Source organism: Zalophus californianus, chromosome 9 (assembly GCF_009762305.2).
Source record: "Zalophus californianus isolate mZalCal1 chromosome 9, mZalCal1.pri.v2, whole genome shotgun sequence".
NCBI classification, from domain to species: domain Eukaryota; kingdom Metazoa; phylum Chordata; class Mammalia; order Carnivora; family Otariidae; genus Zalophus; species Zalophus californianus.
Window position 1 is genome coordinate 95422491 of NC_045603.1, and position 144179 is coordinate 95566669.

Consider the following 144179-nt stretch of genomic DNA (forward strand, 5'->3'; position numbering starts at 1 on the left):
TCTCTATTTTAAGGGCCAAAATAAATAGCTTCTGAGAAGCCAAACATCTATTTTTTTTTAAAAAGCCACATCTGGAGAGAATGGGATGTCTTGCTTGGGATGTCTTAGGATGTCTAGGTGGGGATGTCTAGCTTGGGATGTCTTGGTGGTTTTCCATCCAGAGCCTCTATGATTATGCATTGCAGGTGCTGGTGCTTGGTTTTTTGGGGGAGAAATACAAGTCATGAAAGACCAGAGGAGGCTTCTAGGCTGCACCAGCAAGAGGCAGTAGACTACCAGTGAGACCAGCCGGTGTGCACCAGCTGAGGAATTTGAAAGTTCTGTTGTTCAACATTCTGGATGTTTGCTCTAATTTTAATGAATTACCCCATAATCAGAGAAAGCATAAGCCAAGGTGATAGCAAAAAGAGCCACCTCTGGACTATTAGACTAAGAGCCATACTATGCACTGCTTTTAATCTCAGCCCTCAAAATTACACAGTACTGAGCAAAGGCAATTTATTTGGGATGATAGAAAGAACTTCTAAATTCTTATTGGGCTAATTTGGTAATGATGACAAATCATGAGTTTCTGGTCTATTTGCCAGATTCTCAAGTCTTTTAAAATTGTTTTTATTAGAGGACTAATATTCCAAGTTTGCTTTTTCTCTAAGCGATTGGCTTCATCATTCAATCAAGTAATTTATAATGGAATAATCAAAATAATCTACCCTCACTAAATCAGATAATTCTCTGTAAACACAAAAAATGTAGGTACTTTCAAAGGGGGCCAATAACTCCCTTGAAAATATAAGCACATGTTTTTGACTCAATTCTTGCTTTGGTATTTTACGATTTTAATTCAGAAAAATAGAATTTAAAAATATTTAAGTTCATGAACTCAATTTACAAACTTAGTCGATCATTTGCAAATGTCACAAAGTTTTATTTTGTTCATTTCTAAGTAATAACTGTGATTAAGGAAAGGGTTAAAGTCTAGGCAAGGAGAGATAGGAGGCCCCTGACTCCTCTGACTAGGCTCACACAGAAGGCTACGTGACCAGGTTCACAGAAATCCCAAATGTGGAGAAATGCTGAGGTGTACAAAACCAGAGATAAGGGAACACCTGGCCCTGGATGTTAGGGAGTATTATTTTTTATTAATTAATTTAATTTTGGGGGAAGCTACGTTGTAAACACAGAAAATGACCAGACCTCAGAGAAGAAGTAAGACGTTATGGATGTTATCAATAGTCCTTGCTCAAACCAAGAGGGTGCAAGAATCTCAAGGCCACAATCTTCCCAGTCAGTTCTCAATAAAAGACTGCAAGCGACACACAGTAGTAACCCATTTGGGACCCCTCTCACTCTAGGGAGCTTTCCTGTTTCTGCTCTCACCTTTGCTTCATAAACTTGCACTTCATTTCACCCTTTTATGTCCCTGAGATTTGTTCTTCAATTCCATGAGACAAGAACCCAGTAACCCTGCAACAACTGTAGCAATAACTGAAAAGTATGTTAAAATAAAAGATTTTTTTTAGAAATAAAATAAATTTTTAAAAATTATTTTTATGGAAGAAAAATTGTAGACAAATTGTGACATCTGTACCTCAGAATTCTGACTGTTTAAATATGGATTTTACCTCAGCCATCAAAAAATACCTAAAAACTTTGCATATAAATGTGCTTTGCTGCATTATTTTTTCATCTTTTAGTTTAGTTTGTGTTTGAATAGAGAAACAAGCTAACGGACAAGTATTGGTTTGAGTTCCTCCTCGCTATTTTTTCTTGGAAATTATGTCCTCTTGTCTTTAAGGAACTCTAGTCCTCTATTTTCCAGGCACCTTGAATCCCTTCCCTCATAGCAACAGAGACGACCACGGATCCAGATCTGAACTTTATGTTTTGGTAAAAAGTGGTTGGTATGAGGGGTAGACATATGACCCAAACAAGACAAAAAAAAAAAAAAATATATATATATATATATATATATACACACACATATATATGACACAATTGGCTTGGAAATTACCATTCACACACTCACACACACATGAATAGTTGAAAATAGTATTTGTGTACTTAGTTTCTCCCCAAAATTATGTATATAAGTTTCGTTTGTTTGTTTGTTTTGTCACCTAGAGAAGAATATTTTGTGAGGCTGGAAGTTCCCAAGAAGTTTGTGTCCCTTTGAAGTATTTCAGTTTTAAAAGGGCCTTATTTCTCTTTCTCTCTCTCTCTGCTTCCTCTCCTCCTCCTCATCTCTTTCTCCAGGGACCCTGAACAGGGCAAGGGTCAGGAGAGGCAGGATCTTGGGAGAACAAGGCATCTGCTTTATTTCAAGCCCTAGCCTAGACAAATGGACATTTACCTCCGAAGGCCCAGCGCCGGTTTACCCGACTCTTTTGCCAAAGAGGGGCCAGGTGGGGTGACTGGTATAACCACCTGTCAACCTAAAATTGCCAGAAGGCAATAAGTGAGCAAAGGTATTTATTTGGGATCAAAGAATTGCAATTCAGGGTACACAGGTTTGGGTAGCAACCCAAATAGTGTCCACTAGGAAGCAAAAGTCAGGGTTTTTAAAGGCAAAAAAGGAATGCTTGTATACATTGTTCACAAAGATTTTGATTGGTATTGGCAGCAGCAAACCAACACTGACTAAACGTAATTGGTAACTAAGGCTTTCACTGAGCAAAAGTCCATTATTGTAGCAAGTTGCAGATGTTCGCGCAGAGTCCTTGGAGTATTTGCTGCTTGGCCCAGTTCAAAAGTTCATGGTTCCACTTGAGGAGAACAGTGAGGACATGCATAAGGCCCACCTCCTTCATGGCCTCTCACTTCAATTTTAAAACCCCTTGGCGTAAATGACTCCATTTTATTTCACCTTTCAAGAAACAGAAAGAAAGAAAGAAAGAAAGAAAAAGAAAAAGAAAGAAAGAAAAGAAAAAAAGAAAAAGGAAGAAAGAAAGAAAGAAAGAAAAGGAGATATCTGGGATCCCTGTTTGCTGGGGAAGCCCAGGAACCCCAACAGGCAGTAAGTCCAAATGGAGTCTGTCACTAATTTGCAGCTACTGCCTGGAGCGATATTCAAGTGGGCGTGGCTGGGATGGAGTCTCACGCACTCTGGAGGCTGTGCCGCCGCTTGGGGTTGGGGGTTAGCGCCACAGGTCTAGGACATCTAGGCTGCCCAGGGGCTACTAAATGGGTGCTTAATGCTTGGTCACAAGAGGCTTGGGAAGAAGGCATCTACCTAATCCCAAGCTCTAGCCTAAAAAAGGGTGCATATTCCCCATGAGGGCAGTGCTGGAGAATGCTGGACTGCCTGGCCAGGGAAGGGCTGGGGTCCTGGCTGGGGTATCTTTCATATTAAATTTCCAATTCTATTGAATGTATCTATTGACTTCTAATGGCTGGGGTAAGTTCTTGGGCATGCACTGAAAAGTTTATTGAAGTTGGGGTAAAATTTGTTTTTTGGGTAAACTTCCGATTACTGGAAATCTTCGTTTCAAAATACAAGATACGTCTCCTGTCTTCAATCTCCTTGGTCCAGGGCTGTTAACAACCAGCAATAAGTTTTTTTTTTAAAAAATTGCAATACTTTATTTCTTAGGGAAGTTTTATTTTTCTTAAAGATTTTACTTATTTATTTATTTGAGAGGGAGAGCACAGGTGGAGGTGGGGAGTGGGGAGGGTATAGGGAAAGGGAGAGGCAGACTCCCCACTGAGTCGGAAGCCTGAGGCAGGGCTCGATCTCAGGACCCCGAGATCATGACCTGAGCCAAAGGCAGACTTTTAACCAACTGAGCCACGCAGGTGCCCCTTAGAGAAGTTTTAATTGTATAGGTTGATCTGGAACAATGGACACACTGAGCAGCACCAGGCAGGATCAGCAGAGAAGGCAGTCATGCCTTCTTCATCAACCTAATGAAGCTGGAGAGCCAGGTTCTTGTCTCACGGAGTCAAAGAATGAATCTCACACACAAAGGATAGTGAGTAAAGCGACGGAAGGATAGTGAGTAAAGCGACGGAAGTTTTTAAGCAAGGATGCAGAAAAAGCTCTCAGGAGTGAGAGGGGTCCTGACAGGGTTGCCACTGGGGGCTTTTAGGGTTGGTCTTTTATAGAAAGCTAACCAGGAAACTTAAATCTTTTTGACTTGTCTACTGACAGCACCTTTGTATAAGCAGGACTAGTGATAACATCTTTAATGGCTTACTTCTTTTTAGGGTCTGGTTATTTTCTGTTGACCACAGGAGACCGTCATAAATAAGACTTCGTCCTCGGACACCTAGGGCAGGTGTCCTATGGCAAATATGCCAAAAAACACTCCAGAGTGTTCCCTTATCTCTGGTTTCCTTACACCTCCATATTTTTGGGATTTCTGTGAGCCTGATCATGGAGCCCCCCCGTCTATCTCTCCCTACCTAGCCCCACCTGTCCCTTTCTCACCATAAGGTGGAGGACATTGCAGAGGGGACAGGAAATGAACAGAGGAATAAGAAATGGCCATGAGGGCTGCCTGAAGATTATCCTTCAACTCCATTTCCCTCTCTCCACCCCTGGAAAGAACATGAAGAATGACATCATGGACTGAGAGGCCAGCATGGACAAGAGTAAGGATGTCGGCATGGTTTACAGAGGCTGTCCACTGGCCCAACATCAAGCTTTAGGACAATTTCAGGTCTTTCACTTTGCTTATCTTCCCTGCCTCCCAGGAGCTCCTTTCCTCATCTCCACTTGTTCCTCCCTGCCCTGTCTCTCTGCACATACTACACACCCCCCAGATCACTCCTCATTGCCTGTGTCATCTTGCACTTTCCTATCACTCTCAATTTGCTCAGAATCTCCCCTGTTCAAGGATTCTTTCCCCATTCTCTCCTCTAATCATGCTATTCTTAGGAGTCAGGCCCAATCACCTGTTGCATCAAAATCTTGTTTCCATACCCTCTCTTCCACTACTAGGTGTTCTTACTTCTTCTGCAGGCAGTGTCAACATTTTGCATAGTTTCGGACTTGACTATGCATAGTTTTTAGGGAACTTCAGTGTTGTGTAAACCACATTCCCAGATATTGTTAAGCAACAGAAAAGTCCTGCTACAGCAGAATGTTCTGGGTTTTATCATCATGTGGGCCCAAGAGCAGGGCATATATGCATTATACATGCTTGCAAATCATTCAAGCAAGGTCAAAACACTGCCTGTTTAGCAAAATAGCATTTTTACTTCACCGCAGATTAGCTATAAAAACAGAAAATTTCTATTCCCCTTAGAATTAACACACACACACACTCCTTCAGAATTATCTGCCCCTTTCTGAGTTCCCCTCAAATTTACTGAAATGGAGAAATTAACTTATTCGCCAAGAGTGGTTTGGATTATGGTTGGGAAGAAGAGATTTTGATTCAACTCATTTTAGTAATGACTTATTCAAGTAGACTCTGGGCTTAGTATTGAGCTAAGCACTAAATTTTGTTAACAGTGTCAATGGTCCTTTCCCTCAGCTCACAATTTAATTTGTGAAATATGCCAAAAACACTGCCATGGAAAGTAGTCTTAGACTTCCATATGGTTGAGTTAAAGACAACATACACTTTCAAATGTTTTAAGTTAAATAATTTATATTGTCTTTTGTATATAGAATCCACAGTGGGAACTTACCTGTGAATGAAAACCTCTGGAACTATTACCACATCATGTCAAAATATAAGAAGTAAAAAAACAAAACAAAACAAAAACCAAACCTCTCCACCTAAAAACATGTTGAGTTTTGGGACTTAAATTAACAACATATATTAGTTCATCTTTAGGGGGATGGAGAAAAAAAATGGTATCATATTAGACACCCACAATTGCCCCCTCTTCTTTCCTTGTCTTGTTAATTCAAATCGCTTTAAAGTCATATGTGTAGTCAACAAAGAATATGGCTTTTCACTGTAACAGCTAATATTAATTTTTCACTCACTTTGTTCCAACCAAATATTTTAGTACCTTTACACTTATTGATTTATTTTTTTCTCAAAATAACCCTACAAATCAGGAGCTATTGGTATCCCAACTTTATAAGAAGGGAGAGAAATTAATTAACTTGCCTATACTGATAATATGTATCAGGGTTGGAAATAAAATCTAAGAAGCCTCATTTAAAAACATATGTTTTTGGTGTGCCTGGGTGGATCATTCGGTTAAGCATCCAACTCTTGATTTTAGCTCAGGTCATGATCTCAGGGTTGTGGGATTGGGCCCCACATGGGGCTCCATGCTCAGCTCTGACCCTCCCCCACTTGTGAGTGCTTTCTCTCTCTCTTTAAAATGAATCAATAAATCTTAAAAAAAATAGAGGGCTATGCATCCTTGACTCTTCTGTCTTTTAAAATTTTGCATTTTTAGTACCCCAAAGAAAATTTATTTTGTCCACTTACTATGTTTGAAAGCAATAGAAATTCATTTGCAAACATTTGTTTTCATATTCCCCTTTAATCTAGCCCTAAATATTCATTTTTCTCTCTGCTTATCTAAATTGTAGGCATACTGTAAGGGAATTTCTTCAGACAAAATGAAGGTATTTTGTGTGAGAAAAAGATTGAGTCATCAAAGACATCCTCTGTGCTAAATCCCCCAAATTTCATAATACCTTGAGTCAGTGTCTTTCTTCCGTCTTCAAAACCATTCTTTGAGAAGCAAGTATTTCTAAAGGACTCTACTAGATCCGAGTAAGGCAAACATATAGCAAACATTTTCTGGACTGAACTTAAAGGCATGTTCTATATTTCCCATTCTTAAGAATTCAAATAATAACAACAAAATTGTATCTACGTATTTGTTTGTAATCAACAAACAGCTTGCCTGAACTGGGATGGTTGGAAGGTAGATATGTAAAATTAAAATATTTAAAAATCTTCTTTCTTTATTTAAAATTAAAAATGAAGTATAGCAAAGTTTTTTTTTTCTTTCTATTGCTGTTGCAAGAGATCATCACTCTGTATCTTTTCTCAAACATTAATTAATAATGCGACTTAAGTTTATTTGGATTGGCCACATGATTTTGATATGTTCCACTAACATTAAATCACCTTCACTAGGTTTGGAAGGATGATTAGGAATTAATCAGGCAAATATAAAGTATAGTATTAAAGTTGCAAGGAGCAGCATAGGCAAAGGCTTGGAAGTAAGATATCCATTTGGTGGGCTTTAGGAAAGTAAGCATGATAGGAACTTATTTTATGAAGGAGTGTGGTACATAATAGCACTGGGGATTTGTTTCTTTCCATATGATTGAGAACTTTATGTGCCAGATATGCAGAATGTTCTGGGAGAGGAGACAAAAGGATGGAAGACAACAAAACTATTTTTTTAAGTTTATTTTTTTTAGTAATCTCTCTACCCAATATGGGGCTCAAACTCAACAACCCTAAAATCGAGAGTCACATGCTCTTCAAATGAGCACCCCAAAATCAAAACTATTTTACACTAGAGTTGTATATAGGGTGGAAAATAGGGAATACCTGAAAAGATTACAGAGGTGTGAGTTATCTCAGACTGATGGTTTCCTAGGCAACTAGCATAAAGACATAAGAGTAAGAGGATCCATCTTGTGTCCAGATCATGGACATTTGTATAATTTAATATGGTTGGGCATAGTTCTATGTGTATTGATGTCATGGTACTCCTTATAAAACTTGCTAAAAATTAAGCTATATCTAATGAAATACATTAATTAGGGATTTGAAATTTTCTGATTTTTAAAAGAAAGATTAATCTAATAAATGGGAGTTAGGATAGAGGAGACATGCAAAACTGCGTTATTAATGGTGAGAGATGATTAGGACTTAGAAAAAGCTAAAGTGGAGAATGTGATAAGATACACAAGAATAGAATAAAGTTCCTAAATTAGATATTATTTGGCTTGCTAGAAAAGGGGGTAACGTTGAGGTAGGAAACAATGCTTCTTATACTTTTACACTGAAAAAATAGGAGTTGGTATAATAAACTTGTCTTTATTTAGCTTGGTGCTCCTTTGGATTAATCAGAGAAAACTGTTTAATTAGGTAGATAAAAAGCTTGCTCTGGATGTTAGGAGAGAGGACTGCTTGAAATAATGATGTGAGCTTCATCCACATTTAAATAAATGTTAATGTATATGGCATATTAAGAAAATAGCATTTGTAAAAAGAAGAAAGTCTAAATAGAACTTCAAGGAAAGACTGGAGAGAGAGAGAGGGAGAAGTCCAAAGACATAGAAAAGTAGTCAGTAAAGCAATATGACTACCAGGAGTGAGGTTAAAAAGGAGAATTTCAAAGAGACATGAGTTATCTGTAGCTACCCACAGTGTGAAATGCTCTAAGACTGAAAATTGCCTACTTAGTTGGCAATTTTATGATCACTGGTGATCTCAAGTATGACTGAAGTTCCCTTGCTGTTACTTTTAAGAATTTTGCAATTTTTAGTTAGCTATTAATATTTTTCACATTTTTATGACTAGAGTAGCCAGCTAGTACTAGAAACTGGAAGTGTCTTTAGAGACTTTCAGTTTTTTTAAAGCACGTGTCTCATGAATATTATTTTCAAGTGTGATACTGTGGTTTATAATAAATATATATTTTGGACTTCCATCTACAGTTTCTGGCTTACAGCTCCTAAATTCCTTGGAATTTCTTAAGTGATAAATGCAACGGAACTGCTTTGGTTAAAACATTTGGTTTCTTGTCCTCACTTCCTGAAATCAAGTCACCTCAGAGCCCGGAAATGGGTGTCTGTTATTTATAACAAGTCTCTTTCAAACAGGACTTGCAAGACAGAGTTTATGTTAATGAAGTGATGTTTGGAAATCCCCTGGGTTGGGGGTGGGGAGGGGAGCAGTGGTTGCCAGGGGAACCAACTGGTGAAATGAGGGTGAACTTTCAATCCCACCCCATGATTTCCGGAGAGGGTGACAGGCTGGAGGTTGAATCTACCTATGGTCAGTGATTTAATCAAGCACGCCTAAGCAGTGAACCCTCTGTAAAAACACAAAAGGAAGGAGTTCGAGAACTTCCAGGTTGGTAAATCAGAAAGCTTCCACCTGCCACTGTGCCTGGCCCTAAATACCAAATGCCACAGGAATAGAAGCTCATTTTTTGGGACCTCATCATATGTATCTCTTCATCTGGCTGTTGACCTGTACCCTTTAATATCCTTTGTAATAAACCAGTATCTAGTAAGTAAACTGATTTCCTTAGTTCTGTGAACCACTCTTAACAAGTTAATGGAACCCAAGAAAGGGATCCAGGCAAACTTTGATTTACAGCAAGTCAATCAGAAGCATAGGTAACAACCTGGGCTTGCAATTAGCCTCTGGACTGGAGGCAATCTTGTAGGACTGAGCCCTTAATCTATGGGATCTGACAATATCTCAGGGCAGATAGTGTCAGAATTGAGTTGAATTGTAGGACACCCACCTGGTGTCCAATTGCTTGGTGGTATGGGGAAAATCCCACCACATTATAACTGGTGAGCAAAATTGCAATCAATATGTTGTACTTTTTTGTGGTTATTGCTATTCTGAAGGACACTTCAGTAGTCCTGAAGATAATAAAGTGTTTTGTTCTATCACAAGTCTTGTAGTAGATTCAATTCTATGAACATATTTCCTAATAAGAAATTATCCTAGGGCGCCTGGGTGGCTCAGTTGGTTAAGCGACTGCCTTCAGCTCAGGTCATGATCCTGGAGTCCCGGGATCAAGTCCCACATCGGGCTCCCTGCTCAGCAGGGAGTCTGCTTCTCCCTCTGACCCAACCCCCTCTCATGCTCTCTCTCTCTCTCTCTCATTCTCTCTCTCAAATAAATAAATAAAGTCTTAAAAAAAAAAAAGAAATTATCCTAACAGGACTAGAATGAAGCACATGTGGTAATAATATCTTAGTCTTTTATGATTCTGAAGGATTGCATTTGCAAATGCAGCAGAATCAAATTTCCACAGGAAAAAAGTAATGTGTGAAAACATATCTTTCTATAATTTGACTTAACTTTCAGGCCCTACTTCCCCTAAAATACCCAGAAAACTCAATCATGCCAATTTGCCAGATAAAATATATCTTGGTATCTTATCTCTCACTGGCAAATATTCAGTAAATTCACAATTCTCTCATTTTTTTGTTATGATCCATCTCACCAGGGAGATACAATCAAATACTCTATTTTAATATCACTTAAAATAATTCTTGTCTGGGTGCTTATGCTGCAAAACTGGTATATGTTTAAGATTATTTACTTCAATTTGGTCCTTTTTCTTAGAAATTGCCTTTTTAATTTTGACATATAAAATATTTATAGGTCTAAAATCAAAACTATAACGCAAGTCTAGCTTTCATTATATTCTCCTATCCCTTTCCTTCATTTTTATTAGCTGTGGTTTGTCCTATAATTATTTCTTTTAAAAAAAAATCTAAAAAAAGCACCCATATGTATGTGTGTATGTATGTCTTTGTTTAAATTGTAGTTCTCCCCACACTTTCCTAAGCAAAAGGTTACATACTATAAACATTGTTCTCCTTCTTGCTGTTTTCATTATAATAATATCTCTTGAAAATAACCTCAAAGCACATAAGCAATGGGCTCTTCCTCATTGCTTTTAAGTGACATATTACTTCATTGTTTGAATTTACAAAGTTTGTTCAACTAGTCAGCTACTGATGCACATTTGAGTTACTGCTACTTTTCTTACTGTAGAGAACCAACAATGCTGTTAGGAATAGCCTTATGCATACAGTCTTTTTTTTTTTTTTTTTTTGTCTGTTGATTATAATTTCCTAAAAGTAGAATTTCAGGGTCAAAGAGTAAATGCATATGTCATTTTGCAAAATTCTCACTGGGAGTTTTATCATCTTTCAGTTCCTCCAGTTGTGTATGCGTTCCCTGTTTCCCCCACAATCTCACCAGTGGAATATTTGTCACACTCAGAATACTTGTTATTTGCATTTTTCTTATTAAGTGCGTGAATGAATTTTTTTCATATGTAAAACTTAATTTTAGTGAATGAAAGTATTTTCGTCATAAGAATAAGAGAGAGGATTAAGCTAGATCATAAATTCCTTAAGTATCAACGTTATTATCCTGAGAAAGCCTTCCTAGATTTCTCATTGATGAGAGTATGTAATGGTCTGGAGAAAAAGGATGACATGAATACAAAACAGAGCACACCTCAGATGTTGACTTTTATTTATTATTTGAACTTATTTTTTTAAATATCAGAAATAACACATGTTTACTTTAGGAAATTGTAGGAAATACATGCAATATTAATGAAATTAGTCTGCTTCCTAGCCAGAATCAGCATGGAATTACATACAAAAAGAAATCAATTTTCTTACTTTTTTTTTTTACAGTTTAATGTATTTTAATAACAAATTTACAGGAACAGCACAGAAGACAGACAACATTAAAAATATGTACTTGCAATGTAGGACAAGTCAGTTAGAAAAGTATAGCGAATAGAAGGAACCTGCGGCATGATAAAAATGCCTCAAACACCATTTAGTTGCTGTCAATAAGAAACTTACTTGTTTCAAAAAACTCCAAATGCTGGCATTGTCCAGAAAAATTTAACAGGTTTATTTATGATTGTTATAAAGTTGAACTGCTGAAATGTGTCACTGAAACATTTTGACTTGCATTAACGCTTTATGTGCCCACATTTATATTAAAAATTCACACACAAATGCAAATGGAAAAACTGACAATACCTGATTTCTGTCCCCTGTGTTTCCACTTTTAATCATATACTTAGGTACCTTTCGACCCCATGGGGGGCGGAACATCCAACGTTCAGAACTACCACTAACAGGAAGAAGAGAAATTTTTTCTTTTTTCTTTTTCTTTTTTTTTTTTAAGAATGAAATGTTTTCCATCATAGTGGATTCTTAAACATGTTCTCCAATAAAAAACTAAAAAAGTAATATTAATTTTATGGATGTTTTCCAGAATATATATTTTGACCACACTTCATTTATTGATGAATCCGAGAGGAGTAATACTTTCAGAAATTTGAAATTTCTATCCAAGAATAAGTTACATTACCCTTTTTGTTCAAGTCATTTTAGTATCTTTTACTACAGTTTTAAATCTTCATCATTTCATATTCACTATTAATTTTTTCACATGAGTTTTATATATTTGTTGTTATGTTGGTCAATACCTCTTCTTTCATTAGAACATTTTGCTATTCTAAGACTTTTTTACTTATATATAATAAAGAATATGTCTTGGATATCTGTCATGAGAGTGGCCAACTTGATAATATTATGTCATAACTTTCAGCCATTTTTTTCAAAATTGTATTTTCTATATTCCTCAATTAATATTTTATCTCTTATAATCAGTTGTCGCTAACCTTTTAATTTTTCTCTGTTTCACTTGCTAGCCTTCTGGGACAGTGTTAAATAATAATGGTGATAAACTCATTTTGGTGAACACAAAATACAGAGAATCACGATTTTGTTTCATTTTGGTGGTAATTTTACATATATAATCATTAACATATTAAGGAAGTAGTCTACCATTCTAATTCACTTAGAGCTTTCCCCTTTTTCTCCTCTTGCACCACCTTCTCTTGCTTCTTCTTAAATCAGAAGTAGCTATTTAAGTCTATCAAAATTTTTCCCTTATCTGTGAAGATACCAGATATAATTATCCAGAAAGACATACTTAGGAAATGAATAGAGGCTAATCCAGTAAAACATGGAGAGGAAGTATGATTATGGAGTAAATGTTAGAAGTGCTCAGTTGCCTAAGTTTCCAGGAACGTGAAATTTATATGAAGTTTGCAGTAGCACAAAGAATGAATGCTACTAAAAGGAAGGCTAAAGAGAAATCAAGTAGTTTTTAAGCAAAAAACACCGAAGCATTTTTAACCAAGTTGCATAACATCTGAGTTAAAAGTAAATAAGAAATGATTTTTTTACTAATATTTTATAGGTGCACACTGAACAGCTCGAGGGAAGAGACAAGGTCATTATTTCCATATCCAGTATCCTATACAAACATAATAGCGAAATTAAGGTAGATATTAATTGAATTTAAAAATTGCTATAATTTACAGGGTTCAGTGGAGGTACTCAAATTATGCAGTTACAAATTGTATTGGAAGCACAGATAGTTCTCGTTTTCCATGGTTCCCGTAGCACAGATTTCAGTGATCATGGTTCACTTAAATGACACCAGTCCCCCAACAACACAGGTCAGTTTTCATTTACTACAATATATTGTGAGTAATTGCATAAAGTACAAACATTCCTGCTACATAAGTAACAGATGCTCATTATGATAAATGACCACTCTTGTCTCTTCTTTCAAGGTATGTCCATGATTGGTCACTGAGAATCTCTTATTCCATTTACATATTGTTAGTAAAGCATACAGTTGTTTTCTCTCTTTGCTTCTCAGTTGTGGAGATACTTTAGACAAGATAATTTAACTTTTAAAGGACTTCTACTGATTCTCATAGGGTCTTGAGATAAAATGTGAAAACTTGTTATACCACCAAATACAACTTCATTAATCTAAGGAGTTATTTAAGCTTTTAAAACCTTGTAGACTATTGAATGGAGCACTGGGTGTTAGACGCAAACAATGAATCATGGAACACTACATCAAAAACTAATGATGTAATGTATGGTGACTAACATAACACACACACAAAAAAAACAAAAACCTTGTAGACTATTGATACTCCAACTGGAGATCTTGCAATTTCTTTAGCTGAGTTTTAGAAGAAATAGTATAGAAAGCGTAAGCTGAAAATACCCAAACATCTTGGCAGGAGGTAACAGAATATCCTTATAATAGACAAGAGTTTTTTCCATACCATGCAAATGACTGCGGAATGTGAATTGAATCGAAACAGAGTTAAAGACAAAAGACCTGTCAATGATACTTCAATAACAAAAAAATTTTAAAAAAATTTAAAAGATAATAAAAAAGAAGAAATAGCTGACCATGAAAAAATTGATACTGCCATCATTTCAGATGGCAGTCTCGGAGGACTCCGAAATTCCTGAAAAACTGAGGAACTTCCTGAAGACAATTTCTTGGCACAACTGAGGAAAGGAGTTGTGCTGGAGGAGATGAAGCTGCCTTCAGGAAATGATGCCAGCAAAAAACTTCACATTAAAGGAACTGTTGGAAATCTTTCATGTCTTTGACATCACAAAGGCTAAACGGTTAAAAGCTGATCCTAACTTAGAAAGAAGTAGGACAATTTGCCAAGGCATGGAAAAGATGTTCAATCTGTATAGTAAGTTGTGTCACAAAAAGGAGATGTATCACTCCTCTTGCTTCTCTTGATAAACCACTTGAATCCTCAATGTTTCTAATATTTTAAATTAAAACATATCACATAATATTATTTTACTTTTTTTTCCACTTCCCTACACATTTACAACCAATGGCAAGAAGTTTTTATTTTTTTTTTAAAGATTTTATTTATTTGGCAGATAGACACAGCAAGAGAGGGAACACAAGCAGGGGGAGTGGGAGAGGGAGAAGCAGGCTCCCAGCTGAGCAAGGAGCCCGAGGCGGGGTTCGATCCCAGGACCCTGGGATCATGACCTGAGCCGAAGGCAGACACTCAACAACTGAGCCACCCAGGCGCCCCTGGCAAGAAGTTTTTAATGTTTTGACAAAAAAGTTTTTAAATGTCATAAAACAATAAAAAATGTTTCTCTTGGATTCTGAGATCGATTGTCCAAAGTTTCAGCTTACGTCGTCATCTTTATTTTGTACACTATTACAGTAAACTAGGAGTGTTTGCATTTAGCTACAATTAAAAATTTGATATAGCTACTTTATTTTCACAAATGATAACTACTAGAGTTATTAGATTTTCCAATCATTTCATTTTCTTTGAAAGCTACATGTTTTCAGCAGTTGAAATATTTACTGGTGTTATACCTGTAACCAAAAAAAAAAAAAAAATGAATTGTGTGCTTTAGTTTGAAAAATAAACAATTACCTCAGAGTCCAATCTATTATTGCCAAAAGTTATTCTTTTCTTGTCAGATTATTTTAGTTAAGAGACCAAAGTGAAAATAACTATGGTGATTCACCAGAACCCTCAACTGTCTAGGGCCCAAAGCTACCTCTGGGTCTTTCCTTGACAATTCCACCCAAGAGGTCATTGAAAAATCTGGGTATGCCCAGGACACTTCAGACTCATGCCTGGTGTCTTTTTTTTTTTTTTTTTAAGATTTTATTTATTTATTTGGCAGAGAGATACAGAGAGAGGACAAGTAGGCAGAGAGTCAGGCAGAGGGAGAGGGAGAAGCAGGCTCCCCGCTGAGCAGGGAGCCCGATGCGGGGCTCGATCCCAGGACCCTGGGATGATGACCTGAGCTGAAGGCAGCCGCTTAACCGACTGAGCCACCCAGGCGCCCCTCATGCCTGGTGTCTTAATGCAATTATGAATAGTGATTCCTTTTATTCTCAAAGTATTCAGGTTGGGACAACAAATCATATAGTTACGCTGATTCCCATTCTATCTTGTATCACACAAGGTAATATCATTGACCCTGATTTGACTTTGTCTTTGTACCTTCTCTCCATTCCTCAGGGCCTTAGGAAAGCGTAGACTAGGAACGTGAAAAGAAGGACAGGGAAGCATAACAGAGTTTCTGAATTTCTACCTTCCGGGTTCTCGATTCCATGAACTCCTTCTATATAGGACAGATATTTTGCTGAAAAAGAACTGCCTGAGCTACAGGCAAATGCTCTCAGAAACATTTTACCTTCTCTTGATACAGTTTGACCACATATGGAGGATGGCTGTCAGAGAGACATCTTCAAAATTAACATACTGCATTTCCTTTATCATTGACAAGAAGCAAGTGACAGGTTAACTCACAGGTCACAATGCAAAATTTTAAAATCCTTTCTTCTTCCTGGTTTCTTTTCTTGAGAGAACAATTCAGATCCATCTCGGGGAAAGATGATGGAAGACATTTAAAGAATAGCTATAAATGAACAAACAAACAAAAAAATCAGTTACTGTTCCTTTGTACCCGTGGGAGCTAATTCAAATGCCACAGAATCAGATTCCTATCATCAAAATTCCACTCAATAATCATTTCATTTCTTGCTTCCTTGTCCCCTTTCCCCCAGTGGAATTTTAAAACCTTTATTCTCCTCGAGCTTCCTTTTAACACCATCACACTCTAACACTGAGCAGATGATAGGCAACAAGAGAAGTCATCATATGGGTTGAGTCTCCGTTCCTCCAGACACCACCATGTCTGTATTGGCAGAGGTTCTGCGTTGACTGTGCAGTGGGTCCCATTCATTTAGGACTAGGCTTTCCAATGAGGCCCTCCACTCTGTTCCAACTTACCTATCTCTGTCCTACTCTTTAAATCTTACCCTCTTTGTGGGCCCTACTCTTCCTGGTACTGTAAATTTTTTCTTGGGATATAAAAGATAGCTTATCTTCCATTAACATTCAAGATGCTTAAGAGAAAATCTGGAGTTTAAACTTGATTTTATTGTTTCCTTATCCTTTGGATTTCAAGCCATTTCTATCTCCTTTGAGCACTGTCTTTTCATTTTTTTGGTATATGTAACATAATAATTGCAGTTTAATAATTTGTTAATTACTGATTTATTGTCTTGATTCACCTTAGATTATAAACTTCTCTAAGATTTATAAGGGTATGGATTTTTGTTATATCCTCAGCATATAGTCCATGCTGCAGACCTGAGTAAACCCTTAAGCCATATTTTTTTGAATAATAATGTTATCAGTATGTACCCCATATTACTTCATTTGTAACACTCTTGCCAGAGTCATTTTTTAATTGTCAACTAACTTTTTAAAAAATTTTTTATTGTTATGTTAATCACCATACATTACATCATTAGTTTTTGATGTAGTGTTCCATGACTCATTGTTTGTGCATAACACCCAGTGCTCCACGCAGAACGTGCCCTCCCTAATACCCATCACCAGGCTAACCCATCCCCCCACGCCCCTCCCCTCTAGAACCCTCAGTTTGTTTTTCAGAGTCCATCGTCTCTCATGGTTCGTCTCCCCCTCCGACTTACTCCCCTTCATTCTTCCCCTCCTGCTATCTTCTTCTTTTTCTTTTTTCTTAAAATATGTTGCGTTATTTGTTTCAGAAGTACAGATCCGTGATTCAACAGTCTTGCACAATTCACAGCACTCACCGTAGCACATACCCTCCCCAATGTCTATCACCCAGCCACTCCATCCCTCCCACCCCCCACCACTCCGGCAACCCTCAGTTGTCAACTAACTTTTTACTTTTAAACATATCTTGGGCTTTGAAGGTAAGCAAACCAGGCTTTGAGTCTTTGGTCTGCTACTTATTCATGTGACTTTAAGAAATTTACTTATCCTCTATGAACTTCAGTTTCCTAACCTGAAATTTAGATATAATGGAACTGATATTGCAGATTGTTTTGTGCTTAAATAAAACATCTTTTCCAGTGTGTGACTTATAGTAGGCATGTAATAAATAGGATTTGTCATTACTTGTATGTATTATTTAGCCTCTTGGAGGTGTTTTCAGTGTTAGTTACATTATTTTTGAAACTCTTCTCTCCATCAGCTCCCATGGCATCACACTTTCTATTGTTCCTCTTCTTTCTTTATGCACTTATTCTTAAGCACCTGTGCTAGTTTTCCTAATTTCCTGCCCCATTTATAGTGTGGATATCTAGGATTTTATCCTTTGGCTTCTTCTTTTCTTAATCTACTAATTTATTTTGGATATTATCACCTAATCTCTAGATTAAAACTTACCAGGCTCAAATTCCCCTTGTACATAGTAAAAGCACACAATAATCGTTAGTAAATATTTGATAATGACTGTTTAATAAAATTACGTGTGGGCAAATTTTTAAAATCTTCAATACAGTCATCTCCCATTCAGCTCCAACCCCAAAGGTATTTTATGACCATGTCATTCTCACAAGCACCATACATTTGACCTATTAAAATTTACACTCAATATCAGTCCAAACACAAAAATACCATATGTATAACTGATCATTTTTCCTTGTGAATAAATTCAAGACAAAAAACTTAAAATTCTCATAGTCTGCTCTTTCCTTCATACCTCATTTCTAATTAGGTTGTGGCATGAAACAATTTTATTTTTTCTTAATTCCTTAACTGTTTTTTTAACTGTTTCTCTTGATTCAGGTGTCTCTTTTCTCAAAAATGTAAATTAACAAAATAATACACTAAAATCATGAAAAATCTCCTCTATGACATTCTAAGTACTGCCCGTGCCTACAGAAAAAAAAAACCAATTTAAAAAAAAATCAAGATATTGAACAACTTATACTTCAGCCAGGCTTAAGGTGTTTTCAGTATCATAAGTGGATATACAATAATGAGCAAGACATGTTTTCTACCTCCAGGGAGCTAAAACTCTAGCAGAACAAACAGACGCAGTCATAGCTGTTAGCAAAAAGGGTAATGCTGTGGGAATATGAAAGAGAAAGACATTAATTGAGTTTCATGTGATGGAAGCAAAATTTTAAAGAAGCAATGAGGCTGAAACTTGAAAACTGAATTGGATTAATCGAGTTCAAAAGAGACAGAATAATAATTCAGGTAATACAACTATAAAGGGCAAAACTCACAGAGGCATGAACCACATTCAAGCAAATGCTAATGACAAAATCTGGTTGGTTGGGGCATGCTATATATACATTAAACAAACATATTGTGCTGGGTTGTAAGAGTTTTAGCATTCTACAGTTGGAAATTTGGTATTTTTTTCTACACTCAAATATTAAGAAAAGCAACAGCAAAGTAATCATGAGCATTGCAGTACATTTACCTGATCTGTTTCTTTGCATTTTAACTAATAACATTAATTAGGGTAGTGATATGTGACAATAAGATAGGTCATATGCAGGATTGTGCCAAGTACATTATGGCTGAGAGTATAATTTTTCATCAGTGGACAACAACTCTAAGGGAGAAGAGAATCCCATGATTTAATTTGTATCAATGGCCATTTAAAATATGCCTCACAACTGGAAATAAATCATTGCTCTCTCCTTTCTACAAGAACCAGAAAACACAGGGAATAAGAAATACCAGGGAAATAAAGTTCCTTAGCTTACCTGTTGTGATAGGTCTCATGGACCGATCACTCTTAAAATCGTACATACTTGCCATTTGAACCTGTGATAGCAGAATTCCCCAATAACTCTGCTCAAATGGAGGGGGCAAAAGTAAAGGGCATGAAGGCTATTTATTAGGAATAGCCAAGGACTAAGGTTGTCACTCAAATTCTCCTTACCTGTATCTTAACAATACCAAAAACTTTCTGTAGATGTCCCCCAAATCATAACACAGACCTGGGTTTGGTTGCAATTTGTCTTATTGTCCATATTCATCTGGTCATGATATTGTCTTCCATTTCCATACCACATACGTGACTCCGAACATGAGTGAAATCTGACATCTGGAAAACATGAGGAAAGTCTTTAAAGATACAATACTGATACGCACATAAGCGTAATATGTATGCACAAATATACTATAAATTAGCATATATATCAGAATTTACAAACATTTGCATTACCTATTGAAATGACTAACCAAAGTTACATATTGAGTGTTATGACTACTTGTAATATGAGAGAAGGAAGAGAATGGGATCTGAAATGGAATGGCTATTTTATTATAAAACTGTACTAACTCAAAGGAATCTTATAATGCACATCGATAGCCATTGTATTACAATTATTATATAAATTATTCATGACCACTGAATTTAAAATGGAAATTATAATTAATTTGTGAGCTTTTGTAATATGTATATTACATATTTATATATGTAAGCTTTTTGTAAATTTTTTTGTAAATTCCGGTGATATGGTCAGAGGCTTTCTAAAGAGTGATCTGGAAACAGTGTGAGGATGTGTTTAATGGAAGAAGCTTGGAAGGCTGGAACTAGGAAGTTACTGAAATATGGGTAAGAGGTAATGAGAATGTGACTGTATCACTTCTCCATTAAAAAAAATAAATAAGAGGGGGGCGGAGCAAGATGGCGGAGGAGTAGGAGACCTAGATTTTGTCTGGTCTCAGGAATTCAGCTGAATAGGGATCAAACCATTCTGAACACCTACGAACTCAACAGGAGATCGAACAGGAGAGTAGCAACAACTCTCTGAACAGAGAAGCGACCACTTACTGGAAGGTAGGGCGTGCGGAGAAGTGAATCCGAGGCGATATTCGGGAGGATAGACGGCGGGGGAGGGGCCTCCGCCGGCCGCTTCTGGCAAGTGCTAGAGCCGCGGAGCACAAAATCGGACCTTTTAAAAGTTGGCTCGGTGGAGGGACGTCGCTGCAGTGGCTAAGCGGGGGGTGGAATCCTCCCGGGACAGTGTGGTCTCAGGACCCTTGGGGTCACAGAGAGACCGGGGGTGCCTGAGTGTGGCAGAGCTCCCAGGTATCAGAGCAGGGAAGCCGGCTGCAGAGACGGAGCAGAGTCGTGGGCTCTCAGCTCTGGGTTGCCACAAACTGTGATCTGCGGCCCAGTCGGGGCACGGCTCCCCCAGCAGGGACCCAACAAGCAGCAGATCCGGGGAGACTCCCCTTCCTTCCCGGGGAGGAGCGGTGCGGGAACACACTGCAGGGATCTGCTGGGTTTGGAGACTCCGAGCGGGGTCGGGTGCCAGAGATAGCAACGCTCGGTCACAGGCCGGGTGAGCACGGAGTGCGGCCAGAGACCGGGGACACGGGAGTGACTGCTTTTCTCTGGGGGCGCACTGAGGAGTGGGGCCCCGAGTTCTCGGCTCCTCCGGGCGGAGACTGGGAGGCCGCCATTTTCGCCCTGGTCCTCCAAAGCTGTGCCGAGAGCTTGCAGGGAACAAAAGCTCCTGAGAGCAAACTGGAGCAGCTTCCTTAGCCCGGACCGACAAGGGCGGGGCAATTCCGCCTCCGGCAAAGACATTTGGAAACCACAGCAACAGGCCCCTCCCCCAGAAGATCAGCACAAACAGCCAGCAAGCCAAGACCAAGTTGATCGATCAAGGAGAATAGGAGAACTCCAGCGCTAGGGGAATACTGCACATAGATTCATGGCTTCTTTTTTTTTTTTTTTTTTTTTTTTACCATGATTCATTATTTCATCAAAGTTAATTTTTGTTGACTTTTTTTTATTTTTCCTTTTCCCTTTTTCAACCAACATCTTATAAATCCCTTTTTTTAAAAAAAAAAACATTTTTTATTTTTTTTTCATTTTTAGAGTCATATTTTATCCCTTCATAGTAGTTATCCTTGTTTTTGGCATATATATATAAGTTGTTCTCTCTTTAAAATTTTGAGGTACAGTTTCTTCTAACAGATCAAAATATACCCTAAACCACTAGTGTATGGCTTTGTTCTAGTCTCCTGCCTGATCACATTCTCTCCCTTTTTCCTTTTTTTTTTTTTCCTTAAATCTTCTTTCTTTTTTCAAACAACTTATCTTACCAAGTCCTTTTATTAAATCTTTTATAATTTTCATCTTTACAGTCATCTTCCATCCCTTCATTGTATCAACCCTTATTTTGTACATATATGTCTTTCTTCCTTTAAAATTTTAGGAGGCACTTTTTTCTAACAGACCAAAATACGCCCAAAATCTAGTGTGTGGCACTGATCTATGCACTAGCCTGATCATATTTGATCATATTCTGCCTTTTTTGAATTGTTTTGTTTTTGTTTTTATCTTTTTTTCTTTTTTTTTTCTTTTTCTCTTTCTTTTTTCTTTCTTTCCCTTTCCTTTCCCCTGGTTTCAGGTCTTTTCTGATTTGTATACAGTATATTTGCTGGGGACGTTGTAAACCTGTTAGCCTTTTGTTCTCTCATTCATCTATTCTCCTCTGGACAAAATGACAAGACGAAAGAAATCACCTCAGCAAAAAGAACAAGAGGTAGTACCGTCTGCCAGGGACCTACTCAATACGGACATTAGTACGATGTCAGACCTAGAGTTCAGAATCATGACTTTAAAGATACTAGCTGGGCTTGAAAAAAGCGTGGAAGTTATTAGAGAAACCCTTTCTGGAGAAATAAAAGAACTAAAATCTAACCAAATCGAAATCAAAAAGGCTATTGATGAGGTGCAATCAAAAATGGGGGCACTGAATGCTAGGATAAATGAGGCAGAAGAGAGAATCAGCGATATAGAAGACCAAATGATGGAAAATAAAGAGGCTGAGAAAAAGAGAGAGAAACAACTACAGGATCACGAGGGCAGAATTCGAGAGATAAGTGATACGATAAGACGAAACAACATTAGAATAATTGGGATCCCAGAAGAAGAAGAGAGAGAGAGAGGGGCAGAAGGTATATTGGAGCAAATTATAGCAGAGAACTTCCCTAATGTGAGGAAGGAAACAGGCATCAAAATCCAGGAGGCACAGAGAACCCCTCTCAAAATCAATAAAAATAGGTCAACACCCCGACATCTAATAGTAAAACTTACGAGTCTCAGAGACAAAGAGAAAATCCTGAAAGCAGCTCGGGAGAAGAGATATGTAACCTACAATGGTAGAAACATTAGATTGGCAACAGACCTATCCACAGAGACCTGGCAGGCCAGAAAGGACTGGCAAGATATCTTCAGAGCACTAAACGAGAAAAATATGCAGCCAAGAATACTATATCCAGCTAGGCTATCATTGAAAATAGAAGGAGAGATCAAAAGCTTCCAGAACAAACAAAAACTAAAGGAATTTGCAAACACGAAACCAGCCCTCCAAGAAATATTGAGAGGGGTCCTCTAAGCAAAGAGAGAACCTAAAAGCAGCAAAGAGCAGAAACGAACACAGACAACAGACAGTTAACAGTCACCTTACAGGTAATACAATGGCACTAAATTCATACCTTTCAATAGTTACCCTGAATGTAAATGGGCTCAATGCCCCAATCAAAAGACACAGGCTATCAGATTGGATTAAAAAACAAGACCCATCCATATGCTGTCTGCAAGAGACTCATTTTACACCCAAAGACACCCCCAGATTGAAAGTGAGGGGGTGGAAAACCATTTACCATGCTAATGGACACCAAAAGAAAGCTGGGGTGGCAATCCTTATATCAGACAAACTAGATTTTAAAACAAAGACTGTAATAAGAGATGAGGAAGGACACTATATCCTACTTAAAGGGTCTATCCAACAAGAAGATCTAACAATTGTAAATATCTATGCCCCTAACATGGGAGCAGCCAATTATATAAGGCAATTAATAACAAAAGCAAAGAAACACATTGACAACAATACAATAATAGTGGGGGACTTTAACACCCCCCTGACTGAAATGGACAGATCATCTAAGCAAAAGATCAACAAGGAAATAAAGACTTTAAATGACACACTGGACCAAATGGACTTCACAGACATATTCAGAACATTCCATCCCAAAGCAACGGAATACACATTCTTCTCTAGTGCCCATGGAACATTCTCCAGAATTGATCACATCCTAGGTCACAAATCAGGTCTCAACCGGTACCAAAAGATTGGGATCATTCCCTGCATATTTTCAGACCACAATGCTTTGAAACTAGAACTCAACCACAAGAGGAAAGTTGGAAAGAACTCAAATACATGGAGGCTAAAGAGCATCCTACTAAAGAATGAATGGGTCAACCAAGAAATTAAAGAAGAATTAAAAAAATTCATGGAAACCAATGAAAATGAAAACACAACTGTTCAAAATCTTTGGGATACAGCAAAGGCAGTCCTGAGAGGAAAGTATATAGCAATACAAGCCTTTCTCAAGAAACAAGAAAGGTCTCAAATACACAACCTAACCCTACACCTAAAGGAGCTGGAGAAAGAACAACAAAGAAAGCCTAAACCCAGCAGGAGAAGAGAAATCATAAAGATCAGAGCAGAAATCAATGAACTAGAAACCAAAAGAACAGTAGAACAGATCAACGAAACTAGGAGCTGGTTCTTTGAAAGAATTAACAAGATTGATAAACCCCTGGCCAGACTGATCAAAAAGAAAAGAGAAATGACCCAAATCAACAAAATCATGAATGAAAGAGGAGAGATCACAAGCAACACCAAAGAAATACAAACAATTATAAGAACATATTATGAGCAACTCTATGCCAGCAAATTAGATAACCTGGAAGAAATGGGTGCATTCCTAGAGAAGTATCAACTACCAAAATTGAACCAGGAAGAAATAGAAAACCTGAACAGACCTATAACCACTAAGGAAATTGAAACAGTCATAAAAAATCTCCCAAGAAACAAAAGCCCAGGCCCAGATGGCTTCCCAGGGGAATTCTATCAGACATTTCAAGAAGAATTAATACCTATTCTCCTGAAACTGTTCCAAAAAATAGAAATGGAAGGGAAACTTCCAAACTCATTTTATGAGGCCAGCATTACCTTGATCCCAAAACCAGACAAAGACCCCATCAAAAAAGAGAATTACAGACCAATATCCTTGATGAACATGGATGCAAAAATTCTCACCAAAATACTAGCCAATAGGATCCAACAGTACATTAAAAGGATTATTCACCACGACCAAGTGGGATTTATCCCTGGGCTGCAAGGCTGGTTCAACATCCGCAAATCAATCAACGTGATACAATACATTAACAAAAGAAAGAACAAGAATCATATGATCCTCTCAATAGATGCAGAAAAAGCATTTGACAAAGTACAACATCCTTTCTTGATCAAAACTCTTCAGAGTATAGGGATAGAGGGTACATACCTCAATATCATAAAAGCCATCTACGAAAAACCTACAGCGAATATCATTCTCAATGGGGAAAGGCTGAGAGCTTTTCCCCTAAGGTCAGGAACGCGGCAGGGATGTCCACTATCACCACTGCTATTCAACATAGTATTAGAAGTCCTAGCCACAGCAATCAGACAACAAAAAGAAATCAAAGGCATCCAAATCGGCAAAGAGGAAGTCAAACTCTCACTCTTTGCAGATGATATGATACTGTATGTGGAAAACCCAAAAGACTCCACCCCAAAACTGCTAGAACTCATACAGGAATTCAGTAAAGTAGCAGGATATAAAATCAATGCACAGAAATCAGTGGCATTCCTATACACCAACAACAAGACAGAAGAGAGACAAATCAAGGAGTCGATCCCATTTACAATTGCACCCAAAACCATTAGATACCTAGGAATAAATCTAACCAAAGAGGCAAAGGATCTGTACTCAGAAAACTATAAAATACTCAGGAAAGAAATTGAAGAAGACACAAAGAAATGGAAAAACGTTCCATGCTCATGGATTGGGAGAATCAACATTGTGAAGATGTCAATGCTACCTAGAGCAATCTACACATTCAATGCAATCCCCATCAAAATACCATCCACTTTTTTCAAAGAAATGGAACAAATAATCCTAAAATTTGTATGGAACCAGAAGAGACCCAGAATAGCCAGAGGAATACTGAAAAAGAAAAGCAAAGCTGGCGGCATCACAATTCCGGACTTCCAGCTCTATTACAAAGCTGTCATCATCAAGACAGTATGGTACTGGCACAAAAACAGACACATAGATCAATGGAACAGAATTGAGAGCCCAGAAATGGACCCTCAACTCTATGGTCAACTTATTTTTGACAAAGCAGGAAAGAATGTCCAATGGCAAAAAGACAGTCTCTTCAACAAATGGTGTTGGGAAAATTGGACAGCCACATGCAGAAGAATGAAACTGGACCATTTCCTTACACCACACACAAAAATAGACTCCAAATGGTTGAAAGACCTAAACGTGAGACAGGAGTCCATCCAAATCCTAAAGGAGAACACAGGTAGCAACCTTTTCGACCTTAGCCGCAGCAACTTCTTCCTAGAAACATCGCCAAAGGCACGGGAAGCCAGGGCAAAAATGAACTATTGGGACTTCATCAAGATAAAAAGCTTCTGCACAGCAAAAGAAACAGTCTACAAAACCAAAAGACAACCGACAGAATGGGAGAAAATATTTGCAAATGACATATCAGATAAAGGGCTGGTATCCAAAATCTATAAAGAACTTATCAAACTCAACACCCAAAGAACAAATAATCCAATCAAGAAATGGGCAGAAGACATGAACAGACATTTCTCCAAAGAAGACATCCAAATGGCCAACAGGCACATGAAAAAGTGCTCAACATCGCTTGGCATCAGGGAAATCCAAATCAAAACCTCAATGAGATACCACCTCACACCCGTCAGAATGGCTAAAATTAACAAGTCAGGGAACGACAGATGTTGGCGGGGATGTGGAGAAAGGGGAACCCTCCTACACTGTTGGTGGGAATGCAAGCTGGTGCAACCCCTCTGGAAAACAGTATGGAGGTTCCTCAAACAGTTGAAATTAGAGCTACCGTTCGATCCAGCAATTGCACTACTGGGTATTTACCACAAAGATACAAATGTAGGGACCCGAAGGGGTACGTGTACCCCAATGTTTATAGCAGCAATGTCCACCATAGCCAAACTGTGGAAAGAGCCAAGATGCCCATCGACAGATGAATGGATAAAGAAGATGTGGTATATATACACAATGGAATATTATGCAGCCATCAAAAGGAATGAGATCTTGCCATTTGCAACGACGTGGATGGAACTGGAGGGTGTTATGCTGAGTGAAATAAGTCAATCAGAGAAAGACATGTATCACATGACCTCACTGATATGAGGAATTCTTAATCTCAGGAAACAAACTGAGGGTTGCTGGAGTGGTGGGGGGTGGGAGGGATGGGGTGGCTGGGTGATAGACATTGGGGAGGGTATGTGCTACGGTGAGCGCTGTGAATTGTGCAAGACTGTTGAATCACAGATCTGTACTTCTGAAACAAATAACGCAACATATTTTAAGAAAAAAGAAAAGAAGATAATAGAAGAGGAAGAAAAGGGGAGTATGTCAGAGGGGGAGACGAACCATGAGAGATGATGGACTCTGAAAAACAAACTGAGGGTTCTAGAGGGGAGGGGGGTAGGGGGATGGGTTAGCCTGGTGATGGGTATTGAGGAGGGCACGTTCTGCATGGAGCACTGGGTGTTATGAACAAACAATGAATCATGGAACACTGCACCAAAAACTAATGATGTAATATATGGTGATTAACATAACAATAAAAAATTAAAAAAAAAAAAATAAATAAATAAATAAAATAAATAATGAAATAGAATGGATTTGGATTTGGAATAATCTGAAGACAGAAGGAAAATCATCGTTAGAGAGGAAGAAAAATGATGAAGGGTTTATTAAAAGCACTCAGAGAAAACTTCAGTATGTTTGGATTGCTGCAACAAGACTATAGTCTATCTCTAGTCTGCTAATTTTTTTTTTTTTACAGAAACCTTATCACCTCCCTGTTTCCAGTGATCTTTCTATTAGACTTCTTTAAGTGGTCCAGTATTTTTCTGCAGCTTTCAGGGGAAAATTCAAACCCTCCCCATTATCTATGGGAACACTCATGACACTCCAATCTTATCCATTAGTTCACTTAGCTTCCTATTCACTTTGAATACCTTGAATTTTCTGAGCACCCCATGCTATCTGTCACCAATTTTATCCCAATATGCTTCCACTCCCAGCATTGAATATTATACCCCACCCGATCTCAACTATTTCTTCCAACTATATTGTTTCTTGCATTACATATTTATGTTTACAAGCACTTATTACACTGAATTGTAATTTTCTGTTTAGTTGTCTGCTTCTATCATACCATGAGTTACTCAAGACAAGGGTTAGTTATTACTGTTATGCATAAGACTTATATTCTTGAGGGTCTCCCAAGTGTTGACACATAGTGTGAAGTTTCTTTCTTTCTTTCTTTCTTTCTTTCTTTCTTTCTTTCTTTCTTTCTTTCTTTCTTTCTTTCTTTCTTTCTTTCTTTCTTTCTTTCTTTCTTTCTTTCTTTCTTTCTTTCTTTCTTTCTCTTTCTTTCTTTCTTTCTTTCTTTTTCTTTCTTTCTTTCTTTCTTTTTCTTTCTTTCCTTTCTTTCTTCCTTCCTTCCTTCCTTCCTTCCTTCCTTCCTTCCTTCCTTCCTTCCTTCCTTCCTTCCTTCCTTCCTTTCCTTTCTTTCTTTTTTAATGAAAGAAGATAAGAAAGGAAAGAGTGAAGAAAAGAGGGAAGAAAAATCAGTGAGAAGGTATAGAATTTTGGGGAGGGGAAAGGACATGGCTCCTCTCTGAAGAAATTGGATGAACTGTCTGGAAAAGCCTAGATTTCCACTGTGATTGTTGTGATTATCATTTATATCCAGTTGCATTTGAAAAGGAAAGTTGCCTGTTCATACACTCCATCTTGGGCTTCCACCCTTAAACTATCCAGACAGATTTGTCATTTTCAAAGAGATCTAATGGAAAAACTATCCTCTTTCAATAACAATGGAGCCAACCCACACCAACCATCTAGTCTCTTAGCAAGGATCATAAGGTATATAAGAGCACCTGCACATGAAAGAGAATTTTTATGAAAAATATTTTAAAAAGAAGAAGAAGAAAAGGATAGAAAGGAAAGGAAAAAACTGCCCCCTCCTGCCCAAAAATGAATTTGGGAAAGAGGAGAGTGATATTTTAAATACCCCTCTAATTAATATACTTAGAGGACTCCAAAAGATATTATAAACATAAGGTAAGAACAGGATGCTACAAAAACCAGAACTCTCAAGAATCATGTAAGATTTTATCAGATTAAAAATATGATTGTTGAAATGATAATCAGTAGGAAGATTTAAAAAGGAATCTTTAAAAAAAAAAAGAAAGAAAATACAGAGGAAAAGAGAAAATCTGCAAATCTGAACGTTTGAAGAGAAGTCACATAAAGAACAGGAAATAGAACTTAGAAGTAATAGAGTGTATTTTTCCTAAATTTAAAAGACATAAACTTTCAGACTGAGAAGGCCACAGAGTGCACAGCGGTTAAAAAGCACTCACTCAGAATATCCTAAAATTTCAGCTCCTGCAAATGAATAAATATCTTAAAAGCTAAAGTCAGGGGAGCCTGGGTGGCTCAGTTCATTAACTGTCTGCCTTCTGCTCAGGTCATCATCCCAGGGTCCTGGGATCTAGCCCTGGGTTGGGCTCCCTGCTCAGTGGGGAGTCTGCTTCTCCCTCTCCCTCTGCCCCTCCTCACCTCTCCTGTGTGCTCTCTCTTTCCTCTCTCTCTCAAATAAATAAATAAAATCTTAAAAAAAAAAAGCTAAAGTCAGGTCACTTTTATGGAATGAAATTACACTGGGAACAGACTTCTTAACAACATTGTTTGCTAGAAACGGTGAGGCAACTCTCAATACTCACTAAGAAATTAATTTTTAACCTTTGAATTTATACCTAGCCAAAATAAGCCTTTTCAGACCTGCAAGAAGACAGAACATTTATCTCCCATATACCAGCTAAACTCCATTATAGCTGAACTCCCTTAAAATGAGAGTGTAAAGTGTGAGTGTAAAAGAAGAAAGAAAGAAGAAATTAAAAAACAAACTGAATCTAACCCAAGAAAGATAGAAGAAAAGAGAGAGAGAGAGAGATTAGTTTGATAAAATAATATTTAAACATAACAAAGAAACTCAGTCAAAAAAGACAAAAAAGTTTTTTTATACAAGAATTTGTAAATGATTACTTTATTTCCATGTTTTCTTTATTTTAGATATATTTCAAGATTTCAAACCCAGTAAAATGTTTAGGGAAAAATGGAGAACCTGGTTAGGGGTGAGACTAGATGAAACAAGAGACCACTTCACTCACCATTTTCCTTCTTCTTTAAGTCTTCACAGTATTCTGAGGTAAAGTCTTTCAGCTCTTTTAATATGTTTTGTGTTATATTTTTGTAAATGATATGCTCATTTGAGGCATTATTATACATATTCTTGCATAGTGTTACATTTTCCTCCAACTGTTGTATTTTGCTTTGTTCAATATCATTTGCTGTTCCGTTGTTGAAGATGAGTTTCCAGTAATCTATAATTCATATTAGGAGATTAATGACTTTAACATAGCCAAAGTTTTCTAATAAATTGTATTAATATCACAATGACTAGTTAAAAATTTAATAGATTACTCATATTAAAATGATATCTACATATGTATAAAATACTAACTGTATGTACTTTTAAGATGAAAATTTATTTGAGATAAAAAGGTTTTATGTTACTCAATAGAGCACTAGTTCCTTATTGAGGGAAATGCCCAAAAATGTTTAAAAATAAAAAAACAAGAAAGATCCATGTGAAGCAGAGATTTCAAAATAAAAGACGATGTAATTCAGTAGTTAATGTATAGTAACCTCACATTTGTGAGGTTAGGATGTACCATAACATACCGGTGAGCCTATGTGCTGTAATTTGAGTTTCTTGGACAGATATAACCATAATTTATATGTGAAGAGCTTGGGAAAACATTAGTACTCAAAAATGTTAAGTAATATGTTAAAGAGTATTTAAATTATTAAACATAATATTGATATAAATGATATCTACCCTAAGACTCCAAAGATATTAATGCATGTTTTTATATTTTAATAGCTTTTACCTCCCGTTGGCAGATAGCAATTGCTTTTAGCTTCTTCTCCTTCTCTATATTTTGAAGTTTTGTCAATGTACATGCTTTAGATCTTTATTGAGAAAATATATTTTGAAGTACTTGAAATTCCCTTTTTTCTCAAATGTGGAACAAACTGCTGATAAGGGTGGATTGAGAATTTTCCTTTTCTTATAAAGATACTTCAGCTTTGATATTAAAAAGCCTGCTCATTTCTGTTTATTGATTTATTTGTTCATGAACTCACTCATTTATTCACTTAATAGATTCATTCAGTCAAAGAAAACCAAAGATGAATAAGCCGTAGTCTGTGCCCTTACGAAGCCTGCATTATGTTGAAGGAAAAAAACCTGCCCACCAATTACTATGCTATTCTCAAGAACAGTTATAGAAGTTTTAGGAAAAAAAAATAATCATTTGGGAGAAATTATCTTTCAAAAGACAGCACCATGAAACCAGCTCATACTCACCTGAAATTGGTGTGATTCCTAGGAGAAAATAACTGGCTATTAATAAAGGAATTAGAAAAAAAAATCAAGTGTGATAATGCCATTTCGAAGGATGTTTGCAATTAGAATGAGTTGGACAAGAAGAAAATACATGAAGAATGGAGAATTTGCTTTAAACATGTGAAACCATCATGAACACTCTCAGGCTATAATTAGTTGTATTTTTGTTGTATTGATTTCACAATTTCTAGAAAAAAATAGGCTTTACATTCCTATCTTTAGCATGATTCTGCCATGAGTAGTTGCCACTGAGGGAATTTGATATTAAAATATCCTCAAGACAATGGCTAATATGATATGGTCCTACAGTAATGAAACATGCTTTCCTATTAATCTGGAAATATTATATGGATATGTCTTAGGACTTGGATTCATTTGCAATATGCCTGATAAAACCAATCGACAGGCTCAGAGAAAAGTGGAAACTTACTCATCAGGCCCAGGGTCCCCAGTCCAGCCAACACCAACAGGTTCACGGTTATCGAAATGAAAGCCACAGTGCACCACACTTTTGACTGAGTGCTATGTCCTATGAAGAAGCAAATTCAGCAAAATGACATGAAGCAATACATTTTATTTTTTTAAAGATTTTATTTATTTGACAGAGAGAGATACAGTGAGAGAGGGAACACAAGCAGGCTTCCCGCGGAGCAGGAAGCGCGATGCAGGGCTCGATCCCCGGGACCCTGGGATCATGACCTGAGCCGAAGGCAGACGCATAACGACTGAGCCACCCAGGCGCCCCGAAGCAATACATTTTATATTGTTTCCCTTTTCCCTCACCCTCTCCATCCCCTGCCCCTTATGTATAGGAGTATTGGAAAATTTTTAGTGAAAAACATTGCTTGCAAAGTCAAGCAAGTCCTCATTTATGTTCAGCCAACTTCAATACATCTTTACATTCACAGCTAACACTGAAAACACGTAATTCCAAGTAAATGTGATTATAGGACATATTTTGGATACTTTCATGGACACTCTCTCGTTTATATTTTAGCAGTGTTTTTCCCCCTTCTACCTTCCCCATCTTGCTGTTTCCTCATCCTTCCCATCTCCAGGAAATCAGGGTTGGACACTTGGTGGATGTTCTTTCCTAATTTTTCTATGCTAATATTGAGATCTATTATTTAATATGATTTAAAATCCATTTTCTGATGATTGATCTTCTGAGGTTTTCTCTTTAATATATTATTAGGAAATCATCTACTTTAGATTATCAAATTTATTGCCAAGAAGTTGCATAGGCTACACCCATGCAAATTTATTCTCTTCCTTGTTTTAGTTACATATTTAAACATAATCCTTTTTAAAAAAGATTTATTTATTTATTTATTTATTTATTTATTTATTTATTTATTATTTTAAAGTAGAGAGAGAACATGGGGCAGGGGGGCACAGAAGGAGAGAGAGAGAGAGAATCACAAGCAGACTCTCCACTGAGCGGGGAGCCTGACATTGGGGTTGATCTCAGGACCCTGAGATCACTATCTAAGCTGAAGCCAAGAGGCGGATGCTTAACTGACTGAGCCCCCCAGGTGCCCTAACTTAATATCTAATCATTTTGCTTTCTCCATTTTTCTTTAATTTGGCTATTGGGTTCTTTTTAGTGAGACCAGTCTTCAGATTAAATTTTTTTCTTCAAAACTTTTCTATTTATTAATTTAAGCTTTTAAATTTGTCAATTCTCTTAAATTCTTTTGTGATTTTTATTATATTTACATTAAGATGGGTTATTATAGTCTTTCTCCTTTCATCATGAAAAATTGAGGTGATAAATCTTGCTTTCATAGTTTTAGCTGTTTCCAAAAAGAAATGTTTTCCTTTGCATTATATTCTAAATATCTGTAATTTTGTTACAGATAAATTTAGACTCTCCAACCTAGATTTTTATACCTTTATTCCCTTACCTCTTCTTTCCTAACACTGGGTTTTACTGTGACAGTTTAGTAAAATTTGTTCTAGACTATTATTAACTTTCTCTTGCAGTGTATCTATTTCACTGCAAAAATGATTTAGCACTTTCACTATTATAATTTTCATTGTAGTCATTCCATCATCAGCTATTACTTTTTGACTCACACCTAAAGTTCCCCTTACCTTGAGGTCTGATTAATTCCTTGTATGTCTGGAAATTTTCTTGAATATTTTTCTTACATGGAGTGTATGATGACATTTTATTTTGTTAGAATTGATGAATTATATCTGTTCTGAATTCAAGATAGGTGAATGGCAGGTTTTTTTTTCCCCCTCCATATGATGTCTAATTATTCTTTACTTATTTCCTTTTTTATATCTGTTCTTTTTCCTCTTTATGAACTCTTATTTACATATTAGATCACATGGATAAATTATCCAAGCCTATTATGATTTTCATTATCTCTTTACCTTTGAATAATATCTTCTATCTGATCTTCCAGAATATCTTATTGGGCCTTCATGAACTTCGCTCTTTTTTTTAACTCATCTGCTGAAGTTATTGCTGTCAAAGTCATGTTGTTTCAATTAAAAATTTTTTGATTCCATAATTTAATGTCTGAAATAATCTTACTATGCTGGTTGTTTAATTTGGTTATCTGTCTCTTTCAGGCATTCGATTTTACTAGTAGTTACCTGTTTGGGACATTTGTTTTTTTTTCTCCTTTGGCCTCTGGGTCCCCTAAAATCAACAACTATTTTTGTTTTCCCTTAGTTTTACTAACTCTGGAGTTTGAGATCAAGATTTGGAATACTTTGAGAAGTGTCAAACCTATGTGTAATGGAAAGCATAGTTGTTTCTTCCACTATATGTCAATGGCATGCCAGGTGACAAGCCGTTAGTTCTATGTTCCATAAAAAGGGAGAAACCTGGTCCAGTGTCTTCTTGGATATAAAGTCTAGTACTTTCTATGATTTAGAATTACAGAGGACTTTTTTTGCCTGTCCATTCAGTTTATGTATCAATCATCCAAGACCAGAAAGATAAGCAAGTCCTCATAGGACCACATAAGAAGGTTGGTACAACTTTTCTGCTATGGAGTTCAATAATCTCAAGAGACTAGGATATTTCCCAAGGATGAAAGAGGCCCAAATCTTCCTCTAAGCTTTTTTTTTTTCCTGTGAATCTCCAGGCTCCTAACTAGCACAGAGGCAAACAAGTGCTTCACCTCTTCTCTTCATTGAAACCCCATAAGAGTTTTGGACATAGACATACTTCCAATATCTTTCCTATTTCTAGTTCCATTTAGGAGAGGCACTTACTAGTAGGAAATGGGAATGAAGGGCAGAATAAAATTGCATTTGGGCTGACTGAGATGTTGACTAAAAATCAGTCTGGAATTAATCTTACAGATAGATCTCATTCTTTTACCTTTTTTTCTAAAAATTCTAATAAAATATAAAAGGAGGATAATGAAGGCATAGATTCAAAATAATGAGGAGAAAGGAAACCACAGAAATGCATTTTGGAAGATGGATAAGAAAAGTTACTAGTAACTTCGTGGGCCTCGGAAAATGAACCAAAGTCAGCAATGAGAAAACAGAAGAAACATGCTGATTTTCATTTAAGAATCCCAAAAGTAGAGGCACTTGGGTGGCTCAGTTGGTTAAGCATCTGTCCTCAGTCAGGTCGTGTTTCCAGGTTCCTGATCAAGCCCTGCATCTGGCTCCTTGCTCATCAGGGAGTCTGCTTCTCCCTCTCCCTCTGCTCTTGCTGGTTCTCTTTCTCTCTCACTCTCTCTCTCAAATAAATAAATAAGATTTTTTTTATGTTTTACTCATTTCATTTATTTTTTTATTATGTTCAATTAGCCAACAAATAAATAAGATCTTAAAAAAAAGAATCTCAAATGTTCTGTAAATTGGTGATAACCTCCTACTTTATCATTCCAAGTGGAAGTGTGGGGGAGCCTGAAAACTGAAAAAGTACCTGAAAGTCTACATATTATTCAGATAGACTCCCCTCACTTCATATTTTCTCCCCCACTTCATACAACTGAGTTACCCTCTGTGAGAAAATAGGATATATATCTATCTGTATCCATATCCAAATGTGTATCTATCTATGTGTTCTGCTTCCTGTCACAGAGCTTCGAAAACCCTGATATTTTCCTAAGTGATAAGAACACTAGGAGCATCTCTTCTAATATTGGATCTTTGACGCTGCTTCTGACACAAGGATCCTCAACCCTTATAAATTCTTAAGTGATAAGAGCCCTAGGAGCATCTTTGCTCTTATTTTGTTTTTTTTAAGATTTACTTATTTATTTGAGAGGGACAGAGAGAATACCCACAAGAGTGGTGGGAGGGGTAGAAGGAGAGAATCTTCAAACAGACTCCCCACTGAGGGAGGAGCCTGAGAAGGAGGGGCTTGATCCCAGGACCCTGAAATCATGACCTGAGCTGAAACGAAGAGTCTGGCGCTTCACCAACTGAGCCACCCAGGTGCCCCAGGAGCATCTTTTGTTCTAATGAAGTGAGTTTGAGTGGGCTTGTGGATGGATGGGCTCCTAGATGAAAGCTGGTCACAAGAAAGACCATGCCATGACAAGAAGCTTGGGATTTTCAGCCCTCTCCCATTCTCTTGAGCAGGGAAAAGGGCTGAAAATGGAGTCATTAACTCCATCAATCATGCCTATGTGATGAAACCTCCATAAAAATCCCAAAAGTATGAGGTTCAGAGATCTTCCAGGCTGGTGCACATAACATCAGGAGGGTGACACACCCCTGCTCAGGACCCTCTCAGGTCTCATGTATCTCTTTATCTAGTTGTTTATCTCTATCCTTTATCATATCCTTTAATAAAGTGGTAAATGTTAAGCGGTTCTCTGAGTTTTATGACCTACTCAGGCAAATTAATTGTACATGAAGAGGGGATTATGGGAAACTTCATTTCGTAAACAAATCTGACAGAAGTTGTGGGTAATCTTCAGTCTTACTTCTCGCAATTGTCATTTTAAGTAGGGTGGGAGCAGTTTTGTGAGACTGAGCCTTTACCCTGTGGAACTTGACACTATCTCCTGGTAGATAGTATTAGAACTAAGTTGAATTGTAGGACATGCAGTTGCTGTCACAGAGAATTGCTTGATGTGGGAAAACCCTCCACACATTTGATAACAGAAGTATCAGAAGTGAAGTGTTCTGCATGAATAGTAAACAAACAAACAAACAAACAAACCTATACAAATATTGACAATTGGGTTTCTCGGTGAACCACCCAAGTGCATGAAGGCTACATATATACCCTCATATACACTGAGGTCCCACTCAATTAATTTGGCATCACACTCTTTTTTAAAAATATTTTATTTATTTATTTGACATAGAGAGAGAGCACAAGCAGGGGGAGTGGCAGGCAGAGGGAGAGGGAGAAGCAGACTCCCCGCTGAGCAGGGAGCCCAACGTGGGCTCCATCCCAGGACCCTGGGATCATGACCTGAGCCAAAGGCAGATGCTTAACCAACTGAGACACCAAGGATCCCTTGGCATAACACTCTTAAATGAGTACAGGCAACCAAATATCATCAGATATTTGAAGAAAGCTGCCAACATGAAAGACTGAGAAAAAAATATAAAACAGACAAAATGACTTTAGAAGAAACAAAGATAACACAATGAGAACACTTAAAAAGTTCTGTAAATAAACTAAAACTCTCTTACATTTCTGATGGAAATGTAACAAAAGAAAACAATTTTCACAGTTTCGTATAATGTTAAACATACCCATCTAACCCAGAATTCTACTCCTATGTATTTATCTGATAAGATTTTTTAAAATATTAAAGTAGACTCCACATGACCCTGAAACCAAGACCTGAGATGAGATAAGGTGTTGGACACTCAACCCACTGAACCACCCAGGTGCTCCAGCCTGATAAGATTTTAAAAAAATATGTCTATGCAAAGACTTGAACTTCATAGCAGCTTTATTTACACTAGTCCCAATTTGGAAGCCACTGAAAAGTCCATCTACAGGTGAATGGATAAATATTTTGTGTATTCATACCATGGAATACTACTCAGTAATGAAAAGTAATTAACTATTGATAATATACAATATGAATTAATCTCAATAACATTATGCTTAATGAAAGAAGCCAGTCACAGAAGACCACATGCTGTTTGAATCCATTTATATAAGACTCGAGAGCAGGCAGAATAGTGTAGGATGACAGAAAGTAGATCAGTGCTAAAATCGGTGGTGGGGGTAACTGAGCGGGGAAGTTTTTTTGTATTTTGTTCTTACTTTTTGGGAACACTGATTAAGAAATTTTATTTCTTAATAAATAAAATAAACATGCAGGAAGCACAGATAATAGTTGCTACGTCATAGCCTTGTTCTTTCCAAAGGATAAAACATCATGCAAAAATGGGGTATAGAGTTTGAAAGAGAGAGAGGTGGTTAGAGAGAGCAGGTACTGTCCTTTTGATTAAAAGACACAAAATATCTTTTTGGGGAGACAGAAATATTGTATATCTTTATTTTGGTGGTTACAGAGGTTTATATTTGTTAAGTACAATAAGCTATACACTTAAAGTGGGTGTATTCTTTTGTATTTAAATTATACTTCAATAACTTTGACTTGAAATGCAATTTTTAAAACCTTCAGAGAAGTAAGATACAATTTTGTATCTACGTTTAAGAATAGAGTGTTATATTAGAACACTTGAGAAAACAAAAAGAGTTCATTGAAAATAAAATGATACCAGGAACATGTTTGTACTAGGTAAATTAAAAGATAATTTTAAAAAATCATCCATGAGGGTGCCTGGGTGGCTCAGTCGGTTAAGCGTCTGCCTTCAGCTCAGGTCATGATCCCAGGGTTCTGGGATCGAGTCCCACATTGGGGAGGGGAGCTCCCTGCTCAGCAGGGAATCTGCTTCTCCCTCTACCCCTCCTCCCTGCTTGTAATCTCTCTCTCTCTCTCTCTCTGACAAATAAATAAAAGAATCTTAAAAAAAGAAAAGGAAAGAAAATCATCCATAAAATTGAACAGAAGGATGAAGTGCTGAAAAATGGGAGGAAATACAGAGCCCCTAGGTGGTACAGACGATTAAGCAACCTACTCTTCATTTTTGCTCAGGTAGTGATCTCAGGGTCCTGAGAGCAAGCCCCGTGTTGGGCTCCATGCTCAGTGGGGAGTCTGCTGAAGTTTCTTTCTCCCTCTCCCTCTGCCCCGCCTTTCTCTCTCTCTCTCTCTCTCTCCAAAATAAATAAATAAATCTTTTAAAAAGAAAACAAAAATAGGAGGAAATAATATTGTAAAATAGGAAAAACCTAGAAAAAGATTAAAAACTGGGGATAGATGGAGAAAATAAAAAGGAGATGATTTCCCATAAGTAAAGGATATGAGTTTTTATCACCTTTTGTTTATCCTCCTTATTTCCCTTCTCAAAAGTTTTCCATCTTTTATCTTTAAAGATAATCTCTAATTGTTATGCCCCAGTGTCTCCCACAATGCCCTTCCTAACTTTCCCTTTGCCCCAGTGGCTGCATTTATTCACAGAGGGCTTACCTGCTACAGCTCTGCTCTCCGCCATCTCAGCTCTGCTCTCAACTCTCTCTTCTCTATTTTCAGTTTCACCATCCATCTCCATTTCAGGCACTTCATGATTGACTTTAAAAAAAAAAGTAAAAGTATTTTTAAAAAAGTCAGTTTTCTCTCATCTTCTACACTTTCTAACTATCCAGATATTGCCAGTGTTCTTGGTCTGATTCTGATTCTGATGATAGATATTTTAAACAGACAAACACTGGGGTGCCTGGGTGGCTCAGTTGGTTAAGTGTCGGACTCTTGATTTCCGCTCAGGTCATGATCTCAGGATGGTGAGATCAAACACCCTGTGAGGCTGTCTGTGGGGCATGGAGCCTACATGGAGAGAGATTCTCTCTCTACCTCTCTCCCTTCCACTGCCAGGCTCACATGTTCTCTCTCTCTCCCTCCCTCTCTCATAAATAAATAGTAAATAGACAAACACTGTGTGGTCTTTTACAAAAATAAAATTCAAACAACCTACTCTGCTGTATACAAAAAGATAACATTGTTTTATAAGGAAACATGTATTGGAAACTATGTAACAGAACATAAATTGCATCTCCCAGTTTATAAGCACCCTAAGTCATTTGCCTATGGATGGCAAGTATGTAATACTTCCCAGTACATACAGTGCCTTTGTCAATATTGTAGACACCCAGAAGAGGACTCTATTTGGGGGAACTGGTCCTTAAAACATTATCCACTAACTTGATGCCTCAAATTATATAACTAGAGACATGTTCCTAGAAGTGATTTTTCTTCCTCATTTGAATATAAAATACTTTGGGGTCAATTTATAAAGTAAAAATTCCACATATATATATATATATATATATAGAGAGAGAGAGAGAGAGAGAGAGAGAGAGGGCATAATTTTATATTAAGATCAAAATGACTTAAAAACAAACACAAAGAAATAAAAATAATGTAAATAACAAAATATAAATAACGAAACATAATCCCAGGGAAGGCACAAGAAGCCATGTTTCCTATAGCAATACAAAAATTTCAATAAATACAATTTTGATGTTCCCCCAAATCATCTTCCTACGGTTTCATTGTTACCTCTAACTTTCTGGGAATTGAGTTCCTGGATAAAACAGACTAGAATTATATGGCCTGGAATGATATCATGTAGCGATAAGGAACCTTCAGTCTTTCTCAGAAAGAAGCAAATGTTTACCACATCATCACTGACTAGGATCCCAGGGTTCTGCTAATCTCAGAGTATATGTCTATTTTATATCTTTCAGCAGTTAAATAAAAATCCTAGATAGTTATGGTCATGCTACTACTGTTTTTCCTTCCCATAATAGCCTGTAGGTGAGATCATCCTAAAATGTCTAAAAAATGTAAGAAATGCTATTTTGGTGACACCAGAGATCTGGATTTCCAAAGGCTTAGACCACCATGGTTTGTTTTGTTGTTTTGTTTTGTTTTGTTTTCCACAAACTATGATCTTACAACCTAAACAAGACAGACAACACTATGCTCTGGCGTAGTAACTTCACTACGGACTGGCACTCTGTAATCGAAATCTTGGGAGTCCAGGAGCCTTGAGTTGAAGGCGAAGAGAACTCACCAGCGTAGTTAAATAGTTCTCTTCTCTGATGTGTCTGATACACATAGAGGCTCTTACCTGCTCTCTTGAGGCTGTAGCTCTCCTGGGATGTCTTCAACTGGGAAGATTTTGGAAATTGGAGAGTAGCATAAGTCACTTCTTCAGGCATACCGAACAAATAAAGCACAATCCGTCACTGTGTGTGGTGCATGTCTCACCGAACCTCACAGAAGCTGCTTTAGTGGCTTTATCTATGCATGTGCAGACTAAGCTCAGTGACCTACCTTTGTAAAAACCAAGCAAAAATATAGTGTCAGAAAACAGAACTGATCCCCTGAGAATTTCATAATTGCTTTATTCTCACCTCCACACGCATTTCTTATCTTTCTTTTCTTAACTTCCTCCAGTAAACACCAAGTTTGAGAAATGGTCCTGAGAGAAAAATGTGGGTTTTAAATATAAACATTCTTTTTTTTTAATTTGTGGAAAATGGCAGTGATCTCCTGACTTGAGAAGGCCCTGTGAAAAAATACCAGTAAAAGTATCATTATTTCTGCATATATAAGTTGTTAATCAGCATGTGCCTGTGAGAATAGTGTTAGAATCGAAAACACTTAACCCATTACTAACTCCCAGAAAACCACAAGTGAGTTAGTTCTCACCAAAACATTGTTCCCTTTCTTTTTCCTTCCTATTTTTGTGGATTGAAAAAAGTCTTCAGAAGTTAAAAGAAGGGGTGCCTGGGTGGCTCAGTCATTAAGCATCTGCCTTGGGCTCAGGTCATGATCCCAGGGTCCTGGGATTGAGCCCCGCATCGGGCTCCCAGCTCAGCGGGAGGCCTGCTTCTCCCTCTCCCACTCTCCCTGCTTGTGTTCCTGCTCTCACTATCTTTCTCTCTGTTAAATAAATAAATAAAATCTTAAAAAAAAAAAGAAGAAGAAGTTAAAAGAAGAATATTGGGGCACCTGGTGGCACAGTCAGTTGGGCATCAGACTCTTGGTTTTGGTCAGGTCACGATCTCAGTGTTGTAAGATCAAACCCCGTTGTAAGGCTCCCTGCTCAGCTGGTGTGTGTGGGGGGGGGAGGGGTGTCGGCTTGGGATTCTCTCCCTCTGCCCCTCTTCCACTCTCTCTCTCTCTAAGATAAATAAATGTTAAAAAATAAAAGAAGAATATTAATAGATCAATACAAAATAAAAAAAGTGATACTAAGAGAAAGAGCAGAAAAAGCTACATGTGAGCTACACTAAATAGAGATTGTCCCCCTCCCACCCCTACCTTCCACACAGAACAACCTCTGAAAAGAAGGATATATTTTAGAAGTGGCAGTTCTTTATATTTAGAGTGTATCCATCAGGTTAGTATCTGAATCCTAATAACTTCAATTCGGGTTTGGAAGGTAGGGTATATATGTGTATGAACCTGTTTTATAGACTGGGGAGTTATGAAGTTCAGGGAGTTCAAGTGCCTTAGTCATAGTCCAGCAAAGATTAGTTAGTAGAGAGCATACTCTGCATCCTGTATATCTAGCATAGTGGCAAATGTATACCACATGTTCAGTCGATAACTTTAAATGGGTAAGTTATTATCTCATTCAGAAATAATCATAGCATTGCTCAGTGAAAAGCACCTGTTAAATACTGTTATTAATAAGGACACCTTTATCAACTTTTAAGAAAGACTGGAACATTGTGCAGTAGGCACAGCATCTGGATAAAAATGGGATAAAATCACAATACTACAAATGTAGAAGTCAAGGAATATTTAACATGGTGTTGAGAAAGAGAATATACTTCTTTTTAGGAAAACCACATTCTGATATGTAAGCCTTGAAAGAATGAGAAAGACTAAAGACTCCTGCCAGCCAGGAATCTCAGAATTTTCACTGACTTTAATTGCTCTGGAGCAACAGATGTTTCTCCCATCCTCATAAATGTGCTTTTATTAGTAAGGAATTACCTGAAAGAAAATCATTCACTCTTCTAGTCTTCCTTCTGAAACCTTAAGTAGTAATGTATCTCCTAAATCTTCAAGGCTCAGATTTCTTCTCACAGGTTCAGACTTTCATCCCACCCCAGTCTGATCATAATATACTTTGTCTCCATAAATATAAATGCAGTGCAGTTTATTTCATAGGTGGATTCTGCCTATTTAACTTTGAAAAATAAAATGAATATCTTTACTTGGGAGTTCAGGAACATTAACTTATTTACGTATTCATTCTTTTATTCAACAAATTAATCAAGTATTTACTATGTGCTATTATTCCAGAGCAAATGACAGACACATTTTCTTCCTTAATGTAGTTTACATTCTACAATTCATATATTTGATTGGACATATACTTATATGTTAATGTTTTATGTTATTTACTCATGGATAAGTAATACAATGTAAAGTAGCAATAGTGCTATGGATAGGAATAAAGCAGGGAAAAGGTAGGGTGACAGAGGAAGGAGAGGAGTTTTTTATGTTGAACAGGGTACTCCCGGAAGGCCTCTCTGTGGAGGTGTCATTTGGCACAGAGAATAGTAACAGCAAAAATATTGTTCTACAAAAATATGCTAATTTAATACTATAATATTTACCATCTGTTTTAGTTATTGAAATCATGAGTCAGAATAATCTTTTTTTTTAAGATTTTTATTTTTATTTTTGGACAGAGGGAGAGACAGCAAGAGAGAGAACACAAGCAGGGGGGTGTGGGAGAGGGAGAAGCAAGCTTCTGGCCGAGCAGGGAGCCTGATGCGGGGCTCAATCCCAGGATCCTGGGACCATGACCTGAGCCGAAGGCAGACCCTTAATGAATGAGCCACCCAGGGGCCCCCAGAATAATTTTTTATTTTTTATTTTTTCATTTTTTATTATTATGTTGTGTTAATCACCATACATTATATCATTAGTTTTCGATGTAGTGTTCCATGATTCATTATTTGCATATAATACCCAGTGCTCCATGCAGAACATGCCCTCTTGAATACCCATCACCAGGCTAACCCATCCCCGCACCCCCCTCCCCTCTAGAACCCTCAGTTTGTTTTTCAGAGTCCATCGTCTCTCATGGTTCATCTCCCCCTCTGATTTCCCCCCCTTCATTCTTCCCCTCCTGATATCTTCTTTTCCCCAGAATAATTTTTTAAAGTGAATTATTTGCTCTTTCAATTTCAGAGGTTTCAGGATTTTTAAATTTATTTTTTTTTATTTTTTAAAAGATTTTATTTATTTAAACAAACAAAAAAAGATTTTATTTATTTGACATAGAGAGTGAAAGTGCACAATCAGCAGAGGGAGGGAGAAGCAGGCTCCCTGCTGAGCAGAGAGCCCGATGTGGGGCTCAATTCCAGGACCCTGCTGGGAACATGACCTGAGCCGAAGGCAGATACTTAGCCATCTGAGCCACCCAGGCACCCCGAGGATTTTTACATTTCCCCTTTCTTTCCAGTTTCATCATAATATATTCCCTCTTTTCAACTTCTGGGCCAAACTGGACCCCTTGCCAAATATGACCAAGAAAGGAAATAAAAGTACTGTATCCTCATCTGATTTGAATAAGAATTAATTCAGTTCTCCATTTCTGGACCCACTGGTCTAATCCCAGTAACTTGATACGCATAGACTTTCTAGGGATGTTTCACTACCTAAAATGCTTTATCCCGAGACCTTGAATCAGAACCCCTTCATCACTGCTTCTACCCACACTGATCAAATCACAAGCAAAGTACCAGCTGAAAAAATAATAACAATTCAGCAAACTAAGACAGAAACCCAAAAACTGACAGATGTAGGACCTGGCTAACATTACTCAGGAGAGTAGTGACAAAATATCCCAGGATGAATATTGTAACAACTCTTGTGTAATGCTAGTCCAGAATGGAGTTAGGAGGACTAGACACTCCGGGAAGGGTAAGTCTGAGAGGAAAGGACACACCCCAGAAAATACAATATGGCAAAGAATCTAAAAATCTGGAGAATATCTTATACATAATTTAAGGAAAGAAGAAAGAATTAGATAATCAAAAGACAAAAGCAGGGGTGTGTGGGTGGCTCAGTCGTTAAGCATCTGCCCTCAGCTCAGGTCATGGTCCCAGGGTCCGGGGATAGAGCCCTGCATCGGGCTCCCTGCTCCGCGGGAAGCCTGCTTCTCCCTCTCCCACTCCCCCTGCTTGTGTTCCCTTTCTCGCTGTGTCTCTCTCTGTCAAATAAATAAATAAAATCTTAAAAAAAAGAAAAAAGAAAAAAGCAAATAACTGTAGGATAACTATGTCCAAATGTGGAGCAAACACAAATTTGGGATGACTTGAACAATGAGTGAGGCAAAATAAGAAAATTCCATTTAAACTTTATGCTGAGAATACTGAGCTTTGAGTGGCATATCGGAGATGTAGAGAGAGATTTGTAATTATTACAATGGAATTCATCATTATCCAACCGTAATGTGGTAAATAAATAAATACATTTTTTAAAATTCACTCTTAAAATCAACCAAGGGTAAAATCATGAAATATATATGGCTATGGAACATATGCACACTTCAGTATTAGCAGTGTAAAAGTAAAGGATTGAATGACAGAGATTAAGAAAGAGCAAAATGAGAAGAGAAGGGTGGAGGGCAGGAAAAACAGAAGGAAGGGTGATAGCACCAATCTCCACCTCCAGTGCAGTGAAGAAATTAGAGATAACACTCTGTGGTTGTTTAAATTAGAAGTAAAGGTTTATATTAAGGGGTGAGGGAAAGGAAGTGAGACAGTGGCCTTAAATCATCTATCAAAACAGGAAAGCAATAGATAATTTCTGAAGTTGATAAATCCATATGGAGTAAGACAAACTATTTAGTGATATAAAGATGATCATCATAAGAAATAAAAACAAAGAATTGAAAAAAAATTGCCTCCAAGGAGCAAGACAATCATTTGAGGAGAGATGTTTTTATTGACTAATAAGCGTTTCTGAACTATTTTGTAAAATGTGTACATCTATTATTTTGAAAAATGAAAATAACAATAACTGTGTTATTCATGTAGTATGTATTCATGGCTATCAATCAAGATTCTCTCTCCAATTTCATAATTTGCCTTCATTCAGACCCTGTCCCAACTGATTTCTTTACTATTGACGCTGCCCTCAATTTAAAACCCATTGTTTGGGGCGCCTGGGTGGCTCAGTCGGTTAAGCATCTGCCTTCGGCTCAGGTCATGATCCCGGGGTCCTGGGATGGAGCCCCGCATCGGGCTCCCTGCTCGGCGGGAAGCCTGCTTCTCCCTCTCCCACTCCCCCTGCTTATGTTCCTTCTCTCGCTGTGTCTCTCTCTGTCAAATAAATTAAAAAATAATAAAAATTAAAAAATAAAACCTATTGATTAGCATATTGTACTTTCTGCAGTGAAGTATGGACACAGATTTTGAATTTTATAGTTGTCTTATTTCTGTATATAGGAAGTTGTATATATTTAAATTACATTTAAATAATTAATATAGATTTGTAAATAAATGTTATTACATAATGAATAACTTTTAAACATACACATATTTTTTAAGGTGGGGTAGGAACATAAACTGTGTGTTCTCCAGTCCCTCATACCTGGGGAGTATCCCCTCAGCTACTCCACAACTTGGCAGAATTCCAGTGTTGTCTCTTTATATACTCTTTTAAACAGCAGCTTTTTTTTTTTTTCCCCTGTACCCAAGGACAGAGGGATCTGTTCCCAGGCTGTCCTTCCCCACTGTGTTTGCAGCCTCAGGGGTGAGGGATCCCCCTGTGATCATGTCTCCATCTCTCTTGCTGTTCCATTGCCATTCTATCCATCTTAGGTTGTTCAGTAGCTGTTTAGTCAGCTGTCAGTTCTTCAAGAGGAATTGTTCTATTAATGGGTGTATATTCTTGTGTCCTGTGGAGGAGGTGAAATCAGCGTGTTCCTATGTCAGTGTCTTGAATTGGGACCCTCTTATTAGAATGTTTTTTTTTTTAAAGATTTTATTTATTTATTCATGAGAGATGGGGGGAGAGAGAGAGAGAGAGAGAGAAGCAGAGGGAGAAGCAGGCTCCCAAGGAGCAGGGAGCCCGATGCGGGACTCGATCCCAGGACCCTGGGATCATGACCTGAGCTGAAGGCAGACGCTTAACCATCTGAGCCACCCAGGCACCCTAGAATGGTTTTTAAAAACAAACTGTATCAAGTCTTGATGAAAATGTGATGTATAAATGGAATTCTTTTTTTTTCCAGTTTTTTTGAGATATAATTGACATACAGCACTGTATAAGTTTAAGGTATACAGTATAATAATTTGACTTACATATATTGTGATTACCAAATAAGTTTAGTTAACATCCATCACTTCATATAGATACAAAAAATAGAAAAAAAGTGTTTTTTCCTTGTAATGAGAACTCTTAAGATTTACTCTTTTAACAACTTTCAAATATACCGTACAGCCATTTTAACCTTAGTCATAATGCTGTACATTAGATCCCTAGTATTTATTTATCTAATAGCTGCAAGCTTGTGCCTTTTGGCCACTTCATCCAGTTTCTCCTTCTCTAACTCTCTGTCTCTGGTAACCACAAATATGACCTCTCTCTCTCTCTCTTATATATACTCTCTTATATATATTATATATATAATATATATTTATAATAAAATAATATATATATATTTTAAGGTTCCACATATAAGTGAGATCATATATTATTTATCTTGTCTTTCTCTGTCTGACTCATTTCACTTAGTCTAATGCCCTCAAGGTCCATCCATGTTGTCATAGATGGCAGGATTTCCTACTTTTTTTTTTATGGTTGAACAACATTCCATTGTATACACACACACACACTATCTATCTATCTATCCCACTGTCGATGGACACTTGGGTTGTTTCCATATTTGGGCTTTTGCAAGTAATGCTTCAGTAAACATGGGGGTACATATATCTTTTTGACATAGTGTTTTCATTTTCTTTTTTAAAATTTTTTTTAAATTAAAAAAAATTTTTTTTAACATACAATGAATTATTTGTTTCAGGGGTACTGGTCTGTGATTTATCAGTCTTACACAATTCACAATGCTCACCATAGTACATACCTTCCCCAATGTCCATCACCCAGCCACCCCATCCCTCCCACCCCCTTCCACTCCAGCAGCCCTCAGTTTGTTTCCTGAGGTTAAGAGTCTCTTATGTTTTGTCTCTCCCTCTGGTTTCATCTTGTTTCATTTTTCCCTCCCTTCCCCTATGACCCCTCTGGCTTGTTTCTCAAATTCCTTATATATGTGAGATCATATGATACTTGTCTTTCTCTGATTGACTTATTTCACTTAGCATAATACCTTCTAGTTCCATCCACGTCATTGCAAATGGCAAGATTTCACTTTTTGATGGCTGCATAATATTCCATTGCATATATATACACCACATCTTCTTTATCCATTCATCTGTTGACGGACATCTAGGTTCTTTCCATAGTTTGGCTATTGTGGACATTGCTGTTATAAACATTGGGGTGCATGTGCCCCTTCAGATCATTACATTTGCATCTTTGGCATAAATACCCAGTAGTGCAATTGCTGGGTCATAGGATAACTCTATTTTCAACTTTTTGAGGAACCTCCATACTGTTTTCCAGAGTGGCTGTGCCAGCTTGAATTCCCACCAACAGTGTAAGAGGGTTTCCCTTTCTCCACATCCTCACCAACATCTGTCATTTCCTGACTTGTTAATTTTAGCCATTCTGAGGTGGTATCTTATTGAGGTTTTGATCTGTAAGTGGAATTGCTGGATTATATGGTAGTTCTATTTTTAATTTTTTGAGGAAACTTCCAACTGTTTTTGACAATGGCTGTACCAATTTTCAATACTACAAACAGTGCACAAGTGTTTCCTTTTCTCCACATCCTTGGCAGCATTTATTACCTCTCATCTTTTTGATGATAGCCATTCTAATAAGCATGAGGTGATATCTCATTGTGGTTTTGATTTCCATTTCCCTAATAATTATTGATGTGCAAATGGAACTCTTATACACTGATAATGAGGATGTCAAATTATACAATGACTTCAGAAAAGTGTTTGGTAATTTCTTAAATTGTTAGGCCTACACCTACTGTCTGATCAGTCACTGCACTCCTAGATATTCATCAAAGATAAATAAAAACATGCCCATAGAAAGACTTATGTACAAATGCCCATAGTAGTGTTAATTGTTATAACCAGAAATAACCTAAATAACCAACAGCAAGTTAATGGATAAACATACCCAAACAATGGGAGGGTACTCAGCAATAAAAGGAATGAACTGGTGATATAAACAGCAACTCAACAATAATCGCAAAGAAATTATTCTGATGAAAAGAAGCCCAACAAGAAAGTGAACATACTCTATAATTCCATTACTCAAAATTTTGGAAAATGCAAACTAATCTATAGTGCCAGAAGAGATGTCAGTGGTTACAAGGAGATAGGGTGGCAGAGAAGGTTGAGGAGGAGAGAATACACACCGGCACAAGCAAACTTTTAAGGATACGGATGTTCACTATTTTGAATGTGATAATGATTTCATAAGTTTATACATATGTCAAATCTTAATAAATTGTTAACTTTAAATATGTGCAACCTATTCTATATTAATTATAACTCAATAAAGCTATTATTGTCAGAACTTTTTGCAGGATATTAGTTTATTGAGAGTTACTTAAAAATCTTAAAGAAAAGGAAAGATATACCACGTCCTTGGATTAGAATACTAAATACGTAAAGTGGTCAATTCTAATTTTTACTTAAAATGTGATATAATAGGCATCAAAATCATACTAAGTAGTTTACATAGTTATTGATGAAGTGCTGCGAAAGTTCACTAGAAATCTTTATAGGTTTTCACTTTTAGCTCCAGAGAGTAGGTTACATTAGATCAGATCTCTCAACCAAAACAACTCTAAGAGATGGATAACATACCAAAATAGCTGTTTGGAAACTTTGAATATCAACTAATTCAGCCAGACTTTATGGGCATCAAGATAGTGCATCTAAAGGGAACCCTTTATGGTAACTCTGACATTCATATTTCCACATAACCAATTCCATATTTGCTCAGGACCAAATACCAAGCAGAAACAAATAGCTCAAAGTTTTAGATAGTCTCAATGGGCATAGAGAGATGAAACTGGAGCCCAGCAAAAAAACAAGATAATCAGGATTTGAGGAGACAAAGTAACAGAAAGAAAAGGAACTACAGAGAAGTGAGTCTGATATTCTGAGCCACTTTTCTCCTCAAAGTGTTTCTCTTTAAACGCATCATGTATAGGGCATATCGTCAAGAAGCCAAGTGAAAACAATAGCAAAGAGCCTTAGAAAATACATAGAGCTGGGGCGCCTGGGCGGCTCAGTGGGTTGAGCGGCCACCTCTTGATTTTGGCCCAGGTCATGATCTCAGGGTCATGGGCTCATGCCCCACATTGGGCTCTGCACCCCACAGCGATTCTGCTTGAGGTTTTCTCCCTCCCTCTGCCCCTCCCCACCTACTCATGCTCTCTTAAAATAAATACATAAATAAATCTTTAAAAAAGAAAAATACCTAGAGCTTATTAGTCTCATAGTGTGGCAGTAACAATAAATAGAGTCCTAAAGCTGAAACCCATAAAGCTGACACTTTAAAAGGGGTACCTTTTGAAGTAAAAATCAGAGAGCTATCACTCTTTACAATGACTGAAATACAACTTAGACATCTCAATTCCTGATTAGGGCAAAGTGATCCTCCCCTGTGAAAAATCTGTCAAAACAGAAAAACAGACTTAAATCCATTCTGAAGAAAGATAGCACCACCCAGATGTTCTACAAATTTTCATTCTGTAGGACAGTAATTGAGTGAAAAGTATCCAGGCTTCAGGTCCAAATAATAGAAGAACAAGAGAAAAAAAGACAACAGAAAGAGACCCAGGGGAGAAATAGATATTGGTGTTATTAGGCATAGACTTTAAATTTCTTTTCTTATTAACATATGCAACAATATTGGTTTCAAGATGGGGAACATTACTAAAGAAATGGGATCTCTACAAAAGGATTAAATAGAATTTCTGAAACTAAGAAGTATAAAAACAAATTAAAAACTTGATCAAAGGGTGCAAAAGATACCTAGAATTAGTTTCTCTTGACTTAGATGAGTCAATGAAAATTATTCAGATAAAGGAAGGAAAACAGAAGAGATTAAAAAATTAGAAGAATGTAAGACATCTATGAAATAGAGTAATAAATTCTAATAGGCATTTAATGAAATCTTATAAGAGATGGAGTAAGAACTTGTGGTAGAAGTATTGTTAGAAGAGAAGCTGTCTAAGAATTTTCTAAAAGCGTTAAAAAAATCCAGATTTGGGGGCGCCTGGGTGGCTCAATTGGTTAAGCGACTGCCCTTGGCTCAGGTCATGATCCTGGAGTCCCTGGATCGAGTCCCGCATCGGGCTCCCTGCTCAGCGGGGAGTCTGCTTCTCCCTCTGACCCTCCCCCGTCTCTTGTGCTTTCTCTCTCTCTCAAATAAATAAATAAAATCTTTAAAAAAAATAGAAAATCCAGATTTCGGAAACTGTAAATCTTAAGCAGGAAACAAACAAAAAAACAAAAACAAGGAAACCATACCAATGTATATTCAGCTTACTGCTGAAAACAAAGACAAAGAAAGTCTTAAAAGGTGTCCACAGAAGAGAGAGAGATATATTGTCTTTAAAAATAACATCAGTAACACTGACAGGCAAACTTTAACAGAAACGATGTGTTTAGTAATTTTTTTCTGTAGTAACAAACAATCTCAGTATTTCAATATCTTAGAATCACACTTCTTTCTTACTCTTGGCTGTGGGTTATGGATGCCTCCGCTGAGCTCTACTAGCTTTGATTATGTCTTTCTATTTTAGGGTCCAGACTGAAGGATCAGTCCCTTTTACATGGCAAAGGCAGAAGCAATAAAGTAAAGCAAAATATACAAGGACATTTAAAATTTCTGATTGACATAGCATATACTAGTTCTGTTCACAATTCATTGACTAAATCAAGCCACACAGCTAAGAGTGACAATGGGCTGGGAAAGTATACTCCAACGAAGGCAGCACGGCAAAAGTGGGGATACATCATATCCATAAGAGGAAGGAGTAGAGAGTTGGGAACAGTATATTCTCAAATGATGGAAGCTCTCAAATGGTGTGATTAGATTTAGGACCTACCCAGATAATCCAGGATAATGCCCGCACCAAGATCCTTAACCAAATCACTTCTGCACCGGTCTTTTTCCTTATAAATTAACATGTATGGGTTCTATCTTTGGTTTGTTGTTTTTCACTCTACCACAATCTGGAAGGGATAAATTCCCAAGTGGTCATGTTCATCTGGATTCCACAGTGGAACTATAAAAAGGGAGCTTTAGGAGAAAGCTATGGAATCTACCCCTTTGTGGAAGCCGCTGCCTGGAGGGGAAAGGCTGTCTGTGAGGAAACCGTTGTCTCTGTGGAAAATGGTTTCTCCACAGGTTTCTCTCTCAGGAATTATGGTTTCTGTGGAAGCTGCTGCTTTGTGGGACTACAGTCATGCACCTGTGGGTAGAGTTGGAGGTACTGTGGGTTGACAGAGTAAGAAGTCAGAAAGATGAAGTAACTGGATGTGAAGAAGGACGAGATAGATGATGATGCGGGGTCTACCCGGCGCTTCAGCATCCACTTGTCGGACCTTCTGTTGGACATCAGCATCCTTTTCAGAGTAACGATTTCTGCCTCGGTTTTATCTTCCAGTTATTCCGTGAGTTCCCCTCATTGCTCAGTTCTGACAAGGACCTAAACAGGGAAAGGGATTCTGGGAAATGTATTTCCCAGACAGGAATTTTGATGCTATTTGACCACAGGAAAAACCCAGCATATTCCACATTTCTGCTGACAGTTAGTATTGCCAGCCTTTAAATTCAGCCATTTTGGTAGGTGTACTGGTACCTCACTGTATTTTTATTTTCAATATTTTTTCTAGTGAATAATGATGTTCAGCACCTTTTATATGCTTTTATGGCCGTTTGAATATTTTCTTTCATGAAGGGCCGCTTCAAGGCTTTCTGCCCATTTTTGAATTAGAGCTTTTTATTATCGATTTGTAGGAGTTAATTCTATCTCGACTACTAGTCCTGTATAAATTTGGATATGTATTTATTATACTAATTCAAATCCAAACCGAACATGTGTCTTTCCAAGGCTACAACTTGCATCTTTTCTCTCTTAATACTTCTTATTTTGAATGAAGTCTAATTTTCCTGTTTTTTATTGTTAGTGTTTATTTCATCTTATTGTTAGTGTTTAAGAAATCTTTGTCTGCCATAAAGCTATAAAGGTATTGTTCTGTTTTAACTAGAAGCTTTATATATTTGTTTAAAGATTTATTTATTTGAGGGGCACCTGAGATCCAGCCCCAGGTTGGGCTCCCTGCTCAGTGGAAGTCTGCTTCTCCCTCAGTGTCTGTCTGTCTCTCTCTCAAATATAGATTTATTTATTTGAAAGAGAGAAAGGGAGAGAGAGAGAACAAGCGGAGGAGAGGCAGAGGGAGAGAGAAAATCCCAAGCAGACTCCCTGCTGAGCTTGGAGCCCCAGAGGAGCTGCCCAGGGCCCTGCGTGGGGTTCCTCCTGGGGCTTAACCGGGGCCTGGATCCCAGGACCTTAAGCTCATGACCTGAGCCTAAATCACAAGTTCGATGCTTAACTGACTGAGCAACCCAGGCGCCCCTAACTAGAAGCTTTATATTTTGAACTCTCATGTTTAGTTCTATGATCCATTTTAAATTAATATTTATGTATGGTATAGGGTAGATATGAAGTTTCACTTATTTCCATGCAGATATCCAATCGATTCAGTTCCATTTATTGAGAAGACCATCACTTTCTACCTCTAATGGCAGTGACAAATTTTTTTTAACATATAAACAAGTCAATTGTGTGCATTGTATGAATAAGTCTTTTTTTCTTTCTTTTTTTTTGGACTACTTCTGGTCCTGTGGATGTATATCTATTCTGGTATGAAATCAAACTGTTTTTATTATTATGACTTTAAAGTAAATCTTGATATTCAGTACCATAATTTTTCCATTCTTCTTTCCAATGTTGTCTTGACTATTCTTTTTTTTTTTTTAATATTTTATTTATTTATTTAACAAAGAGAGACACAGCGAGAGAGGGAACACAAGCAGCGGGGGAGTGGGAAAGGGAGAAGCAGGCTTCCTGCAGAGCAGGGAGCCCGATACGGGGCTCGATCCCAGGACCCTGGGATCATGACCTGAGCTGAAGGCAGACGCTTAACGACTGAGCCACCCAGGTGCCCTGTCTTGGCTATTCTAAATCCTATGCATTTTTATGTTAATTTTAGAATTAGCATGTCATTTAAAAAAAATCTATCTGATATTTTCAGGGATTGTATTCACTCTGTAGGTAGATTTGGGAGACTTTATATCCCAAGAATATAGAGTGTTCCAATTCAAGTACATGGTTAACCCTCCACTTATTAAGGTTTTCTTTTATTTTGTCAGCAACGCTTGCAGGCTTGGTTTCCCAGGAAACAGATTCTGAAATCAAGATTAGTGTGCTGGGGGTTTATTAGGGAGCACTCTTGGTGTTACCACCTGTGCAAGGGAGCGGAAGGAAGCAGGATTGGGCAGAAAGTTGAATTTTATTACATTTATTACTATTTTATTTTTGCATGCTCTTATAAATGGTATTGCTTTTTAAATTTTTCCATTGTTTACTGCTAACCTTCAGAAATATAACTGATGTTTAAGCATTGAGATATTTTGAGACTTTATCCAATAGCCTTGATAAAATATTTATTCTAATAATTTATATAATTTATATATAGAACATATATATACACACGTAATTATATTAACTACATATAAAAATGTCTTATTTCTTCCTTTCTTATTTTTTATATTTTTAAATTTATTTTTCTTGCCTTATTTTACTTCTAGGACCTCTAAAAGACAGTAGAAGTTACTGAATAAAATACTTGATAAAAATCATTCTGATCTTGTTCCAGAGCTCAAAAGAAAAAACATTCACTTTTTACCAAAGGCAGGATGTTAGGTTTAGAGTTTGTTGTTGTTGGTAGTTTTTTGCTTCATTTGTTTTTTTCCTCTTTATTAATATATCACTGTTTATCAGATTAGGGAAACCTTCTTCTTCTAGTTTTCTTAGAGATTAGCTGTTAAATTTTATCAAATGCTTTTCTACATCTATTAAAATAGTAATAGATTTTCTCTCCCTCTTTCTTATTTTTTTCTAAATGTAAATCAACTTGTATTACTAGAATAAATCCCAATTGGTCGTGATGTATTATCCTTTCTATATATTCCTAGATTTCATTTTCCCTGGTGTTCTGTAAGGTTGGTATTTTCCTTGTTTATTCCTGGAAAAGCAGGAAAAGTTAGCATCACGTTTCTGAATGTTCACCCAACACACTGTATTTATGCTCAACAGTATCTGGACTGTATCTAGATGAGAAGGTATGACTTTGGATTCCTTTCACTCAGCAAATGAGAAGAAAGAAAGAAGAAAGTTTAAAAATGTACATTGTTAGGAGACAGACAGCGATTTAGTCTCCCAGCATCTTTATTCCCTTTGTGTGGTCCACAAGATGTGTGCTCCCTAAAGTTGCCTTAATCGCAGGATAATAGAGAAATACTTGCACTAACTATATTTTCCATCTGGTATTTCACTCTCAATCTTCACTGGATCAGCCAGCTTCTGGCATATAAAACGCATTGGAAAACTACAGTCTGTATAGTAAACATATACTGTGTCTATATACCCACAATGCATCCTACCATTTACAACATTTCTGTTTCTTGTAATCCTGAAAGAGAAAACAAAGAATTACAATTAGCAAGTCAAATATTTGAAATACATCCACAGGGAAAAAATTACTTTTTCAATATATCATTGTTCCTGGGTCTGCATTGCGTAAAATAAATTTTAGTTACTATTTGGAGTACCAAGAGTGTCCAAGCTCCTTATCTTTATCAACCTACATGCAGTATCAAACACTGCCTTACTTCAATCTGCCTTTTCCACTTTTTTACATCTGGACTATTTGCTGTCCTTTACTTCCAGATGTATCACCTCCCTTCCCCAATACTTAATATGATTTAGAATAATACAGTTCTATTAAATTCTCCAGTCTGGCCCCTGTAATAGATCTTTGACACTATCTCTTCAAATATTTTTCATAATCATCCAAGCCAGGAATTAACCTAATATATGGTACCTTCTGTTCAACATCATCTCCAAGTAACATTTCCCTCTAGCCATTTTTCAGATATTTTATCCTGAAGTTCTGAATAATTACCAGCTCCTAAAACAAGATTACTGAGCAGGGACTAGGCATCAAAGACAAACTTGTAAACTGAAAGTATCATCTTTTGGGAAAAATTTAGTATTAAATATTTTAGTCAATAAATAATGAACATTAATAAATAAATATCAATTCAATTTTCAAAAGTGAAATTTCCTATTTGAAGTGACATGATACAGATGTCATTGATCACAGCACCTTTCAAGAAACTAATCCCAAAATAACGTTAAGAATAAACAACAAAATGAAATACATATATGATTATATATTGTACACATATACAATGTATCATATATACATATATTATTATATATTTTTTATTTTGGTATTATTTCTTAATAATTTGAAATATATACTGTGTTTTCTAGTCCGCTATAGATTACCTTCCCATTAGCAATAGTTACAAATAAACACATGGAAATTCTACTTTTTCAAACAAGATTCCATCTGTATTCTCCCATGATGCACACACGACCTTTACTTCTACTCCCTTCACTCCAAATGAGATCTTTAAAATATACCTCCTTTTCTCCTCCATTTGCATACATATATCCTTTGTTCTGTCCATGATTGTAAACTGCCAAAGACAGCGCTGCCTTGTTTTTTGGACCCATATTATTACATCTACTATTTCTGTCTGAAGGAAAATGCAAACAAAACAAAACAATCAAAACTTGTATTTGCTTCTTGCCCACAGTGGGGAGTGTGCAGGAATCTCAGGGTTTAGATTTAGTGTGGCTGGCCCCCCACACAACTGCCCTGCATTCATTCCTGCTTGATGTGTCCTCAACAAACAAGTATGTATAAATTTGTGGGCAGGTTGAGGCTCTGGTTTCTTTCTTTAGTCTAACCTGTCTGCTTCCCAAATTTAAGGGATTATAAATACAAATGGTATTTTGGCATTATGTTTATGTACTTCTTGCCTGTCCATTCTCCCCCTATGTCAGGTAGCACATATATAACATATGAGTCTATTCATGATGGTATATTTACAACCATATTTCTTAATATACTATACAACAAATTGTTTTATGTATGCCCTATATACAATATACCATGCCCTTGCACATCTTATTCTCTTTACTGAAAATGTTTTACTATCTCTAAATTTTTCATTCAAAATGGCCATTTCAATAACAGTCACAGCTAAACTTTATCTTTGGTTGTTCCATGTATTTTTACTGAAGGATTTATCACATTGTATTCTTTTTATATGTAGAATTGTTTAACTAGTCTGCACATACAATCAATAAGTAACAAAGAAAAGAATCAATCTTTCATTCATCTTTGAATCCCAGCATGTGAAAGAGTTTTAAGCACATGGTTAGAACCCACTGAATTTTGTTGGCTTCTATAATTTTCTGAGATGAAAGTCTCCCAGAAATCCCTTCTTATTCGGCTACTAGAAAGAAATTCATTAGTGACTTGTCAAGATAATGAGAAGACATCTGTGGCAATTTTTTGCATTATCAAACATTAAAGAAGCCTGACAGAAAAGAATTATTTAAGGGTGCAATTTCAACTGAAACTAGTTTTAATTGTAATAAATATTGCTCCTGGGGGAAACACCTTTACTCAAACCAACCGGAAAAATTCAGTAAGAATGAAGACTTACCAATTGGAAGAGATAATTGTCTCATCCAGTTCCTGGTAACTTCTTTGATATTTTTGGGTAGATAATCCCAGCCAGTATCTACGTAACCTCTTGGATTTTATAAATTCCTACAAGAAATAGAGATGGTTAAAAAAATAATTGTCTCCCCCCCCAAGAAAAATAACTGTCTCCCATTTCTGTACATTACCTCACAATGTAAGTTCTTACAAATTACTGTTTTAAGGTAACACTTTTGACATTACACTACTACTTTTTGATGCCATTAGAAGAAATTGAAACAAAGTGCTCCTTACTGTAAGGTTTCCTCCAACAGTTATTTATCAGTTACTGTTTCACAAGGAAAAGTATCTACCAATCCATGCATTACTTTAACTTAGGGCAATGAAGGTCACAAACTTCAAGATTCAAGTATCGGTAGTAGTCAGTCCAGGAGCAAAGGAAGTGGTTAATTACTATATACTCAAGTTAATAGAAACTGAAAAAGTAGGAGAAAAAATGTAGCAAAGTCAGATGAGAAGTGGTTATAGAATAGAATTTAGATCCAGTCCAAAATTTTATAGCCAAAGTAAGTTCTTTTTCCCTCATTTTCTAGACATTTTCTTTTTTCTTTTTTTCTTTTTTTTTTAGTAAATAACTAAGAATGGATCAGTTGACAATGATCAGAGGAGGAAGAGACTATGGTTTGATTTTCCCTGCAGCCATAAAGGAGGACCCAGGTTCTTACAGTAGGGAAGCGGACACTTCTGTGAAAATGAATTTTTTCCTTAAATAATATGGGAATACTATCTGAGAGACCAGAAATGCAGAGGAATAAGTAAAATATGGAGATGCTACTTAAATATAGAAAAAAGAAAGTAAAGAAATACATATTTACATAAATAATCTTCCAGAGAACTCATTTTCTTGGAACCCTGGGAGTCAGTATCATATATCTGCTTAGCACTTGCCTTTGACATCCCATCTTAATTATACCTTTTTATACATATTTTTATCCAACCTATCTTTTTATTCTGGTATATGTTGCCTTTTTCTCTTAGTTAAAAAAAGACAAAAGGTAGAAACAAAGAATCCTTCTCCTATATAGATTTTACAGAATTGGTAACCCACAGGAACGATTTCCAGATCTTCTGCTTTTAGATAAATTCTTAGAAATTGTGTTCTGAGAGTTGATCCTAAAGTTTCAGTTTGGAAATGATCACAGACCTAAAAATTCTCACAGACCCATGTCTACCCATCTGCCCAGCCTTTGAGATTCCACTGATGTTAAGGGCCTAAACCAAGGTTTTAGATGACACCTTGGCTGTCCTTCCGTATGATAAATGTACTAAGTCTCAATCACCTCACACCCTAGCTAAAATAACCTCATGTCTGGATTAGTACAAATCTTCCCCAACATGCTTCATTCCTCTCTATTCTAGACGGGAAAAGTGACTTCCTTCCTCACAGGCAGAGATCCAGGGGACCTTACCAATACACTTTTGTTCTTAATTGTCAGCAGGCTGGCATTTTGAGCAGAACAGAACATGACACTCTCTTGCCATGTTTCATAATTGTCAATTAGTATGTAACAGCTGTCCTCATGCCACATCCATGTCTTTGGACAAGGTTTACATTTGTGCTCTGGAAGAAGAACGTAGTTTCATTCGGTTTGTGTTGATAATCTTCATTATTCTTATTATTCCATTGTCCTCTATAATAAGTTAACCAAATTTACTTGTCTTTCTTTTTTTTACATGAAAGGTGAAGAAAATGCATGCTGTGTTCCAGGTCCCTATATACCACTACAATATGTCCAAAACATAATCTGAACAACACATTTTGAATTAAATGTCCAGTGTATTCCAGTGTGTTTTCTTATCTCAGAGTCCTGAATAATGATTAATTAACTTACTTTTCTCTTTTTTTTTTTCATTTTTTATAGTACTACATGGCAATAAACGCTAACCACAAAAACATTCTGTGGTAAGATCAACTCCCCAAACCTACATCAACCTTGCCTTTTCCAACTATGTCGTTTCTGGCTGCCTGACATTGAATATTTGCGAGAGTTCTCAAGAGCACAAAAAAACATGTTTTAGTTCTAATAGCTATAGAAACTGTTAGAGATATTAAAAAAACAATTCCTCCTAATTCCAAAGGCAAGGCCTAACTATTTCCTTTTTTATTGATTCTCATCAAACATTGACTGAAATGTAGGAACAAGGTCACCTACAAAGAGGTGACCTTATCTTCTATTGATCTCAGTGCCCAAAATAACAGTAGTAAATGTCAGATTAGAGAAACTTCTAATGGCACAGAAATATCAGTAAGTCCTCTGTCAACCACATTTAATTCCTTTCTCCAAATAATGGCATCCTAGGGAAAAGCTGCTAATTATTGATTAATGATTCTCAAGTGACTCCTAGCTTTTATTCATTGTCTAATAAATAGCTTAGAGAGGAATATAGGATTACCTGGTTCTCTTTTATAGAGCTCATGACATAATCTGGTGGCTATTTCTTGCAGTGTGTTCGACAGGTCCATGATCATCTTGGAATTATTCATGTTATGTATCAGTTGTAGAGAAACGTTTCTCTGAAGTTCTTCTTTGAAATTTTGTAGTTTATTTAATTTTCCCATTTCTATCTTCAAAGTTGTGTAAACTTCAGATTAAAAAAAGAAATGATAAAAAATTTTAATCCCTCAGCACAACCATTAATTTCCTTTCTGCTGAACTAGTATTACAAACATTAAAGTCTAGGGAAGCAGTCCTTTCATAGGAGTGAGGGAAACAGGTTACCATGTTTAAGTATCTACTTATCAATACCTCTTGGGTTATATCACCTATAATCATTCCAAAGCTTCAATTCAAGAATGAACTTTCTTGTAAAACTCATGTAATTCTAGGTGTTTTCCCTATCAGTCAAAACATGGGTAATACATACAAAAGCTTCCTAAGACTCCTAGTCCAATCAGCAGCAGAAGGCATAGTAGAGTCAGAGCCAAGGTTCTCTGGCGCCATCCATGGGAAGGAGCAGGTGGTGCTGTGGAAAACAAAATTAGCCGGCAGGCCTGGAAATGGTATACATCTTAATTTGAATCATTCATTCATTCATTCATTCATTCATTTTGCCTTTATTTCTTTCCTAACATGTCTCTGGTAAAGGAATGTGTTTTGCTAGAAACTCAAGGACATTTTAAAATACCTTTTTAAAGAATAAGTAAAAAATATTTTGTTAGTTGTTTTAATTCTCACAGGACATGTTGGTAATTGGTAGGCCGAGTCAAGAGACAAAGAGGCAAAAATGGGCTTTGAAAAGGAGAATTGAGAAAACTAATCAATGTGCTTTACTTTACTAAGATTAGAGAACGTGATGACCCATGAATTGATTAAGAATGTTTTGAAGTTAGAATCCATAGTACAAATTTATGAAATATTTATGAGAAATCTTTTACTTGATAAAGGTGGTGGATAATAAATATATACACCTGTAGGCAGTATGGCATAGTGATTAAAAAAAAAAAAAAAGGCACAGCATTCCTAGGGCTAGTATGCCTGGGCTTGAATGCTGGGTCTGCTGCTAATAACAGGGGACCTTGGACAAGTCACTTAACCTCTCTATGTCCTAGTTTCTGCATTGGTTAAAAAAGAAAGCCATAAAATATCAGAGATTAAGCAAATTAATAGTGGTAATACAATTAGAATAGTGCTGGCATATAGCAAACACTTGCTGATTGTATTAAATACGTGTTTATATTTATATTTAATGAGATGAGGATGATTGGGGAAAGGAAGTAGTTTTAGAGGAAAAATTTTTTAAAAATACAAAATTTCAGGTACAGTGTGGTTTTGAATGTTACATCTTTTTAAAAAATTTTATTCATTTATTTGACAGAGAGAGACACAGGGAGAGAAGGAACACAAGCAGGGGGAGTGGGAGAGGGAGAAGCCGGCTTCCCGCCGAGCAGGGAGCCTGATGCGGTGCTCGATCCCAGGACCCCAGGATCATGACCTGAGCCGAAGGCGGACGCTCAACAACTGAGCCACCCAGGGGCCCCAAATATTATATCTTCCAATATTTCCTTACCTCTTTTCTTCCTTTAGTCCCCTATGTGTCTTTTCATTTAACTTAACCTCCAAAAAAATAGGAGAAATTTGGAGATAATATATGCTTGATTTGGTAGAATATTAAATGACATTTTTTAAAGTTCTCTCTCTTTTTGTCTCTCTGTTTCTCACACACACACACACACTGCATTTCTTTCTTTCTTCACTTTCCTCCTTTCTCCCATCCTCCCTCCCGCCCTCTCTCTTTTTCCCTCTCTCTTTCTCATTTCTTCTTTCTTATATCTAGGCTCAACATATGGGAACTATGGTGTGTGTGTGTGTGTGTGTGTGTGTGTGTGTGTGTGTGTGTATCTAAATATTTTGTAGCCTCCAATAAGCATTAATTTTCCTTTTCTAAATAATGAGTCAGATTCTGGAAACATTAATCCCATCATACGACTGTAAGAATCACTTTAAAGTATCTTAAGTTCTCCTCAACAGTTGAACCAAAGCAGTCACTTCTTAAATACCATATTTAAGATGAGTAAATTTAGTTCAAAATATATCTCATACCTAGGGAAACTAAATTAATTAAAGATTTATGAAAAAGAGCTGTATCCCCATTAAACCAATATTCCCTGAGCTATTATTTTCTAATCATTCAAAGAGTGAATAGACCTAACAGCAAGCTAAAGAGAAGTGATATAATCTGATTTTATGTAAGTGAATGAATAATATGCCTAACAGTATAATACCATATTAATTCACAAAATTCCCATTTATAGGTCTGAATATTATTATCTCACTCTTTAGCTATGGTTTAATATTAAAATAAAATGCCTCACTGTTTAGTTTTAAGTTCATATTCTTCCACTTAGTCTTACATGCCTACAGAGGATTGCTTAGTATCTCTCTCTGAACAAAATTTGATTTGTTTGACGGTAATGGTTAAATTGGTCAAATTGAGCAGCTTAAAAGTAACAGAACTTTAATTCCTTCTTAATATCCCTTTCTGAAAAATATTCTCATTATTCTCTTATTTATTATTGTCATTCTTTTTGATATCCTCTCATTTTTATTTATGGTACCCAGAACTGAAAAGTATGGTCAATTTTAAATATTAAAGAAATACCTACTAGACTAGATGAATAAACAAAAAATAATTAGTGAAATCCTGGCCAATAAAAACATTTTATTGGTGTATTTGTCATCTTTATCTATCTTTAATTTAAACCTCACAAAATAATCATTAAATATGTTAGCCTTTTCCAAAATGGCACCAGCAGCATAAACTAAATTATGGTTGCAATCTCATAATAAAACAAGCCTTATTATCTCCATTTGATAGGTGAGAACACAGAGACTTCAAATGGTTGAATGATGTATTTAAATATCCTGTGCACATCCGATAGTTTCCAAACCCTCTCCTCCATAATTCTGGCAGGTCAACAAGAGAGTCTTTTCCAATCCACACACATGCATGTGACACTCAAGCACAGCATGTACTCATTGAAGTCACTGACACTCTCCTGCAAAAGAGTGCCCATTTCTACCTCATAAGGCAAGAAGGATAGTGCTTGTCACATAGGGAGAAAGTTAAGATCCAGTTTTACTATTACATGTGTGACTAGCACTTTCTTATAAAAAAGAACCTACAAAACCATGATTTTCCTGGACAGCATGTATTCCTTGTTTTATGGGGGAAAAATGTTTCATAATCCAGTAAAATCGAACTATTACCCTATCCTAATTATCTTGAGTGTGATATTAAAACAGAAACATTGTAAAAGACTGAGTGTTCAATGCACCCATCAGCACCTTAAAAATTTATAATTATTTTGGTAAAAATGGGAGGCTCAACCTAAAACACATCCAAAGTTCAAAATCTTACCTTTTATCCCAACTGTGTCAAACTCATGGATGTTTTCTCTTTTACTGGAGTCCTGAAATTTTATATCTGCATAAGTAACCTCTTCAGACATTGATGGCTATTGAAAAGAAAGCCCAACAAACTGTTAAAAAAAAAAAAAAAAGATGAAGGTGAACTAACATAGTTGAATTTAAACAGGAATTGTGATTTTAGACTTCGGTTTATAAGCAAAAGCTTATATTTATGAGCTTTAACTTCTCTTTTCACTGTCCCAATCCTGTGTGTATACAAAGGAGCTGCAGCCTATCAGAGGCCTCAGATAAGTACAGACACAAATGCAAGACTGAAAGTCTTTCTTCCTCTTATCTCTTCCTTTTTGTCATTTCTCTGTATCTCCCAACTACAGAAAGTAGCTTTAAAAATCTTTTTGGTTAGTGCCATGCCAACGGGCACAGATCACTAGCAACACGTGTGCAGATATAACATAGAATTTATTGGAGAAAAACCTTCAAGCAGAGAGAGAACAGAAGGACACAATCCCCAAACACTCGCTCTTCTATAGCAATGGCCTGGCACGGACATTCTGTATGTGTCATGGCAAAGGTCCTGACAGAAAGGATTTGCCTTTGCTGGGAGACTGCACATACCCAGAGCACTCCTAGGGAGAGGCTTGAGGATAAGCCCCAATCTGTAATTCTGTTACTTAGGGATAAGTTAGCCTAAGAGGAGTTAGGGAACATCTATCTAGTTTCTCTAGTAGCAAGAAATACATTACCGGGACTGGGGCCCAGGAAGCGCACCAGGGAGTATGCGTACTGACAGCCGAGGCGGGCCCTAGAAAGGCCCTAGAAATTGCTCTGTAGTCCAGGAAAGCTGAGATCAGTCTTGCTGTCTCTCTTCAGACTGCCTCAATCTTTTTGCGCCAGCTCCCAGCTAAAGTTTACCAAAAGGGAGAAGCAAATGAGCCTCTAGAGCCATGCAAGTCAGGATCTTATGAAGTTCATTCAGCATTCGCAGGAGGCAGGGATCCATTCAGTTACCCATCAAGTGTACAAAGTAAAGGTGGGAGCTTGAGAATGATTGTTTTTGAGTAAATTCCTTCCTAATTCTTATTCTTATTAATAAACCTTATATTTTCAGTCACATAATTGAAGAGTTGAGAGACCACAGTGACAGTGACATACACAGGTTCAAAAAAAAGACCCACAATCAGGATCAAAAAACAAGTCTATACATTAAAAGGGCAGTTTGAAAAGAATAAAATAAAGGGACAATTTGTACAATGTGGATAGGCTCAAAGGAATATATATATATATATGATATATATATCATTATTATGGGATATATATAAATATATTCTTTTTATTATTAGAATTGGTTTACATGGTTGTGGAGGTCAAGAAATCCTATGGTCTGCCATCTGAAAGTTGAAGAACCAGGAAATTTGTTGGTATGATTGTTTGAGTTTTAAGGCCTGAGAATTGAAAGTTGCAGGGGCATGGGGGAGGGGAGAGGCCAATTATATAAATCTCTGTCTGAGTCTGAAAGCCTGAGAACCAATAGCTCCAACGTCCAAGTATAGGAGAATATGGACATCTCAGTTCAAGCAGAGAGAAAGAGAGAGAATTTGTCATTCCTCTCTCTCTCTCTCTCTCTCTCTTTTTTTTGTTCTACGCAGGAACTTAATAAATTAGATCATGTTCACCTAGAATGGTGAGGATAAACTTCTTTACTGAGTCTACTGATTCAAATGCTAATCTCCTCTGGAGACACCCTCACAGACACACCCAGAAGTAATGTTCTATCAGCTCTCTGGGCCCTACTCCTTCCTTTTTGAACACTTTTATTTCTCAGATTCCATCTCGGTCTCACTTAATCCTTAATTTTTTTTTAAGATTTTATTTTATTTATTTGACAGAGAGAGAGAGGACAGCGAGAGAGGGAACACAAGCACGGGGAATGGGAGAGGGAGAAGCAGGCTCCCTGTTGAGCAGGGAGCCCGATGTGGAACTCGATCCCAGGACCCGGGGACCATGACCTGAGCCGAAGGCAGATACTTAACCGACTGAGCCACCCAGGTCCCCCTCACTTAATCCTTAATTAAGTTATTTTTAATTTCAGTTATTACTTATTTCAGTTCTAGAGTTTTCATTTGACTCTTGAATTATTTACATGCTGCTGAAATTATACTTTTCTCTTTACTTGAACACTCTAACATTTTCGTTTCAGATTTCCTCTCCAATACCATCAGTATCTGAAAGCATTTGCAGCTCAGTCTTTTGTTTGTTTGTTTGTTTTAATTTGGCTTGTCAGTTGGTGTTTTGCCATTTAGTCTTTTTTTTTTCTAGGCTGCCTCATAATTTTTTATCAAATGTCAGATATTGTATGTAAAAACAGTTGAGATTATGAATGATATCTTTCTACAAAAAGGTTGTTTTTGTTTTTTGTTTTCCTGGCAGGCAGGTACAATAAAAGCAGTAAGCATCGATCAGTTGGGAGTCCCTCAAGTTTCATCCTTGTTGGTTTTTTTTTTTTAATTTGTTCAACCTTTATACCAATCTTCTTGTAGGAGGCTTCCTGTGATACTGGCCACAGTTCTATGGCCAGAAATGGAAATCTCCCAGCCACTCATCGTATATAACCTACTGAGCATATGCCCAAGGCCTAATGGTCAAGCAATACATCTACACCGGTTTTTCTGAAGCAACATGTATGATGGACAGTATTATAGATGCAGAAGCAAGAGCAGTTGCTGAACTTCCCTCTCACTCCTCACACTATGGGGTGATGCATAACAATCAGGTGGGTCTGAGTGTCAGACTCTAGGTAGGAGATTTTTTTTTTTTTTTTAAGATTTTTATTTATTTATTTATTTGACAGAGACACGAGAGAGGGAACACAAGCAAGGGGGGTGGGAGAGGGAGAAGCAGACTCCCCGCGGAGCAGGGAGCCCGACGTGGGGCTTGATCCCAGGACCCTGGGATCATGACCCGAGCTGAAGGCAGACTCTTAGCGACTGAGCCACCCAGGAGCACCCCCCTTTTTTTTTTAAGATTTTATTTACTTGAAAGAGAGACAGGGAGAGTTTGAGCAGGGGGAGAGGCAGAGGGAAAGAATCTTTAAGCAGACTCCCCGCTGAGCATGGAGCCAGACTTGGGGCTGAAGCCCAGCTCCAGGTGGGCTCCAGGCAGAGCTCCATCCCAGGACCCCGAGATCATGACCTGAGTAGAAGCCAGATGCTTAACTGACTGAGCCACCCAGGCGCCCCTCCAGGTAGGAGATTCTGATGCTGCACAGCGGTGTTTTAGGTGCATGGCTGGAGCAGCTTTTTTGCTGGCATTAAGGAAGGCTATATGCTAAGCATTTTGGTCATGATGTTGTAACACGGGGAAATCTTGCTTCTCCCCGCTGCTGCTGCCTTGGTATTTTTCACCACAGAAACCACCAGCCCACTCCTTATGTCTGTAACCAGAAGATGCGTCAGAACATGTCATGTGAGTCCTTACTCTGAAATGCTATCCAAATTGATAGTCTTAAGTGCTCAGCTATAGCTAGTCACTTTGGAGACTTACAGGGGCTAAGCCTGTAGCAAACCCGTACTGGATGAGTTAATCCTCTCCTCTCCTTCTCGTCTTGACTCTAAAGTGTGGCTGACATTTTTTCCACTGCAGTTGAGTGAACACTTAAATCCAGTGAAGGCTGGATCACTAGGACAACAGCCACTGGAGCAGAGGACTCAGTTGCACTTAGCATGTAGAAAACGGGGAACGTATGTCCCTTCTGCTTTTAGTTACTATGGCAAATTCATAATGTCCCTGAAACTCCTCAGAGTTCTGAAGTCACAGGGCAGTCGACTAAGCTAACATCTAAGGAAAGAGACAGGCTTGCTAACCTGGGTAACACTCAACTCATATAAACTATTTCTAAAGTATTAGGTAAAGCTTTTAACAAGTTACTAAAGGTAGATTGTGGTTTATATGAGAGCATAGAACCCCTGATTGCTGCAGACACAGGATATATCACACCCACCAGCAGACACTTTACAGATGTCACGGGATGCTGACAGTTTGAAAGTGATGAAAGATTGGGGGAGATGAACAGAAGTTTACTGTGCAGATGACATGAAGTCCCCATCTGGAAATGTCTCCCCTAAGGAACAAAAGTCTCCCTCTCTGGCCACCGGTGGACTCATTACAGCTGCCAAACGAAACAGAAATGTTTCTCTACTCCTGGGGAAAGACTGGGAAGCATACTGACAGTATTTACACTGGCTGCCAGACGTGCTCTGCAGAATGAAACTTGATTCTTCCCAGTGGCTACTTGCTTGACACACATCCTGTCTCACTTCATGAACGTTTTCTTTCACTTTCCAAATAAACAGCCTGCACTAGATTCTTCAGGTCTCATGTTGTCTTTTCCCATTTTTCCTTTCTTTAGTCCTTCCTGCCCTTGAAAGGACACCGATCTATCTTTCCTTTGTTGCATATTCCTCTCCTATCTTCAGTCCCTGTGCTGTACCACTACCTAAGGGTTTCCAGATAGGCTAAGTAGGGAATCAAGAAAAACCCCAAACCAAGCCCTGGAGCACTTACCAATTTAAAAGATGAGAAAAAATGTGACTTGAGTAGATAAAATGTAAGATAAAATTGTAAGCTCTCTAGTTAAATTTGAAATTGGATTAAAAATGGTTTATTTTCAGTGTAAAGTATGCCTGACGCCATGTTTTCATTTGTTGTATTGCAATATTTGTTGTTGATCTGAAATTCAAATCCGGCTGGGAAATTCTATATTTTAATTTGCTAATTCTGGTCAACTCTATACATAAGCCCCAAGGAGTGGGTTGCCTAGAAAAATGGAGACAAATATGTATAGGTTGCAAAAATTCTTTCAGTGAAAAGGCAGCTTTAATCCTGATCACCCACCCTGAAGTATGTTCTCACCACCCCTCGGCACACCTATCAGTTGACCTACCCATTCCTCAGTCCCTTGTTTCTTCATCAAATTTAATCAAGTATTTGGGTGCCCAGCTAATATTTTCCAAATGACTGAAAGGCCTCAGGAAAGTCATTGTGTATATGGAATGGCTTCCCGCTACTTTAAGCTCTGGCCTTACGAAGTCACAGAGAACTGACTGAGTGAAGCAGGCGCATAGCCACTGAGAGGTCTGCCAAGTCAGTTTGCTAGAAAAAGAAACTTCATAGCACAAACTTCTAAATCCAGGCTGCCACTGCAAGTGAATAAAATGGTACAAAACTGAAGCATACGTACTTTTTTTTATAGTATTTATTTTGGCATTCTAATTCTTTTTAAAAAATTTTAAAAATTTATTATTTTTTCTATTAACATATAATGTATTATTTGTTTCAGAGGTACAGGTCTGTGGATTCCATCAGTCTTACACAATTCACAGTGCTCACCATAACACATACCCTCCCCAGTGTCCATCACCCCCAGCCACCCATCCCTCCCCCTCAACCACTCCAGCAACCCTCAGTTTTGTTTCCTGAGATTAAGAGAAGCATATGTACTTATGTACCAGAATGTTTTATCCAGTAGTGAACTTCTCCACCTTTATTCATTTCTCAAGGCAACTGGGGGATCTGGTGGGGAGCAAGCACTCCATAAGCTCAGTGCAGTGGTTGCTGGAGGTGAGATTGGCCAAGGAAATGTTGCCAGGCAACAAACTCAAGCCAGATCCTATTTAGATGTGACTCACTAGACATTGGTCAGGTTTGTTGCCTGGCAACATTCTCTTTTACCAATCTCACTCTCCAGCACCTGTTGTGCCGCCATATTCTTGTTTACCACATTCAAAGCAGTTGGATTCCAAATTTCACAAAATATTGCTATTAATAATATAATTGTTTTATATTTTCTATTTTGTATCTAAAACATTTAAATACTCATCCTGAAGTAACTCATCTCAAAATCAAATACTAGAAACATGAGTAAAATGAAGAAAAGGGTTTAAAATATACAGTACATCCTGAAAAAATCTGAAAACACTTCCTTAAAGAAGAGTTAATGAAATAAATAGAAGAAAAATTCAGCCATGAGAAAATGGGTTGTGGTATTTTTTTTCCCGACACCCCCCCCCCCCCCCCGCCCTGCCATGGGGGAGAGAAAACTGAAGAAAAATAAGCACAGCTGTGTGCTGCTGATGGCTTCATTACTGAGTGATTTTGTGGGGTTTTTTTTTTTTTTGGCTTTTTTTTTTTTTTTTTTTAGAAATCACCTTATTTAACTGTTTCTTACTTCCCATCAGAGATATTTCTCTTGAGCTGGAAGATACTTCTCTTACTTCTCATTTTTGGGGGTCATTGCCTAGAGTCCTCTTGGATACTATTCTTAAAAAATGTGGCTAAATATACATATATAAAATTTCCTGTTTTAACTGTTTTGAAGTGTACCGTTTTAGTAGTGTTAAGTACATTCACATTGTTGTGCAACCAGTTTCTGGAACTCTTCTCGGGTTGCAAAACTGAAACTTTATACCCCTTAAGCAAAAAGTCCTCGGGGCGCCTGGCTGGCTCAGTTGGTTAAGCAACTGCCTTCGGCTCAGGTCATGATCCTGGAGTCCCAGGATCGAGTCCCGCCTCGGGCTCCCTGCTCAGCAAGGAGCCTGCTTCTCCCTCTAACCCTTCCCCCTCTCATGTACTTTCTCTCTCTCATTCTCTCTCTCTCAAATAAATAAATAAATCTTAAAAAAAAAAGTCCTCTTACCCCCAGTCCCTGGCAACTATCATTCTACTTTTGTCTCTATGAATTTGACTAGTCAGGACCCTCATTTAAGTGGAGTTATGCAGTGTTTGTTTTTTCGTGACTGGTTTATTTCACTTAGCATTATGTCGTCAAGGTTCACCCATGTTGTCAGAATTTTCTGCCTTTTTAAAGCTGAGGAATATTCCATTGTATGCATATATCACATTTTCTTCATTCATCCGTCAGTGGATCCTTAGGATGCTTTCACCTCTTGGCTATTGTGAATAGTGCTGTTATGAACATGAGGTTTATAAATATCTCTTCAAAATCCTGCATTTAATTTTTTGAGAGTGTATACCCAGAAATAGAATAACTGGATCATACAACAATCCGATGGTTAATTTTTTGAGGAACCACCATATTGTTTTCCATAGCAGCTGCACCATTTTACATTCCCACCAATACTTAGCATAGTGTCTGCATTATAGCAATGAATCCTCAATATGCTCTAATCATCAGACTGAGTAGACAAAAATAAACGTAAGTAAGAAATACATACACACACACACACACACACACACACACTCCATTATGGGAGCTCTACCCCCATTATCTCATCTAAACCCAATTACCTCTCAAAGGTCTCATCTTCTCATACCATCACATTGGGGGGTTTCAACATATGAATTTTGTAAGTACACCAATAGCCCATAACATATATGTACATGATGTATGTTTATATATGTGTGTGTATATATTTTTATTTTTATTTGTACCTTTGCAAGAGAATGTATGTATGTGTTGGGGGTGATTGTGCATTATTTTTCCTCATCTGATTGCACAAATTTCATTTGCCCTGGTTTAATTAAATGACACCATGCTCCAGCTACACGTCTCAAATTTTAGTTTTACAGTATACTTATGCATAATTATAATATATTTACAGTATATTTACTCTAATTGTATAAAATACAAACTTCACTGCTAGTTTTTCGGCCTATAGGTCACTATATATAAAACAGATACGCATTGTGATCAATGACTAGTCATGTCACATTCTTGTAAGTCTGTCAATTATTGATTCGTGTGCATAGACAATTAAGTGTAAAGTTATGTTACCTCTTCATCTCACAGTAATAAATTCATGTGATATTTTACAAAAATATACTTATTTTTGTAAAATATCAAAAGAGGGAACTGGTCAATAATGAATAAAATGCAGCAAAGAAACAAAAAGTGATAATGCTGAAGGTCAACGTCAGATAGAAAACAGACAAGTAGGGGGGTGCCTGGGTGGCTCAAATGGTTAAGCCCCTGCCTTCTGCTCAGGTCATGATCTCAGGGTCCTGGGATCAGGCCCCACGTCAGGCTCCTAGCTCATCAGGGAGTCTGCTTTTCCCTCTCCCTCTGCCTCTCCCCATGCTTGTGCTCTCTCTGTCTGTCTGTCTCTCTCAAATGAATAAATAAAACCTTTAAAAAAAAAGAAAGAAAATAGACAAGTAGAAAGGAATAGCTGATCATGAGTATATTGATACTTCTACTTTTGAAGAGACTCTAGATATGTAGCCAGAGGAATTTTGAAGGCAATCATCAACAAAATAAGGGACGTGGTTGTGATGAAAAGGATGGCGATGTCCTGGAGAAGTTATATCCACAAAAAATTATTACATAAAAAGGGATTCTCAGAGATATTTCATGACATTCCAAATACAAAAAAATAAAATGTTGAAAGCCCATTCAAACTTAGAAGTATGAAGGTTTGAGAAAGCATAAAAAAGATACTAGCTCCATATTACAGGTTACTACGCAGCAAGGCGCCCAAAATGAGGAGTATGGGCCTCTCCCTACTCGGCTTTGAGCAGTTGGCAAGTGGGAGGTAAGGAGCCAATCAGAGACTGAATTCTCAGAGTCGTCTTTGTGGTCTGGCAATCCCAGGCTATTGAGCCCACACCCCCTGGGACAAGGTAGCCGTTGGTGCTTGCCTGGAAGCCGTTACTGTTCCAGCCTCGTAACAGAAGAGCCTTGTCCATGAGCTTTGGAGATGGAGAGCGAAGGGATTGAGAACAGGGATGGGATGGAGGCTGTGGATCAGAATGTCAAGAGGCCAGGTAATGGGGGGCACAGAGATTGTCCTTGGGTACAGAAACTAAGCCTCCCATGACTCTCCTAGCATGCTTTCTTGATCCCAGTTTGCGTCCTCAGCACTTTTGTTTTCAATTGTCCATAATATGCCCTTAAATAAAAGCAGTATTCATTAATAAAACAAAGACTTCAAAGAAATGATGGATCTACCCCTCTCCACCAGATTTTTCCCCCTTGGAAGAGGCAGCAATAAAAAACCCTCTGGATGAAGTTTGGTTTTCTATTCTGGGCCCAAGGTAAGAAAACTGAGTAAGTCAAATAGTTTTCAGAAATGACACTAAAAAGTGGAGCCAAAGCATGTTTGAGACTCTTGCTGCTGAGAAGTTAGCTCTGAGTACCTTTTCTCACTTTCCCGATATTAATCGCTAGTATTGTGAAGAGTAGCACATATAGAAGATAGAGAAAAAGGTAAATCTTACTTGAGTTTTCTGTTTGTTTGTTGTTTTTCCTCTAGAATATAAACAATGACATGCATCTTCCTTAGGTATAGTAACGAAGAAAATGCTAGTCATGTCAAGTATGATATGTGGAGGCATCGCTTTTCTTCTTTGGGCAATGTTAGGATTTCCTAGAAAATGTAAGTAACCAATTTCTGCTTAAAATATGTTAATTGTATTATCATTGCTTCAGTCTGATACCAATGACTAGCCTGTTCTTCCCTAACATTGAATAATTAGAATCAGAAAGCATTCTCCCTGCCAGAGCATCTAATTGCTTTACAAAGCTAGTCACCTGCTTTACCTTCTAGAAAGAATAATCTTTTAAAGTTTATTTATTAAAGTAATCTCTACACCCAAGATGGGACTCGAACCCATAACCCTGAGATGAAGGGTTGCATGCTTTACTGACTGAGCCAGCCAGGCACGCTGTAGAAAGATTATTCTTTTAATATTTATTAAACTTTGGGTATAGTATTAGGTGATGATGCTACCAAAATGAAAAAAAAAAAAAAAAGAGGAGGGATTTTGGCCTGAAAGGAATCAATCTTTGACAGAAGAAACAAGCATGTAAGGAAACAGTAACAATAAAATAATTGCTAAATAGAAGTATGTTCAATTTGAAGAGGAAGAGGAGATTATAAGTCTGCTTTTGGTAGTCAAGCAAAACTTTGTGAAGAGAAAGGTATTTGTGCTGAACCTTAAGGTCAAGTAGGCATTTATGAGAGAGTGCCTTAGATGAAAGAAAGAACAGGAGTGTCAGAGAATCACAGCAGGTCTAAATGTGATAAGAGTTCAAAAGAAGTGGGGTGGGGACTAGCACCTGTACCACCTTTCCCTAGTGCATTAACTCTCTTTCTCCCATAGATGATTATTTTATACTTTCTCCTTTTTCTCCAGAACTTTAATGCCTCTTTCTTCGTCTTCACTCTCAGGTCTATATTTTTGCTTTCAATTTTACCTCATAAATTATAACAATTACTAGAAAACTTATAAATATTCTCATGACCACATCTACTTTCTTACCTCTCTCTTTCCCCATAATATACTCTGTCTAGCATCCTGGTACTGTAGATAGAGTATTCATGTTCTGCACTAGTTTCTATAGCCTCTCACCTGATCAGTTATATGACTATAATAATATTCCTGTCTCTCTCCTACATTATAGTTTTTCCATTCTCAACTGAAACATCCCCATCAGTGGTACATTATGGTGATATCTCTTCTACCTTAAAAAAAAAAAATTGATCAGCCCTCACTCTTTTCTTAGCTATTAATTTCCTTTTTCTTCTGTTACAGCAACCTCCTTGAAAAAAAATTTTTTGCTAAGTTTTTCTAATTTCTATCTTCCCATTTTCTGTTAATCTACTCTGATCAGGCTCCACTTCCTTTTTCGTCTACCTAATTTGTCTTTCAAGTTCATTGGCAACTTCTGTATTGCTAAATCCAGTGCATTCTCAGTTTTCATCTTACTGAACTTTGCAGCATTCAACAATTTCTCCTTCAGGAAATAATTTCTTCATTTGTCTTCCAAGACACCATTCTCCAGTGGTTTGCTTTCTACCTAACTTGTTACTTCTTCCAGCTTTCCTTTTCTTATTCTTTCTTTTCTCCCTGATGTCTTAACTTTGGGGTGCCCTGGAGCTCAGTCCCTGAGCAGGTCCCTTCTTTATCCACCCTTGGCAATCTGAACCATGCTTACAAGTTTGTCACATAAATTCTGATGACCTCCAAATACACATCTCCAATCTGGGTCTCTTCTCTGAATTCCAAATTTTTTAAATCCACCTAGTGGACTGTCTAATAAACTTCTCAAACACAACATTGTCCAAGCTGAAATCTTAGTCTGGCTCTCTCTTATAACCCCTTCTATCTGTGGTCTTCCGTATGTTAGGAAATAGCAACTTTGTCTTTCCAATTTTCAAACCAACCTTATAGTCATATTTGACTTCTTTCCCCACTCATACCTTCCCCCCACCCCATTATCAGCAAGTTCTTCCTGGTCTTTCAAAATAGAATTTGTGTACTTTTCACCACTTCTACTGTTACCACTCTGTACCTAGCCAACATCCTCTTTTCTAAATGTTCTTCCCTCTTCCACCCTTTACCTCTTAAAGCAAAGTTGTCCAATGAAAAACTGTGAGCCACAAATGTCATTTATATTTTAGAAGCTACACTGAGAAAGTAAAAAACAAATGAAAATAGTTTTCATTGTATTTTTTATTTAACCCAGTGTGAAAAATAAAATAAAATGGAGTCATTTATGTCAAGGTGTTTTAAAATGTATCCAGGAGGCCATTAAGATGCACGTCCTCCTGAACTTTTGAACCAGGCCAAACCCCAAATATTCCAAGGGCTCTGCAAGAACTCCTGCGATTTGCTACACTAATGGACTTTTGCTCACTGAAAGCCTTAGCCACCAATTATGCTTAGCCAAGATTAGTTTTCTGCTACCCGCACCAATCAAAATTCTTTGTAAACAATATATACAAACCTTCCCTTTTTGTCTTTAAAAACCCCTGACTTTTGCTCCCTAGTGGGATGCTATTTGGATTGCCACTCGAATCTATATACTCTGAATTGCAATTCTTTGATTAAAAAAATGCTTTTGCTTAGTTATTGCCTCCTGACAGTTTTAGGTTAGTATCAGTATAGTCAATATATTATCATTTCATCATGTATCAATATGTTATTAATGATATTTTTAAGTTTTTTTGTACTAAGTTTTTGATATTCAGTGTGTATCTTATATTTATAGGACATTTGGAGTTGGATTAGCCATATTTCAAATGATCGATGGCCATGTGTAGCTAGTGGCTACCATACTGGACAGTACACTTCTAGAATATATTTTAAACAAATTTTCAAAAACAAATCATACCTGTTTAAAATTCTGCAATGGTTGTTCTTTCACTTGGAATAATACTAAAATTTTGTCGATGGTCTACAAGGCTCTGTTGGATCCAGTCACCCAATTACTTTTGTGATCTCATCTCCTACCACTTGCCCCTTCACTCAAGCTTCTTCAGTCATACAAAGATCTTCATTATTTGTGAACAAGCCAGGCACTTCACTTTGGTCCTTTGTACTGTTTCTTCCCTTTGCTATGGAAGATCTTCCCCTGTACGTGCATATCCCTCACTAGTTCACTACCTTCAGGTTTTGGTAAAATCACCCTCTGGTTGAATCTTACCTTGGTTACTGCATTAAAATTACAAGACTCTCCACCAATAATCTTAATGCCCTTTACTCTGATATATTTTATGACAGACTTGTAATTTATTAGACATGCAAGTCTCATAAAAACAAGGATTTTTTTGGTATGTTATATACAATGTTGTATTTCTAGACCTGCAGAAATATCTGGCACATGATAGTAGCTCAAATGGTAGTTGTCGAATGATTGAATGAACGAATGAATGAATGACAAAACTTGGTTTTCTCATAATCCAAGTTCTGAACCAAATACTTGAGTTTTGTACTGACTATTTATTTAAACTTGAAACTTTAAAATCATTTTGAACTTGATAGTTTCAGATAATTTTGGTGACCTGATTTTTCCACTTGGCTTTTATACCAGGGCTCATGTGAATAGTCATACACTGCTGGTTTCTTGTATCATTTGAAGATTCTCTCATTCATAGGCTTGACTATGAACTAGTCATTTATTTCAACTGTGAAGAGGTGTCCTTTTGGTGAGCCTCGTTTTCCTCAGGGCTATACCTTAACAAGTAACTTCATCTGTCTAATTGCAGTAAGTTGGAAAGTAAAAAGTGGATAACAGAAAGGTAGTAAAATTCCAAACTTTTTTCCTTGCATTGTTTTGTGTTTAAAAACAAATGAACAACTTCAGCTTCTAGGGAAAAGCTGTTCTTGAAAGACCATGTAGCCTTAATTAAGCCAGCAATAGGAAGCCAGCCCTCTGAGGTTATGGAAACAGACAATTGGTTTATTTACAGTAGACATGTCCCAGGCACCTTAGTAAATTATAGGAAAGGAAATGGATGAATAGAGAAAATGCCAATAGTATAAAAAAAAATGGGAGGAAACTGGCTAGAGAAGATTGAGGTTTTTTGTTTGTCTACTGTTGCTACATTAAATAATGCATACACTTGCATTCTTCAATGCAGATTTCTTTCATGCTATGTTCTTGATCTTTTCTTTTTCTGAGTTGACGTTTGAAGTTAAATCATTTGAATTGAATATGGAAGTAAGATACATTTTCTCAGTCTGAAATATATCTTTTATTGTGAAGGTAAGACTCTTCCTTTCTCTTATACTTTCTTCATTTTTTTTCTACTACTGTGTTAATTTTAGTTAAAAATCCAAGGATATTTAAAGACAATACATGCCCTGAGGATGAAACTATATGTCCACAAGGCTGGAACCAAATCAATAATAATTGCTTCTTTCAATCTGAACATGAAAAATCTTGGCTAGATGGCCAAGCAAACTGTATAGCCTATCGTGGATCTCTGGCCATATTCAACTCTGAGAATGAAGTGGTTAGATTTCTCCTTTGCAATATAAATCACGTTTAATTTATTGAGTAGCTATTATATGACAGATATGTTTCAAGGGTGTGGTATATCAGCCAACCGAACAAAGATCTTTGCCTTTATAGAGCTTACACCCCAAAGGAAGAGACAGGGAATGAAAAATAATGATAACAAATATGTAAATTATATAGTATATTAGAAGTTAGTAAATTCTGATATACATATATGTGATTTATGTATATGTGGGTATTTGATATAGATATGCATGATATAGATGATACAGATAAGGATAAGAGATATTCTGAGTGTTCTAAGTGGGTAGGCTGCAAGTAAGATAGTCTTAGTAAGATGAAGACACTGAGAAAAACTGTAGAGTAGAAAAGAGAGTTAGAGGAATATCTGGGGGATAAGCTTCCCAGGAAGAAGAAACATCTGGAACATGGACCTTACAGTAGGTATATGCCTGGTATTCAAGGAACAAACAAACAAACAAAAAATCAGCCAATGTGCATAGAAGGAGGGAGTGAGTGAAAAATGCAGATGATTAGGGTCTTGGAGGCTATAGTAAATACTTTGGTTTTCCTCCGAGTAAAATAGGGAAATATTGCAAAACCATGAACAAAAGTGAGACATGATCTGACTTAAACTTTAAAAGAATCATTTTCTTTGCTGTGATGAGCTAGTGAGTGGCAAATATAAAAGTAGAGTGCCATGTTACAGGCTCTTGCAATAACCCTAGCAAGAGAATAATGGGCCAAAAGAAGGACCATAGCACTGGAGAATGAGAATGAGAAAACTAAGAGAGATCCACTACAGCACCCTCTGTTTCAAAAAGGGAATCTTTGATGCGCTATCTGGGACCTTCTTCATATTGGATTGGACTAAAGAAGCCAAATGCAAGCGCACCCTGGATGTGGGCAAATGGAGATGCATTCAATAATTGGTAAGCCTTAATAACATTTATTAATAAGTGTGTTAAGCATGGTAAGGATTCTAAGTCTATAAGCAGCTACCCCTATGGTTTCCTCCACATTATCTCCCCCAAAGACTGCCAATATATATAGATACCAAAGAGAACCTTCAAACAAATATATAGCCCTTAGTGAGGGTTTGGCATCAAATATCAACATCTACTTCTATATGGTAAGTTGGACTGTATATACCACATGTGTACCACAAGTGTTCTTTTTATCTGAGACTATATAAAAATCTAATTAGTTTGATCCTTGCCTCTTTCCACTTGGGGTTTTACCTCTATTTGTTTGTTTGTTGTTGCTTTGGACTGTCATTTATAGGGTAGTCTGACAAAGTGTACTCAAGCGTACACACTTGAAACAAGTGTACGCACTGGTGGCCTGATACAGAAGGGAATGAGTGAGAAAGAGAAAATGTATGCTCTAGGTGATCTTTATTTAAAATTTTCAAACTTCTCTGTGTTCCTTAGCTTGAAGAACTGATTATACCCCTCCACTCCATTTTTGTTTTTGAAACATTTGACTTTTTCCAACTTCAGAGAGGAGAAAGGAAAAGAAAAAATATTGAGTTCCCTGTGAAGGGAACGTCTAGCTACAATTTATTTAGCATCTATTAATTCTGTGCTAGATATTATATGAGGCATATGACCTGATAAAGAAATAGCAGGACTTTCTAAAAATAGACTTCTGTTATCATTGTATTTATACCCAGTTTGGGGTGAAAATACACAATGATTTAAGGATAATAATATAACCAATTTTGAAAAATATAAGAAAAAGTATGACATAAATTAAACTTTCTGACTACCAAACCTAATATATATTTTTATATATTTATTATATATTTTCTTTAGAGAAAATATTGGCAGTTTATTATGATATTATATATTATATATAGTCCCACTTAAAAATAAAAGATGAGGAAGAAGTAAAACTAGAAGTTGGTTAAAGATGGTGTATTAATTTGCTAAGCCTACTGTAGCAAATATCACAGACTAGGCAGTGTAAACAACAGTTCTAAAGACCAGAAATCCCAGATGAAGGTGTCAGGAGGGTTGATTTCCTCTGAGTCCTCTCTCCTTGGGTTGTAGATGGTCATCTTCTCCTTCTGTTTCTTCACATGGTCTTCCCTCTGTGCACATGCCTATCTTGTTCAAATTTCTCTTATGAGGACACCAATAATATTGGATTAGGGCTCTAAAGACCTCATTTTGACTCAATCACCTCTTGAAACACTTTATCTCTTAATATGGTTATATTCTGAGCTGCTAGGGGTTAGGTCTTAAACATCTGAATTTTGGGGGAACATAAATAAGCCCATCACAGTTGGCACTAGGGTAGACACAGAAATGGGCATATATTTTGGAAATGCACAGGATAAAATTTTGAAGGTACCCTAAAAGTTGGGAAAGTGTACACCAGTGCTACAAAGTTCCCCAAAATTGAAGTGATAAAAGCATTTTAATTGCCATATAACCAGAAACCCATTGTAACTCAACATTCTATTTTTCTTTTCCTCATTTAAAATTTTCAATTTCATATGTTTTATATGACCTAAGAAAGGAATTTAGGAAATCCTTTCTAGATATTTTATTTATGATTATTTACATGTTTCTTAGTTCATCAAGTGAAGAATACCTATTTCAGTATTACTATACCAATGGTTTCAAAATATAGATGAGTTAACATCTACTTCAGCCTTTAGACCAATTTTTTAAATGTGTGGGGTGGGGGGTAAGTGAGGGTCAATAAAATTTCAGTTATACTCTCCCTGTATCTGATCTTTAATGGCTCAATATACTTTTTTTTCTTATTTTTATTCTTATGTATAAAAGGAAGAATCTAATCCTCCACAAAGTGATTTTTCAATGTTTACTACAGTATAAAACAGCATCAAATTCCAGAATTCTTTGTTCTGCAGTGAAGTTCCTTGGTGTTTGTTTCTTCCCACACCACCATCCTGAAGTTTGGAGGCTGAAGAGGAGAGAAGCAGTTCACGTCACTCCCTCTACTCCTTTTTCATTGCACATTTCGAAACATGGTCACCAAAGTTTCTTGTTTCAGGCTGTGCATAGTTATTTTTCATGAGGTTTGGTAAATAATTAACCTTCTTATTTTGTTCCAGGTTTAATATTGAAGGAAATGGAACGTGTGCCTTCATGTTTAAGAAGGGCATAAGCAGTGCCAGTTGTGATGATGCAATAAATTATATATGCAGCAGAGAATCCCTTTGTCCTTAAAGGTCCCTCATAATAAAGTAAATAAAGTAATTAAAGAAAGACTATCTTTTTTGTGCATTATAAATTAATATGGATACATTTTGCTTCCCATCAGCCATATTTTTTAAGTTGCTTGATAAAATTTTAAGTGACTTCTATCTTCATTTTAATAACTTATCTAAGAAGTCAAACTAAACTGAATTTTTATATGATGTGGCTTAGCCACATAAATTGGTGTGTCTAAGCCTAAGGGTTTAATAGTGGTCTTGCTAACAACTGATTCAACAGCATGCTCAGTGGAACAGATTGGAGGGTAAAGAGAAAGGAGTGAAAGATTCCTCTATCTGAAATTAAATTAAATCTGCCTACAAGAGATGAGAGATGAAGCATGAGGTGAGCACTGTGTCTTCCACTCAGCCTCCATGGTATGTAGCTCATTTAGAATTTGAAGGAAGGTCATGGGAGAAGTATTCAGAGATTAATTAGGATTTCTTACTTTGCATCACCGTCAAAGACCAAATCCCCTGAAAATAAATTTGTACAATATTTCACAGTTTCTTAGATCTTCTTTCAAGCTACTGAGCTTAAGAATTACATAACATGGATTTGTTGTTGTTGAAACCACTGAAGGAATCAGGCTTTGGGATATGAGTCATGGTGAGCAAAATATGAGTATTTAGAGAAAGAGTAGAATGTGAGGAAAGAAGCCCTGGTAACTTGAAGAAATCATGGAGATTTCTCTCGTCTTTCACAAAGCTGTGGGATTTAGATCCCGGATAACATTTAAATAGGAATCCGAGGGACCGAGCGAGGGTGAGGGTCTACATCTAGTTTTCATTAAAAATCTGTGCACATTTTAATATTTAATATTTTAGCCTATATTTTTGCATTTACAAAATTTTCTTTTGAGAATACTTCATCTCAATTTTTCTTAAATAATGAGCAAATGAAAGATTATTTAGAATTTTTGCATTCGTGTTCATCAAGGATATTGGTCTGTAATTCTCCTTTTTGATGGGGACTTTGTCTGGTTTCGGGATCAAGGTAATGCTGGCCTCATAAAATGAGTTTGGAAGTTTTCCTTCCATTTCTATTTTTTGGAACAATTTCAGAAGAATAGGTATTAATTCTTCTTGAAATGTTTGGTAGAATCGCCCTGGGAAGCCATCTGGCCCTGGGCTTTTGTTTGTTGGGAGATTTTTGATGACTGCTTCAATTTCCTTAGTGGTTATAGGTCTGTTCAGTTTTCTATTTCTTCCTGGTTCAGTTTTGGTAGTTGATACATCTCTAGGAAGGCACCATTTCTTCCAGATTATCTAATTTGCTGGCATAGAGTTGCTCGTAATATGTTCTTATAATTGTTTGTATTTCTTTGGTGTTGGTTGTGATCTCTCCTCTTTCATTCATGATTTTGTTGATTTGGGTCCTTTCTCTTTTCTTTTTGATCAGTCTGGCCAGGGGTTTATCAATCTTGTTAATTCTTTCAAAGAACCAGCTCCTAGTTTCGTTGATCTGTTCTACTGTTCTTTTGGTTTCTATTTCATTGATTTCTGCTCTGATCTTTATTATTTCTCTTCTCCTGCTGGGTTTAGGCTTTATTTGCTGTTCTTTCTCCAGCTCCTTTAGGTGTAGGGTTAGATTGTGTATTTGAGACCTTTCTTGTTTCTTGAGAAAGGCTTGTATTGCTATATACTTTCCTCTCAGGACTGCCTTTGCTGTATCCCAAAGATTTTGGACAGTTGTGTTTTCATTTTCATTGGTTTCCATAAATTTTTTTAATTCTTCTTTAATTTCCTCGTTGACCCATTAATTCTTTAGTAGGATGCTCTTTAGCCTCCATGTATTTGAGTTCTTTCCGACTTTGCTCTTGTGATTGAGTTCTAGCTTCAAAGCACTGTGGTCTGAAAATAGGCAGGGAATGATCCCAATCTTTTGGGACCGGTTGAGATCTGATTTGTGACCTAGGATGTGATCTATTCTGGAGAATGTTCCATGGACACTAAAGAATGTGTATTCTGTTGCTTTGGGATGGAATGTTCTGAATATATCTGTGAAGTCCATTTGGTCCAGTGTGTCATTGAAAGTCTTCATTTCCGGGGGGGCGGAGCAAGATGGCGGAGGAGTAGGAGACCTAGATTTCGTCTGGTCTCAGGAATTCAGCTGAATAGGGATCAAACCATTCTGAACACCTACGAACTCAACAGGAGATCAAAGAGGAGAGTAGCAACAACTCTCTGAACAGAGAAGCGACCACTTACTGGAAGGTAGGACGTGCGGAGAAGTGAATCCGAGGCGATATTCGGGAGGATAGACGGCGGGGAAGGGGCCTCCGCCGGCCGCTTCTGGCAAGTGCTAGAGCCGCGGAGCACAAAATCGGACCTTTTAGAAGTCGGCTCCGCTGAGGGACTTCGCTCCAGTGGCTAAGCGGGGGTGGAACCCTCGCGGGACAGTGGGGTCTCAGGATCCTTGGGGTCACAGAAAGACCGGGGGAGCCTGAGTGCAGCAGAGCTCCCAGGTATCAGAGCGGGTAAGCCAGCTGCAGAGATGGAGCTGAGGTGCGGGCTCTCAGCTTGGGGTTGCCATAAACTGTGATCCGCGGCCCAGTCGGGCCACTGCCCCTGCAGCAGGGACCCAACAAGCGGCAGAGCCGGGGAGACTCCCCTTCCTTCCCGGGGAGGAGCGGCGCAGGAGCGCACCGCAGGGATCTGCTGGGTTTGGAGACTCCACACGGGGTCGGGTGCCAGAGATACAAACGCTCGGTCACAGGCCGGGTGAGCACGGAGTGCGGCCGGAGACCGGGGACAAGGGAGTGACTGCTTTTCTCTGGGGGCGCACTGAGGAGCAGGGCCCCGAGTTTTCAGCTCCCCCGGGTGGAGATTGGGAGGCCACCATTTTTGCCCTGGTCCTCCAAGGCTGTACGGAGAGCTTGCAGGGAACAAAAGCTCCTGAGATCAAACCCGAGCAGCTTGCTTAGCCTGGACCGACAAGGGCGGGGCAGTTCAGCCTCCAGCAAAGACATTTGGAAACCACAGCAACAGGCCCCTCTCCCAGAAGATCAGCACGAACAGCCAGCAAGCCAAGACCAAGTTTACCGATCAAGGAGAACGGGAGAACTCCAGCGCTAGGGGAATACTGCACATAGAATTCATGGCTTTTTTTTACCATGATTCATTAGTTCATCAAAGTTAATTTTTGTTAACTGTTTTTTTTTCTTTTTCTTTTTCCTTTTTTCAACCAACATCTTATCAATCTCTTTTTAAAAAAAAAATTTTTATTTTTCATTTTTAGAGTCATATTTTATCCCTTCATAGTAGTTACCCTTATTTTTGGCATATATATATATAAGTCGTTCTCTCTAAAATTTTGAGATACAGTTTCTTCTAACAGATAAAAATACACCCTAAATCTCTAGTGTATGGTTCTGTTCTAGTCTCCTGCCTGATCACATTCTCTCCCTTTTTTCTTTTTTTTTTTTAAATCTTCTTTCTTTTTTCAAACAACTTCTTATCAATTCCTTTTATAAAATCTTTTATAATTTTCATCTTTACAGTCATCTTCTATCCCTTCATTGTATCAACCCTTATTTTGTACATATATGTCTTTCTTCCTTTAAAATTTTAGGAGGCACTTTTTTCTAACAGACCAAAATACACCCAAAATCTAGTGTGTGGCACTGATCTATGCACTAGCCTGATCATATTTGATCACATTCTGCTTTTTTTTGTATTGTTCTGTTTTTGTTTTTATCTTTTTTTTTTCTCTTTCTTTTTTCTTTCTTTCCCTTTCTTTCCCCTGGTTTCAGGTCTTTTCTGATTTGTATACAATATATTTGCTGGGGACGTTGTAAACCTGTTAGCATTTTGTTCTCCCATTCATCTATTCTCCTCTGGACAAAATGACAAGACGAAAAAAATCACCTCAGCAAAAAGAACAAGAGGGAGTACCGTCAGCCAGGGACCTACTCAATACGGACATTAGTACGATGTTGGACCTAGAGTTCAGAATCATGACTTTAAAGATAATAGCTGGGCTTGAAAAAAGCGTGGAACTTATTAGAGAAACCTTTCTGGAGAAATAAAAGAACTAAAATCTAACCAAGTCGAAATCAAAAAGGCTATTGATGAGGTGCAATCAAAAATGGGGGCACTAAATGCTAGGATAAATGAGGCAGAAGAGAGAATTAGTGATATAGAAGACCAAATGATGGAAAGTAAAGAGGCTAAGAAAAAGAGGGAGAAACAACTACAGGATCACGAGGGCAGAATTCGAGAGATAAGTGATTTGATAAGACGAAACAACATTAGAATAATTGGGATCCCAGAAGAAGAAGAAAGAGAGAGAGAGGCAGAAGGTATATTGGAGCAAATAATAGCAGAGAACTTCCCTAATGTGAGGAAGGAAACAGGCATCAAAATCCAGGAGGCACAGAGAACCCCTCTCAAAATCAATAAAAATAGGTCAACACCCCGACATCTAATAGTAAAACTTACGAGTCTCAGAGACAAAGAGAAAATCCTGAAAGCAGCTCGGGAGAAGAGATATGTAACCTACAATGGTAAAAATATTAGATTGGCAACAGACCTATCCACAGAGACCTGGCAGGCCAGAAAGGACTGGCAAGATATCTTCAGAGCACTAAACGAGAAAAATATGCAGCCAAGAATAATATATCCAGCTAGGCTTTCATTGAAAATAGAAGGAGAGATAAAAAGCTTCCAGAACAAACAAAAACTAAAGGAATTTGCAAACACGAAACCAGCCCTCCAAGAAAGATTGAAAGGGGTCCTCTAAACAAAGAGAGAGCCTAAAAGCAGCAAAGATCAGAAAGGAACACAGACAACATACAGTAACAGTCACCTTACAGGCAATACAATGGCACTAAATTCATACCTTTCAATAGTTACCCTGAATGTAAATGGGCTCAATGCCCCAATCAAAAGACACAGGCTATCAGATTGGATTAAAAAACAAGACCCATCCATATGCTGTCTGCAAGAGACTCATTTTAGACCCAAAGACACCCCCACATTGAAAGTGAGGGGGTGGAAAACAATTTACCATGCTAATGGACACCAAAAGAAAGCTGGGGTGGCAATCCTTATATCAGACAAACTAGATTTTAAAACAAAGACTGTAATAAGAGATGAGGAAGGACACTATATCCTACTTAAAGGGTCTGTCCAACAAGAAGATCTAACAATTGTAAATATCTATGCCCTGAACATGGGAGCAGCCAATTATATAAGGCAATTAATAACAAAAGCAAAGAAACACATTGACAACAATACGATAATAGTGGGGGACTTTAACACCCCCCTGACTGAAATGGACAGATCATCTAAGCAAAAGATCAACAAGGAAATAAAGACTTTAAATGACACACTGGACCAAATGGACTTCACAGACATATTCAGAACATTCCATCCCAAAGCAACGGAATACACATTCTTCTCTAGTGCCCATGGAACATTCTCCAGAATTGATCACATCCTAGGTCACAAATCAGGTCTCAACCGCTACCAAAAGATTGGGATCATTCCCTGCATATTTTCAGACCACAGTGCTTTGAAGCTAGAACTCAATCACAAGAGCAAAGTCGGAAAGAACTCAAATACATGGAGGCTAAAGAGCATCCTACTAAAGAATTAATGGGTCAACGAGGAAATTAAAGAAGAATTAAAAAAATTTATGGAAACCAATGAAAATGAAAACACAACTGTCCAAAATCTTTGGGATACAGCAAAGGCAGTCCTGAGAGGAAAGTATATAGCAATACAAGCCTTTCTCAAGAAACAAGAAAGGTCTCAAATACACAATCTAACCCTACACCTAAAGGAGCTGGAGAAAGAACAGCAAATAAAGCCTAAACCCAGCAGGAGAAGAGAAATAATAAAGATCAGAGCAGAAATCAATGAAATAGAAACCAAAAGAACAGTAGAACAGATCAACGAAACTAGGAGCTGGTTCTTTGAAAGAATTAACAAGATTGATAAACCCCTGGCCAGACTGATCAAAAAGAAAAGAGAAAGGACCCAAATCAACAAAATCATGAATGAAAGAGGAGAGATCACAACCAACACCAAAGAAATACAAACAATTATAAGAACATATTACGAGCAACTCTATGCCAGCAAATTAGATAACCTGGAAGAAATGGATGCATTCCTAGAGATGTATCAACTACCAAAACTGAACCAGGAAGAAATAGAAAACCTGAACAGACCTATAACCACTAAGGAAATTGAAGCAGTCATCAAAAATCTCCCAACAAACAAAAGCCCAGGGCCAGATGGCTTCCCAGGGGAATTCTATGAGACATTTCAAGAAGAATTAATACCTATTCTCCTGAAACTGTTCCAAAAAATAGAAATGGAAGGAAAACTTCCAAACTCATTTTATGAGGCCACCATTTCCTTGATCCCAAAACCAGACAAAGATCCCATCAAAAAGGACAATTACAGACCAATATCCTTGATGAACATGGATGCAAAAATTCTCACCAAAATACTAGCCAATAGGATCCAACAGTACATTAAAAGGATTATTCACCACGACCAAGTGGGATTTATCCCTGGGCTGCAAGGCTGGTTCAACATCTGCAAATCAATCAACGTGATACAATACATTAACAAAAGAAAGAACAAGAATCATAGGATCCTCTCAATAGATGCAGAAAAAGCATTTGACAAAGTACAGCATCCTTTCTTGATCAAAACTCTTCAGAGTATAGGGATAGAGGGTACATACCTCAATATCATAAAAGCCATCTACGAAAAACCTACAGCGAATATCATTCTCAATGGGGAAAAGCTGAGAGCTTTTCCCCTAAGGTCAGGAACGCGGCAGGGATGTCCACTCTCACCACTGCTATTCAACATAGTATTAGAAGTCCTAGCCACAGCAATCAGACAACAAAAAGAAATCAAAGGCATCCAAATCGGCAAAGAGGAAGTCAAACTCTCACTCTTTGCAGATGATATGATACTATATGTGGAAAACCCAAAAGACTCCACCCCAAAACTGCTAGAATTCATACAGGAATTCAGTCAAGTAGCAGGCTATAAAATCAATGCACAGAAATCAGTGGCATTCCTATACACCAACAACAAGACAGAAGAGAGACAAATCAAGGAGTCGATCCCATTCACAAATGCACCCAAAACCATTAGATACCTAGGAATAAATTTAACCAAAGAGGCAAAGGATCTGTACTCAGAAAACTATAAAATACTCAGGAAAGAAATTGAAGAAGACACAAAGAAATGGAAAAACGTTCCATGCTCATGGATTGGAAGAACCAACATTGTGAAGATGTCAATGTTACCTAGAGCAATCTACACATTCAATGCAATCCCCATCAAAATACCATCCACTTTTTTCAAAGAAATGGAACAAATAATCCTAAAATTTGTATGGAACCAGAAGAGACCCCGAATAGCCAGAGGAATATTGAAAAAGAAAAGCAAAGCTGGCGGCATCACAATTCCGGACTTCCAGCTCTATTACAAAGCTGTCATCATCAAGACAGTATGGTACTGGCACAAAAACAGACACATCGATCAATGGAACAGAATCGAGAGCCCAGAAATGGACCCTCAACTCTATGGTCAACTTATCTTTGACAAAGCAGGAAAGAATGTCCAGTGGAAAAAAGACAGTCTCTTCAACAAATGGTGTTGGGAAAAGTGGACAGCCACATGCAGAAGAATGAAACTGGACCATTTCCTTACACCACACACAAAAATAGACTCCAAATGGTTGAAAGACCTAAACGTGAGACAGGAGTCCATCCAAATCCTAAAGGAGAACACAGGCAGCAACCTCTTCGACCTCAGCCACAGCAACTTCTTCCTAGAAACATCACCAAAGGCACGGGATGCCAGGGCAAAAATGAACTCTTGGGATTTCATCAAGATAAAAAGCTTTTGCACAGCAAAAGAAACAGTCCACAAAACCAAAAGACAACCGACAGAATGGGAGAAGATATTTCCAAATGACATATCAGATAAAGGGCTAGTATCCAAAATCTATAAAGAACTTATCAAACTCAACACCCAAAGAACAAATAATCCCATCAAGAAATGGGCAGCAGACACGAACAGACATTTTTCCAAAGAAGACATCCAAATGGCCAACAGGCACATGAAAAAGTGCTCAACATCGCTTGGCATCAGGGAAATCCAAATCAAAACCTCAATGAGATACCACCTCACACCCGTCAGAATGGCTAAAATTAACAAGTCAGGGAACGACAGATGTTGGCAGGGATGTGGAGAAAGGGGAACCCTCCTACACTGTTGGTGGGAATGCAAGCTGGTGCAACCACTCTGGAAAACAGTATGGAGGTTCCTCAAACAGTTGAAATTAGAGCTACCATTCAATCCAGCAATTGCACTACTGGATATTTACCCCAAAGATACAAATGTAGGGACCCGAAGGGGTACGTGCACCCCAATGTTTATAGCAGCAATGTCCACAATAGCCAAACTGTGGAAAGAGCCAAGATGGCCATCGACAGATGAATGGATAAAGAAGAAGTGGTATATATACACAATGGAATATTATGCAGCCATCAAAAGGAATGAGATCTTGCCATTTGCAACGACGTGGATGGAACTGGAGGGTGTTATGCTGAGTGAAATAAGTCAATCAGAGAAAGACATGTATCCTATGACCTCACTGATATGAGGAATTCTTAATCTCAAGAACAAACTGAGGGTTGCTGGAGTGGTCGGGGGTGGGAGGGATGGGGTGGCTGGGTGATAGACATTGGGGAGGGTATGTGCTATGGTGAGCGCTGTGAATTGTGTAAGACTGTTGAATCACAGATCTGTACTTCTGAAACAACGCAATATATTTTAAGAAAAAAGAAAAAGAAGAGGATAGCAGGAGAGGAAGAATGAAGGGGAGTAAGTCAGAGGGGGAGACGAACCAGGAGAGATGATGGACTCTGAAAAACAAACTGAGGTTTCTGGAGGGGAGGAGGGAGGGGGGATGGGTTAGCCTGGTGATGGGTATTGAGGAGGGCACATTCTGCATGGAGCACTGGGTGTTATGAATAAACAATGAATCATGGAACAGTACACCAAAACAAATTATGTAATATATGGTGATTAACATAACCATAAAAAAATTAAAAAAAAAAGAAAGTCTTCATTTCCTTGTTGATCTTTTGCTTAGATGATCTGTCCATTTCAGTGAGGGGGGTGTTAAAGCCCCCACTATTATTGTATTGTTGTTGATGTGTTTCTTTGCTTTTGTTATTAATTGGCTTATATAATTGGCTGCTCCCATGTTAGGGGCATAGATATTTACAATTGTTAGATCTTCTTGTTGGATAGACCCTTTAAGTAGGATATAGTGTCCTTCCAAATCTCTTATTATAGTCTTTGGTTTAAAATCTAATTTGTCTGATATAAGGATTGCCAGCCCAGCTTTCTTTTGGTGTCCATTAGCTTGGTAAATGGTTTTCCACCCCCTCACTTTCAATCTGGAAGTGTCTTTGGGTCTAAAATGAGTCTCTTGCAGACAGCATATCAATGGGTCTTGCTTTTTTATCCAATCTGATACCTTGTGTCTTTTGGTTGGGGGCATTTAGTCCATTTACGTTCAGGGTAACTATTAAAAGATATTAATTTAGTGCCATTATATTGCCTGTAAGGTGACTGTTACTGTATATTGTCTGTTTTCCTTTCTGGTCTATGTTACTTTTAGGCTCCCTCTTTGCTTAGAGGACCCTTTTCAATATTTCCTGTAGGGCTGGTTTCGTATTTGCAAATTCCTTTAGTTTTTGTTTGTTCTGGAAACTTTTTCTCTCTCCTTCTATTTTCAATGACAGCCTAGCTGGATATAGTATTCTTCGCTGCATATTTTTCTCATTTAGTGCTCTGAATATATCATGCCAGTCCATCCTTTCTGGCCTGCCAGGTCTCTGTGGATAGGTCTGTTGCCAATCTAATGTTTCTACCATTGCACTTACAGACCCCTTGTCCCGAGCTGCTTTCAGATTTTCTCTTTGTCTCTGAGATTCGTTAGTTTTCCTATTAGATGTTGGGGTGTTGACCTATTTTTATTGACTTTGAGGGGGGTTCTCTGTGCCTCCTGGATTTTGATGCCTGTTTCCTTCCCCAAATTAAGGAAGTTCTCTGCTATAATTTGCTCTAATATACCTTCTGCTCCTCTCTCTTTCTTCTTCTTCTGGGATCCCAATTTTTCTAATATTGTTTAATCTTATGGTATCACTTATCTCTCGAATTCTGCCCTCGTGATCCAGTAGTTGTTTATCTCTCTTTTTCTCACCCTCTTTATTTTCCATCATTTGGTCTTCTAGATCACTAATTCTCTCTTCTGCCTCATTTATCTTAGCAGTTAGAGCCTCCATTTTTGATTGCACCTCCTTAATAGCCTTTTTTATTTCAACTCCGTTAGATTTTAGGTCTTTTATTTCTCCAGAAAGAGTTTCTCTAATATCTTCCATACTTTTTTCAAGCCCAGTTAGTATCTTTAAAATCGTCCTTCTGAACTCTAGTTCCAAGATCTTACTAATGTCTGTGTTGATTAGGTCCCTGGCAGTCGGTACTGCCTCTTGTTCTTTTTTTTGAGGTGATTTTTTCCATTTGTCATTTTGTCCAGAGGAGAATAGATGAATGAGGGAACAAAATGCTAACAGGGTAATAATGACCCTAGAAAAATATACACTAAACAAATCAGAAGAGATCTGAAACCAGGGGAAAAGAAAGGGAAAGAAAGAAAAAAGAAAAAGAACAAGATAAAAAAAGAGAATATGATCAAATATGATCAGGCTGGTATATCATCAGTGCCACACACTAGATTTTGGGCATATTTTGGTCTGTTAGAAGAAAGTGCCTCCCAAAATTTTAAAGAAACAAAAACTTATATATGTACAAAAATAAGGGTAAATATGATGAAGGGATGGAATATGACTGTAAAGATGAAAATTATAAAAGATTTTATAAAAGGAATTGATAAGAAGTTGGTTGAAAAAAGAAAAGAGGAATTTTAAAAAAAGGGAGAGAATATGATCAGGCAGGAGACTAGAACAAAGCCATACACTAGAGATTTAGGGTATATTTTTGTCTGTTAGAAGAAACTGTATCCCAAAATTTTAAAGAGAGAACAACTTATATATCAAAAATAAGGTTAACTACTATGAAGCAATAGAATATGACTCTAAAAATGAAAAATAAAAAAGATTTTTTTTTAAAAAGGGATTGATACGATGTTGGTTGAGAAGGGAAAAGGAAAAATTCAAAAAAAAGAAAACAGAAAGAAAAAAGAAAATTAAAAAAAATGAACTTTGAAAGACTAAAGGATTATGGGGGAAAAAAGCCATGAATTCTATGTGCAGTATTCCCCTAGTGCTAGAGTTCTGCCATTCTCATTGATCAGTAAATTGGTCTTGGCTGGCTGTTCTTGCTGATCTTCTGGGGGAGGGGCCTGTTGCCATGGTTCCCAAATGTCTTTTCCAGAGGCAGAATTGCCCCACCCTTGCTGGAGCCGGATAAGTAATCTGCTCCGGTTTGCTCTCAGGAGCTTTTGTTCCCTGCAAGCTTTCCCTACAGCTTTGGAGGATGAGAGTGAAAATGGTGGCCTCCCAATCTCTGCCCCAGAGGAACCAAGAAGTTGGGGACCCATAGCTCAGGGCACCCCCAGAGAAAAGCAGTCAGTCACTCCCATCTCCCTGGTCTCCGTCTGCACTCCGTGCTCACCCCTCCTGTGACCGAACATTTCTATCTCTGGCACACGACCCCATGTGGAGTCTCCAAACCCAGCTGATCCCTCTGGTGCGCTCCCGCACCACTTCTCCCTGGGGTAGGAAGGGGAGTCTCCCCGGATCTGCCACTTGTTGTGTTCCTGCTGGAAGAGCAGTGGCCCGACTGCCATGGATCATGGTTTATGGCAGTCCCGAGTTGAGAGCCCACTCCTCGGCTCTGTCTTTGCAGCTGGCTTCCCCACTCTAATACCTGGGAGCTCTGCCGCACTCAAGCACCCCCAGTCTTCCTGTGACCCCGAGGGTCCTGAGACCACACTGTCCCAGTGAGTGTCCCATCCCCCGCTTAGCCACTGGAGGGATGTCCCTCAGCAGAGCCGACTTCTAAAAGTTCTGATTTTGTGCTCCGCTGCCCTATCACTTGCCAGTAGCAGCTGACAGAGGCTCCTTCCCCCCGCCATCTATCTTCCCCAATATTGCCTTGGATTCACTTCTCTGCATGTCCTACCTTCCAGAAAGTGGTCACTTTTCTGTTCAGAGAGTTGCTGCTATTCTTTTCTTTGATCTCCTGTTGAGTTCGTAGGTGTTCAGAATGGTTTGATCCTTATCCACCTGAATTCCTGAGACCAGATGAAATTTAGGTCTCCTTCTCCTCCGCCATCTTGCTCCTCCTATTGCTCTTTATGTAAACTTTTAAGATCATACCTTTACCCTTGGTGTCCTGAAATATCATGAGGATCTCTCTCTCTCTCTCTTGCTCTCTCATTATCTATCATCTATCATCTACCTATTTATATCTATCCATCCATCTATCATCTATCTATCTTTATCTATTTGCATATCCTATTCTGATTTTGGTAGGCTCTTATAAGCTGGAAACTCATGGTTTAGGGCTTGTTTTTTTCTCCTCAAAATTTATATATATATATATATATATATATATATATATATATATACACATATATATATATAATACATACATACATTTTTATTATTTCACATCTACTTTTTCCCCCTATTTTCTTCCTCTGGGAATTTGTTTTGTTTTGTTTTTTTAAAGATTTTATTTATTTATTTGAGAGAGAGAGAATGAGAGATAGTGAGCACAAGAGGGAAGAGGGTCAGAGGGAGAAGCAGACTCCCTGCTGAGCAGGGAGCCCAATGTGGGACTTGATCCCAGGACTCCAGGATCATGACCTGAGCTGAAGGCAGTCACTTAACCAACTGAGCCACCCAGGAGCCCCTTCTGGGAATTTGTTAGACATTATCTTTCTGGATGGACAATATTTTGTGTTTTTGCTCAAATTTCTTATATTTACTGATTTTTTTTTCTTGATACTTTTCTCTACACTCTAGGATATTTTGGTAACTACTGTGAATTTTTAGGTAGAAAGAACACAGGAAATAGCCAAGCTGTGCAGTAAACCACTACATTACTCCCCTCTCCCACTCCAGAACCAGAATAAGGGGGCACATGCTTGTTGCATCAACCACCACTCTCTAAGTGAGGAGCCCTAGCTAGTTCTAGATATCTTATTGTTATACTATTGTTCTATACAATAAGTTCTAGATAACTTATTTTTATACTATTCTAGTATCTTATTGTTTTACAAGAATTTGTTTTTGTTTTTGTTTTTTTATTTTGGCATGATATAGTGGCAAATGCTACAATGCGAGTGGAGTAAGAGGTTGTCAAGACAATAATCTAAAAGAGCATTCCTTAGAAAGTCTTCCAGCTAATTGCTTTTCTTTAGATTTCTCTTTATAATCTATACTCTCCTCTCTGACAAAAGAGTCCTGCCTGGATTTGCCATGAGGAATAGTTTCATCTACACTGGGCTCTTGCTGTGCTTTTTCTACATTGTGATTCTCTTCGTTGATTAATCCAATAGCATTATCCCTTCTGCTTCTCATTTCCTTTGCAATTTTCTACCCTTTCCATGCTCTGTGCTCTTATTAATTTATTCTATTTTTGATATCTTTTACTGGTCTAATCCAGAATCTTAGGAGAGAGCAGATGTAAATATTTATAGCCAATACTTTGTTTTGAACTGGAAGCCATGGAAAATATTTTTAAACTGGTCAAAGTGTAAGCACAAACCTAATAGAAACACAAATATTGAAATTGTTACTAATTTGTTAAAATAATATCACTAAGAAAAAATATTGTCCCTACTAATATCTCATCAATGTGTCAAATTTTCTTGATTTCTTCTCAATAGCATCTTTCTCTAAAGCAATGATTATTGCACGAATTATTTATTTTATCACATATATTACAGAAAAGAGAACTGAGTCACAGAGGTCAATGATAGCCTGTACATACCATATTTAGTGCCTAACAAGAAACCATTTGTCTTGAATTTTAATGGCTTAAAAAAAAAAAGCTGTATTGGGGCACCTGGGTGGCTCAGTTGTTAAGCATCTGCCTTCGGCTCAGGTTATGGTCCCAGGGTCTTGGGATCAAGCCCCACATCAGGCTCCCTGCTCCACGGGAAACCTGCTTCTCTATCTCCCTCTGCCCCTGCTTGTGTTCCTTCTCTCGCTGTCTCTCTCTCTCTCTCTCTGTCAAAAAAATAAAATCTTTAAAAAAAAAAAAGCTGTAGTAATTGTTGCAGTATGTACAACTTCCTAGAATTGCTGGTTAACAGACAATAATGCTTATAGATGGACTCATGAAAACTAATATTAGTCATCTAATATTGACTGTTAAATAGGTGGAGAATTGCATATTATTAGAGTTTGATTTCAAGTAAAAGTTGAACATATTTGAAGGTTGACAACTTCCCAGCCAAAATGCTGGGCAAAGTATAGAAAAATTACATTAAGTAGAATATTTATTTAGTTTTAGAAATATCTGGTATTTTCCCCTGTTGTATTGGGAAAAACACAAAAAGAAAGACTAAATTGCCCAATACAAAAATAGACCCTTTACTTTGTCTCCCTCAGAGAAGGTGTCTTGGAGCTCACTTATATTTAGACATCTCATCAAAGACCACCAGAGTTTATGTTTCCATGTCAACATTACATATAAAACAGGTCCCATGTTAGCCCTACGTTTTTAGGAATGGCCGTTTCAAGAGAAAAACAGAAAATTATAGAAATTCATGAATTGATCTAGTTGTTTCCAAAAGAACAACTATAGATTATGCACACTAAATATCACTTCAGGAAAAAAAAATGGTGCAGAAGTACATTTAAAATGGTTTTCAAACAGGTCCTTTTGTCTTTTTTAACCATCACAGTGGTACATATAAATCATTATCTCTGAAAATAGTACCAATGAACACATATTCTTTTTTAAAAATATATCACTAATATTTTATAAAATAAGTCAACTTTCCAGTGGAGGCTCTTCATAAGAAAATGCTGAATAAATGTTAATTTTATATTTGATTTTTTCTTAAATTTACAATAATTTTGAATATGACATATGCAGCTGATCAGTTTAATTTACCAATTTGGAGCTACAATGTGGAGTTGATCTTGATATTAAGAAGAATTAAAAATCAGGGAGCCTGGGTGGCTCAGTAGGTTAAGCGTCCAACTCTTGATTTTGGCTCAAGTTGTGATCTCAGAATTGTGAGATCAAGCCCCCGATGGGTTCCCACTCAGTGAGCAGTCTGCTTAAGATTCTCTTTTTCCCTCTCCCTTTGCTCCTCCCCCACTTGTTCCTGGGTGCTCTCTCTCTCTCTCTAAAATAAACAAATAAATCTTCAAAAAATTAAAAATCAATATTTATGTTCTAAAAGTGCAAAAAAAAAAAAAAAACTCCATACTCACCCCAAAAGTTCAAGCAAATCAGTGTGATCATGAAAATAAGGATCTCAATACAGCCACATAATAGCATAAGACAATAATATCGTGGATACAGGGAAAAATCTGAAATGTTGAGTTTTTTTGGTGAATTTTAGAGCTCACTTGATTATTCACTTTATAACCATTTTCTTTTTTTTTTTAAGATTTTATTTATTTATTTGACAGAGAGAAACACAGTGAGAGAGAGAACACAAGCAGGGGGAGTGGGAGAGGGAGAAGCAGGCTTCCAGTGGAGCAGGGAGCCCAGTTTGGGTCTGGATGCCAGGACCCTGGGATCATGACCTGAGCCAAAGGCAGATGCTTAACGACTGAGCCACCCAGGCGCCCCTTCCTGTTTATTTTTATGAAAAGATAATCATGTTCATATGACACTAAAATTTATGATTAATTGAAAATTTGAAAATGAAATATATTTATAGTCCAAAACCAAAGAGATGCTACTGTTATTTAATATGTTAGGTTGTATTGTCCTTGTCTTGCTTTGTTAATTATTTGGTGATGTTTTTGATGACTTAAGAATGATTTATTAAATTTTATATGTATTATATTATATAAATAGTGTACATAATTGATAATGTAGAGTGTTATATATTATATGTATTTGTATTAATATATAAAATATAATAGAAATATATTTTACTGCCTATATAGAATACTATATATTATATAATATGAACATATATATGTATACATGTATTATATATAGAATAATTCTGTGCAGAATAATTCTAAATATAATATATACAATGTTATTGTAAATGGAATTGTTTTTCTTAATTTTATTTTTGGATTGTTCATTGCCAAGCACATATAGGTTATATGTATTATTTATTTTAATGATCCACTGTTAGAAATAAAAGAAGGGAAAAACATTTATTGAAGTTCTATTATGTACCAATCACTATACTGGTAATATTCATGTTATTTCACTTGTATATATGATATATTGTACTTTCCTGCTTGACTTTTTGGACAGGAATCAGTGTCAATCTAAGCATCATAGATCTCTGATTAATGGTGCTTATATAGAATTTATGCCATAGTACTCTCTTGGATCAGAGTTGGCAGGAATGATCTCTTCACAGAGGAGGAAATGGGGAGCATCCAAAGACATTGAACAGGTCTATACATATATTATTTTTCTCTTTCAATTTTATGTATTTGCTTCCACATCTGAGCACTTCTGAATAAATTGGATATATACACCCTTTCCACAAACAAAATGAACACAGATATCCTTTTACATGCAGATACCATAGGAATATTATTTCAATCTAGCCATTCTAGCCAATTTGTCATCCTAGTGGCCAAAGAGAAAGTCAAATAATCTGATATTCATAATTATTCCCAGTTTTTATTAGCTTATAAATAAATAAGCACAATATCATAACCTTTGTTGTGCATTTCACAAATAACTTATCTCTAAGTCAGAATAAAAAGTGGTGCTTCTTAAATCTGGGTAATATGTGTATGTTTTAATTTCATTTTTATGGACTTAATGCATCTGATTACATGTATAGTACACACTTATAGAATGTCCTGTATGTAGTAAAACTTTTGAAATTTACTAATTGTCTGTATTACAGAATAAATCCAAAATAAGTTTTTTTTTTCTTGCCTATGGTTATTCCTTCTGCTTAAGCAAAAGTAAAAGGCCTCCACTTAGCTGAAAATCCTCAAAATACATTTCTGCAGTTTTATGAGGGACACCAACCCTAGGTATACAGATCCACAGTTTACTGGTTCCATATTTGCTAGGAAGGGAAATTTAAAACTCATTCCAAAATAAGATTATAGTTATAAATTAAAAATCAATATATTTTTTAATATAAATCAAAATATACATACATACATAAAGGCAGGTGAACAGAGAGCTGTGTATGTAGAGTGCATCGCCCTGGTCCATTCTGGAATTGCCATTGGCCTAAGTGGGGTAATATTAAGAAATCACTCTGTGAAACGTGTTATCACTCCTGGAAGAACACTATTGTGTTATTTATATCTGCTTTATGATGGGAAATTTTTCTTTTTGGATTTAGTACCAGGATTAATTCATATTTGTCTTAAGCATAGGTGTAACTACAATGCAGCTGCAAAATTAGCAATGTTTCTCTTACTCAACAAAAGAAGCTTAGAAACAAATCTGTAACAAGCACAAACATGTTGATATTACATACTTTTTGCTTAACTGCAGACCTAATTTATGCCTCTAGTCCTATCCTTCTTTCACTCATAATTAAAATGGATGTTTATTTCATATTTTATGTACATAGACTCTATATATTTTTACTCATTTTATTATAAGGTGGTTTAGAAATTAAAGAAAAGATAGTAATTTAGTTTAATATCCACATAAACAACCACAAGGGAGGTTGGCTTTATTATAAGTAACTTTACTTTTTTATAAGTAAAAATTATGAGATTTAAGAAGATGAAAATATTTCCCCCAAGGCCACCCATTTAGTCTGTGGGGCTTAGGGTCCAATCTAGTCAACTTGACTACAATGGTCTGTTTTTACTACATCAGTCTAAGTTACTAATGAAAAAGGATGTGTTTGCTTCTTGATATTTGGAAACAAATAGTACATGAAGAGGTTCAGCAAGAGGCTAGATGGCAGAGCTGTGGTTGTGATCAGCAATTTCAAATTCCTGGCCCATGTCATCCCAGCTTAGATCATGGCTATTTCAACAGGATTGCTTTACAAATTCATTTTAGACAGACTGAATTTGGACATCAGTATGTTGTTTATTGAACATATCTATAGAACCTAGGACAGATCTGAAAACAAGCAAACAGAACAAAGTTTGACCCAAATATGGCAGCCCTAAGTAGCGACAGTTAGTTTTATTTTGCCCTTCTCTCATTTCCAATGGACTATTCTGCCAATCTTATGGATCTTTTGTGAAGAATAAAAAATACAATATGTATACATTAAAATGCTAAAAAAAAAAAAGGCTGTAGGACACTCTAGAACCACTGCTACTTCCACCATTAGCACTAGATTTTTACCTTCCCAGTATGGTAGGTATCTTCATGTAAATATCATATCCAAATAATTGCTTCTAAAAATCTTATATTTTGTAAGATGAATAAGTTGTGTAAAAATACTATTTTTGAACTTTTACTTGAAAGTTACAATTTTTTCTTATGCTATAACATTAAGGGGATTACATGTCATTGTATTAGCATTTCTCTGGCTCCATGGCTGCAAAAATACTGCATTTTTCATGTTTACATGAGTCTAAATAACCTATCTTAGATAATTTATAACCAGAATATAGTTAATTTTAACTCTTTAAAATATTCAAAGATAATAATCTCCTTAAGAAAGTAATGCAATCTTAAACTGGAGTTGGAATAAGAGGAGATAATATTCCTATCTTTAGACCTCTGCTTGGATTTGAAAAGATTCTTTTTTTAAAAAAGATTTTATTTATTTATTTGACAGAGAGAGAGACAGCAAGAGATGGAACACAAGCAGGGAGAGTTAGAAAGGGAGAAGCAGGCTTCCCGTGGAGCAGGGAGCCCAATGCGGGGCTTGATCCCACAACCCTGGGATCATGACCTGAGCCAAAGGCAGACACCTAACGACTGAGCTACCCAGGCACCCCTGAAAAGATTCTTATAATCCAACACCATATAGCCACCTTCATTCTCCAACTCTTGTTTTCATGTGTTATCACCTAGAAAATTGTATAAAGAAAATGGAGAATAGTTTTAGCCTTAGATATTTCTCCTATGCACAATGTACCAAAAGCTGAAAGGAAGTCCAAAAATACTCCGAATTTACTCAGATATGGCTGGTTAAAACCATACAGGATGTGTTGGTAAAATACAAATGGATAGCCATGTTAATTTCTGGTTAAAATTCTGTATCCTCAAGGTAAATGTGGCTATATTATTCCATTTTTCAACAGATATTCATTGTGCATTTACCATGTACCAGCCAGTTGTCTGCAGTGTATTAAGAACATAATAGTGAAAAAGATAAAAAATACTTTCTACTCTCATGTCCTTTATATTCTAGTAAAAGAAAAAATGAAATAAACCAAACAAATACCAAACAAATGAGAGAACAATGTCTAGCTAGTTAAGAATAAAAATTTTAAATTAAAAAAATGTTTACCCATTTTGCTACTTGGGGACATATCTGATTAATAGAGTCTAGAGAAAAATGCTTGAATGAGGCAAAACAGGAAAATAAATCAGTAATTCTCAAATCGGTGGGAACAAGAGTCACTACAAATAGAATAAGTTTTCAAGAATGTTTTTTCAGAAAAAATCCTGGCACAGAGATTTTTTCCTTTTGTAAGTGTGGTAGTTAATTTTATGTGTCAACTTGCCTGAGCTACAGGGTACCCAAATATTTAGTCAAACATTTTGACTGTTTTTGTGAATATGGTTTTGGATGAGGTTCATATTTAAAGCAGTAGACTTTGAGGAAGATAGATCGCTCTCCATGATGTAGGTGGAACTCATCCAATCAGTTGAAGGCCTGACTAGAACAAAAAGACTGGCTTCATAAGAGACTCTTAATTCTAGGAAACAAACTGAGGGCTACTGGAGAGGAGGGGGATGGGGGGGATGGGGTAACTGGGTGATGCACATTAAGAAGGAGGGCCCGTGGGTGTTATATGCAACTGATGAATCACTGAACTCTACCTCTGAAACTAATAATACATTATATGTTAATTAATTGAATTTAAATTAAAAAATAAAAAAGACTGGCCTCCTTTGAGCAAGAAATTCCCCAGCAGTCCATTGTGTTTTCCTGCTTCATCTGCAACATTGGCTTTTCCTGGTTCTACAGTAGACGACTTTTCAGCTCAAACGGATGGGGTGCCTGGGTGGCTCAGTCAGTTAAGCAACTGCCTTTGGCTCAGGTTGTGATCCCAAGGTCCTGCTCAACAGGGAGTCTGCTTCTCTCTCTTCCCCTGCCCCTCTACCCTCCTTGTATTTTCTCTCTCTTGCTCACTCCCTTTCTCTCAAATAAATAAAATCTTAAAAAAATAAACTCAAACTGAAATATCAGCTTTCCGGGGTATCAAAACTGCCAGTCCATCCTGCAGATTTTTGATTTGCTAGCCTCTATAATCTCATAAGCCAATTCCTTATAATAAATCTATCTATCTATCTATCTATCTATCTATCTATCTCTCTATCTATCATCTATCTATCTATCATCTACCATCTATCTATCAATATCTACCTATCATCTATCATCTATCTATCTATCATCATCATCTTATTAGTTCCGTTTCTCTAGAAAACTCTGACTTACACAGTAGGTTTGGAGTATGGTCCAGTAATCTTCACTTTAAGAATCATCACGAAATGATATGTACACATGTACTTGCACCATATAGCACTTAAAAAACAGTGCTTAGTGAATAATTTTAAGTACACTTGATGTATGCTCAATTAATGTGTTATAACAATGAATCCCACATATTAGGGGTATTATTTTTTTAAGTTTGAATTAAAACATTTTGTATAGCAGTGGCCAAAATAATAGTCTATATTTTGAAATTCTCTGATCTTGTCTAAGATCATCCGATCTGCTGATTTACCCTCCTGTTTTTCTCTGTACAAGTTTGACATGAGTCACCCTTGTTTCAGGGGCCTTATAATGAAGCAAATTTCATCCTCCTCCAGTCTCAGCCCACACTAACCTGCTGGGGTCATTTTATTTTATTTATTTATTTATTTTAAAGATTTTTATTTATTTTTTGACACAGAGAGAGAGACAGCGAGAGAGGGAACACAAGCAAGGGGAGTGGAAGAGGGAGAAGCAGTCTTCCCCGCTGAGCAGGGAGCCCAATGCAGGGCTCGATCCCAGGAACCTGGGATCATGACCCGAGCGGAAGGCAGACACTAAACGGCTGAGCCACCCAGGCGCCCGCTGCTGGGATCATTTTAAAGAAAAATAACTAATTTAAATAATCTATGACTTTCCAGATGCTGACTGCAGTACATATATTTCAGCGTTCAGCTTATAGGAAACTCAGAATTATTAAACTTCTGAAAAAAAATTTCCCTTCTTTTTGAAACAGTCTTCACCTCAATTTTGTGATACCACATTCCTTTGATATTTCTTTATCCTTTCTGATGGCTTCTTCTTTCAAGCATATTTATCTTCCTTTCACTACCTATTTAAGGTTAGATTTCCTAAACAATTTCCTCTCTTTATTCCACTCTCTTCTCAAGAAACTCTTATTCATAACCATGGCTTAAATTAGTACCCATTTTTCAGCAATCCCTAAAGCTTGTAACCAAAACTTCCTTTGAGCTCCATACAATACACCCAACTGATATCATAGTATCACAATGGCTCAAAGCAAATATTTCTATAATTGAATGCATGATTTTCTTCCCCGAACCGGTATTCATTCAGTGTTTCCTACTGCACTGTATTTCACCACTATCCAACCAATTATGAAAAACAGTCTTGTTGTTCCCCTGTCCTTCATCCTTTCTTCAAGTAAGCACCAAGTACCATAGATTTTGCTCCTGAAATGTCTCTCAAATCCATTTGCTTCTCTCCACCTCAGTAGACTTATCAATTATCAATTAACAAGGTACCCTCATGTCAAACCTCTAATATTTCAATGACCTCCATCTGAGTATTCAGGGGTCCCCTTATCTATTTTCCTTTCTTCACCCAGACAAATCTTTAGTAAACGTATTCAGCTTCTTTTGGTTTTTTATCAGTTCTTTTAATGAATACAAACCACATAGTATGACTTATAAGCACTGTAGTTTTCAACAGTGGTTTCATGTTAAGACCCTGCTCTCTTCTCCCCTGGGTAAGGACCACCCTCTATCCTGTTCATGTGATTCATCTTCTCTCCAAGATTGGCTGCCCCTGACCAGATCCAGGTACAACCATTTCAAGACATTTAATACTAAACACACAAGTAATTATGTCCATTATTTTCAGACTTTTGACATCAGACTTTGCATTAAATTCATGAAGGCTGAAAAATGCAGACAAAACTTAATATTTATTCACTATTATATTTTTATTTTGATGTTATTATTTTTAAAAAGATTTATTTATTTGAAAGAGGCAGAAGGAGAGGAAGAATGAAACCTAAGCAAACTTCACACTGAGTGTGGAGCCAGATGTGGGGCTTGATTTTATGATGCTGAGATCAGACCTGAGCTGAAACCAAGAGTCAGAGGCTTAACCAACTCCACCATCTAGGTGCCCCACACTTCTGTATTTTTAAAGTGCTGTTAAATTGTAACATAGTTTCACTTTCACTAGCATTTTTTTCAATTTTTTCTCTAATGAAAACTTCACCTATTTTACATTACTTTTACCCACTATTTTTCCCAAATATAATTAATTAGAAATGTTTGCCTTCAGTCCCAATTATCTGTCTTTTCTTACTGTATCTTTTTTCCCTTTATCGCCCCTAAATAAGTAATTTTTGACAGTGCTATTAATTACCAGCAACAAAATCAAAGTTATCACCTGTAAAACTTATGTAAATCTCCCTTGAGAAAACAGATATATGTGCTTTGTTATATAACTCACTTAAGGGTGGTGAAACCCAAGAATAAGGTCTTTATATGTTATAAACTATTGATACTATTGACTATATTTTGTAGATGAATCAATAGTTGTTCAGAGAATTTAAGTAGTTTTATATACATACACACACAAACACACATACAAATTCTAAGTTACAGAAAAAGGATCTAGACCCAAGCCTCTCTTGTTTCCATTAACACCACTCTGAGTCACAACAGATGTTACTATCTCAAGCCTGTGTCATGCATGGCGTGGGCTCTTCCAATGGTCATTTTGTGGAGTCTAAAATTATCCAGATCTTTTATGCTCATCCTCCATGAACACAACCACAATAACATAAAAAGTAGCTAAAATTTTTGGAAAAATATATAAGAGGAAATTTGGTTAGTGAGTTATAGAATAAATAGATCTTATTTCTTTGAGAAAAAGATGGTATGTTAAGAAAAGACTCACAGTCCCAGGCTCAATAACTATGATTATAAATTTTGTGTGTCATCTTTACTGGGCCATGTGGTGCCCAGATATTTGGTCAAACTTTATTTCTGGGTGTGTCTGTGAGGGTGTTTCTGTAAGAAATTAGCATTTGAATTGGTAGAATGAGTAAAGTAGATTTCCCTCCCCAAAGTGGGTGAGGCTAATCAAATTTGTTGAAGGATTAAAAAGTTTAAAAAGGTTGAGGAAGTTTGGAATTTACTCTCTCCACGTCCAGTTGTTATTGAGCTGTGATATCAGTTTTCTCCTTCCCTTGGGCTAGAACTTACATCAACTGTTCTCCTAGTTCTTAGGTCTTTAGATTTACCCTCATCTCCCCTGAGTCTTCAGCTTACCAACTGCAGATTGTGGGGCTTCACAGCTTCCATAATTGCATGAGCCAATGGAGTTTCTGGGATTTGTTCTTTTACATGATTAGAATGAGACACCAATGACTCTATTTCCAGTAGTAGTAAACAAAGTACTGATAATCTATGGAATGATCTGACAATAGAGATATGCAAAATATCTCCATGGATACTCCTACTCAACTCTTTATTAGAAAGGAGTTCTGTGTTTGTATATATGATACTTTCACTGATGCTATGATACAAACATTTTTAGAAAAGTAACAAATATAATGAAATTGCCCAGTTGCTACTAATGTTGCTAGACAAAGTGGTGAAAGGAAAGGATGAGCTCAGGGATTCAAATTCTCAGCTCAAGTTCCACATGAATGACCCATATCTTCTGGAGCCACAGAGCTGAAATTGCTGAAAATCAAATACAAAAAATCCTACTGTGACTGGCTGAGTTGTAGCACAAGTTGAACTTCCAGCCTTGCAGAGTGTCTACTGCTAAAATGATGGCATTGACTGGGAAAGAATGGGATCCTGTTAGCTGAAATGGGGACATGTGGGAAGACCTTGATAAATCTGGGCACATTGAGCCCCTAAACTCTGTTGAGTCTTCCTTGCCAGTTGAAGAGATTTCCCTACCCTCATTGCAGTAGCCTCTACAACACAGTGGAAGTGGTTTCCCTACCCCCAATGGTATCAGCCTTACCACTAATAAAGGTATAGACCTTTCCACCCCTGTCTGAGGGGATTAACCTTGCATTGCCTGAGGAAGTGGTAATAACCTTTGATGGGGAAGCTGCCGTGCGCAACAAAGATGATTATCCTCAAGACCCACCCCCCACCACCTTTTTTTGCTTCTAGACCTATAACTAGACACAAGTCACAGCAGGGTCCTAAAGGTGAAGTACAAAGTATGGCCCATGAGGAGATGCATTGCACTCCAAAAGAACTACTTGAGTTTTCTAATTTACACAGGCAGAAATCTTGGGAACATGTGTGGAAACTAGGGATATGGGATAATAGTAGAAGGAACATAAAGTTAGATCAGGCCACATTTATTGATATGGGTTTATTAAGCAGAGATTATTCATTAAATGCTTCAGCTTGAGGAGTTAGAAAAGAATCTGTTTGGTAGGTTGACTAAAGCATGGACCAAAAGGTGGGTCTTGTTGTACATTGAAAATGATGGACCTGCCTTGGATTGTGTAGAGGAAAGAATGTGAAGGCTTAGGGAGATTGGAATGTCAGCTTGGCCTTGTCATTTAAGATCTACCCACCTTTCCTGGGAAGGCCCAGAAGAAATATCTTTCACCAATACTGTGAAAAAGTTCACCAAATGAAATTTGTGAAGCAATCCCCATCCCTCTTAAAGAGCTCTGTAATTGATCTTTTCTGTAGGCAAGACTTTACATGGGGAACTGACGTCACTGAATTGAGAAATTTAAATGCAATGGGAATACTTTGATCCCTGGATCGCAAGGGCCAGGTGGCAGCAATCACAAAAGGCAAAGTGGGTGTGGTTACTGTAATGGACAGTGGAGTCAAAACAGCAACCAGAATAGTCTGATCCTCACAGACCCATGGTGATGATTAGTTGATTAATGGTGTTCTTAGAAATGAAATAGATAAGAAGCTTATTAAATTTTTGTTTGTTCTGTATAAGCAGAAAGGTTCTAGTTCAAGTGAACATAAGTCCAACCTGAATCATAAAAACAAAGTCACAACTTTTCTTTTTTTGGTTTCAATTCATTTTATTTATTTATTTATTTTTATTTTAAAATTATTTTTATTTATTTTTTTAATTTAAATTCAATTAATTAACATACAGTGTCTTATTAGTTTCAGAGGTAGAGTTCAGTGATTCATCAGTCTTCATACCCAGTGAAGGGTATGAAGGTACTTCATCATACCCAGTGCTCATTACATCACGTGCCCTCCTTAATTTCCATCACCCAGTTACTCCATTCCCAACCCTCTTCCCCTCCAGAAATCCTCAGTTTGTTCCCTATGATTAAGAGCCTCTTATGGTTCATCTCCCTCTCTGATTTTGTCTTGTTTTACTTTTCCTTCCCTACACCTACGATCCTCTGTTTTGTTTCTTAAATTCCACATATGAGTGAATCACATGATAATTGTCTTTCTCTGTTTGACTTATTTCTCCTAGCATAATACCCTCTAGTTCCATCCACGTCTTTGCAAATGGCAAGATTTCATTTTTTTTGATGGATGAGTAGTGTTCCATTGTGTGTGTCCTCTTCTTTATCCATTCATCTGTCAATGGACATCTGGGCTCTTTCCATAGTTTGGCTATTATGGACATTGCTGCTATAAACATTGGGGTGCAGATGCCCCTTCAGATCACTACATCTGTATCTTTGAGGTAGATACTTAGTAGTGCATTTGCTGGGTCGTAGAGTAGCTGTATTTTCAACTTTTGAAGAACGTCCATACTGTTTTCCAGAGTGGCTACACCAGCTTGCATCCCTACCAACAATGTAAGAGGGTTCCTCTTTCTCCACATCCTCACCAACATCTGTTGTTTCATGACTTGTTAATTTTGTCATTCTGACTGGTGTGAGGTGGTATCTCATTGTGGTTTTGATTTGTATTTCCCTAATGCCGAGTGATGTGGAGCATTTTTCCATGTGTTTGTTGGCCATTTTGGATGTCTTCTTTGGAGAAATGTCTGTTCATGTCTTTTGCACATTTCTTGATTGGATTTTTTGTTCTTTGGGTGTTGAGTGTGATAAGTTCTTTATAGATTTTAGATACTAGACCTTTATCTGAAAAAATATCTTCTCCCATTCTACTGGTTGTCTTTTGGTTTTGTTGACTGTTTCCTTTGCTGTGCAAAAGCTTTTGATCTTGATGAAGTCCCAATAGTTCATTTTTGCCTTTGTTTCCCTTGCCACTGGAGATGTATCTAGCAACAAGTTGCTACAGCCAAGGTCAAAGAGGTTGCTGCCTGTGTTCTTCTTTAGGATTTTGATGGATCCCTCTCTCACATTTAGGTCTTCCATCCATTTTGAGTCTATTTTTGTGTGTGGTGTAAGGAAATGGTCCACTTTCATTCTTCTGCATGTGACTGTCCAATTTTCCCAACACCATTTGTTGAAGAGACTGTCTTTTTTCCATTGGACATTCTTCCCTGCTTTGTCAAAGATTAGTTGACCATAGAGTTGAGGGTCCATTTTTGGGTTCTCTATTCTCTTCCACTGATCTATGTTTCTGTTTTTGTGCCAGTACCATACTGTCTTGGAGATTACAGCTTTGTAATAGAGCTTTAAGTCTGGAATTGTTTTGGTTTTCTTTTTTAACATTCCTTTCACTCTTCAGGGTCTTTTCTGGATCCATACAAATTTTAGGATTATTTGTTCCAGCTCTGTGAAAAAAGTTGATGGTATTTTGATAGGGATTGCATTGAATGTATATATTGCTCTAGGTAGCATTGACATTTTAACAACATTTGTGCTTCCAATCCATGAGCGTGGAACATTTTTCCATTTCTTTGTATCTTCCTCAATTTCTTTCATGAGTGTTCTATAGTTTTCTGAGTATAGATCCTTTTCCTCTTTGGCTAGATTTATTCCTAGCTGTCTTAGGGGTTTTGGTGCAATTGTAAATGGGATTGACTCCTTAATTTCTCTTTCTTCTGTCTCGTTGTTGGTGTATAGAAGTGTAACTGCTTTTTGTGCATTGACATTATAGTCTGCAACTTTGCTGAATTCCTGTATGAGTGCTAACAATTTTGGGGTGGAGACTTTTGGGTTTTCCACATAGATTATCATGTCATCTGCGAAGAGTGAGAGTTTGACTTCTTCTTTGCCAATTCAAATGCTTTTTATTTCTTTTTGTTGTCTGATTGCTGAGGCTGGGACTTCTAGTACTATGTTGAACAACAGTGGTGATAATGGACATCGTGTCGTGTTCCTGACCTTAGGAGAAAAGCTCTCAGTTTTTCCCCATTGAGAATGATATTCACTTTCACCTTTCCTAAATGGCTTTGCTGACACTGACGTATGTTCCCTCTATCCCTACACTGTGAAGAGTTTTAATCAAGAAATGATGCTGTACTTTGTCAAACACTTTTTCTGTATCTATTGAGACGATCATATGGTTCTTGTCCTTTCTTTTATTTATGTAGTGTATCGCAATGATTGATTTGTGAATGTTGAACTACCCTTGCAGCCCAGGAATAAATCCCACTTGGTCGTGGTGAATAATCCTTTTAATGTACTGTTGGATCCTATTGGCTAGTATTGTGGTGAGAATTTTTGCAACCATGTTCATCAGGAATATTTTGCAATCATGTTCATCATGTCCTTTATGGTGAATGGTGAAGTCTTGGTTTGGTTTTGGGATCAAGATAATGCTGGCCTCATAGAAAGAGTTTGGATGTTTTCCCTCCATTTCTACTTTATGGAACAATTTCAGAAGAATAGTTATTAGTTCTTCTTTAAATGTTTGGTAGACTATCCCTGGGAAGCCATCCAGCCCTGGACTCTTGTTTCTTGAGAGATATTTGATTACTGCTTCAATTTCCTTGCTGGTTATGGGTCTGTTCAGGTTTTCTATTTCTTCCTGTTTCAGTTTTGGTAGCTTATATGTTTCTAGGAATGCATCCATTTCTTCCAGACTTCCTAATCTGTTGGCATATAGTTGCTCATAATATGTTCTTATAACTATTTGTATTTCTTTGGTGTTGGTTGTGATCTCTCCTCTTTCATTCATGATTTTATTAATTTGGATTCTTTCTCTTTTCTTTTTGACAGTCTGGCCAGGGGTTTATCAATCTTATTATTTCTTTCAAAGAAACAGCTCCTAGTTCCGTTGATCTGTTCTACTGTTCTTTTGGTTTCTATTTCATTGACTCTGTTCTAATCTTTATTAATTCTCTTCTCCTGATGGGTTAAGGCTTTATTTGCTGTTCTTTCTCCAGCTCCTTTAGGTGTAGGGTTAGGTTGTGTATTTGAGACCTTTCTTGTTTCTTGAGAAAGGCTTGTATTGCTATATACTTTCCTCTTATGACTGCCTTTGTATATCCCGAACGTTTTTTGTTTTGTTTTGTTTTGCTTTGTTTTTAAGATTTCATTTATTTATTTGAGAGACAGAGGGAGAGTGAGAGAGAGAAGCAGACTCCCAGCAGAGCAGGGATCCCTATGCCGGGTTCAATCCCAGGACCCTGACATCATGACCTGAGCCAAAGGAACATGCTTAACTGACTGAGAAACCCAGGCACCCACCCCAAAGGTTTTGAACAGCTGTGTTTTGTGTTTTCATTTTCATTTGTTTCCATGAATTGTTTAAATTGTTCTTTTCCTGGTTGACCCATTCATTCTTTAGTAGGATGCTCTTTAGCCTCCATGTATTTGAGTTCTTTCCAAATTTCCTCTTGTGATTGAGTTCAAGTTTCAAAGCACTGTGGTCTGAAAATATGCAAGGAATGATCCCAATCTTTTGGTACCCATTGAGACCTGATTTGTGATCCAGTATGTGATCTATTCTGGAGAATGTTCCATGTGCACTTGAGAAGAATCTGTATTCTGTTGCTTTACAGTGGAATGCTCTAAATATATCTGTGAAGTCCACCTGGTCTAGTGTGTCATTCAAAGCCCTTGTTTCCCTGTTGATGTCTGCTTAAATGATCTGTCCATTGCAGTGTGTGGGGGGTGTGTTAAAGTCCCCTACTATTATTGTATTATTATCAATATGTTTCTTTAATTTTGTTATTAATTGGCTTATATAATTGGCTGCTCCCATGTTAGGGGCATAAATATTTACGATTGTTAGATCTTCTTGTTGGATAGACCATTTAACTATGATATAGTGTCCTTCCTCCTCTCTTATTACAGTCTTTGGTTGAAATCTAATTTATCTGATATAATGATTGTTATCCCAGCTTTCTTTTGATGTCCATTAGCATGATAAATGGTTTTCCACCCCCTCATTTTCAATCTGGAAGTGTCTTTGGGTCTAAAATGAGTCTCTTGCAGACATCATGTTGATGGGTCTTGTTTTTTTATCCAATCTAATACCCTGTGTCTTTTGATTGGGGAATTTAGTCCATTTACATTCAAAGTAACTATTGAAAGATATGAATTTAGTGCCATTTTGTTACCTGTAAGGTCACGGTTTCTGTATTTTGTCTCTGTTCCTTTCTGGTCTATGATACTTTTGGGCTCTCTCTTCACTTAGAGGATCCCCTTTAATATTTCTTGCAGGGCTGCTTTAGTGATCACAAGTTCTTTTAGTTTCTGTTTGTCCTGGAAGCTTTTTATCTCTCCATTTTGAATGACATCCTAGCTGGATAAAGTATTCTTGGTTGCATATTTTTCTCATTTAGTGCTCTGAATATACCATGCCAGTCCCTTCTTGCCTGTCAGGTCTCTGTGGTTAAGTCTGCTGCCAGTCTAATCTTTCTACCCTTGTAGGTTACGGACCTCTTGACCTAAGCTGCTTTCAAGATTTTCCCTTTGTCTTTGAGATTTTTATCTTTACTATTAGATGTCGGGGTGTTGACCTATTTTTATTGATTTTGAGCCAGGGCTCTCTCCTCTTCCTTAACTTGAATGCCTATTTCCTTCCGCAATTTGGGAAGTTCTCCACTCTAATATGCTCCAATATATCTTCTGCCCCATTCACTCTTTCTCTTTCTTCTTCTTCTGGGATCCAATTATTCTAATATTGTTTTGCTTAATGGTATCACTTATCTCTCAAAGTCTCCCCTCATGATCCAGTAGTTGTTTATCTCTCTTTTTCTCAGCTTCTTCTCCATCATTTTGTCTTCTATATTACTAATTCTCTCTTCTGCCTCATATATCTTAGTAGTTAGAGCCTCCATTTTTTATTGCATTTCATTAATAGCCTTTTTTATTTGACTTGGATAGATTTTAGTTCTTTTATTTCTCCAGAAAGTGATTCTCCAGTATCCTTATGCTTTTTAAAGCCAAGTAAGTATCTTTATTATGGTTATTCTGAATTCTAGTTCTTTTTTTTTCTTTTTTTTTTATTATTATGTTATGTTAATCACCATACATTACATCCTTAGTTTTTGATGTAGTCCTCCATGATTCATTGTTTGTGTATAACATCCAGTGCTCCATGCAGAACATGTCCTCCTTAATACCCATCACCAGGCTAACCCATCCCCCCAAACCCCTCCCCTCTAGAACCTTCAGTTTCTTTTTCAGAGTCCATAGTCTCTCATGGTTCCTCTCCTCCTCCAATCCCGCCCTTCCTTTTTCCTGTCCTGCTATCATCATCATCTTCTTCTTCTTCTTCTTTTTTTTTTAACATATAATGTATTATTTGTTTCAGAGGTATGGATCTGTGATTCAACAGTCTTACACAATTCACAGCGCTCACCATAGCACATGCCCTCCTCAATGTCTATCACGCAGGGTCCTCATCCCTCCCACCCCCCACCACTCCAGCAACACTCAGTTTGTTTCCTGAGATTAAGAATTCCTCATATCAGTGAGGTCATATGATACATGTCTTTCTCTGATTGACTTATTTCACTCAGATTAATACCCTCCAGTTCCATCCACGTTGTTGCATATGGCAAGATTTCATTCCTTTTGATGGCTGCAAAATATTCCATTGTATATATATATATATACCACTTCTTCTTTATCCATTCATCTGTTGATGGACATCTTGGCTCTTTCCACAGTTTGGCTATTGTCGACATTGCTGCTATAAACATCGGGCAGCATGTACCCTTTTGGATCCCTACATTTGGATCTTTAGGGTAAATACCCAGTAGTGCAATTGCTGGGTCATATGGTCGCTCTATTTTCAACTTTTTGAGGAACCTCCATACTGTTTCCCAGAGTGGTTGCACCAGCTTGCATTCCCACCAACAGTGTAGGAGGGTTCCCCTTTCTCCACAACCTTGCCAACATCTGTCATTTCCTGACTTGTTAATTTTAGCCATTCTGACTGGTGTGAGGGGGTATCTCATTGAGGTTTTGATTTGGATTTCCCTGATGCCGAGCAATGTTGAGCACTTTTTCATGTGTCTGTTGGCCATTTGGATGTCTTCTTTGGAAAACTCTCTGTTCATGTCTTCTGCCCATTTTGTGACTGGATCATTTGTTCTTTGGGTGTTGAGTTTAAGAAGTTCTTTATAGATTTGGATACTAGTCCTTTATCTGATATGTCATTTGCAAATATCTTCTCCCATGCTGTTGGTTGTCTTTTGGTTTTGCTGACTGTTTCTTTTGCTGTGCAAAAGCTTTTTATCTTGATGAAGTCCAAATACATCATTTTTTCCCTTGCTTCCCTTGCCTTTGGTGACGTTTCTAGGAAGAAGCTCCTGCAGCTGAGGTCAAAGAGGTTGCTGCCTGTGTTCTCCTTTAGGACTTTGATGGACTCCTGTCTCACATTGAGGTCTTTCAACCATTTGGAGTCTATTTTTGTGTGTGGTGTAAGGAAATGGTCCAGTTTCATTCTTCTGCATCTGGCTGTCCAATTTTCCCAACACCATTTGTTGAAGAGACTGTCTTTTTTCCATTGGGCATTCTGTCCTGCTTTGTCAAAGATTAGCTGACTGCAGAGTTGAGGGTCCATTTCTGGGCTCTCTATTCTGTTCCATTGATCTATGTGTCTTTTTTTGTGCCAGTACCATACTGTCTTGATGATGACAGCTTTGTCATAGAGCTGGAAGTCCGGAATTGGGACGCCGCCAGCTTTGCTTTTCTTTTTCAACATTCCTCTGGCTATTCGGGGTCTCTTCTGGTTCCATACAAATTTTAGTATTATTTGTTCCATTTCTTTGAAAAAAGTGGATGGTATTTTGATGGGGATTGCAATGAATGTGTAGATTGCTCTAGGTAGCATTGACATCTTCACAATGTTTGTTCTTCTGATCCATGAGCATGGAACGTTTTTCCATTTCTTTGTGTCTTCCTCAATTTCTTTCATGAGTATTTTATACTTTTCTGAGTACAGATTCTTTGCCTCTTTGGTTAGATTTATTCCTACGTAGCTTATGGTTTTGGGTGTGATTATAAATGGGATTGACTCCTTAATTTTCTTTCTTCTGTCTTGTTGTTGGTGTATAGGATTGCCACTGATTTCTGTGCATTGATTTTATATCCTGCCATTTTACTGAATTCCTGTATGAGTTCTAGCAGTCTTGGGGTGGAGTCTTTTGGGTTTTCCACATAAAGTATCATATCATCTGCAAAGAGTCAGAGTTTGACTTTTCTTTGCTGATTCAGATGCCTTTTATTTCTTTTTGTTGTCTGATTGCTGTGGCTAGGACTTGTAATACTATGTTGAATAGCACTGGTGATAGTGGACATCCCTGCCGTTTTCCTGACCTTAGGGGGAAAGCTCTCAGTTTTTTCCCCATGGAAAATGATATTTGCTGTGGGTTTTTCTAGATGGCTTTTACGATATTGAGGTATGTACCCTCTATCCCTATACTCTGAAGAGTTTTGATCAAGAAAGGATGCTGTACTTTGTCAAATGCTTTTTTTGCATCTATGGAGAGGATCATATGGTTCTTGTTCTTTCTTTTATTAATGTGTTGTATCATATTGATTGATTTGTGGATGTTGAACCAACCTTGCAGCCCAGGATAAATCCCGCTTGGTCGTGGTGAATAATCCTTTTAATGTACTGTTGGATCCTATTGGCTAGTATTTTGGTGAGAATTTTTGCAACCATGTTCATCAGTGATGTTGGTCTGTAATTCTCCTTTTTGATGGAGTCTTTGTCTGGTTTGGGAATCAAGGTAATGGTGGCTTCACAAAATGAGTTTGGAAGTTTTCCTTCCATTTCTATTTTTTGGAACAGTTTCAGAAGAATAGGTATTATTTCTTCTTTAAATGTTTGGCAGAATTCCCCTGGGAAGCCATCTGGCCCTGGGCTTCTGTTTTTGGGAGATTTTTGATGACTGCTTCAATTTCCTTAGTGGTTATAGATCTGTTCAGGTTTTCTATTTCTTCCTGGTTCAATTTTGGTAGTTGAAACATCTCTAGGAATGCATCCATTTCTTCCAGATTATCTAATATGCTGGCATAGAGTTGCTCATAATATGTTTTTATAATTGTTTGTATATCTTTGGTATTAAAGGTGATCTCTCCTCTTTCATTCATGATTTTATTTATTTGGGTCATATCTCTCTTCTTTTTGATAAATCTGGCCAGGGGCTTATCAATCTTATTAATTCTTTCAAAGAACCAGCTCCTAGTTTCGTTGAACTGTTCTACTGTTCTTTTGGTTTCTAGTTCATTGATTTCTGCTCTGATCTTTATTATTTCTCTTCTCCTGCTGGGTTTAGGCTTTCTTTGCTGTTCTTTCTCCAGCTCCTTTAGGTTAGGGTTAGGTTGTGTATTTGAGACCTTTCTTGTTTCTTGAGAAAGACTTGTATTGTTATATACTTTCCTCTCAGGACTGCCTTTGCTGCATCCCAACGATTTTGAAAGGTTGTGTTTTCATTTTCATTGGTTTCCATGAATTTTTTAAATTCTTCTCTAATTTCCTGGTTGACCCATTCATTCTTTAGTAGGATGCTCTTTGGCCTCCATGTATTTGAGTTCTTTCCTACTTCCCTTTTGTGATTGATTTCGAGTTTCAAATCATTGTAGTCTGAAAATATGCAGGGAATGATCCCAATCTTTTGGTACTGGTTGAGACCTGATTTGTGACCTAGGATGTGATTTATTCTGGAGAATGTTCCATGGGCACTAAAGAATGTGTATTCTGTCTCTTTGGAATGGAATGTTCTGAATATATCTGTGAAGTCCATTTGGTCCAGTGTGTCATTGAAAGTCTATTTCCTTGTTGATCTTTTGCTTAGATGATCTGTCCATTTCAGTGAGAGGGCTGTTAAAGTCCCCCACTGTTATTGTATTGTTGTCAATGTGTTTCTTTGCTTTTGTTATTAATTGCCTTATATAAATATAAATGGCTGCTCTCACGTTAGGGGTATGGATATTTACAAGTGTTAGATCTTCTTGTTGGATAGACATTTTAAGTAGGATATAGTGTTCTTCCTCATCTCTTATTACAGTCTTTGGTTTAAAATCTAATTTGTCTGTTATAAGGATTGCCACCCCAGCTTTCTTTGGTGTCCATTAGCATGGTAAATGGCTTTCCACCCCCTCACTTTCAATCTGGGGGTGTCTTTGGGTCTAAAATGAGTCTCCTCCAGAGAGCATATAGATAGGTCTTGTTTTTTTTATCCAATCTGGTAGCTTCTGTTTTTTGGGGGGCATTTAGCCCATTTATCTTCAGGGTAACTATTGAAAGATATGAATTTAGTGTCACTGTATTGCCTGTAAGGGGACTGTTACTGTGTATTGTCTGTTTTCCTTTCTGGTTTATGTTACTTTTAGGCTCTCTCTTTGCTTAGAGGACCCCTTTCAATATTTCTTGTAGGGCTGGTTTCGTATTTGCAAATTCCTTTAGTTTTGTTTGTCCTGGAAGCTTTTTATCTCTCCTTCTATTTTCAATGACAGCCTAGCTGGATATAGTATTCTTGGCTTGACGCAAAGACAATAAGGGGAAGACTCATCCTAGGAGGTACCTGCTTAAGGTAAGATCATTAAATGGTTTCCAGTAATAGGAAAACTATTATTATCTGGCAAAGGATAAAGAAAAGTTATAGTTTCTGAGGGTAGAGAGGAACTTTGGAATCTAAGATTTCCAGACTCATCTGACCAAATATTCTTAAGTCAGGTCTCTAGAACATGTTATTTATTTTTTCTAGTCAAGGCTAATTTTTACTTACAGATGTACATGACTTTTATAATTGGATTTTAGGCCAGATTCTTATCACAGTCTACCTTGAAGATCCAGAACATGTAAATTTTCATCAAAGTTGCCTTAGAAACATTCCAAATTTCATATAATTCCTTCAGTTTTCAGTTAGTGACCAGAATCTTTTGTTTTCTTTTTCTATTAGCCAGCCCTCACCACAATAGCTGTGATTACTTCCATACCAACCAAGGACCACACCATCATATACTCTTTACCTTCTATTGCACTCATAGAAATTGATCACAAATGAATATCTTAATATTTTGATAACCCACATACCCAGGGTCATTACTGCTCTATCTGCTTCTAGTAATGGAGTCCCCATTGTCCTCAGTCTAACTGACAAAATCCCATTCAGAAAATCTACTTCTCGAAGCAGCTCAGTTACCAGTTTTTCTAGAAAGTGTGGTTCCTAGAAAACAAGCCTGATTGAAAGGCATCTAATGCTTTTTGCAGAAATGCAACACAGGGAGACAGGAATGAGTGAGAAGGGAATGAGATAGGAAAAAAGAAAGAGTGAATGTAAGTTGAGTGTTACTCAATATCAAGGAGGATTTTTATCTCACACAATCATCTTTAGAAAAGTCATTTAGATTACTTTGTCTCAGGAGCAGAAAGCAGAACAAGGGACAAAAACCTACCCATTACTCTAGTCCTTACATTGGTAAAAAGCTTGCTCTACATGGCACTACCTTTACCACATTTGTGCATTGTGCATGCACGCACATACAGGAAAATGTCTCTCTTCAGTGGCAACGGGTAAGCAAAATAAGTAAGTAAATATATATTCATACCATATATATATGTGTATATGTTCTTGGAATTAAGACTTTTCTTTGTGAGTAGCAAGTGGGGATAGTTTGCTATTTAAATAGAATTATCACAAACTTTACTGAGAAGTTGACATTAAGCAAATACTTGGAAAAAATGATGTAATAACATTTTGGGTATTTGAGGAAAGATATTTCTAGGCAGAAGCAACAGGAAACTCAAAGTTCATGAGAATAGTAGATAGAATCAGTGAGTCCATGAATATAAAACTAAAACATGATAAGCACTTTGAAGGAAAAGTGTTAGGTCACTAAAGAAGAAATTATTAAGCAAAGTATCTAGAACTTGAAGATTTGGAAAATTCTCAGCCTATCAATATAGCAGAAAAGTGAGAACATCTGCTCTGGGGAAAACACCAAAAGTGAAACTGGACAATCACTCCATAAAGATATTACCCATAATTTTCATCAGCCATGTCATTAGAAGCCAGAAATAGAGATAAGAATGCACCAGCAAAGACACTGCAAATTTGAACTGAAGATGAAATAAAAGGTTTTCAGACTGTTGGGCTTCTATGAACATGCTTTATCCTTCAAGAAGATAACCCTAAAAACTACTGGGGATCATCAGGACTGCCACTCCTACCACAAGCCCAGAACATATGACAAGAGGAGGAAGTGGGGAATAGGGAGGGACAAGGCTGTTTTCTCCTCAGTTTCAGAGTGTGGGGCAACCTCCTCAGTTTCAGAAGGCTCCTACTCAGGGCCTCAGGGGCAAGGCTGCCGCTCAGAGCTGAGAAACCTGGGTCCCTGGGGATGACATTACTTATCAGTGGGCCCACAGAGTGAGCATTCAGGCAAAAAAAGATTACTCTTGAGCCCTAAGAGTAGTGGAATTTTCCTAAGTTTTGGACTGGCTTGGAGCCTATCATTCCTTTATTCTTTCCGATTTCTCCCTTTTGGAATAAGAATGTCTATCTGAGCTGATCCCACCATTGTATCTTGTAAGTACATAATTTGTCTGGTTTCAGTTTCACAGCTAGAGATGAATTTTGCCTCAAGGTGAATCATACTTGAAGGTTCACCAGACATAATTTCGATAAGACTTCGGAGTTGGAATTGATGCTGGATAGGTTAAGACTTGAGGCCACTGGGATGGGGTGAATATATTTAACATGCAAGAAGGATATGCTATTTGAAGGGCCAGAGGATGGAATATTATGAACTAAATTTTGGCTTTCCAGATTCATCTATTGAAGCTCTAACCCCCATTGTCCTGTATTTGGAGTTAGGGCCTTTAAGGAAATAATTAAGGTAAATGAGGACATAAGGGTTGAGGCTTAATCTGATATGACTGATGTCCTCGTAAGAAGGGATGAGACACCAGTGAGTTCTCTGTCAGTCCATGCATCCAGACAAAAAGTAATACGAGGAAACAGTGAAAAGACAGCCATCTACAAGTGAGAAAGAGAGGTTTCACCAGGCATCAGTTGTCTGGAACTTTCTTGCACCTCCAGACTCCAAAACTGTGAGAAAATTAATTTCTACTATTTAAGTCACCCAGCCAGTGCTATTTTGAAATGGCAGCCTGAGAAGACTAATATATGTGCCTTTGGGATTGGATTGAAGGAATCACTTTGATTTATGCTAGCCATGTGGTCTTCTTTCTGAGGACTTGCTTTTCTCTTTAATAATTGGGTCCTGAGTCAAAAAACTGGCTCAGGTGGAAGTAAGATGAGGTAATAATTTATAACTTTGGGGGGATGGTTTTCCTTAGCTTACTGATCATCCATTTTTGATTTATTTCTATTGTAGCTTTTGAGAAAAACCCAGTGGTATGCATGCAAAATCTATTAAATTTTCAGGACTTCGTGAGCCAATCATTGAATATAATTATTATAAAAATTACTATTATTTAAACCTAAAATTAAATAAATTATATTAAAAACAAAAGTAATAAATACTTAGCATAAGTCAGTTTCTGGTTATTTTTTACTATATTTTACCATTATCTACACGTGAAGTTTTTTTACATCCACTATAACTGAATAATAGAAATACTATATAACCATGCACTACTACTATATAACCATACGCTACTACACATCTCTTTTCAACTCTGGCATTTAGTGATGTCACATTGGTAGCTTGAAATCAGCTATGGTGAGAGTAATTACATCACAGGAATCAGCAATTATGCAAACTAGGGTTTGGGTTGTTATTTTTTTTCTCTGTAGCACCAGGTTAAAGACTAACGCATAAGTAAAAATACCCTCTTAGCTATCTATCTGTCTTACCCTCAGAGACATTTAACATTTTTATAACTTTCTCTTTGTCAGGAATCTAGATGCTACTCCAAACTCAACCTTCATTACAATATTTGTCAACCTTGTTTCAGAGTTGAGCTGTGCCATTTGACTTCTACTACTCCAAGATCCTATCAGTCTCAATGTTATCTGTAAATCCAATTCTGTGAAGACATCTCCTATTGTAACCCTTGGTCTAGAGAGGAAATCTGCAGTAAGCTTCTCAGTGATACTTATGTTCTTCTGCCAGTGTATACTTTATTGCTTTATTTTTTCATTATTATGTTAGTCACCCTACAGTACGGTATTAGTTTTTGATGTAGTGTTCCATGATTCATTGTTTGCATATAACGGGTGCCCATCATACCATCCCATAGAACGCTTGGTGGATTTTCTGTCCATATAGAGTATACCCACTGCAGAACGCCAACTGCTGTATTTTTGTATTTTTATCTTCTCTTTAACAATCTCCCACAGCAATTCTGGCATTTTACTCTGTTTAACATGGGCTATTACTTTCTTCAATCTTCTTGGAGTTATTTTAGCAGTTTATCAACACCCTCTCACAACATCTTGCCAAGTTATTAAATTTTATGCTTTAAGAGAGTACTCCAGTGTTGATAAAATCTCCCTTATCCAGCTTTGTGTTTCTCTCTTGATCTAACGCCTCTGGAATCTAATCACATTGTGTACTCTCTAGGTTGCCATTAAATATTGGTCAGGTCTGAATTTCTCCTGAGTGTCAAGGTTAACAGCTAATCTTAGTTATTGGCTTTATGATCAGGAGGGGAAGGAAGGGATAATCATAAGGAGAGTGTGTAATTTCTTTGATGGCAGAGGATTCAGCATCATCTTTAAGCAAGGATAAACTTTAGACTTTAACAATGGAGAATATGCTACTTTCAAAGGTCTAGATAGCTCAACATTTAGACAGTTCTAGATTTTTGAGGTTTTTGAGAAAGCTTTTATGAAAAGACACTCTACAAATGGTGGAAAGTATTTGTAATACAGGTATCTGACAAAGGAATTGTTTCCATATTGTTTATATATTAGTTTACAACTCATTATATATGTTTTTATAGGATGATTTGCCTTTTTAATTTGCAAGACACACATAAACATAAACATAACAACATATACATATAATAAATATGTGTATGTGTATATATATATATATACATATATATATATACACATACACATATCTTACAACCCATTAAAAACAAGACAAATCATCCTATAAAGATTGGCAAAATATCTGAATAGAGAGTTCACCAAAAAAAATATTTTGGGATGCCTGGGTGGTTCAGTGAGTTAAGTGTCTGCCTTTGGCTCAGGTCATGATCCCAGGGTCCTGGGATCCAGTCCTGCAGCTGGCTTCCTGCTCAATGGTGGTGGGGGGGGAGCTTACTTCTCCCTCTGCCTGCCGCTCCCCCTGCTTGTGTGCTCTCTCTCTCTGACAAATAAATAAATAAAATCTTTAGCAAAAAAGATATAGGGCACCCGGGTGGCTCAGTCCGTTAAGCGACTGCCTTTGGCTCAGGTCATAATCCCGGAGTCCCAGGATGGAGTCCCGCATCGGGCTCCCTGCTCAGCAGGGAGTCTGCTTCTCCCGCTCCCCCTCCCCCCTCTCATGCTTTATCTTTCTCTCTCAAATAAATAAAATCTTTAAAAATATATATATATATTAATTGCCATAAGCACATGAGAAAATGCTCAACAGATTATCAGAAATTAAAAGTACATTTAGATACCCCCACATACCTACTGGAATGGTGAAAATTAAAAAGACTGACCATATCAGATGCTGCTGTTGATGTGGAGGAACTGCAACTGTCCTACTTTTTAATAGAGGGAATGGTACAACCTCCTTGGAAGATATTTTATGTTTACAAAATTAAACATACATTTTCTTTTAAAAAAACAGCTTTATTGAGGTATAATTGATATACAAAAAAACTGAACGTATTTAATGTGTACAGTTTGATGAGTTTGGACATATGCAAACACCCACGGTACCATTACCACAATCGAGATAATAGACATATCCATCACCTCCCAGATCACATGTTGAGTGTTCTTATCACAAAAAAATACAAACATATTTTCTATATGACCTAGCAATTCCACTACTAGGCCTTTCCTCAAAAGATTAGAAAATAATTGTCCCACAGAAAGACTAACAGAAATATTGATGTGATTTTATTTCTGATAGTCAAAAAGTGTTAACAACCAAATGGGGTAATGGATAAGCAAATTATTATATATTCACAAAATAAGATTCTGCTTGGCAATGAAAAGGAATGAACTGCTGGTCTATGCCACAATCTGGATGAAACTCCTAAACATTTTACTGTGCAAAAGATCCAGACTCACAAGGGTGCATGACTCCATTTATAGAAAATTCTAAAACCACCAAAACTCATCTCTGTTGATAGTAGATTAGTGGCTGCCTGGTTCCTGGGATGAACTGCAAAGGTACATCAGCAAACACTTTGAACTGAAGGAAATGTTGTATATTTTGAGTGAAATTGCATATCTTAATTGCATCTCCTTAGGAACAAAACTAAATTTCACTCAACTATGATAGTGCAATCCCTATATTCTCCTATATATGCATTTCTAATAGTCCTATGGATAGAATATTTTGGTGATAACATAGGTAGAAATGTTCATTTCTCCCCAAACTTTTAGTCTTCTTTCTGTCCCAAAATGGAAGGAACGATTTTGTTATCTGCCTTTTATCTTGCATAATTTTGTTTTGAGTGATGATAGTAGTGACCAGAGCTATATATTCAAGGCCATCTAGGAGAGTTTAATCCTATATTAAATGGGATTATTCTCTTCACATTTTTTTTCTTTTCATTTCTTTGTCTTCTACTTTCCTCTCCATTCTCATTTCTTTTTCCCTTCACAGTGTCCCTGTCAGAACAAATATGGTGTTAATCCTGAAGCAGCTTGTAGGACGTCAGCTGCCTCTCTAGATTTTTAATGTATTTATTGAAAGAGAATATGAAATCATTTGAAAATTCTGATGAGTACAGATTTGAAAAGAAAATTGCTTCCTAATAATCTAACTCTAGCCTAATAGCATTACCATCTTGAATATTGATGATAATATTCTGAGTACCTTTTAACTTTATTTTCCTTTTCCTCTTTCTGCTTTCTGTTTGTTAGGGGTGTGTAGGTGTGCATAGGGCCATGATAGCGTCCGAGAAAGAGAGAAAATTGTTTTTGTTCTTGCTTCAGTAGCCAGCTTGAAACATAGCTTTCTAATCTTTGATTTCATCACCTTTAAGTTTGTCTTTCTAAACATAGGATTGTTGTGCCTGGGCACCTGTCTAAACACATATCTTAAATCATGTCTTTTAATTAATTTTCTTATCTTCTATGACCCTGGAAGGACACCAGTTATGTAATATTCTTGAAACAATAGAAAAAATAGCTTCTTGAATATTTTTTTTGTTCGATGGGTATCCTCTATCGAGAAAATAGGAATCTCTGAACTTGTTACTTCTTTACATTTTAGTGAACTTCCTCTTTCTTTAGCAAATGGTGCTTTTTTTTTTTGTTTTACAGGAAGAAACTGTTTAGACAATATTTGACTCTATCAGACACACTGTTACTTTCATTTTGAGAAATACTGCTTAACATTGCCTTGTTTTTCTAAAGTAGAATAATTCTAGTTTGGAGCTTCTATTGAAGATACTAATAACATTTTTACATTCAATTTAAAATTTTGAAGAGAGGTTTTGGAAGAGATGACACAAAGCCCCCAGATAGCCACCCAGACTGATCACAGGAATCAAGGAACCAATGAAAAGAAACAAGGTAAGGACATTCACAGTAGTTCAGAATGAAAGTTATAGATGGAAATTATGCCATTATGTTAAAAGCCTTCCAAGGTATGGGATGGGTTTTGTTGTTTTTTTCATCAAGGCAGAAAAATCCTTCTTTGAGTTAACATCTCCATAAAATGAAAATTGTGACAATGAAAATTCAGATTTGTAATTGGCTGTTTTGTCTTATGAATGGAGATTATTTTAACTGATAGTGGAGAGGGATTAACCACAGTTTAAAATTATTCAAGATTTAATTTCATTTTTACTAAGTATTTAATAAAACTAAATACTGGAGAAAATGTTAAATTTGATCTGCATACTCCTTCAAGGCCCAGATGCAGCCACAATATGAAAAATTTGGCCAATATTTCTAATGTCTTAAAAGATTGTTTGTGGACAGTGAGTGGAGTCACAATAAGCCAGACTTTGGGGTACTTAATAACAGAAAGATTATCTCCCTCTCCTCCTCTAATCTAAACAATCACTAGTACTCTGATGTCCTTGAAGATGTCTCTGGCAACCTTAAGAAAGATAAGAAAAGAAAATTCACTTTAAAACTAAAACGAGAAACTAGAAAATAACTCGGTAGCTTTGGACATACTAACTAGCAAGTTCAGAATATGTAAGATCCAAACTTGAAATCTAGCAGAAAAATCTTTCAAAGGTATTTCAGCAGGGGTCTTCATAGTCAAAATATGGTAAAGAAGAGAGGCTAAAATCCATTAAATACAATAATCAATTTAGGGACTCTGGTTGGTTTTAAGTATTTGCCATTTAATTTCTTTTCAGTCTACTAGTGCATGCAAGTGTCAAAAGTTATTGTTACTGCAGTTCATATTAGAATGCATAAATACTTATTCCTCATTTTTTTTGATAATTCTGTCTAAGGTTAGATCAAAGAGGGTTGGGGACAATGGGATCAAATATTAGGTGATAATATGAAAATATCAGAACCAAAAGTTTTAAGAATGCTTTCTAGCCACTCATAAAATCAATGTTAATTTCTACCCTAAATATCAATCATCAATATGAATTTATATATTTTATGTATGAATAAATGATATATATTACAAATATAGTCTGTAATTTACTAAGTAATATTATGTATATGTATATTAGATATAGCATACATAGATATATAATTTGAACTTATAAACACCATTGTAATAGTTAATTTAGTGCATGATATAATTTATCTTTTAATATTTTCTTTTATATTATTCTCTCTTATTAGTAATTTGTTAATTTTTTCCCATAGCTGTCAGCTAAGAAAAAGTGTATTTTATTTAGTTTTAAATTCACTGGTCACCCTGGATTTTTCTTCTTATCTCTACTTGGAGATCATTGTCAATTTTAGAATATATGCTGCGGAATCGAGCACGGAGGAGATCAGCTCCAGAAACGGAGAGAAATTACTTGAGTCAGCTCTATGGGGAAAGTAATTGGAATCCTTAACTGTGTAGATTATGATAGGGATGAGTTTAGAACTATTTTAGTTACATTATTAATAGGTTTTTATTGAGCTGCCCGGGGATATTATCTGTTTTTACTTTCCTTTGTTGAACACATTATAAGGGCTGAGCAACTTCTTTGAAGTTCATCTGTCACTACTAAATTCACAGTGGGAAACCAACATTTCCTGTTCTTTTTGTTTTTTCGATAATTTGTGCAGGTACAGGTATTGATCATTTAATATAAGGATAAAGAGAAGGAACTTATAAAATGAAAGCCATTTATATTGAATGTAGAAAAGTAGATTTTAGGGCTCAGGACAGAACATTTAATCTATGCTGTTTGGTGGTATTGAGAGTGTGGGGGCGGAGGATTCTTCTGGGTTATATGACATTTCCTAGCTTTATTGTGGCATCGAAGCATCGAGAGAGTCTTCAGTCATCTCTTTTCTCTGATTATTTGTGAAAAGATATGCCCCAACATGAATTAGCCTTTTGGTTCTAGTCCCGCTATTTCTGTGCTACACGTACAACAAAAGCCATGCTGTTTCTTCACCACAGTCATGGCACAGGCATCTTATTGAGTCTGGTGCTCTATGCATGTAATGACACATTGCCTTGACTGATGATATAGAAAAAGGAGGAAAATACTTGTTTTCTTGATGCCTGATATTTGAAGAAAACTAATAGGGAATTAGAGAAATTAAGAAGGTGACACTTGAAAGGTGATTAAAACTCCATTAGACAGAGCCTGGACTACAGTTTGGAACTGAGGCATATACAGAAATAAAAGGTTGAAAACACAGGTGTATGTTTTGTTTCTCCTCTTTATGTCTTTGGTACATTTGAGGGAGGGTCATTTCTCTTACCTAGGAATACCCCCTCCATTTGTACTTCAGACCACAACCCCTGTAGCCTGTGCAAGAATTCGTCTTCTTAATTTAATTATTCCCTCCCTTTCTTGCCTGCATTAGCAATCTATCCCTTCCATATTAAATCATCCCCAAATTCATAAAAGAAACATTGTGTGTTCTATCTTTAAAAAAAAAAAACCCTATAATAATCACCCATCTCATTCTAACTAACTACTTCTTTTCTTGCTCTCATACACACAGCACACGTTCTCTGAGTCTACATGCTGATTTTACTTCCTTACTTCCAGCAATATGCCCTTATTCTGTCTGACTCTGAAACCATTCTATCAAGGATATCAGTGGCCTCCAAGTGCTCCATTTGATTTTTCTACCTCCACTGCTACCACCCTTGTTTACGAGATCCCCATAATTCGATTGATTAGAGTTATAACTCCCTAAATAGTCTCTCCACGCACTAGTCACAGGGAACTTTTTTTTTTTTGAAGATTTTATTTATTTATTTGACAGCGAGAGACACAGTGAGAGAGGCAACACAAGCAGGGGAAGTGGGAGAGGGAGAAGCAGGCTTCCTGCCGAGCAGGGAGCCCGATGCGGGGTTCGATCCCAGGACCCTGGGACCATGACCTGAGCTGAAGGCAGACGCTTAACAACTGAGCCACCCAGGTGCCCCAATCACAGAGAACTTTTAAAAGCATAAATGTAGCAGTGCCAAACATCCACCTAAAACAATTCAGTGGCTTCCATTATACTTTGAAGAATGTCAAGTTCTTTCCCAGGGCCTTCAAAGCTTAGCATCATTTTGCTCCTAACTAGTCACTATTCCATGCTACTTCGGACCTTATCAAACTTGTTCTACTTGGGCCACATTCTTTTCAATTCTTTCCTGATTTAAGGCACTTGAACTTGCTGTTCTCTTTGCTTAAAATGCTTTCTCTGGTTTATTTCACATAAATGGCCACTGCTCATATTTTATGTTTTGGTTTTAATGTCGCTTCCACAGAATTCTACCCTCCCCTACACACTATCTTTTCTGGTCATTTTCACTTTATCTATCACCCTGCTTATTGCCTTCCAGCTCTTGTCGCAATCTGTAATTTTTAATTTTTTTTTCAGTTGACTATGTCTTTTCCACCAAATCCAAATTCCAGGAGAGCATAGATTATGTCATTTTGTTTATTATTATATTTATGGAAACTACCACATAGTAGGTGATCAGTAAATATTTGTCAAAGAATGAACAAAGAAACAACGCTGGTACACAAGTGAAGCATTGCAGTTGATGCTTATTATGTAGCTTTGAAATTCCAGGTGGTCAGAAGAAATGCACAACTAATGACAGGACTTTTCAGAAATTTGGCAGAAACAGACAGGTTAGACATAATTCCTAATTATATTTCTCACATAGTTGAAATAATAACAGTCTGGTGGCTCAAAAACAATGCTAGTTTTCTCTTTGCTGCATTCCCTCTCCCTCCTTATGGTACTTCTTAAAAATTACTTTATTATGAATTTTTATAAGTACCAATATTTTCATATGTTATGCATGATAGTGTAGATAGCTCCATACTTTTGGAAGAACACCTAATCAGTATATGCCAATTTATTTATCTTTGAAAATTTTTTCTTAACAGGATAATTAGACAAACGTGCAAGACATTTAAACTATAGTTCTAATTCTGGTTAAAACTAAAAAGGGTGAGACAGCCTAAATGCCCATCAGAAAAGGATTTTTTTTAAACAGTATAGCTACATAAAAGTATTATCAGTCATTAAATTTATATTGTCAAATTATTCTTTAACATGATGTATAAATCCAGGTGTTGCACCTCCAACTTTTAGTGGCTTAAAACAACAATCGTATTGCTTGTGGTTCTAAGGTTTAGGGATAAGGACAGATTCAGGAGGAATGGCTCTTGTCTCCTCTGTTATGTTGGGCTCCAGAACAGTGAAAGTAGGAATTACAAGGTCTCTTAAGACTTGGGCTCTAAAGTTTCAGTGTCACTTTTTTTTTTTTAAGATTTTATTTATTTACCCAACAGAAAGAGACATAGCGAGAGAGGGAACACAAGCAGAGAGAGTGGGAGAAGGAGAAGCAGGCTTCCCTCGGAGCAGGGAGCCCAATGTGGAGCTCGATCCCAGGACCCTGGGATCATGACCTGAGCTGAAGGCAGACGCTTAACGACTGAGCCACCCAGGTCACTTTTACCAGTCTATTGCTTAAAGCAAGGCACAAGGTGATTCATATTCAGGTGGTGGGGAATACAGTAGATCTCTTGATGGAAGGAGAAGCAGGATCATGTGCCAAAGGGGTGCTGGACACAGGGGGGCGTGATTCATTGGGGGCCATTCTTTTTTATTGTTATGTTAATCACCATACATTACATCATTAGTTTTTGATGTAGTGTTCCATGATTCATTGTTTGGGCATAACACCCAGTGCTCCACGCAGAATGTGTCCTCTTTAATATCCATCACCGGGCTAACCCATCCCCCTACGCTCCTCCCCTCTAGAACCCTCAGTTTGTTTTTCAGAGTCCATCATCTCTCCTGGTTCGTCTCCCCCTCCGACTTACTCCCCTTCATTCTTCCCCTCCTGCTATCTTCTTCTTCTTCTTTTTTCTTAACATATGTTGCATTATTTGTTCCAGAAGTACAGATCCATGATTCAACAGTCTTGCACAATTCACAGCGCTCACCATAGCACATACCCTCCCCAATGTCTATCACCCAGCCACCCCATCCCTCCCACCCCCCACCACTCCAGCAACACTCAATTTGTTTCCTGAGATTAAGAATTCCTCATATCAGTGAGGTCATAGGATACATGTCTTTCTCTGATTGACTTACTTCACTGAGCATAACACCCTCCAGTTCCACCCACGTCATCGCAAATGGCAAGATCTCATTCCTTTTGATGGCTGCATAATATTCCATTGTGTATATATACCACATCTTCTTTATCCATTCATCTGTCGATGGACATCTTGGCTCTTTCCACAATTTGGCTATTGTGGACATTGCTGCTATAAACATTGGGTGCACGTACCCCTTCGGATCCCTACATTTGTATCTTTGTGGTAAATACCCAGTAGTGCAATTGCTGGATCGTATGGTGGCTCTATTTTCAACTGTTTGAGGAACCTCCATACTGTTTTCCAAAATGGTTGCACTAGCTTGCATTCCCACCAACAGTGAAGGAGGGTTTCATTGGGGGCCATTCTTAACAGTCAACCACACACGAGAAGAACAAACTGTTAACTGAAAACATAAGAATATAAAACAGTGGGTCCGTGATGATTGTACTCATTTAAAATCATGTGTATTTGTGGGGGAGGTTATATGTGTGAAAATAGGATTAGAGAGATATATGGATGGAAGGATGTTAACCCACATGATAATGCTGGTTATGTCTAAGTAGTAGAAATTTAGATGTGTTTTATTTTTTTAAGATTTTATTTATTTATTTGATGGAGAGAGAGAGAGAGAGATCACAAGCAGGGGAAGCAGCAGGAAGAGTCAGAAGGAGAAGCAGGCTCCACACTGAGCAGGGAGCCACCCTGGGATCATGACCTGAGCCAAATGCAGCCGCTTAATGACTGAGCCACCCAGGTGCCCCTTAGATGTGTTTTAAATTTAATATCTTTCATACATCCACAAAGGAAAAATGTTTATTCAACAAAAGAATAGCTCTTCACTAGGAAGAAGATAGGAATGGTAAATGCCCTCAATAAGTTTATCATCTATCTTTTTTTTTAAGATTTTATTTATTTATTTTAGAGAGAGAATGAGATAGAGAGAGAGCATGAGAGGGGAGAGGGTCAGAGGGAGAAGCAGACTCCCCGCCGAGCAGGGAGCCCGATGCGGGACCCGATCCCGGGACTCCAGGATCATGACCTGAGCTGAAGGCAGTCGCTTAACCAACTGAGCCACCCAGGCGCCCTATCATCTATCTTAAAATACCTCCTGTAACATTTAAAATTTCATAAAATTTTACATTAAGGATGTTTATAATCACATAAAATAACAAAAAAGTTTTATTTCAAAAAAACTTATGTACCATTTTTTTTCCCCAAATGGACACTAATAATTCCAGACCAGGAAAAAACAAGTGTCTTGTTCAAATTCCTTTGCTCGTTTGTAGCAAAAAATCTCAATTCCAAATCTTTGGACTGATTACTTATGAACTTTCAAATATGCTATACTATCTAGCCTTTAAAATAAACTTTTCATTAGTTAGAAAGTAGATTTTCTTAAAAATATTCAAGGAGTGTTAGGATGTACTGATATTGTACCATAGAAAAAGGATACTGAAGGCCTGGGGGTAGCTCCAGGTCTTAAGAAATTCTACCCTAAAGAATTATATATATTTGATTCCTTGGACTATGACAGTAAAATCAATGGTAACACTTGATTGAATGTAAAGATGAACTGAGAGATTTCAAAAAAAAATAGGGGTTGGTATTTTTTCCATATATCAAACAAATAATATGTTTGTGTTATCTTATGAAATATCGGAATAAATTGCCAAAAGAAGTTTGTTAGTTATGGTTATGAATGCAAATTTAGTCTTTCTTTTACCTGTTTCTAAATTTAATTTTTTTTCAGGTGTAAAGGACAAGTGTAAGATGACAACTTGCAGGTGTGTTACATTTGCATCTTTAATTATTAATATTATTCTAATTATTTTATTAGGTGAGTAAATTACATTTTTTATTTCTTTACTTATTTTTTCTTTTGAATGATCATTTTCTTTTCTGCCTCAATCATGATTTTTTCTCATTATTCTTACTCTTTTCCCATTATTCGTGATTTAATGAGTATCAATGAATGGTTTATTATGAATTACATGACCTACGTAAAGCATTGGGAGATGCAAAAATGATTAAGAAAAAATCATTCACCCTGATAATCTCCCATTCCACCCAACATTCCCATACCAGTGGCAATCACTTCTTTGATTTCTGTTGCATAGGTTAGTTTTGCCCATTTAAAAATTTTTTCCATAAGTAAGATCATACAATTTTATGTATTCTTTGCATCTTGTTTTCTTTGTTCCATATCATGTTTGTATGATTCTTCCACGTCATAGCATGTAGCAAAAGTTCATTGACTCATTGTTGAAGGGAGTTGGAAAAGCTTCATGCAAAGAGCCAGATAGTAAATAAATTTGGCTTTGTCAGCCATACAATCTGTGTTGCAAGTACCCCACTCTGCATTGGTAGTGAAAATAGAGCCACACATGATATATAAACAATTGACCTTGCTGTGTTTCACTAAAATTAAACATGGAAATTTGAATATTGTATAATTTTCATGTGTCACAAAATATTACTCCTCTCTTAATTGTTTTGATTTTCTATTATTTATTATTGTGTCGATTATTTTTAAAATGTAAAAATATTTTTAGCTCTGATTTTTGGCCTCAGGTTGTAGTTTTCAGATCCTCGCTATAGAGTATCTCATGCTATATATTAATTTATTAATCACTCTACTTTTGATGGACATTTGGACACATTTTGACTACTGCAGATTATGCTGATTTGAACATCCTCATACTTTTAGACTTTTAGCGAATAGTGGGTATTGTTTGCAATATACTTATGAGAAGAATTAGTAAACCATGGAGTATGTATAGGTCAGCGTTAGTAAATAATTCCGTAGATTGTAGATAATCCAGCCCAAAGTTTATGACATACTGGTCAACACTTTGTTGTCAGTTTTACCTATTTTAGCTATTCTGATGAGTGTGTGTTAATACCTTATTGTGACTTTAGTTGACATTTTCCTGATGACCAATACTGTTAAGCTCCTTGTTGTATTTGTAGTTTAGTCACAGTATTTTGTGATGGGTATATTCAAATACTTGGTCCATATTTTTATTGAGTTAGCTCTTTGTTTTTTGTTTTGTTTTTCTATTGTAAATATCTTCTACTATGTAAATATAAGTATAGTAAAAAATTTTTATGAAGCTTACATTTATTTTCTGTATGATGTCTTTCAATAAAGGGAAGTTCTTAATTTTTAGGTAGTTTTAATTTTTTTAATTTTTTTCTCTATTTTTACTATGTTTTACATCCTGTTTAAGAAATTTACTGTACTCCACATGCATGAAGATATTACTCTAGAGTTTCCATTGTAACACTTATTATATTTTTACTAATTTCACATCCAGAACTATAACGCTTTTGAAATTGATTGTTGTAAGTGTTTGGGTATAATGTCAAATGTATTTTTCTTCATTCAAATAGTCTTCTGATCTGAAACAATTTATTGAAAAGTCCACAGTTTACTTTACAGTTCATTCCTGGTGTTGTGCATCCTGAATTTGGAAAAATGTATAATGACATGTACCCTTCATTATGTTATCCTACAGAGCATCTTCACTGCCCCAAAAGACTTCTGTGCCCCATGTATTCATTTCTCCTCAAACTCCACTGGCAATCACTAATCTTTTTACTGCCTCCTTTGTTTTGACTTTTCCAGAATGTCATACAGTGGGAATCATATAGTATGTAGTCTTTTCAGACTGGCTTTTTTCACTTAGTAATATATATCTAAGGATCCCTTGTGTCTTATGGTTTGAGAGGTTTTTGTTTGTTTGCACTGAATAATATTCCATTGTCTGATGTATCACAGTTTATTTATCTATTCACTTACTGAAGAGCATCTTGATTGCTTCCAAGTTTTGGCAATCATGAATAAAGCTGCATTAACAACCATATGTAGGTTTTTGTGTGGACAGAAGTTTTCAACTCCTTTGGGTAAATACCAAGGAGTGCAATTGCTGGATTGTATGATAAGAATGTGTTTAGTTTTGTGAGAAACCTCCAAACTGTATTTCAAAGTGCCTGTACTGTTTTGCATTCCCACTGACAATGAATGGAAGTTCCTGTTACTCCACATCCTCGCCAGCATTCGGTATTGTCAGTGTCCTGGATTTTGACCATTCTAATAGGTGTGTGGTAACCCATTGTTGTTTACATTGGCGTTTTCCTGATGACCTGTGATGTGGAGCATATTTTCTTATATTTATTTGCCATCTATATATCTTCATTGCTGAGGTGTCTGTTCAGGCTTTTTGACCATTTATTCATTTATTAATTAGGTTGTTTCCTTTCTCATTGTTGAGTTTTAAGTGTTCTTTATATGTTTAAATAATAGTCCTTCATCAGATGAGTCTTTTGTGAATACTTTCTCCCAGTGTGTGGTTTGTCTTCTCATTCGCTTGACATTGTTTTTCACAGAGCAAAAGTGGTTAATTTTAATGAAGTACAGCTTATCAATTATTGCTTTCATGGGTTGTGACTTTGGTGTTGTATCTAAAAAGTTGTCACCATATCCATGGTCATCAAGGTTTGCCTCTATGAAATCTAGAAATTTTTTAGTTTTGTGTTCACATTTAGATCTTTGATATGTTTTGAGTTAATTTTTGTGAAGGATGTAAAATCTGTGTTTGGATTCATTTTTTTGCATGTGAATATCCAGTTGTTCTAGCACCATTAGTTGAAAAGACTGTCTTAGCTCCATTATATTATTTTTGCTCTTTTGCCCAAGTTCAGGTGACTACATTTATGTGAGTCTATTTCTGATCTTTCTTCTCTATTATACCGATTTATTTGCCTATTCTTTCATTGATATTACACTGTCTTAGAGATCACTGTAGCTTTATAGCAAGTCTTGATGTTGGGTAGTATCAGTCCTCCAATTTTATCTTCTCCCAAATTAAGTTGGCTATTCTGTACTTTTTCCTTCTCAATATAAACCTTAGAATTAGTTTATTGGTATTTATAAATAACCTGCCTAGATTTTGATTGGGATTTCATCAAATCTGTAGCTCAAGTCCGGAAGGAACTAACATATTGACAATATTGTGTCTTCCTAATTATGAACATAGAATGTCTCTCTAAAAACTAGTTCTTCTTTGATTTTGTTCATCAGAGTTTTGTACTTTTCCTCATATACATAATATAGTATATATTTTATTAGATTTATACATAAGTATTCAATTTTGGGGGTTCTAATGTAAATCATATTTTATTTTTAATTTCAAATTACACTTCTTTATTTCTGGTACATGGGAAAACAATTGACTTTTGCATGTTAACCTGTATCCTCCAACGTTGCCATGATTATTTATTAGTTCAAGGAATTGGGTTTTTTTTACTTCTTTCAGATTTTCTACAGAACAATCATGTCATCTCTGAACAAAGGAATTGTTTTGTTTTGTTTTGTTTTAGTTTTTTTCAGATTTTCTATAGAACAATCATGTCATCTCTGAACATCTCCCCTTTCCAATATGTATGCCTATGACTTCCTTTTCTTGCATTATTGCATTACACAGAACTTTTAATTTGATAATGAAAAGTAGTGGTGAGAAGGGAAAGCTCATTCTAGTGGGAAAGCCTCCAGTTTCTCACCATTATTATATTAACTGTAGGGTATTTTTGTAAATAGTCTTTATCAAGTTGGGGAAGTTCCCCCTCTATTCCTAGATTACTGGGAGTTTGTGTCACGAATGTTAGGTTTTTGTCAAGTGTTTAATTCATAGGATCATGAATCATGTGATTTTTCCTTTTTAGCCTGTTGATGTAATAGATTACATTAATTGATTTTCAAATGCTGAACCAGTCTTGCAGATATGAGATAAATCCCACTTTGTCATGGTATATAACTCTTTTTATATATTGTTGGATTCAATTTGCTAATATTTTGTTGAGGATTTTTATATCTATGTTCATGAAAGATACTGATCTGTGGTTTCCTTTTCTTATATCTTTGTCTGGTTTTGGTATTAGGGTAATGCTTGCCTCATAGATTGACTTAGGAAGTATCCCATCTGCTTCTCTCCTCTGAAAAAGATTGTAGAGAATTGGTATAATTTCTTCCTTAAGTGTTTGGTAGAAATCACCAGTGAACCCATCTGGGCCTGGTGCTTTCTGTTTTGGGATAGTACTAATTATTCATTCAATTTCTTTAATAGCTACAGCCCTATTCATATTGTCTGTTTCTTCTCATTTGAGTTTTGGAAGATTGTTTTATTCAAAGAATTGGTCCATTTCATCTAGTTTATCAAATTTTCGGTCACTGAGTTATTCATAGTATTCCTTTATTATCCTTTTGATTTCTGTAAGATCTGTAGTGATGTCCTCTTTTTCATTTCTGATATTATTAATTTGAGTCTTTTCTTTTTTTTCATAGTTAACCGGGGTAGAAGCTAGCTGATTTTATTGTTCATCAAAAAACAAGCTTTTGATTTTGTTGATTTTCTTTGTTAATTTCATACTTTCAATTTCATTTATTTTTGCTGTAATCCTTATTATTTATTTTCCTCTGTTTAGTTAGGTTTAGTTTTCTCTTATTAGTTTTTAAGATGAAAACTTAGATGATTGATTTTAGATCTTTTTCTTTTCTAAAGTATGCTTTCAATACTATATATTTTCCTGTAAGCTTTGCTTTTGCCGCATCCCACAAGTTTTGATAAATTGTGTTTTTATTTTTCTTCAGTTCAAAACATTTTAAAATTTCTCTTGAGATTTCTTCTTTGGTCCATGTGCTATTTAGACCTTTGTTGTTTTATCTACATGTTTTGGGAAATCTTTCATCTATCTTCTGTTATTGACTTCTGGTTTAATTCCATTGTGATCTGAAAGCAGACATCATATGATTTCTTTTCTTCTAAATTTGTTAATGTGAGTTTTATGTTAATTATTAATTTAAATAACTTGCCAATCTTCATTTGGAAGTTTATGTAAGCATTCAGATTATCTGCAAATAGAAATGCTTTTATTTATTCTGTTGAAATCTTTATAACTTTCAGTGTATTGCCTTATTTTACTGGATTGAAATTCCAGTACAAGGTTGAAGAGAAGTAGTTAGTGTTGCAACCTTATCTCTTTCTTAAATCCATGAGAAAGTTTTTAAATATTTTTCCATTAAGAATGGTTACTTGTAGGGGCACTTGGCTGGCTCAGTCAGCTGAGCAACCAACTCTTGGTTTCGGCTCAGGACATGATCTCAGGTAGGAGCTAGAGAGTATAATGTTAAGTGAAATCAGTCAGAGAAAGACAAATACCATATGATTTCACTCATATGTGGAATTTAAGAAACAACAAACAAGCAAAGGGGAAAAAAGAGAGAGAGAGAGAAATCAAGAAACATACTCTTGATTATAGAGAACAAACTGATGATTATCAGAGGGGAGGGAGGTGGGGGATGGGTTAAATAAGTGATGAGGATTAAGAAGTGCACTTGTGATAAGCATGGGGGGATACATGGAAGTGTTGAATCACTATATTGTACACCTGAACTTATATAACAATGTATGTTAACTAATTGGAATTAAAATTGAAAAAAAAGAAAAAGGTGTTAAAGGTTTTACCTTCTATAGGTACTTGGCATCAAATGACTGTAGGTGATAATTTGTTTTATCTTCACATACCAGAGATCACCAGCATCCCATTTATGACTGGTGTTTGAATCAATGCCTTTAAAGTGAATCATGTAGACAATAAATACCGTATCTCACCCTTAAGGTTTTGTTCCTTTAGACCCACTTTTGGTACCCAAAACTGATTCACTCTGGGTGCCTTCAGGAAAATGGACACTGAGAAATGTTACAAGAATAGGACTTTAATATGGGAATTAGGAATAACATCACTGTGGAAGTAGTTGAGGAGTGATGGTCTGGAAAGCTGTGTAGCTGGAGGAGAAATAGTCACTAATGATTTTGGCTTAAAGCACTAATGAGTTTGTAGAACCAAAGATTAAAGGAAAGTCTAAAAATACATCTAGCTGCCAAGACTACCAAAGTCAAACTCATTAAAAGGCCTGTGAAGTTCTTATGCCCTTGGTCTCCCAGGATAACCGTTTCTGCTTTACTTCTACCTTCAAAATCTCATGTGGGTTCTTTTCAGCATCTAACTCAGAGCCATACAGTGATAGTGGTATCTAGTTGACAATAAGCAATCAAACACACATATTGTTAATTATATATTCTGTTTTATTCTTTTAATTGCTTCCTTAGAAATTAAAGCATGTGTCCTAGATTATAACAGTCTAATATAAATTAGCATTTTTATTACCCCCAGATAATGATAGGATTTTGTTATATTTCACTTACCCAAAAGTGATACAGGTGACTTAACACAAGTAAAATCACACTGGTAGCCTTATGAAGGATGATGTATCATAGGCTGGAGTTGAAAGGAATATCAGTAACCTGTCAAATCCTGAACTGCTGTCATTTAACCTAACATGCAATTTGTCTTTCAACTTGTTGCATAATAGATATGCAATTCTGGTTATGATCAAAATCTTACATCACAATCTTGTCTTTCCCCATTGATCTCAAAATACAGAGGCATATTATTTCATCTGGCCATTAATATATTGTGTTTGTCTCATTTCCACTTTTAGCATTTAGGAGTACTCAGGATTCCTGCCCAGATGATTGGATTAGTTTCCAAAACAAATGCTATTATTTCTCTAAAGAAGAAGGGGATTGGAATTCAAGTAGACACAACTGTGTCACTCAACGTGCTGACCTAACTATGATTGACACTGAGGAAGAAATGGTAATTTGATATGCAATTCTTATGCAATTTCTTAAGTAGGGGCATTGGGAATATTCAAATGGTAATATGATTTTTAAAAATTTTTCACACATCTGTCTATGCAGAAGATTTTTAGAACATGCCATGTGAGATGCAGTTGAAAAACTTGGTGATGTTTGGTTTGAATAGTGTAAGACTTATATCAAGTAGTAGACTTGACAGCTATCTTTGTATTTTAAGGAGTATAAATAGAGGAATTTATAATATTTGGAATCCTTTTAAAAGTCAGTACTCCATAAAGACAACTGTTTTAGGAAGGATGGGATTCTCCAATCTACCCCCTTTGAGGAAACTTCTTCTGACTTAGTCCTGCTTTGCTCTCTCTGAGTCCCTGTAAGAGCCTCCATCAGAGCACTCACTACCAGTAATTGAATAGGTATGTTACTGAAAGTCTTAGACTGAAGCATGAGTTTCCACTGAAGACACACTATGATTTATTTGAAGTTGCCACATTTGCTATACCATAAAGGCAGGTACAAATTAAAAGCTTAATGGCCCTTTTTAAAATAAATATTGATTTACATGGCAAAAATCTTATATGAGTAAAGGAAATCTCCTAGAACTTTAACAAAGGATTGTGAAACTACATACTTCTGCACTTGTGAAATCTGTTCTTTCCCTGAACCATTTATGTGATAAGCATACATTTTTACTCTTGTTTAGTCTCTTTAAAAGTTAAGGGTCAAGATATGATTTCACTCATATGTGGACTCTAAAAAAACCAAATGAATAAACAAACAAAAAGCAGAATTAGACCTAGAAATACAGAGAACAAACTGATGGTTGCCAGAGGGAAAGCGGTGATGGGATGGGCAAAATGGGTGAAGGGGTGTGGGAGGTACAGGCTTCCAGTTATGGAAAGAATAAGTCACAGGAATAAAAGGCACAGCATAGGGAATACAGTCAATGATATTGTAATAGCTTTGTATAGTGACAGATGGTAACTACACTTGTGATGAGTATACCATAATGCATAAATTTGTTGAATCACTATGTTGTACACCTGAAACTAATGTAATATTGTACATCATCTGTACTCAAATAAAAAAATTAGGTAAGGGGTCAATATAAGAGGTAAGATAACTTGAATAATTTGCAGTTAAGTGTTTAAAATGTTAAGCAGCACAGCACAGCATTTAAAATTGTTAAAAGAGAATTCTCTTAATTCTGTGGTCAATAAAATACATTTATGTAATCTGCGTGAAGATTGATTCAAATTTAAATGGATGTGAACTGGACAGGGAAAATTTATAGTGCAAGAAAACTCAACAATTTTGGTTGCAACAAAAGGTATAGAAATCCAAATAAAACAAAAAACTAGGTATGTGAACAGTAGACACAGCAAATCAACAAGGAAGATGCAGACTCGAGTTAATAGGAAGATTTGTATGTAGTCAGTAGTTTCACTGCTAAATTTTGCAAGACTTTTGCAGTGAACATTCTGAGAAATTCTTAAATTGTCTTTTATAGTTCCTCTTGTGGGGAAAATGTCTAAATTTGCAACAAGATGGAAAAATAATGAGTGCTAGTAAAATTTTTGAGAGGTAAAGAATTAACAAGGCAAAATATTTTAAAAATCTTCACTTATAGGAATCTTGTCAGCAAAGGCTGACAAAAATAGTGAATATCATAGAACACAAAGATCAAAGCATACCAAAATAATTAGTTTTGAACTTAAAAGAAGTCATTAAACGTATCAGCTAAGAATGATTGTACTCTTTGAATCAAGAAAAGAGACTTTGATCCTACAATTTCCTGATATATTTTGGAAGTCATAGATGCCTATATTTACTACATAATCTGGGCAAAATTTAAGTGACAAGCAAAATGAGGTAAAGCTATCTGTGAAGGAGTGATAAAAATAATATATAGAAGAATTTTAAAGGACTGTTTACTTAAAACAGCTTAATTAAAATGTTATATATGTTTACTTAAATTACAAAATGTTTTCCTTAGTTAAAATGAGATATAGCTTGTTTCATGAAATAGTTTTCATATTTATTTCCACTTATGTAGAGTTATTTTGCATCTTTAACAAGAAGCCACATGGGTATTCTTTTAGTGAGCAAATAATAATTAACATTTTTCTTAGGACAGGCTTTAGGAAACTTATGTCCTTGTTCCCTGTCACTAAGACCACAACTACTGAAACTCATCCAATTTTCCCAGTTATCCAATAACATATATACTGTTGGTCGTCAATACATTTATCCTTTCTCACATTTTTTTCTGCCTTCAAGCAAGCTCTTTGCTAAACCTAGAATATGAATTGTCCTCTTCTTTCTTGTCATCTGTATTTATTATGGAATATTCTATTCTTCCCCTCCAGATACACCTCTTAGAGCACATCCTATATGCAAGTGCCTTATAAAGATTCAGATACTTCTGTCTTGTAAACTAAAATTTCACTTTGGATTTATTACAGTCACATTCTTCTCCTTATCCAGGAGGATATTTTCTAACTCTATGTTTACATAAGTTTCTTCACTATAAATGAAACCCTATGAATCCAGGGACAGTGTTTGATTAATCTTTTCTTTTATAAACCCGAAGCTTAGCTCGATGAGTTAAATTTTTTTCCAAATAAATTTATGAAATCCTGCAGAAAATGGTACATTAAAATGTCAAAGTTATTATTAGTGTCACTGTTATAGACAGGAATGGACCATAATGTTGTGAACTATATTCCTCATATTTATCATAAAATTGAAACATGGAATGATAGAATGTCAAGTTTGTGGTTTCCCAGATATTTAGTAGCATAAGAGACTCAATGACTTTCTGTACATAATTGTATAGTTAAAAAGGCTCCAAGGCAGCAAGAAATTTCAACACTGAATGAATAAAGAGAGAAGGAGAAATAGGAAGATAAAATTATATTTTTCCCCTGAATGATCTCTTTAGAAGTAGAAATTTGGGGGCAGAAAAATAAAATTTGAGAATTAAATTCTAAAGGAATTGGATATATGGAGGGTGTGTGTCTGTGTGCGTGCCCATGTGATCCTTTTGGGAGAGAATTTGAAGTAAAATATAACATTAAAATCAGCATACTAGTATTTACTGGGAAGTGGAAAAACATTATAATAAGTATCTAATGATTAGAAAGGCTGTGTAATAAGTCATTTGAAAACTCTGGCTTTCCGGGAGTTTACAGTATTAAAATCCTGGAGGAATAGATTTGCATATAGAATATCTATCAATTTGGAATCAAAAAGTATCTTAAAGAAAATTTATCTCACATCTTTGTTTACAAGTAAGAAAACTAATTGTCAGAGGGTAAAATGCTTTTTCAAAACCCCGTTGCTATTTTCTGGTGAAGCAGGAGTTGAGCATTTGTTGCCTTGCTCCTCACAACCTGCAAAGCAAGGGGGACACAATAGGTTCTAGTAAAAACTAAAAAATATATAAAATTTATTTCATCTCTAAAGGCATTTCTTAAGCGATACAAATGCACTTCTGATCATTGGATTGGGCTGGAGATGACAGAAAATCAAGCAGGACGATGGGTAAATGGAACCATATTTAACAAATGGTGAGTTTCTTTCTTTGGGGGATTATTTAAATTTAGATAGCACAGCCTTCTCCAGAACCTTGGCATTAGCTGCATTTCTCTAGAGTCCAAGGTTTGGGTGTGTGTTGGAAAAATGAGATAGGGAAAACAGTATCATGTACTGAGATTAGTTCCAAGAATCAACCAGGGAGGTTGGAAATCAGGATAGAAGAGGGAAGATCTTAGTTGGTTATTTTGAAAATAAAGACCAGTGATTCATAAACACAGACCAAAAAAAAAAAAAATCCAAAAAACATTTGCCTGATTTTAACCTATATTTTCCAATTTATATCTATTCTTCAAACTTCATGCTACCTGTTTGTTTACATCTTTTACAGTTCAAGTTAAACTTGTTCATTTTAACCTGATTTTATCTGGCCTTCATATCTTCCACTTTGCAACATTTACTGCACAGATGACCTCCAAATAACCACCCTAAATGGTGACTGCCAGCCACTTTGCCACTTAGTTTATAATAGAATTTCTCAACAGCAACACAACTGACATTTTGGGCTGAATAATTCTTTGTTGTGGGGAAGGGGTGCTGTCTTGTGCATTTTAGGATGTTAGCAGCATCTCTGGCTTCTACCTATTAGGCAGTCCTCCCCCCCACCTCCACTTACGACAACCCAAAATGTCTCCAGGTGTTGCCAAGTGTGTGTTGGGGGGTGGGGTGGGGAACACAAAGCAAAATCGTGTTGTGTTAAGAACTATTGGTTTATATAAACTGATAGTTCCACTGATTAAACATAACTATCTTAATGTCAGTGTAATAGGTATAAATTCTTGGAAGAGGAACTTTTATGGTCTAATTTGGTAGATATCTTCCCCTTAGCAAGAGAGGACTGTGCCACAGCACACTTTTTCAGGACTCTGGACAGATATTTTTTAAAATGGGGTCATTGGGCAAATGAGAAATCACAGGATTTTTTTGGTACATGGTGTTTAATCCCTTTGTCGTAGGTTTTCTGTGAGAGGAAATGAAAAATGTGCTTACCTAGATGATGATGGTGCAGCAACAGCTAGATGCTACACGGAAAGAAAATGGATTTGCAGGAGGAAAATGCACTAACTTAATGTTTCTATAGTGGAATTGCAACATGCATACCATGATTTTTGTAATTCTTTTTTTCTTTCCCTCTGTATAAGTTAATTTTCAACACTTCACTGCTTTAATGTTCTAGTCTGATAATACATCTTGATAATTGTCAAAATAATTTCCTTCAACTTATTTTTCTACTTTTCAAGGTCTGGATCTTTTTTATATCAATGTTAGAAGACTCCTGTAATTAATTTCACAGGATCTATAAATCAGTTTGGAAAGTGTGGTATTTATAATATTTCTTATTCATTTATAATATATATCTTATGTTGGTGTTTGTCTTCTTGTATGATTTATAGTTTTTCTAACCAGTCACTGCATGTTATTTATTATATGTGTCCTTATTAAATGTATCTGATGTTTATGCTGTTGCAATGATGTAATTTTATTATTTTTTATAATAGTTACTTTTATATATGGAAATGTAATTCTTTGTGTTATTCTTCTCCTCTTCAACATACATTCTGAAAGCTCATAATTCTAATAATTTGTGGATTCTTTTAAATATTGTAAAACATAGCACCTAATAATAAGTTTTATTTTTTCTTAGAACTATCACTTAATTTTTGTCTAATTAAAATGTGTAGAACTGCCAAGACACTATTGGCAGTAAACATTATTAATTTGTTTCACATTCTAAAGAAAATGCTCCTAACATTTTCTTTTTTTTAAGATTTTATTTATTTAGGGCACCTGGGTGGCTCAGTTGGTTAAGCGACTGCCTTCGGCTCAGGTCATGATCCTGGAGTCCCGGGATCCAGTCCCACATCAGGCTCCCTGCTCAGTGGGGAGTCTGCTTCTCCCTCTGACCCTCCTCCGTCTCATGCTCTCTGTCTCTCATTCTCTCTCTCAAATAAATAAATAAGATCTTAAAAAAAAGAAATCTATCACTATAAAAAAAGATTTTATTTATTTATTTGAGAGAGAGAGAGACAACAATAAGGAGAGAGGGAGGAGCGCGCTCCCCACTGAGCAGGGACCTTGACGTGGGGCTCGATCCCAGGACGCTGGGATTATGACCTGAGCCAAAGGCAGATGTCCAACTGACTGAGCCACCCAGGCACTCCTGGTGCCTAATATTTCAACATTATCAGTCTTTTATTTCATTTTTATGCACTTTTTTTAAGTTAAGGCAGTTCTTTTCTGTTCCTGTTTCCTAAAAAAAAATTTTCAGTAGAAAGGGAATTTGAATTTTCTTATATGTTTTTGTTTCCTTCATCTATTTGGATGTTCTTCCTTAATCTTTCAATGTGGTAAATGACACAAGTTTTCTAATATTAAATAACTATTTTGAATTCCTAGATCAAATTCAACTTGGCTATCATATTTATTCTAAGTTGATTTATTCTGATATTTATTTTTTAATATTCCTATGCCTAAATTCATGAATGTGATTGCCCTAAGATATTCTCTGGGGGGATTATTGGGATTATTGTTTCAATAATTCAATGAAGACATGGTTGGAAGATGTGTTGTTTTACATTTATGGTATAAAATTGTGAATAGTAAGTTTAATGTGTCTAAAAAATTAATTATTGTTCATATTTTGTGCATATTTTAGATTAGATTTAGATTTGTGATCATCAGTGCACCCCAGCACCAACCTTTGAGAGTCACGGGAAAAGTATATTTATGGAGTATAATATAAGGATGTAATCAGAATGAAGTAAAAGGTGCTAAGCAAATGTAAACTTGAGGAGATCCATGTTGTTTCAGTAAAAACAAATTTCTAAGAGCCATGATAGTGAGAGTAATCACAGCATTGCTACCTTTTTCTTCTTTTTTTTAAGTTTTTTTTTTTTTTTGAGAAAGAGATGGAGGGAGACAGCTCACAGGCGCGTATGAATGTGGGGAAGGGCAGAAGGTGAAAGAAGTAGATTCTCTGCTGAGCAGGGAGCCAGATGTGGGGATCGATCGCATGACCTTGGGATCATGATCTGAGCTGAAGGCAGACGCTTAACTGACTGAGCCACCCAGGCACCCCTCCCTTTTTTTTTAAAGAATTTTTTTTTCACTCTCCAGAAATGAAACTAGCCAGGAAAGACACACTTACCAATAAACAAGGCAGAGATGGTCCTTGGACCTGAGGAGGAAGAAGTGATGTGTGGACACTACGAAAAACCTGCTTACACACTCACTGGACAATAAGCAAATGCATACTCAATCTCTTCTATCCACAATTCTGAAGTTTTACAGATAAATCATAACATCTCTCATGGGCTCATGAATTTTGTAATACATCTTAATCAAATTGTTTGTTTAAACAGAAGTTCTGCCAAAAAAAAAAAAAAAATGTTCCCAGGATCTGTCAGACCTAGTGGCAGGCCTTTATAAGACCAAATATTTGGGCGCCTGGGTGGCTCAGTCAGTTGAGCGACTGCCTTCGGCTCAGGTCATGATCCTGGAGTCCCGGGATCGAGTCCCGCATCGGGCTCCCTGCTCGGCGGGGAGTCTGCCTCTCCCTCTGACCCTCTTCCCTCTTGTGCTCTCCATCTCTCATTCTCTCTCTCAAATAAATAAATAAAATCTTTAAAAAAAAAAAAAGACCAAATATTTATCAGTCAATAATTAATTACACAGGTTCATTTTAGTTGAAGATAATAATAATTTTGTTCAGTTATTTAAGTTATTTATGCATATTTAATATGAAAAACAATAAATTCTGTTCCATATGGTAGTAGCAATATAAACTTTAGTCATGTGTAGTAGGTTTAATAAAATTCCTCCTTTTCTCTGTTATGGGTTTAATTATGTCCCCAAGTCCTAACCCTCAGCACCTCAGAATGTGACCTTATTTAGAAATAGAGTCATGTAACAGATGTAATAGATAAATGTAATAGATACAATGAAATCTTTAGGATGGGTCGAAATGTCTTTAAGACTGGTGTCCTTATAAGATGGTAAAATTTGGATTTAGTGACAAATGCTCACAAAGGGAAGACTATGTGAAGACACAGAGAAAAAGCAGCCATGTGATTGAAGTGATGTATCTATAAGCCAAGGAACGCCAAGGATTACCAGTTCTGATGAGAAGCCAGAAGCGCAAGAGAGGATTCTCCTCTA

At 36.8% G+C, this 144179-nt stretch overlaps 3 protein-coding genes across 7 annotated transcripts; 1 reads left to right on the forward strand and 2 right to left on the reverse strand.

The window, feature by feature from the left end:
- Positions 1-14551: 14551 nt before the first annotated feature.
- On the reverse strand, positions 14552-40612 carry LOC113921287. Of its 2 annotated transcripts, XM_027591675.1 has the most exons (8): positions 40452-40612; positions 40166-40246; positions 38506-38607; positions 31446-31544; positions 29715-29927; positions 19338-19444; positions 15850-15958; positions 14552-14900 (listed from the first exon to the last, which is right to left on the reverse strand). In XM_027591675.1, exons 3-8 carry the CDS (start codon positions 38585-38587, stop codon positions 14860-14862), a joined length of 651 nt encoding a protein of 216 aa, XP_027447476.1. In that variant the 5' UTR covers positions 38588-38607; positions 40166-40246; positions 40452-40612; the 3' UTR covers positions 14552-14859. The 2 variants fall into 2 exon arrangements, with proteins under 2 accessions (XP_027447476.1, XP_027447475.1); XM_027591674.1 differs by lacking the exon at positions 40452-40612 and having other exon boundaries at positions 40166-40362.
- A 12796-nt stretch (positions 40613-53408) lies between these two features.
- CLEC12A (C-type lectin domain family 12 member A) lies at positions 53409-68593 on the reverse strand. Of its 4 annotated transcripts, none has more exons than XM_027595705.2 (8): positions 68476-68593; positions 63715-63872; positions 62961-63057; positions 59967-60065; positions 59496-59684; positions 58511-58662; positions 57043-57149; positions 53409-54929 (listed from the first exon to the last, which is right to left on the reverse strand). In XM_027595705.2, the coding sequence occupies exons 3-8, from the start codon at positions 63049-63051 to the stop codon at positions 54764-54766; spliced, it is 804 nt and encodes a 267-aa protein (XP_027451506.1). In that variant the 5' UTR covers positions 63052-63057; positions 63715-63872; positions 68476-68593; the 3' UTR covers positions 53409-54763. The 4 variants fall into 4 exon arrangements, with proteins under 4 accessions (XP_027451506.1, XP_027451505.1, XP_027451507.1 ...); XM_027595704.2 differs by having other exon boundaries at positions 62961-63081; XM_027595706.2 differs by lacking the exon at positions 63715-63872 and having other exon boundaries at positions 62961-63081.
- A 48630-nt stretch (positions 68594-117223) lies between these two features.
- Positions 117224-141884, forward strand: CLEC2B (C-type lectin domain family 2 member B). The gene is made up of 6 exons (XM_027595726.1): positions 117224-117382; positions 122430-122515; positions 129458-129544; positions 136268-136425; positions 139893-139996; positions 140978-141884. The coding sequence occupies exons 2-6, from the start codon at positions 122446-122448 to the stop codon at positions 141084-141086; spliced, it is 528 nt and encodes a 175-aa protein (XP_027451527.1). The 5' UTR covers positions 117224-117382; positions 122430-122445; the 3' UTR covers positions 141087-141884.
- Positions 141885-144179: the final 2295 nt, after the last annotated feature.

Bases quoted from the DNA above. Each gene is read 5' to 3' on its own strand.
- CLEC2B (XM_027595726.1), top strand. From the start codon at position 122,446: ATGACACAAAGCCCCCAGATAGCCACCCAGACTGATCACAGGAATCAA. The intron at 122,516-129,457 runs GTAAGGACATTC...ATTTTTTTTCAG, and splicing joins AACCAATGAAAAGAAACAAG to GTGTAAAGGACAAGTGTAAG. The intron at 129,545-136,267 runs GTGAGTAAATTA...TTCCACTTTTAG, and splicing joins TATTCTAATTATTTTATTAG to CATTTAGGAGTACTCAGGAT.
- LOC113921287 (XM_027591674.1), bottom strand. From the start codon at position 40,256: ATGCCTGAAGAAGTGACTTATGCTACTCTCCAATTTCCAAAATCTTCC. The intron at 29,928-31,445 runs GTAAGTTTCCAC...TATGAATTATAG, and splicing joins GGGGACCCTGGGCCTGATGA to ATTACTGGAAACTCATCTTC. The intron at 14,901-15,849 runs GTGAGTTAACCT...TTTTGGTTACAG, and splicing joins AAAATTTTGCATTGTGACCT to GTATAACACCAGTAAATATT.
- CLEC12A (XM_027595706.2), bottom strand. From the start codon at position 63,051: ATGTCTGAAGAGGTTACTTATGCAGATATAAAATTTCAGGACTCCAGT. The intron at 59,685-59,966 runs GTATGTATTACC...TTTAATCTGAAG, and splicing joins AGGAGTCTTAGGAAGCTTTT to TTTACACAACTTTGAAGATA. The intron at 58,663-59,495 runs GTAATCCTATAT...TTCTTCTTCCAG, and splicing joins GCTCTATAAAAGAGAACCAG to AGCACAAATGTAAACCTTGT.